At 41.1% G+C, this 135,009-nt stretch overlaps 4 protein-coding genes and 1 long non-coding RNA gene across 12 annotated transcripts; 2 read left to right on the plus strand and 3 right to left on the minus strand.

Annotated features, from left to right (window-relative positions):
* Positions 1 to 4,558: 4,558 nt before the first annotated feature.
* LOC116319659 (growth factor independent 1B transcription repressor) lies at positions 4,559 to 9,469 on the minus strand. The gene is made up of 7 exons (XM_031739062.2): positions 9,228 to 9,469; positions 8,928 to 9,028; positions 8,462 to 8,641; positions 6,849 to 7,081; positions 6,564 to 6,701; positions 6,004 to 6,169; positions 4,559 to 5,139 (listed from the first exon to the last, which is right to left on the minus strand). The coding sequence occupies exons 2-7, from the start codon at positions 9,019 to 9,021 to the stop codon at positions 4,961 to 4,963; spliced, it is 990 nt and encodes a 329-aa protein (XP_031594922.1). The 5' UTR covers positions 9,022 to 9,028; positions 9,228 to 9,469; the 3' UTR covers positions 4,559 to 4,960.
* A 2,842-nt stretch (positions 9,470 to 12,311) lies between these two features.
* On the minus strand, positions 12,312 to 15,968 carry LOC120441269 (zinc finger protein Gfi-1b-like). Of its 4 annotated transcripts, none has more exons than XM_039615659.1 (7): positions 15,810 to 15,968; positions 15,491 to 15,705; positions 15,155 to 15,246; positions 14,688 to 14,761; positions 14,367 to 14,504; positions 13,901 to 14,066; positions 12,312 to 13,493 (listed from the first exon to the last, which is right to left on the minus strand). In XM_039615659.1, the coding sequence occupies exons 3-7, from the start codon at positions 15,237 to 15,239 to the stop codon at positions 13,048 to 13,050; spliced, it is 909 nt and encodes a 302-aa protein (XP_039471593.1). In that variant the 5' UTR covers positions 15,240 to 15,246; positions 15,491 to 15,705; positions 15,810 to 15,968; the 3' UTR covers positions 12,312 to 13,047. The 4 variants fall into 4 exon arrangements, with proteins under 4 accessions (XP_039471593.1, XP_039471592.1, XP_039471590.1 ...); XM_039615658.1 differs by having other exon boundaries at positions 15,155 to 15,249; positions 15,633 to 15,724; XM_039615656.1 differs by having other exon boundaries at positions 15,491 to 15,724.
* A 23,051-nt stretch (positions 15,969 to 39,019) lies between these two features.
* tsc1b (TSC complex subunit 1b) lies at positions 39,020 to 57,835 on the plus strand. Of its 2 annotated transcripts, none has more exons than XM_031738979.2 (21): positions 39,020 to 39,152; positions 39,911 to 40,014; positions 40,261 to 40,413; positions 40,918 to 41,062; positions 41,228 to 41,382; positions 41,477 to 41,550; positions 41,627 to 41,805; positions 42,065 to 42,183; positions 43,251 to 43,413; positions 43,512 to 43,633; positions 44,015 to 44,108; positions 44,539 to 44,652; positions 46,365 to 47,004; positions 49,814 to 49,857; positions 50,952 to 51,118; positions 51,864 to 52,046; positions 52,146 to 52,256; positions 53,811 to 53,933; positions 54,287 to 54,474; positions 54,752 to 54,925; positions 55,552 to 57,835. In XM_031738979.2, the coding sequence occupies exons 1-21, from the start codon at positions 39,044 to 39,046 to the stop codon at positions 56,216 to 56,218; spliced, it is 3,828 nt and encodes a 1,275-aa protein (XP_031594839.1). In that variant the 5' UTR covers positions 39,020 to 39,043; the 3' UTR covers positions 56,219 to 57,835. The 2 variants fall into 2 exon arrangements, with proteins under 2 accessions (XP_031594839.1, XP_039470512.1); XM_039614578.1 differs by having other exon boundaries at positions 44,545 to 44,652.
* Positions 57,836 to 57,858: 23 nt separating this feature from the next.
* Positions 57,859 to 105,229, plus strand: LOC120440997. 3 transcript variants are annotated; one of them, XR_005613701.1, is made up of 4 exons: positions 57,859 to 58,644; positions 59,858 to 59,934; positions 81,216 to 81,302; positions 105,191 to 105,229. It is a non-coding gene; the product is annotated as an uncharacterized LOC120440997 (long non-coding RNA). The 3 variants fall into 3 exon arrangements; XR_005613703.1 differs by lacking the exon at positions 105,191 to 105,229 and adding an exon at positions 82,233 to 82,506; XR_005613702.1 differs by lacking the exon at positions 105,191 to 105,229 and adding an exon at positions 81,613 to 81,937.
* Positions 105,230 to 105,755: 526 nt separating this feature from the next.
* On the minus strand, positions 105,756 to 118,238 carry gtf3c4 (general transcription factor IIIC, polypeptide 4). Of its 2 annotated transcripts, XM_031738958.2 has the most exons (5): positions 117,923 to 118,237; positions 111,996 to 113,735; positions 110,196 to 110,326; positions 109,659 to 109,747; positions 105,756 to 106,002 (listed from the first exon to the last, which is right to left on the minus strand). In XM_031738958.2, the coding sequence occupies exons 1-5, from the start codon at positions 118,211 to 118,213 to the stop codon at positions 105,938 to 105,940; spliced, it is 2,316 nt and encodes a 771-aa protein (XP_031594818.1). In that variant the 5' UTR covers positions 118,214 to 118,237; the 3' UTR covers positions 105,756 to 105,937. The 2 variants fall into 2 exon arrangements, with proteins under 2 accessions (XP_031594818.1, XP_031594819.1); XM_031738959.2 differs by lacking the exon at positions 110,196 to 110,326 and having other exon boundaries at positions 117,923 to 118,238.
* Between the last annotated feature and the right edge of the window lie 16,771 nt (positions 118,239 to 135,009).

The raw sequence follows: 135,009 nt of genomic DNA on the forward strand, positions 1-135,009 counted from the left end.
TGTTCATAGAACAAAAATATGGTCACTGGTAAGTTCGACACAGTACTCTGGCAAGACCAGTGTGCTTCATCATCTAGAATATGTGCAGTCACGTGTGCAGGAGCCTACTGTAGTGATTCATTAGTGTTTCTTACAGTACCACAGCAGGCTTCATCCTCTGGGGACTATGCCTGCAATATTCCTAGAGACTGACGACAAGTTGGAGATATAACCTGAACCTGTAGGATCTCACGGTGAGGTCATTCGATGGCTCTGTTGTGTTTCTTAAGCCACATTTTCTGGTATGGTTTTGTCCTACTTGTTCAACTACAAATCAGGTAGTTTTGAATGATCACGTTATCCTCTGATAAAATGCTTCTATCCAGATGGCAACGCTTTTTTCCAGCATATAATGGTCCTTCCAAGGACCACAAGCGCCTCTGAAAGGCTTGAAAAGTCACCAGTTCTCAACCCAGTTGAACTGCTGGGCAAATATTTTGGACCAAGCTTTAAGGAGCTCTCTGTCACCACCATCAGAACAACAAGTGGGAAAATATCACTGTTGAAGAAGATAGATTCAAGAGACTTTAAGACCCTTATTAGCCACGGCTAAACACCTTATATAGAGATGTTTTTTTATTTATTTGTTTGAATTTCTTGTTTTTATTTGTGACGCGAAAGACCAACAGACTGGCCCACAGCATTAGACTAAAATAACATTAAGCTGTATCGTCTTGATGCATTCTCAATCATCCAGGTAAGTAAATCTCCAAAGGTTGATTCTGTTCATGAAGAAGTCACTTGGATGAGCGATGAAACGTTTCTCCCACTGAAAACGCTACATCCATGTGAACAGAATCAACCTTTGGAGATTAAGCTGTATCTGCTTTTAAAATCATCTCAAGATCTTCTACTGGAAAATAAGCCAATTATTTATTATTATTAATTACTATTAATTATTATTAATTACTAACCAATGCCACTTGTTTTGGACAAAGAACCTTTTACTGTGTTGTCTGTTTGGCTTTATCAGATAGTTTTGGCAGGAAAATATAACTACATGGCTTACATCCAAGACTGCTGGCCAACAAGGACATCCCAGCAAGTATTAATACTTATCATTGCTTACAATTTTGTTTTTATTTTGGTGGAAAGACAATGCAGTGAAAGAATCTTCCACATCAAAATAATATTTTATTACCTGCCTGTACTTAAAAAGGTCAGTTAAGGAGCTGAAGAGCCAATAAAGGTTACCATTCCTAAACTAAACTTAGAAATATTGCAGTGCTGAAGCTCTCCTTATAATTATTGTACGTTGTTTCTGCCTCTAAAAAAGACGAGAAGCTCCCTCAAACATGCTAATCTGTTTTTTTGTTTTTGTCATGACTCTTGTGGAACATTTTGTAGGTGTGTCCGTTTGTACACGTCATCCCTGCACTTATCTAGAGGAAGGCAGGACCACAACACTGTGCCACTGGCAATCAAATAGTATCACACCCCGACGTTGTGTGACAGCAGTGGTTGTGATCGTGAGGCATCTGCCCCCAGTCCAGTCTTACAGAGGAAATCTGCTGACAGTTTGTTTTGTATTTGGTTTTTTCTGTTTGCCGATGATGGATCGTTGGCATGTCACACAAGCCTGACTCCACAGAGACAACAAACGTCTAGCTTCCTTGTGTTTTTTTTAAATATATTTTATGGCTTGTATTTTAACACTTGCAGGCTATATATATTTTACACCTCCGAGTAGCCTGAGTTATTTATGAACCGGTTCAGAAATCCACCTAAAAGAAGTGTTTATACCAAAATTTTGAGTGCATAGTAATACATTCATGGTTATTATATTTTAATGCTTTACACCACATTGGCTGTCACACATTATGTCCTATTTTGCCTAATAGACACAACCTTAACAGCCATAATTGAATAGTACAGTCACGATGGTGAGAGATCTGGTGTCATTAAACTGAAACTAATAAAACCACTCTTGTTCAGGGTATTTTCGGCATGATCTTATGAAAAACAAAGAGCTAAAAAGGCAGGAAAGCTATCTTCTTAAATTGTTACATTAAATCTGTGAGACAAGTCACTTCAATCCTAAATCTGTGAATCACCAGGAATGTCATCACGTTAAATAACAAGAGGGACAGGGAAGGGATGTCAGCCATAAAGCTTAAAAAAGAAAAAGTCTATAACTTTTTTCTGGGATCAACTGTCCCAGCTAGAGCAAGCTGGAGATGCGTCTTGTGGGATAACTTTTGTTTGGATACTGGTATATTACAACAGTAATGACTGAGAGACCAGTGAGAGTCCTTTGATCTTACAGGGAAAGACACACCACTAGGGGAACTCCCGCTCTGTCTTCCATGAATATGTCATTGATGCCTCAGGCCTTCATCCTGCAGAGTTTCCAATGTACTGGCTGAGACTCATTTGCATAGATCAAATTTGCAAGACAAATTCAGCGCGGTGCTCTATCACCTCGCCTGTTGCTTGTGTCTGTGAGATCGAGACACACTCAGTACCTGCATGTGGATTAGGGTGTGTTGTTCATAACACAAAGAGCTAATGTTTTAGTCTTGATTTTTTTTTTTAAATTTGTTGGTTTGGTTATTTGCTGGATGGATCAGATTTGGCAGATAACTGTGCTGCCCGTGCTGAGACTGTTTCTGGTGTATGATTCTGACATTTGACACCACCGGTCAGACAGAAACTTGAAGCCATTTTACAGACATCTGAGACACATCAAATAAGTACACTCAAAATATTTCACTGTTCTGCACTCCATGCAAACGTGCAGGGATTTTGCATATCTTTACATACAGTTTCTAAAAAATTTTGTTTTGTGAGAGTATTTCTGACTGTTTCCTGTTTAGTAGATTTACAACTTTGAGGATACTGCACCTTGGGCAACAAGATATACAAATTAACTGTGGCTCCCACTTTCGTCACACACACAACTTTAACACAGCTGCTATGTCTGGCAATTGTGTTAGAAAATCAAAATTACTCCCCTTAATTAAGGTTTTGTATGCCTCTGCTTCCGTGTGGGATTGTTGCAGACACATGCAGGCATGCATGCTACCTTCATGTTCTCCGGTTTTCCCCCAGGCTTCCCCAGGCAGCACCACCCCTCCTCTTTCAGGACCCATGTCCTGTTTGCTCGGTTCCACCCAAGATGATCCTCTCCTTCTCCTTCTGTTGGTTTACCTGGGCAGGATTTTGATTTGCTCAGTCTCCTCACACCCACAAGCTGCAGCACCAGTAAGTCTAACTGTTGCAGAGGATAACAACAGACCCTACTGTAATATCAACAAATTTTGCATAGAGACCTCAGATTTGTTTGCCTGACAGTAAGCCCTCGTGTTTCTACTCGTCCCTTCACAAACACTGATTTCTGCAGCACTAACACAGCTGAATACACACTTGCTCTTGAATTTATAATGTACGTTTTTATACTTTTTTTTAATATCTATTTATCTGCAAGCCATCTAGTTCTTTAACTGTACGGTAGAGAGCTGCTGTATGCGGGCCACTGAGGTTGGTAAACTCAGACGTATATATAATAACAAAAATATGTAATGCACAACATTTTTAATATCAATGAAAATTGGAGAACAGATGTGAATTGTTGCAGTTTGCATAGTGGAAAAACCGTAAGATTGGAGTCTTGCAGCGTGCCAGCTGTTCATTTTTTCACAGTCTTTTAGGCCCATGCATTCTGGATACATGCATGCGCTGAACAACAGAAACTATTCATTGTTACACACCAGTAAAGATGTAAAGATCGACTTACCTGAAAAACTGATATCATCATGTTTACATCACAGCATGGCAGGGAAGGTGGGGGTGGGTGGGAGCTTCAACTAAATGTTCACAGTGCTTCTTCTAGTTCTTGTCAGATTTAAACAGAGCAGGTGAAGATCTGATTTGCATTTAGCAGCTTAAACCTAACAGGTTTGGTGTTTGAGGAGGGCGGTGTGTCTTCGTTAGAATCGCCATTTGTTTGTTGAAGTAAATCCAACAGGCTGCCTGGGTGTGGTTAGGGCTGAGTAAGTAATCGGTACCTTTTCAACAACCTTTTATTAATCCCTGTATCCCATTAGGCTGAATGCACTGCAAAGGCCATTTAAAGGTGTGTAGGGAAAACATACAGTATGGCCGGGCAGACGGTTTGTGTTATTCTGATTTTTACTGAGATTACAGAGCTCTTTTTTGCTCTTGAACATCAACCCGGATGATGTATTTGCTTCTAACTTTCCTTTAGCTGCTTTCTAGTCGACTCTCTAGAACAAATGGCTCCCTGCGCTTGGATTTGCATAATGTTCTGGGTGTTATTTGAATGCAGGATAACTCCACTACACACTATATCTAGTCTTGCGAGAGATTTCCACCTGGGGCCTGAGTCACAGTTTCATCCTGTATGTGTTTCTAACTATGAAAAGCAGAATAAACCAGTCAGGGAGGGAAAGTCTGTTTACAATGTTCATCACACCATGTGTGTATTTTACCGTGGGGTGACAAAGGACTAAGTATTATATTTTGCCTTATTCGAAAACAACGACCGCAGACATTTAAGATCGCTTCAATATTTATTGGACATGTACAACACTGCAACAACACAATGAAAAGTGCATCAGAATAAACATTCATTCATATCTTGAAAGATTTCTTTCAATGTAACTTATATATTGCCTTTTAACATTAACTGGGTTCTACTAAGCACTTCATAATGTGTTTCTCATGTGCCCATTCACAGTCACACACAGCTGCCGTGCAAGGTGCTTGTAGGCCAAGAGGATCTTCCTCAAGGACACCTCAGCATTTGAAGGGGTCAAGGGCTGAGCCCTCAACCTTGTGATATGTTAACAAAATGCTCTACCAGTTGAGCTACAGCTTCCCCCAGTGTCAGCTTATTGTTAAATATTATTTATCACACAGGTTAAAAAACAACAAGAAGAAGAAAGAAAACACTTCCTCTTCAGTTTATGCCATGCTGGCTCTCGTGGTGCCTGCGCAGATCAACCTTGCGTTGGAAGCCCTTTGAACAAATGTCACACCCGAAGGGCTTAAATCCTGTGTGTTTCCGGCTGTGTGTGATCAGGTTGGAGCTTTGGCTGAAAGCTTTGCCACAAACTTGGCATTTGTGAGGTTTTTCACCTACAAAAAGAAAATAAAACACACAGAAGGACACATGCAGTAAGAAATCTACACCAGGGATGTCAAACTCATTTTACATCATGGGCCACATACAGCCAGCTTTGATCTTAAGTGGATCGGACCAGTGAAACTCCCCTTTCTGTCGGTTTAAAAGGCATTTTACAGGAGAAAAAGAAGCACAATGTCCACAATACATCTCAGTTTTTCTACATGAGAAAGAAATGCTGCTGGGGTGAATGAAGGAAATCTGTCAGTACAATTATAAAAAGGTTTAAAATTACAGAAAAAAAGTTCTGGTAGCTCCCTCCCCACAACTCCCCAAATCCAAAATCTATGCCCTTATACATATTTCCCAAAGCTGTCAAATGGGCCAGACTGGAGTCTTTGCCAGGCCAACTCTGGCCCCTGGGCCTTATGCTTGACACCCCTGATCTGCACAATCAAAACTTGGACAATTTTCAAGTGATTTGTATAAAACTGTTATAGTTTTATTTTCACCACTTCAGTAAAATCAGGTTTTCCAACATTACCAAAAATGGTGCCAAGCGTTTTCGTCATACAGATAATGTTTGCATTAAAACCATGAGAGAAGAATCAGGCCATTGTTCAGATTTGTCAGAGACATACTGGCAACAAATATAAACTACAGTTCCTTTTACAGAGCTCTGTGAAGAGGAAACCCAGATATGCAAATCAACCGGATATTTGTTTAAGCTTCTTTTTCTGATTTATCAGCACTTATATTACTCCTAGAAATACTGTAGTTCCTACATGCTTGACCTGGAAAGCAGGTGATTGCTGAAGACGGATCATATGCAGGGTGACATTGATGGTCATAAACTGTGAAAACGTTAAGACATTTACCAGTGTGTATGTAGGTGTGCTTTTTCATATCAGATTTCTGATGAAATCTCTTGCCACAGTACTGGCAGGGGTAAGGCCTGGTGTCGGAGTGGATAAGCAGGTGTGTCGAGAGCGTGGATGAACGCTTGAAGGATTTGCCGCACATCTTGCACTCGAAACTTTTTTCCTGATCAAGGACAAAGACAAAAAAAAGTGAGGCACAATAATTAGTTAGTGAATAAATGTCAGAAAAATTTGTCTTTAAAAGTTCATTCCAATAATTTTAGTAGATTTTTGTGACCTTTTGATGGGAAAAAATGTAATAAAGGAAATGTATATGTTCACATTTCCTTCATTGTTCCTACTTTAAATGATCAAGAGCATTTCACAGATAGGAACTATAGTTGTGTTCACTAAATGTAAGCATGAATCTTGAAAGCTGTCAGCATATCAGACAAGTAGAGTAAAAAATTGAAGCCTAATCCACACTAAAGATTTAAAGGCCAAGATGTGTTGTCCTCTGCATATTCAAGTCCCTGAACTCTTTTAACCCTGAAATAATTCCTGCTTCGTCAACATACCTGAGAGTGGACGTTCATGTGCTGCTCCAGGCTGACAGCATGACCAAATGTTTTTCTGCAGATGCTGCAGCCAAACGGCCTCATTCCACTGTGAGACCTTCTGACATGAACCTCCAGTCCATGGGAAGTTGAAAATACCTAGAACACAGTTTGCCCATAATTGCACTCGTCAGTGGAGTCTGACAAAGTGAAAGCCGTGAAATATGACTGCACCTGACATAACAGCTTCACGAGCGGCACAACCAGTTTTAAACCTTTGATCTTGGCCTAAGCTGTGGTACCTACCTTGTCACAGGTGATACAGTGATAGGTGTTCGAAGAAGGCGAGTAGTGAGTGCTGCAATCTAGCGGCTGCTGAGGCTGAGGACTACGGTTGATGTTGGTGCTGTACAGGTTACTGGCATGCTGCAGCACTGTGGGGCTGAAGCTCATCTGACGGAGCTTGTAGGAAGGAGACAACGTCTCCCAGGCATAAGGCGACTGTGAGCCATAAGGTTGGAAGTCAGCCAAGTGAGGCTCTAAAGGGTGCACACATAAGAGACAAAAAAAAGCATATCGTATCTTTGTTATAGATGCTTTTTTAAAAAGTTTGAGTCAGGGGTGTTTTTCCAGTAGCACAACATTTTCAGTGGGATGGTTCAGGGTTTATGAAGACTGAGCTGCGGAGGGTTCATTGGAAATAGTTTAAAACGGCTTGAAAATAGTTTGAAATTCAGCGAGTTCTAATGATTTTAACTGTGACTAGACCAATAGTCTCTAAAAGCATGCATTAGATGACATGGCTGCCACGTAACAACAGTACACATATGTTGGATTCTTTTAGGTGGCAGAAATTAAAAAGCTTTTGTTTTCAGTTAACCTTTGAAAATTTAAGTAATTAGAAAATAGTTGGCAGTGTGCCAATCCAGCCTAGAAATGTATTGCTTTATATCGGTTAAATCACACCCATGTCATTTTTTCCCCTCAATCTCGTAGATGTAAGCATAAGGCTACACAACTCTATTTCAGCATGAAAGCATGAAATATTACTATTTTTCTTTATATTATTTTTCTTGAAAACAAAAAGGATCCTGTACATTAAAGATGTACATATCTGTTACTTATTTGGATAACATGTAATGCAAAATTGAGTGGAATGCCAGTTCAAACAGAAACTTCTACACATGAAAAACAAAGCCGAGGTGGAAGTGCTGGATACCTCCTAACATGAAAATCATGTTTAACAACTGATATTAAAAATATATGCTGACAATGGAGCTGAATATTTTTACAGTGCATTCACCTATATACTGGGGTTAACTGGACTGCTGTCCTGACACAGAGACAGCTGTAGCTTTTGTGATGTTAGTGCCTCATGCTCATTAATGGAACAATCTTTTTTTCTTTTTAAAAACACTTTTATTTATCCCTTAAGAGTAAATCCTTTTCAGAGGAGACCTGGCCAAGACTGCACACCATTACAATGTTACAAAACAAAAATCAAATAACCTCAAAACACATCAAACAAAATATTATGTCAGAGTCAAAATAATACAAAAACAAGGTCCAGCTTATGAATAGTAGTTACACTCTTCAGTTACAGCAGTCTGATTAATAATCTGATTGATAACCATGTGGTACAGACCAAAGAGTTTGTACTTCAGGTTTTGTGAGTGAAATTAGTGTTTTGTTAGTTAGCTACTCAGCCTTAGGCAATAACTTTTAACCCTTTTTCATCCGAATATGCAAATCTTTAAAAATAAATAAATAAATAAACCTCAAACTGTGGTCAAAATGCCAACTTTGAAGCTTTAAAATCCTTTCCAAAACTAATTGGCCAAGTCTACTTCCACCTCTGATATGCAGTCTCTATTCCAGCCTAGTCTTTTGACTTCCAGTTGGCAAGTTTTTAAACTTACCTGGCAGGTAGTACGGCTGTGTCTGAGTCATGAGAGGTCTGCTTGGCTCTGGGTGAAGCGGTAAGGGACATTCAAGCTCCGGTTCCTCCTTAGTAAGTAAGCGGGCGTCTTCAGGGGAAGATTGCCTCTCTGACTTAGGCCTGTCTAAAATGTCTGTGGTCTGAACGGCTGGTGGGATTTCTGCAAATCCACAACAAAGTTTAGTTCGGTTGATTAGAGAGAAAGTAATTCTAAATTAATATCTTCTTTTGTTCAGTTAGGTATTTTCTTTAATAAGAAAAAGCTACAAATAACATTTTTTTTTTTAATTTGCAAAACAAATAAAAATTTGTTTAAGACGGGAAGGAGATTCAGGGTTGCGATAAAAAGCAGTTACACCCTGCTGCAGTAATTTCATTTTATTATTTTAATAGGGCCTCTTCTTCACCTATTCAGATCAACTCACTTCTTTTTTTTAAAGACTTACCAGATGTTGCGGAGGCCTCCGAGTCATCTTCATCGAAATTTTTTGGCCTGTAGGAAGTGAACTTTTTGCTTCTTACCATAAATGACAGAGGCATGGTGATCCTAGACCGGAAAAGTATAATAATTAAAAATAATTTTTTAAAAAAGGTGATCGAAGCTTTTACGTAGGCTTTTACGTCAACGTCAAGAGTATAACAATAAATAAATACACTTAAACTCCCGGAGATTCTCCTCTTATTTGAATTTTAATGATCTCAAAGCTTCACATGAAATGATTTCAGTGTGTCTAATTATTTCATACCGTTAAAAATCCGCGAAGATTAGGAAAAAATAAAAAATAAAATGTCCCCCCGCTGATTTTGTAGCTCCTCGCAGCTTCTAGAGACGAAAACAAACGCAAGCGGGGGAAAAAAATAACCCAGTTAATATTTCCTTTTTTTCTCGAAGAAAAACAAGTTTCAGAGGAGAGATGCGTCGATTCCAAAAGTCTCTGAAAAGCAGTGTAAACCCATCAGGCTTATACCTCCCGCTCATCCCCCCTCCCTGATTTTCAATCTCGCAGCGGAATCTGACTGTGGTTTTAGCCAATGAAAAGGCCAAACGGCAGGTGGAAATTTGCTTAGAAAAACACAGGGCCTTGGGAACAGTTATACAAAGCACACAGTACTCGCAGGACAAAAAAAAAAGAAAAAAAAATGCCGGAACTAAAGGTAAAATATATGTGCAGTAGGTTTACAGGCAAAAGACCAATATAGTGATATGCTAGGCGAATTATTTATTATTATTTTTTTAAAAAGGCTTTTAGACTTCGACTGTCGCCAGCAAAGCAAAACCAAATTTAGTTAAATAAAAAAAGCTTAAAATTAATAAATATAAGCTGGAATTTGACATACAAAAATAATTAATTTAATAAATAAATATTTTCATCGCTCCGTGTTTGATTTACAGGATTTACTTGCAGTAAAGATGTATGATTGCGTGCAAGATTTAAACGGCTAAAAGATCATATGAGATTGTAGGACCTCCAAAGATACACACACCAAACCAGTCCGGGAGATTAACCGTGTTGACTCTTTTCGTGTACTTTTATCGAAGCTTGTCTTTATTCGGGTATGACAGATTTCCCGGCAGTCTGTTTTAGAGGAGGTCCGAATGACAGGAGACCTATAATGTGAGAGATTTGGATTTTTTCTGGTTGAAATGAAAATATCAGCTTATTAAATCGCATAACTGTGATCAGATTAAAGGAAGGAGGGAGAAAACGTTTTGTAGAGAAGGGCGAGAAATGCGAGTGCGCCATCTTGTGGATAACGTGTGCATCTTCAAAGAGGATCACTTATTTTCTATTCGGATGTTAATCGGAATGTGTTAGTTTGTATGCATAACAGATTAAATTGAACATTTATTTTTAAATGTGTAAGTTTTACTGATTTTGTTTTGTTGTGTGTTTATATCATTTTATTCAATTTAATACATCAGTAAAAAGTTTGGAGTAGACTTCATTGTATAAAACAAACTCAATAATAATAATAACAATAATAATAGAAGTATGAAAATCTCACAAACCATTTTATTCATGCATTTTATTCACAACAGAACATAGAAAATGTATAAATGTTTTAAAGAAAAATGTATTTTTGAAATTGATGGCATCAACACCTCTCAAAAAAGTTAGGACAGGGCCATGTTTACCACTGTGAAGCATCCCCTCTCCAATAAAAAATAGTCCGTTAACACCTGAGAGCTGAGGAGACCAATTTATACACATCTGTTGTTCCATTCTAGAAACCTATCTGCTCAGCAATCCAAATATTTTCAATCAGTGAAAGGTCTGCAGTGCTGGCAGGCCAGTTCAGCAGCCAGACTCTGCTGCTATGAATTCTGTGCTGTTAGAATAGATGCAGTATGTGCTTTAATATGATCTTGTTTAAATATAAAGGTCCTTCCCTACAAAATTGCTGTTCTAGATGGAAACATTTGTTGCTCTAAAACATTTCTGTACCTTTCGCTGTTGATAGTTATTCATTTCCATGAATAACTATTTTAAATCGGGCTGATGGCAAGCATGTCCAAGAGATTTCTCCAGATTTTCTTATCCTTTATTATTTACTGTGTCTTATATTCTGTGCTGTAGATGCGGAGATAGTCAAAGTCTTCCCAGCTGTTCCACAATTTGTAGATGTGTTTTTTTTTTTTTGGTTTATTTTTTGGTGAATGTCTGTCCATCTTTACTTCTGAGAAAGTTTGTAGTCATGTCTCAGATCTGCTGCCAGTTTACCTGAATAATTGCAAAGCCTCACTTTTTAGTATCTCTTTCTTTTCTGGCCTTTTGTTGCCCTGTCCCAACTTCTTTTTGAAACATACTGCTGCCATCAAGTTCAAAATGTTAAAATATATTTTCATGAAATAACATTTAATATGATTTCAGTGTTCTGATATAAATAAAATATGGGCGTATGAGATTTGCATTCTGTTTATTCACATTTACACAGGATTACAGCTTTTTTGGAACTGGTGTTGTACACACTGCATACTATAGATACAAACATCCAGTCACCTTTTGCACTACATCACATCCAGTCACAGGACAGATTAATAAATAATGAAGAAATGAAGAAATGCCAAGATTTTTACAGTGATTGTAATAAACATCATGCCCTGACTGGGTAGTTTTAGTCTACTCGGTCAGGTCATTCCAGCAGTGACATTTAATTTGCTGTCATGTAAAAATGACTATGAATGAGTTAATCTGTTACAGTATGTGAGGCAGATCATGTGGATTCTTTTATGTATTATTCTTTTATAACTGAGCATACACACAATGGACAAAAACAAACAAATGGCCGACTGTACCCTCATACACACAATAATAACATGGACTGAATCACCACTTACAACTACTGGCACTTTATATAACTACTGTATAATTTATCCATATATCTCACTGATCTCAACTGCACTACTGTAAATGCTGTATAGACAATCATACTGTACAATACAATAATTATAGTTCTACACTGTTTATTAATACTCGCAATTATATATTTATAATCTGCTATTGCTTTTCATATTTATAACCATACGTATACTTGTTCATAGCCTGTACATTGTTTGCACACTCACTACAGTTATAGCCTGTACATACTTATAGTTATAGTATATTCATAACATACCTTCATACTGTGTACATTGTAACACATCTATAATAGATCTATATTTTGTAATATATCTATATTATTGCTAAAGCACTTCTGGATGGATGCAAACTGAATTTCATTGCCTTGTACTTGTGACATGTGCAATGACAATAAAGTTGAATTCTATTCTATTCTATTCTATTCTATTCTATTCTATTCTATTCTATTCTATGTGAGGACCCAAATGAAGGCCACAAAAGACAAAGACGGGAATTAACTGAAAGCGTGCCGTTTATTTAGGCAGATATAGCCAATGGGGAAGAAACATAAATAACAAACTAACAGAGGATTGCCTGAACTGGAGAAACTAAAAAAAAGACAAAACCCAGAACATTAGAGAAACACTGGAAACACGGGAGGGACACAGGAGAGCCACGGGGGAAAGCACCTGCGATGGCAACGGTTGGGGGGAAACTCACACAATATATACAGACAGTAGGTGATCAGGGGACGTGGAAACACAGGGGGAACACAGCTGATACAAATGAATCTGACGCCACAGGGAAGGCAAAACTAAACATGCTGAACATCGACCACGAGACTGTCAAAATAAAACAGGAAAAAGGCAGACTAAGACACTCTGACTTAACAAGGGAACAAGGAAGTGACAATGGGAGATGAGATGCGGACATAACTATGGAGCACATACAGAGGACAAAACAGACAGGAGAGGCATGGAACAAACGTACATAAACAGAGACACAGAGAGAGGCACAGAGAACAAAGACTCAAGGGAACCTAATAAACAAATAACTAAACTGATCATAAGTAAACTCAGCGAGGTAATAAGAATAAACTCAGAACTAACCAGTTAAATGAAAAATAATAATCATACTAATACATAACAGATACCAAAACACAAGAAAATTCAAAACACAAACCATGACAGTAACCAGAACTGTTTTGAGTTACTAACCTCAGTGGTCAGTGTATGAGCATCAGGTACATAATTAAGAAGATAAACAAGGTATAATCTTGGGTGGGAATAAACAAACAGTACATGGGAGATGCAGCATAGTTCGCCTCACAAAACGGCCGAAAACCCTTAGAAATGAAATCATTCTCATTCTGACCAGAGTACCTGATGAGGATGGTGACGGAAGTGTTGAAGTAGTTTTGAAGATAATCATAAACCACAATATGAACAAATACAATAAAATACGGTACAGTAAAAATACAGGGAAACTCAGCTGAGTTTACGCCATGCTGGCGCTTGTGGTGCCTTTGCAGAGCCATCTTACGTTGGAAACCCTTTGGACAAATGTCACAGTGGTAAGGTTTGAAGCCTGAGTGTGACCACTGATGTGTGATCAGGTTGGAGCTTTGGCTGAAAGCATTGCCACAAATTTCACATTTGTGAGGCTTTTCACCTAGAAAAATAAAAACACAAATGTACAGATAAAAAAAAAATGAAGTAAAATATGTATAAAAGAGTTACAGTTCCCTTTTCACTGCTTCTGCAAAATCAAGGTCGCTAAAATAATGCAGAATATTTTTCCAATGAAAAATAACAAACAAGAATCAGGCCACTGCACAGGTTTTTAAAAAATACTGTCAACAAATACATAGATTTTTCTCTTACAGAACTCGGAAGCAAGAAAAACAATTAAATTGCAAATGAACAGGATACTTGTTCTTTTTCTGATTCATCAGCAGTTTTATTCCTGTTGGAATCCCCTGCTGCATTAAACAAAGCTGATGTGAATCATATAAAGGTTTCATTTCATCCCATCATCACATTAATGTTCATAAGCTGTGGAATAGTTAAGATATTTACCAGTGTGAACGCGTGTGTGCTTCTTCATATCAGACCTCCGATGAAACCTCTTGTTACAGTACTGGCAGGGGTAAGGCCTGATGTCCGAATGGATTATCAGATGTCTTTTGAGTGCAAAGGAACGATTAAAAGTTTTGCCACAGACCTCGCACTCAAATCTTTTTTCCTGTGATCAGAAAAAAGAGCTTCATTACAAAAGTGAAGTTTGCCCATTTATCAAAGAATTGCATATGATCGCATTTAGTGTTAAATATTCAAGCATAACTGTAAAGTCAACTGTAAAGTTAAGGAAATGTTAGTAGTAGTAAGAAGTACTGCTCATAGCTGTGTTATGCTGCAGAAATCAAAGCTGTTTGTTTAACAGGCAAAGTGAATAAAATAAAGAGGGGTGCATTATGGAAATTGAAGAATTTGGGGCAAGATAATTAATGGAAAATTCTGTTTCCACTGAACTTGGCTGATTTACCTTTGAGTGGATGTTCATATGCTGTCTCAAGCTGACAACATGACCAAAAGATTTATTGCACAGTATGCAGACAAAGGGCTTCTTTCCTTTGTGAGACCTTCTGCTGTGGACCTCAAGTCCACGAACGGTTGAGTAAACCTAAAACAGAGTAAGTCCATCAGTGGAAGAATATGAGACACTGACAGTTTAAAATAGACAGCTTTTTTTCTCATTAAATTGGATACACTTCAGGTTTGTACACAAAGGACAGGTGCACTGAAAAGTAAATATGGATGTATTTTTTTTCTCTTGCTTCTTGACACATGCATGCATGGTCTTTACCTTTTGACAGACAACACAACTGTAGTCACTTGAAGTTGGGGAACAGTGTTTTCTGAGCGGCTGGTTGTCTGAGGCTACAGACACAAAGAGAAAAAAAGAGAGAAGATCTCCGTTACTCAATAATAATAATTAAAGTAATAATAGTACTAATTAAAGTAAGCAGGATTCAAGGTTTGCCTCCTCCTCCGCAAAACAACAAGAGGCAGACTGCCCCTTCTGATTACTATAAATCCATAATAAATTTAAAATCGAACGTCAAATGTCTGAGTGATTATAGACTAATTAAATATCCCATGAGGGGGAAAAAAAAAAAAAAAAGGATGGTTGGAAGATTTAAAAAACAAAAAACATACTAAAAAAAACTCCCTGATTAAACACGTTTATAATCTACTCTGATTATTTTAACCGCTGTCTTTCTCATATAGTTTTACAATCTCTAAAATCTTTTTTTTTTTTTCAAACCTTACCTGAAAATACCGGCTCATTTTCGTCTTGAATGGTTGTCATTCGCCTGAAAAACTTTCTGATCTTCACCATGAAACATCTCGGCATAATGATACTGCTGAAAACCAGAAACATATTAAATGCATTGTTTTGTTTTTTTGTTTTGCTTTTTGTTTTTTAATGCACGAAGTACTCAAAAACTGTTAACATCTTTCGTGCAAATTGTAGCAACTCCGACATGTGCAAATTCTTTGTCGTAATTCTAAAAAATAAAAATGAAAAAAATCTCGGACTAAATGTTTAAAGAAATGTTTAAAGTCGGTGAAAAATCCGTTCAGAGTTTGGAAGCAGCTACTCACTGTTAAATGTAGTTTCTTGTCCTTTTCCAAGAAAAATAAAAATCCTATCTGTTGAAGCTGATCCGCGGAGAAGAGATGCGCTGGTGTCGATAAAGGAAAGCAGTGTGAAGTGACAGTGACGGCAGTGACAGTTGTAGCCTACCTTTTGTTGACTCCACCCCTCACTGATTTTCATGGAAATCTGACTCTTGCCGGCCTCAAATTGTGGAAATTTGCTTAGAAAAACAAAGGGTCCTAAAAACAGTTACATCAAAGGACACCGTGGTCTTTTTTCCAGATAACATGTTTGTGAATAAAGCACGGAGAGTGATATAATTACCTTTTTTAGGCTTATTTCAACTGGCTGCCAAAAAATATTCTGTATAGAAAAAACACAAAAACAAAGAACTCTTAATTTTGGTACAATTTTTCAACCAAGACCGCCAGCGGTCGGCCACTCAATAAATATAAGCTGCCAGAGTTTTAGATCCACCGTTACAAAATCACCCACAGAGCCTAAAGTGATAAGAATAAAGTGAGACCTGGAAACAGTCACGTGGGTTGCCTGCGATCCCACCACACTTGCATAGGCTCATCACCAAGGCAACAGGCACCTGTTTGTCTAGTCTTTGAGGTGACTTCAATCAGAGAAAAGTGACAAGACTTTAAAAATCACCCTATATGTGTATGTATATGCATGTATTCAAAGATGGACTGAAGGGTTTTTTTTAATGCTCAAATGTTTTATTCCTGATATGAATGCTACAGAGAGGCCTGGAGGAGCTTTCCAACCAACATATATAGCCTAAAAACAAGTGAAGGAACTCGTTTTTCCACTTCCAGCCACCACAGTTGACAAATACATGAATAATGTGCCTGAGGGGTTTAAAAAAAACCATGGGACATCTGAAAGGTGTTGCTCTGTCTCTGAAATTAATCAGTTTTTTGATGTTTGTAACCCTTGTCACCAAAAACCGTCTTTCATTAAACTTTTGTGTGGTGCAGATTACTCCCTTGTTCATCCTGTAAAATCAGGACATTGATACTGATTCCCCTGTCCCTGATTTGCAGGGAAGTCGGACTCTGATGCGAGCATCAGCTTATATACAGTTACACTAAGCACACAAGGCTCAGAGGGGAATAAAAACAATTATCTTTTTGCCATTACATAATTGTGTATAATGTGTAGAATAATTTTCAGGATTCTACACAAAAGAACTACGGGAAGCATAGTCAGAAGTTAGAAGATGACTGCTTGTGCAACACAATCATTTCTGTTTTTCATTGTCCTGACAAGGATGTGAAAAAATTCAAATTTGACTGATAATGTCTTTATTCATAGTCCAACAAGATACAAAAGATTTAAGGCTAATCTATTCAAAACTTGTGTCATTAACTACTGTCTTTCAGCTAGATTAGATGTTGCTGACCTCTCAGAGGAATATAGTTGTGATAAACCCTTATAAAACATTATTCTCAGTCCATATCTGGATCACAATGATAAAAAATGAGGCTTACCCGTTAGAAACAACACAGAATAGAAGGACAAACAAACATACCTGAGGCATTGGGGGAAAATTCATGAGTCACGGGGCTGAGTCAAAATTTACTTTTGAAAACATTTGTCTCCGAACGGATCATTTAAAAAAAAAATCACAATATGTACCTCCAACATGCCAAGTTTTGAATTTGGACATTGCCAGATAATAGAATTTTCTTTTTCCTTTTTCATGTCAATGCATGCAGTATGATATATTTTCTCTATTCATTCTTTTTTCTTTTGACTCAACGGGGTGATCGTGGTTCAAGAGTTGGGAGCTCGCTTTGTAACCGGAAGATTGCCGGTTCGAGTCCCGGCTTGGACAGTCTCGGTTGTTGTGTCCTTGGGCAATACGCTTCACCCGTTGCCTACTGGTGGTGGTCAGAGGGCCCGGTGGCGCCAGTGTCCGGCAGCCTCGCCTCTGTCAGTGCGCCCCAGGGCAGCTGTGGCTACAATGTAGCTTGCCATCACCTGTGTGTGAATGGGTGGATGACTGGATGTGTAAAGCACTTTGGGGTCCTTAGGGACTAGTAAAGCGCTATACAAATACAGGCCATTTACCATTCTTTATTTAATGCAGTTCCAGCCGATTCGGGGATTTGTGACTGTAACCACTAAAATGTTTTCCCTAAACTGCAGGGAATAAGTAAAACGAGGGGATTTTATTAGGATAAGTCTTTTAGGAAATAATATGAATTAGAAATATAACAGAACATCTCAAATTTTGAAATGTGTTCATTTTATTTCCAGCTGGAATCAAAAACAACTACAGGAAATATCTATTTAAACATTTTAGTGCGGAAGTACTGCTGTTCCATGAAGAGTCACAATCTAAAACCGATTAAAATATGATTATTTTGTTCAGTGTCATGTTTTAATAACCAACTAAGCATCAATATGTGATAGTTTGGCTCTTAAATGCGATCCAAGTTTAGTGCACTTGACAAACATTACCATAAAAAAATTAAGTGATTTCAATTCACTGGAGAAAACTTTAAAAGTTCAAAGGTTCATATCAAATGCAGGTGTTTGGTCAATTATGCTTGTGTGTTTAGTTTAGTGAGCTGGAGAAACATTGCTGCTTTATGCAGGACCCATTTGTTTTGGACCTCCAGCTATGGGGCTCCTTAAGTATATAAGGGGTGGAAGCAAATCAGCTACAAGTGCTGCCCATTAGTGAGGCAAACAATTTCTTGACTGAGACATTAAAATGGTGGTGAGTTGTACTAAAGTAGACAACTGCATTTTATTTAATGTAAACTCTTACTTTGGACCTTTGTCTCGGATGTAAATAAATGGGTCTTTGAGAAATGTGCAATGAAAATGCGGCATCAGCTAAGGCTTACCATGCTTTTAAACTTCAGCAGTCACTAAATTCTATATAATAGTTTGAACATCACATTGGTAAAACACATGTGATTAACGAACAATTCTGTTTGGCTGCTTTTAGCTGCTGCCAAACGCTGCATGAACACTTTGACCATTGCACTGAAATTTACAAAAATTTGTCTCCAAACACGTAAATTCCAACCAAGCATCTACAGATTTTTGGACAGCTGAAGTGAATGTTTTTGACTCGTTAATCTATGTTGATGCATGCATGACAAAAAAAAAATGTTTACTATGTTTATATTTTCCTGCCGCAATGTTTCATGGTGAAAGGAAAATTCTAGTCATTCAGGGCAAAATGTGAAGATGAGCTGAAGCCCATATGTTCTGGTAAAGCTTTGATGTGATAATGGAAGTAGATAAGAATCTGATTTTAACTGTAGTTCCCAGTCCCCAATAGAGACATGCGTCTTTGCCCAGAGTTATTCCAAAAACAAAAAAAATGAACCCGTCTCATCTGAAGAAGCTGCAAAAACTACAGTTCAACAAAAAGCATCCAGGTAGCATGACTTCATCATTGAAGAGACATGAATATACAAATAAAGTCTCATGACCTTAATGGATGACTCAAGACTTCTGCCTTCCAAAAAATGAGCAAGCATGAAATAAAATCCATCTTGAAGAGTTAAACAACTGGAGGAACCAGAGTAAGCAAAAGTATATCTTGCTTTTAATTTAACAATTTGGAAAGTCTGCTGAACAGCTTTCAATTAACAAAAATATTAAATTATTCTATACACCAAGGCAAGCATCTATTAAAGTGCAACTTCAAAAAACCCTGCTGAGCTCAGTTTTAATCAAATCATTGCCTTGATGAATACTGATATTTAAAAATAAAATAAAATAAAACCAAAATGACCCCATATATGTACTTTTCTGTCTTTATACTCATTACAGGTAACTTAGTGGGAACAGCTGTGTTCAGTTGAGCTAGAGAACCATGGAAGGGAGTAATTGGTGCACAGATAATAATCTTGTATGGTCACTGAAACAAACCAAGTTTACAACTGTGAATTTGAATGTAGGCTAACAAACACATAACCAAAAATTGCATTTTTATGTTCTAGTATTGATCTAAAAAATTCCTTGGCATACTATGCTTTACCACAGCAAACGAGTTGTGGGGGACGTTAATGAGTGGACTCCATAAAACATACAGACAGGATCAAAGCACTTTATTGTAAAAAGAATAACAAATTAAATTGCCAATAAGTTAAATACAAAGCAACTGAATAGCAGCTGAATAGAAAGTAAAAGACACAGACTCAAACCTGGGATGCTGTATTTTAGCTCTGTGCCGTGACTGCCTGCTGACACCCAGTACTTTTGAACTGGTATTTAAGTAAGATTTTAAATGCATTTAATTCTTGTTACAGAGTATTTTTTAAAATTTCTTTTGATACTTTTATTTGAGTAAATGATCTGAATTTTCTGCTAACCTGTATAACAGTCAGATTCCCTGTGTCCCTGCTTTTGATTAGGGAAGTAAATCTGATAGCAATTCTAATTTCCCTGTTGAAGTTGTAATTATGTTCTGCATATTCACAAAGGGGAAAAAACACAACAGACAGCATTGGTCCATTCGATCGACCTTTGTTGTTATTATTCATTTTATTTTCATTTTTTATGGATGGGACTAGGGGATAGGAAAGGGAGAAAGAAAGATGAAGGAAAAGAAAAATAGAGGGGAAGAGGGACAGTGAGAAAGGGCACTTAAAAAGAAAAAAAATATCCCGGATCACCTGTTGAAAGAAAAAAAGAGAAAACAAACAAAAAAAGAGAGCAGCATAATAAACACAACACCACTGCATTAATCTAGCTAAGTGTAAATAACAGTAAATACTAAATATTGAATGTTGTTGTGCAGCACACAGGACCGACAGCGCACAATGTGCTTTGAGGTAGCAGCCAAGAAAGATGTAGTTTGTGTCTATGAACAGTGAACACCCGTGTGCACACCTGTGTGGATGAGCGCGCTGTATTCAAAAGGTTTCTCCATACTTTGGAGGGCCTGAGATGTTCCCAGAGAGGTGGAGTGTAAGATCCGACCTGACATATAGACACAGACAAACAGGCACACACAGACACAAATGTGCATTCCCAACCTCATGCACACATATACAAATACTCAGCACTCACCCAACGTAAAGACAGACACAAATGGACATTGTACACACAATCATACTCCCCAAACATACTTTATACTCCAGGTCCAGGTTCCCTCGCCCCTCCGCCCCGATGGCTAACAAAGAGGTATGTGAAGACCCCATACCTCCCTCCTCCTGCTCATGTGTAGTGCTGATGCGTGTTGTTCTAAAGTGCAATTAAAACATGGGAGGGCATGGTGCTGCTGCCAGAGAGCAGCAGGTGTCAGCATGGCCCCTCCCGAGAACCCTCAATGTCTACATGCATTTAGAATTGAGAGGTGGGCACCGGCGCCAGAGGTGATGTTGAATACACAGACTGTCCTCTGAATGCCGTGTAACGTGCCCACCCCCAAGGCCCTATATGTATGTGTTATGAGAGTGTGAGTAATGTGGATGTCTAAGTTGTGGAATAAAATTGAGGCACAGGTGGCCAGAAGGGGACGGGGGGGGGATGTCTCCCCTGCACCCTGGTGACACACCTGCACCCCAAGGCCCTGCTTGTGTAGGTGGGTGTGGTAGAGCGGGAAGAGGGAGGCGGTCAGGGATGGGGGAGGAAAGGAAGGGAGGGGCAAGAAGCCCCTCCCTGGGGCCAGCTCCCCCACTGACCCCAGTAGGCACCCCCGCCCCCTGGAACCCAACAAGGCAAGGGGGCCCAGGCCCATCCAGACCGGGGCCCACAGCAGCAGCCCACCCGACCCCACCGCAGAGGAAACTGTACCCACCCCATCATTCAATCCTCCCCCAGACTATACAAGACAATAGACACCCAGGTTAAGTTTATTCTCCACCTCTCCTATGTCTCTCCCCCACCTGCAGAGTGAACTTCTGCAAGGATGAAACAACATCCCTGCCAGTTGAACAGCCCCCCATTTTGGCCGATGCACCAGAGGCCCCCTGCGCCCACCCGCCCACAACCTCGGCGACACATCAACTAGGACCAAAGCCCCCAAGGCCCAGCCAGAGCCCCAGCACGGAGGTGGAGCACCCCCAGAACCCCAAGCCCAGAAAACAGAGATTTGAGATGGGAAACTGTTCTTGAAATACACTGGGAGACAGAAAGAGCTGTGCAGGAAGTGTGATTTTTATTGTGGTGGAAGCAAAACAGCAAAAGTAAGAGGGGAATCATGATGATGTTTATTAAACATGAAGTGTAGTTTGGATCTTCTTTTGCTGCTGGTTCAGTGAAAACCTGCAGCTTCAGAATCTGTGAGCTGCCGGCTTTCAGCCACAATGGCGTGTCTGTGTACGAGCCGTCGGGTGAGAAAGCTGACATCTCACAGATGCGTCTGGTGCGTCGGGTCCGCGCTTCTGTTTACATCTTTGTGTGAAATCAGTTTACCTGCTCTCATTTACTGTTTTAGCTGTTTGGTGGTTGTTGAAATAGTTTTGTGAGGTTTAACCTGAGATTTTGGCATTTCTGGTAAAATACATTTATATTTAAAAATCAATTCAGGATTTAATGAATTGATATCGCTTTATTCAAGCTAAAATCGATTTTAATCAGAAAATCGATTATCGAAACTCACCCCTATTATAAACAAGGAAAGCTCTTCTTTAGATAACAACTGCTGCTTGTGGTTGCTTGAAGTTTTCACCTTGGAAAGGAGCCAAGTTGTCCAGCACCTAAAGTGTAAAAGTTTACAAGCTTTTATAATTTTTAATTATACAGTGACTTTTTAAAAAAATGCAAACACTTCATCAAGAAAAAACTAAAATTTAAGATGTTAGTCTTGTATAGAAATCAGGAACCTCTTGTACATTTATAAATACTATGTGGATTAGGAGCTATTGGTTGAAATTACTAAAAATATCTGAGTTTTAATAAAGAGAAATAACAATAATGATTAATTTGCCTGTATATTCATAGAGACTTGCATGACACATTCCAGTGTTGTAGTGATATGTTGTAGCTGAATTCGGTTATCCACTAATATTGAGAAAATGACACCCTAAAATTTAGACTAATATGATGGCTTCATATTGACTTTTATTTTGTGAGGTGAGACTTATCTGTGTTGACAGATTAAGTTACCTTTGCTGTTGACAAACCAACATTACAGATAGAAAGAAAATGGCATCACAACTGTGACCTCCAGTGTGATGATGCTGGGTTGCTGACCCAGTATTTTGAGTTTGTTCTTGGATTTATGATTCTTTCCATTGCATTATGAAGATGATTTAAGTTCAAGTTTATATGGTTTAGTCTTGAGTTTAGTTCTTTTTATGTCTCTGAGTTTGTATTGTGGTTTATGATTTCTTGTCAGTTAGGCTACTTTTGTCTCATCCCTGTGTCTTCTGTGAGAGTCTGTTGTGCCCTCTATGTGTATTTGCTTCCCGTCTCATTACGTCTCTGTTTCTGCTGTCTTTCCATGTTTTTCTACTTTCCTTGTCACCCCACAGTGTATATATTGTTTCTGTCTTCCTCAGTCCTTTGTTGGTGCGCCTGTTAACCCTCTCATGTGTCTCTGTGTTCCTGGTTTAGACTTTTCATGATTAGGTCCTCGTTTAGTTTGGTTTTCCTGTTTTGTTCAGGTTTGGTTATTAGCCACAATAAAAGGCACGATTTTTGTTAAGTCTAGTCCAGCCCCCATAACTTTTGTACACAAAAACAAAACACACCAAAAAAAACCCTGGGCCTTAGTGGCTGCAGGAGGCGTCGTAGGGGTCGGGTGCAATGTGTGTTGGGCAGCGGCCACGGGTGGAGACCCTGGCAGAATGATCCCTGGCTACCAAAACTAGTAATTGGGACATGAAATGTCACCTCTATTGTGGGGAAGGAGCCCGAGTTAGTGCATGAGCTTGAGAAGTACTGGCTAGATATGCTCACCTCAACACATGGCTTGGGCTCTGGAACCAGTGTCCTGGAGAGGTGCTGGACTCTGTCTCATTCTGGAGTTGCCCTTGGTGAGAGGTGGAGGGCTGGGGTGGGTATCCCTTTGGCTTGCTGCCTGTACACTGGGGGGGTTTTCCCAGTGGACGAGAGGGTTTGTTCCTTGTGCCCATAGGCACTGTGGAACTATCGTCTGCACCTATGCGCCGTACAAAAGTTCAGAGTACCTGGCCTTCTTAGAGTCCCTGGGCAGGGTGCTTAAGGATCATTCACCTGGAGACTCAGTTGTCCAACTTGCAGACTTCAAGGCTTATGTGAGCAATGACAGTGAGACCTGGAGGGGTGTGATTGGGAGGAACGGCCTGCCACATCTGAACCAGTCAAGTGGTGTTCTGTTGTTGGACTTCTGTGCAAACCAGAGTTTGTCCAAAAAGAACACCATGTTCGTACATAAGGATGTCCATAATTGCACATGACACCAGGACACTCTAGGCCACAGGTCAATGATCAATTTTGTATCGTCAGATCAAAAATGGACACTCGGGTGAAAAGTCGTGCTGAGCTTTAAACTGGTCACCATCTGGTGGTGGGTGGTAAGGATGCTAGACAGACCTGGGGCGCCTAAACATATAGTGAGCGTGCACTGAGAACTCCTGGCAGAGGCCCTGGTAGAGCCACAACAGCATTCTGAGGAAGACTGGGAACATTCTGTGTGAATGCATCATGTTCAACACCTCCATTGCTGAAGCTGCTTCACTGAGCTGCAACCACAAGGTGGTTGGTGCCTGTAATGGTGGTAACCCCCGAACTAGATGGTGGACACCAAAAGTGAAGGGAACCATCAGGCTGAAGGAGTCCTATCAGGCTTGGTTAGCCTGTGGGACTTTGGAGGCAGCCGACAGGTGCCGACAGCCAAATCGGAATGTGGCTTGGGCAGTGGCTAAAGCAAAAATTCAAGTGTGGCAGGAGTTCAGAGAGGCAATGGAAAAAGACTTTTGGACTGCCATGAAGAGATTCTGGCAAACTGTCAGGCAACTCAGGAGGGGAAAGCGGCGCTCACACTGTGTATAGTGTACGCGGAGCGCTGCTGATTTTGACTGAAAACATTGTCGGGCGGTGGAAGGAATACTTTGAGGACCTCCTTAATTCTACTGGCACATCCTCTGTAGAGGAAGCAGAGTCTGAGGATGAGGGGGACGACTCGCTCCAGGGGTGAGGTCACTAAATTAGTTAAACAACTCCTTGGTGGCAGGGCGCCTGGGGTGGACTCAGGTGGCTGAAAAATTAGGAATTCGAGAACAAAAAATATAATGACACTGGAAACATGGTGTTTGGTACACCTATTCCTGGGACAATTGAGACTTCCCTGGTGAAGGCACAGTCTCCTTGACACACACACAGCTGCAGGAGAGAGAAACAAAAATGGCATTTTTTGAGTGGGTAAAAATGACCAGTTAACTAAAATATTTTTTTCACCATATCAATTCCCTTGGAAATCACCCCTTTGTGATATTTATTCATAACCACTGCACCAAATAAGGATAACATGCAAAGGACCACTCTTACTTACCTACTCCTTACATGCAATCAGTTGACGCAGGGTAGTAATGTGTGGACACACTGGTTGATGAGAGATGAGAGATGAGATAGCCTTTATTTGTCAGTTGCAGGTCTTTTGCCCGCAACCGAGATGACAGACCTTGCTGACCGTACATACATTACACAAACATCACATTGGGGAGACAGGTCAGGCTAGGTAGCGAGGAAAAAAACATCGAAATGTGTAACACAAAAGGATAATACAGGAATGCACAGATATCAACACACCATAGCACAATAAACACAGACAAGCAACATGGGAAAGAGTTCCAGTGTGTACATCTGATCTGGGACCGCTGCAATCTTTCGACTGCGCCTCCAGCTGACCCGATGTCCACATCAGAGGGGAGGTAAGCGTTGGAGGTGGCGTTGGATCCGGGGTAGGGAGGGTGATGCGTCGGTGAGTGCTTATCAGTATCAGTATGTGTATGTGTGTGCGTGTCCAGAGTTCAGCTGAGACAGTGTCCTTCGCCCTGCCAGGCTAAGTAAACAGTCTTCCAGCCAACCCAGGTGGCCTTGCATGGAATGGGAAGGAACAGTCTACACACAGTCGTTATCAGGGTGTTTTGTTCAGCTCCGGCCTTGCAGCTGGCGCCAAAGGGGTATCCGCATAAATGATGTTATTTTTTTACTTTAGTGCGAACAGCTCATATGAATTTCAAAGCAGTTCTACAGTCCAACACTGGTCTCTCAATCTCCCGTTGGAGAGCCGCGAGCTTCGCCATACTTGCATTCTGTGATGTTGTCACTTCTTGTGCTCAAGGAGCCAATGTCTGAGAACCCACGGCAGTGTGCCTCCCCGAGATGTCATCCAATTTTGCGCCCAGAGATGTTATTCCGAGCTAGCCCTTCCAAGATGTAATCCAGTCTGCAGTCAGAGATCTTATTCTGAGTATTCACAGCAGCCGTAGCCTCTCCAAGATCTTATCCGTGCTGACTCAATGAGCCCATTTTGAGAAACTCACGCCTCTCCCATCGTTCCAATCCCAGCGGGAAGCCTTGTGGGGGTTTGAACAGCCGGTTCCGCTTTCTTAATTCTTCGATAAGTCAGGGCCAAGCCAGCTCCGATCAGCCAGAACCCTGTTACCATGGTTCCGAATAGGTAGATATCTTCACCACTCAGGCTCACCCAAGCCCAAACTTCTCGTTGAGAAAGGGGTGTCAATTGCATTTAGGGACCAGTTGATCCAATCCATAATTCCTCTTTTAGGTTTTAGAGAACAGACTGTGAGAGAATGTTCCAGGGAAAATACAAAGAAAAACACAAGACTAGACAAGGACATAAGCAGGGAAGATAAGGGAGAGGAGAAAAAGTGCGTCCGCCTCCTCCGAGAGCCAAAGAAGAGTCAGAGTGGATTGGAAATAATGTCTTTGCTTTCTGTGGCTGGTTTACTCGAGCCACCAGATTTAATTAAAATCTGTTTGCTTTGTGTCCAGAGGGACATTTTAGCTATTGGGAAAAAAAAAGCTTGCTCTAATGTCATCTTTTTCTTTTTGAATGACACTTGATGGCAGACATGGCACCTGTGTTGTGTCTTCCTGTCCAAGCCTGCGGGACAGTCAGCACACCTGACAAAGGGACTACTGCTTTCTGCTGCCACTGATCCTGCCGCACCTGCAAGAGTGCCAGGGGAGGGGATGTCAAGCATGCAACAGATCAGGACTCTGAGTTGACTTGACAGATTTGAAGAGGGGAGCCTCTGCTCAGTCCATGGTTTGATAAGTGTCAGTGCCAAAGCCTACATAAAGGCCTCCTCTGCATTTGGTTGTCACCTCTCTTCATCGCATTCTGATTGTGAATGAGCCACAAGTTTATCACACCAGCATTGATCTCGCCATAGAACACGCAAAGGGGCCATCTCTTTGTTTTTCTTCCATAGCCATAGTGCACGTGCAACTGTTCAAAAATATTGACACCTCCCTTTGTTTAGTTGTAAAATTTAATCACTCCAGCCTTGCAAGTTGGTCCTATGCTTGGTTGCACGTACATGGATGATAGGAGCAGGAAAACCTTTTTTTGAAGCTTTGTCAGGGAGGAAGGACACTAAGGTTAGTTCTTTGGTGAAGACAAATGCACTGGAGCCTGGCATGTGATTTTCTTTACCTTTCATCACTTGTGGGATCTCCCACGAGTTAAGCTGCGCTGAGGAGGTGGGCCGTTTTTGCAGCTCCAAACGGGTCAGCCCCAAAAACAGGGCAAAGGACTGCAGTGGCGTGAGTTTAGTGTGTTCCGCCATGCCATCCTTTTTACACTGCAGGCACCTTCTGCAGGAACGTCATTCCCACATTGAGAAAAGGGCGAGCTGGAGATCAGAGGAGCAATTGCCGATGACCGAGAGAAACCGCCCACTCTGATCCCTGGAGATTGAGGTGAGGAAAACGCAGTTGAGATACAGGCTTCGAGGTCCACCTAAAGCCAAATGAGTCCCATCAAAGGGCTAGCGGCGCTCCCTCACAGAGCCTGCTCTGTCCATTTTGTGGTTGCATCGTTCTGTCATGGCTGTGCTGTGGCATGCAGGAAGTGGAGCCAAATACGGGACTCAAACACGAATAGGTAAACTTGGAACGGCTGCTTTATTCACTGGGAAAACTCCTCCATAAAGATAAACTCACAAAAAACAAACCAAAACCCTGAACATGAAAACTAAGAACCTAAACACTAGGAAACTGGAAACTGAAACACGAGGAGGACGGAATAAGAAGTGATAGAAACCAGGAACACAGAGAGACTTGAGCACATGATGAGGTACGACGCAACAAAGGGCAAAGGAAAACACAGGGCTTAAATACACAAGGAAGTAACGAGGGAATGGGAAACAGGAGGGAAACACAGCTGGGACTAAAGCTGGGCATGCACTGTGCGATTTTTTTTCAGTCGCATTATTTAGCTCCTGCTCAAACTGTACGATTGAATCGCAGGGGTTAGAAGTTTGTAGGTCACGATAAATGGTCTCACACTATACGGCCCAATGCTCTGATGCGACCTGAGTGCTCACACCATGTGGCCATAACATGAAGTGATAACATGAAGCTTATAACACAAAATCTGTCTCTGTTACAGTTCTTGGTCATTTTGACCCAGCATTTTCAGTTTCTTATATTTTTCTGTATTATGGTTTGTATTCTGACTCTCTTGTTATGCTTTGTTGATTATTATTATAATTCTATGTTTCAGTTTATTCTGGTTTAGGGTTTTGTTCTTAGGTTTTGTGTTGTGCCCTCGTGTTTAGTGTAGGTTTAGTTCAGTGTCAAGTCTGCGTCTTTGTGAATTGTTTCTTGTTTCCTGTTTTACTTTGAAGGTCCATGTCTTATGTCAGTGTATTCTGTTTAGTTTCCCCCAGTATCGATTATCTTTAGTTCCGTTTTGGAATTCGCTGCTTGTGTTTTATTTTGCAATAAACCTCCTTCGCATTTCAGTGAGTGCCTGCTTTTGGGTCCTCATTTATTTCCTCCACACGGCTCACCCCTTTAGCCGTGACAGTCTCTGTCTCTCGCTCTCCCTCTCTCTCCCTCTCTGTCTTTTACTCACACAAACACACACCACCAACTTTGCAATCAACTTTGCTAAATTGCTAATGAAAAACATTGACCAGGCACCTGTAATTTAGCAGCAATGTCCATCCAACTCTTTTCACTGTTGTTGCGGTTGTGATAAGCCACATCGAAAAGGCTTGGATGAGCTTGCCAAAGTTCTATAAGTTGTGCCTCCATCGCTTGTGTCCAGATCACATGCTGCACTGCCATGCTACTCTGTCTTTTTCACTTCCGTTTCTGTGTTTGTGCGTGCGCAGTGTGACAGGTTGCGTTAAATCAACTCGTTACACTGCTTCAACAGTGCGATACCCTCACAAGCGGCGACCAGGATTTCAAACAATTTTGATTTTCTTGCGACTATACAATTGCTGATCGGGAGCTGGTCGTGAGGTGTTAATCGCTTCTTGTTACCCCATGTATACTACACGATGCACGACACATGATTAAGGCAAAACTCGGGCCGATCCCCAAAACGGTCGCACGACTGAAAAATCGTCTCAAAATGGGCCAAAAATCGCACAGTGTATGCCCAGCTTAGATAGATATAATGAGACAAGGGGAAGTAAAACTAGATGTACACAGGACAAGGACTATCAAAATAAAACGGGAAAAGGGAGAAAATCACAAAGATGCCAACTTGACACTTAGACATAGGGACATGACTGACTGGGGAGATAGAGGGAACATGGAGAGAAGAGTGACTAGATGTGGAACACTGGGTAGGCAAAGTAACAGAAACCTAAATCCTAGGAACTAAGAATATAACACAAGCAGAAAACAATAAAGAGAAACAAAACCATGAATAACAATAACCAAAGAATTTAAATTTACCAACAAACGCAAAACACTGGGTCACAGACCCAGTACCATGACACCACCAATCACAATTGTATGGTAGAGTAGACGCAAGTCACTCCTCAGTAAAAGGCCCACCTGGAATTTTCCAAAAGTTTGCCACCTGAAGGGCTTAACTCTCAGACTATGAGAAACAAAATTTTCTGATCTGAGATAAAGATTGAACTCTTTGGCATGAATGTCAAGTATCGTTTCTGGAGAAAACCAGACACTGCTCATCACCATCGCAATACCATCCCTACAGGGAAGCATGGTGATGGCTGCATCATGCTGAGGCAAAGTTTTTCAGCACCAGGAACTGGGAGACAAGTCAGGCTCAAACAAAAGCACACAGCCAAGATAACAATGGAGTGGTTTTGGGACCACTCTGTGAATGTTCTTGAGTGGCCGAGCCAGAGCCCAAACTTGAACCTGAATATCTCTGGAAAGATCTGAAAACGGCTGTGCACTGATGCTCCCTGTCCAATTGATGGAGCTTGAAAAGTTTTGCAAAGAACTCAGAAATAGGTGTGCCAAGCTTCTAGCATCATACTTCAAAAGACTTGAAGCTATAAGGTGCTGTAAAAGTGAATCAACAATGTATTGAGAAAAAGCTGTGAAGAATTATATACATGTGGTACATGTGGCACTGTGTAGAGAATTTTGAGATGAAACAAAGTAAATCCCTTTTGGAATAAAGCTGTAACATAACAAAACATGGAACAAGTGAAGCACTGTGCATGGTGTTTTTATAACACTGAATGGCTTGGGCCCACAACACTTTTCTGATCTGCTGATACATTTTAAACTACTTCTGTAATTCCTCATTTATTCGGTGGAGCTCGTTTCAGCTATCGTAAAATAACCAAAGAATGTTTTTTCTAAAGCGATACTTGCAATGAGTGTTACAGTGTTGCCATTATACAGGAGTGCTGATGGCTGAAAAAAGTTTGTAGGTCTCTCAACCTATATGTAGATATGGGATTAGACATCAAAAATAATTCATGACTGTCGAAATAGTGCCATGGCCTCTGGATGGCATGTCATATGGCATAAATTCATAGAGATCTTGTTTGTCAGTCTTATGCTGCCATCTAGTAGGTCAGAGTAAAAAATTTCTGTGGGCTTCAGTTGTAGGGGATCACACAGTGAGACAGGCTACTTAACACTTTTCTGTATGTTCGAGCCGTTAGGTCAAACGTAGATCCATTAGATTAATACAGTGGAGACTATATCTGTAAGCTTTAAGATATTCCGATGAATGCATCAGAGAGCAATTTTGGGGTGAGTATCTTGCCTGAGGATACTTGGCATGCAGACTGGAGGAGCCAGGGATCAAACCACTAACCTTCTGATCAGTAGATGACCTGCGCTACCTCCTGAGCTACAGCCACCGAACACTTAAGAATTGTGATGGTTATGAAGGAATTTTATATCATTCAAATCTGCAGCTGGTTTTGAACAATGAATTCTGAATTAAAATCTAAAGAGAGAAGTTAAAAAAGCTGAGCTTAAAACAAATCTTTCTAAAGCTCGCACATTCTCTGATTTCTGGATCAAACTCAAGATAAGTCTGGACTAATCTATTTAATTTGAAAAAAAAGAAAGAAGAAGAACAAGAATATGAAGCCTTGTTATTTCGCAGCTAATATTTTGGACTTCCTATCTGGGAGATTACTCAACTTGATATTTTAGCAAAGATTGAATTGACACACTTCACAGGAGACAACACACTGGGAATGACTGAGAAGAGAGATAAGGGTCATTCAAGATTGCAACTGATGCTTCAGCAGCAGAGACCCTAAACCAGGGGTGTCAAACATAAGGCTGGGGAGCCAAAATTGCCCGGCCAACGATTTCATTCTGGCCTACTGAACATAAATTTTTTTACGGTGGGTTCACAATAAAAACAACAAAAACAAAAATTTACTTGCATTTTTTCACATTAATTTCTTAAAATTTAAGCCAAAACCAGCACTGTTTTATCATGTAGAAAAACTGAGATGTATTGTTGAAAATGCACTTTGTTATATTAAAATATCTCAGGAGTTAATTATGTGGTTAAACTTGTCAGTGAAACTGGTCCGACCCACTTAAGATCAAAGTGGGCTGTATGTGGCCCACAATGTAAAATAAGTTTGACATCCCTGCTCCTGAACTGTAGCCTATGTCTTTTTACACAGAACTACAGTGTATTGTTGGCACACTGCTGAAGGAAACTTGAAAATCTTCCAGCAATCTTCTAACTGAAGTCACAGTTCCAGTTTAATTAAATATTATCACAGCTATACATGAGTTTGTGTGCAGTATCTAGTAGCTTTGACCAGTGGTGTGCAGGCATGTGTTCAATTACTGGGCCGTCCTGATGTGTATTTGCATGCTATGTTATTGCTTGTTTCTAACCACATGATCAGATATTAGACTATTAATATTAAGTCATATATCTCACAACCTTATCTCAGCCATGTTTGTCACACACTACACGCTTCTAACATCTCTCTGCTCAGATCTCTCAGACTGTGCTGTGATAGAATAGCACACAAATTAACATGCCAAATAATTAATTTCATAGCCACATATTATTGTACATTTGTTGAACACATGTTCGTACTAATGTTTCACAATAAAATCCTCATTAAGAAATAAAATACTTCAAATATAGGGAAAAAGAAAAGACCTGGAGCAGTTCATATAAATAAGGGTAAGTCACTATAAGAGGAATGGTGAACACAAACTTTTATAGCATTAGCTTATTTCAGAAATAAATCAATAAAAATGGATGTTAAACATTTTTTTTATTCATTGATAGGTGACAATTTATTAATTGAAATCAAAGTAGTTGGTTGCATTTTGCTTTTTCAAACAGAAAGTATAAATTGTATTTCCTTTCTCTAATAAAAATAGGCTAGGTGTCTCTTGGGTGTTTGAAGGGCCGCCACCCATCATTATTTGCTATTATCGATTAAAGGCATATAATTAAATGTATAAATTAAAAAACAAACAAACAAAGAAAAAAACCTTCCTCATACATTTGACTTAATTATTCAGATTAAAGAAAAATAATTGTATTTCATGGTAGATTTTCATCAGTATTTATTTATTTATCTTTTTTTATCTTTTATTTTTTATGTTTTTAATTATTTATCAATTTTGGTTTTCTTTTTATGGCATGAATGAGCTTCCATATATTTGAACTAACTACTGCCACCTGATTTAATAATAATGAAAAAAATATCTAATATCACCCTCTGCATTCATTCTTCCACCAGTTGGGTGATTGAAAAATATTATAAGCTTTATTTATCTTTGAAAATATAGATAAATATATATGTTTACATACATTATATATTTATTTATTCCGAGATACGTCTGTAAATGCTAATACTAAAGGTAGAGAGTTAGAGCTTTTTTTTTTTTTTTTTTTTTTTTTTCCAGATGTAATTTGATTTCGAGTGGTAAAAGTTGCGGTTATGACGCGCAGTGCTCTAACGCCTGGGATTATTTTTGCATGCAGGCTGACAGCGGAGGCACATCGTGGTGGGATGGGCTGTGAGCTGTTCAAGATGGCGGCGCCCTGTGGAGTGCAGCTACTCTAACAGGTAAACAGGTCCGATTTTTTTTACATCTCGTCTGTTTTTCTCACTACGAATTTCAACGCACAAGTTACGTTTTGGTGAAAGCGATTAGTTTTGCTTGTTTCTCAGCTGGTTGAATGCGGCTGACAGAGTGAATTGTCCGCCGAGTGTGGGTCGCAGCTCCCAGCTAACGTTAGCTCTCAGCGGTGGGACTGACTTGTTTTTGGGGAGACCTGTGATGGGTAGATGTTAAGGCTTTAAGCGTTTCGTCCTGGTTTTATCTGGCTTTTGTTGTTTATTTATTAAAAAGCAGTGCTCAGTTTGCCAGAGAGGAGACGTCTGCATAGTTTTATAATCGGATAAAGTCAACCCAACCCTGCCCATTGTTCTCTGCGAGTTGTTTACGACAAGCAGCAGCCTCTGGTCAGTCCACATACAGCGGGGAGCTCTGCTGTTTTTCAGCCCCAGATCTCGGCCTGTCCGGGCTCTGCACGGCTCTCCTCTTCCATGTCAGTATTTATCCAGTCCTCACGGCCTTTGTGTATTTTTATTTGCTTTTTCACGCTTCGCTATTCATCCCTGTGACAGATCTGCTGCTCCTTTCTGCAGCGCTCATTTACAGCCAGCAGTTTACCCAAATTTACCTCAGCAGCTTTTTCCTATTGTCACACCAGTCATTAATATCCCGTTGTTTTTCGCTGGCTTGTCAACGCCTGAGCTTTTTCCATCACTCCAGAGACAAAATGGGTCACTAGTTTCACACTTTGACCCCCTCGAGCTCTCATTTCTGCCTGTCACATTGGCTAAGCTGTTAAAATTCCAGCACTGGTAGCTGGGCCTTTGCATTATATATAAACACTAACCTAACACATTGCCCGAAGGGATAAATGTTTATATGTGACACTTTACTTCTTTAGAATCCATTCATGTTTATTCATCTGTGTCATTTATTTTCATTTGTAAGCCACCCTAACACCATGTTCAGAATAAATGGGCGCAGACTGGTTTCACAGGGGTGTTTAAACCTTTTCACAAATATTTTAGACCATGTGTGATTTAACCTGCATTCTTTCTGTGCATGCTCACAGTCTTGACATAAATGCGTAAAGACATAAGCTTCATGTCTCTCCAGAAATGGCAGCGTCCCAAGTTGAACCGGTCCTCTGTAGGTATTTGTTTTTAATATAAGCTCTCAATGAATTAGGAGCAACACTATCAACAGCTCAGTGCTGAGCTGTTGATAGATGTCCTTAGACAGCTGGTCAGACTGGTGCCCAGGAGATAAGATTAATGTGTGATATACTCATTATTTCCCAGGCAATATGAAGTGAACCACATCCCATGCATCCAGCTGACCTGAGATTTTCAGGTCAGCAGCATGCATGAGATGGAAAAAAATAAATGGCTATAACTAAAGTCAGTAACACTTATGGCCAGGTTTGCAGAATTTCCTGGTTTGGTTATCTATGCAGAATTTGTATTTAATTTAAATTATCATTATTATTATTTATTTATTTTTTTGCACATAACTTATGTCATTAAAAAAATGGGAATACTGTGCAGCAGCACTTAAGAGTTAGGCACTAAGGCTGCCCTCTGTTATGGTGAGAAAAGGTCCGAGCTATTTCCAGGGAATACTGACTGTTTTCAGATTAATGCAGTTTACCACAAACTCCCAGCCACCGACATGGCCTCATACTGCCTGTTTGGATTTCTGGTTCTGGGAATTTTGAAATGACAGCCACCCAGTCATAACTGTTTAGAGTTTGTTTTCAAGTGTTTGAGGTGTTTTCTTTCTTTCAGGATGTTGTTGTGAAGGAAAGAGATTTAATTTTCATTAGTTGTGCGGCATTAAACTCCTCAAGACTCTGCCCCAAATGTCCAGCTTAGCTAAGAGGACATTTGACAGTGTTACAAATCCAGTAGTGCTGATAATTGTCTGGTAAATTTACAGCGAGCAAGTGGGTGTCATGTGTTCGGCCTCACATGTACACTACCCAGACAGTACCCCTCACCTACCCCAACACAATATATTAGTAAGTGTAGCCTTAGCTTCTGAAGGAAGGATAACGTTGTACAACATCCAGATCTCATTCTTACAGCATTACCTAAAGACAGTTTATGTAGGTGTGCAAAACAAGTCTGAATTAATTATATATGTGTGTATATATATATATATATATATATATATATATATATATATATATATATATATATATATATATATATATATATATATATATATATATATATATATATATATATATATATATATATATATATATATATATATATATATATATATATATATATATATATATATATATATATATATATATATATATATATATATATATATATATATATATATATATATATATATATATATATATATATATATATATATATATATATATATATATATATATATATATATATATATATATATATATATATATATATATATATATATATATATATATATATATATATATATATATATATATATATATATATATATATATATATATATATATATATATATATATATATATATATATATATATATATATATATATATATATATATATATATATATATATATATATATATATATATATATATATGTATATGTGTGTTATATATAAATACTTTAAATGTGGAGTCTTTTCAGTTCATTCAGTTTCATACTTGCATGTGGAGACCTGCTGCTTTTCTATTTTATCTACCATTATTTAATCAATTAGTCCAACACAATTAATTAGATTTATAGTAATTAATCATTTTCTTAACCATAATACTGTTTTCTCATTAAACATCAGACTCTTGTAAATTGTGACAGACATTTTTGCTGTTTTTTTGGATGATTTATATTAAAAAAAATACCAGATGGTAAGAAAATGATAAGAATAGATGTACACCGATTTAAAAGTTCATGTAAGATTTAATATGGTGTGGGATGGTTTGTTTGTTAAACAAAAGAAGCAGTTTAGCTCTGGGAAGACTTGATGGGGCATTTTTTATTATTTTCCAACCATTAGATAGCTCAGGAATAGAAAGTTAGTTGTATCTTTGCTCAGTCCAGTAAACCTCTGCAAACTGTGTCTGATTAAAAACGTATTCGAATGGACCATATAGCCCCATCATAAAGAAGGCAAATGTCCTTCTTTATGATGGGGCTTTTAAATATTCACGCAGGAGAATAGAAGGCTACTGCTAACAGCTCGCGCTCGGCCAAATGTAATTTTCACTGTGTACATGGAAGTGCTCGGGCTGCATAAAGCTTCTTTGTGTGCTCCTGAGCATTCCCAAGCTGCCTGAGATCACACTGAGGCTAACTCTTGTTTACACCACTGACCTGTCCCTGCAAGACTCTCTTCATTTCCACACCCCAATTCTCAACCCCCGTGACTCAGCAGTTAATTGATTTAAAAAAAAAAAAAAAAAAGAAGAAAACTGGGCTGTGACTTGTCCTGCGAGTGAACAAACGGGAACATGTGCGAATGTTTATGGTCCCGTTTTTTATTTGTTTTGAATAGGAGCATCCTGGAGCGACTAATATTGTTACGTTTCCATCCAGAGGGGCAGTGACACATGACTTCAGTGGAAATACACTGGGTATCGATTCATTTATTTTCTCCAGATAAGCTCCTGTTATCTTGGTTTTAGTAGCATGTGACTCCATGTTGAAAGATTCAATATTTTGCACCAATAGTTTACACCCTGTGAGCTACCAAAAACAAACGAGAGTCTCATCATTTTCTAACTTGTTAGGGGTTGTGGTTTAATAGCTTAAATTAGATCTCTGGTGCTGATTCATTACTCCTTTTGGGGAAGAAGCTGCTGGGTGCAGACACCCTGATGCTAATGGCCTGTCTATCAGTATTATTAATGCCCGTTTCTCAGATGGAGATTTGCGAGGATTCCCTGGCCTCCTTTATTTCGAACAGCTGACTCAGCGTCTAGCCTAAACGCATTACAGACAACATAAACAGACTTATCCCCTAAAATGGTAAACACATTAGGCCCCGTTGTATTTATGTTTTTTGTTTTGTTTTTTTGTTTTTTCAAAGCACATACTTGTGTATATGCAATATAAATTGAATGAACTTCTCACTTAAAGCTCAGATAGTAAACAGGAAGGATTTGAAAGGATTCTCTTGTCTTCTTGAGGTCAGATTAGCAGCAGGTCACATAGTTGGATGCATCGACACTGCTTAATCCGCTCCAAGTCCGTTCTCTGACCTTTTCTTTATTTGTCCCGCAGTATGTTTGACAAGCGAGGTGGTTTATGTGTGTTTGTGTCAATAAAGCTGCGTGTGGTTCAGGACTTTGATGGAAAATCGGTTATAGCCTGCTGAGCTTGTGCTTCCCTGAGGAAAAGATTAAATTTTCTTACTTCAAAAAACAAAATGTATAGGCTTGTTCCACATTTTTGCCTTGTCACTGTAGGAAAAAGCATGGGTTTAAGTAACATTATGAATTGGCTCCATTGTCAAATTGTCACGACTTCCTTGGACGTTTGATTAATGGTAAAAACTTTGCATTCTCTGCTGTGACAAAGTTAAAATGTCTGCAGGGGAAAACAGTCGGTTTGTTTAATATAATATAATTGAAAAATAACATTAACTCTGTCATTTCTTTGAGCATTCAGCCACATCTTATCATCAAGTGTTTGGTTTGTTTGTGTGCCATTTTTTGCCGTTTTCAAACGATTACCAAGTTATTGCTGTAATTGAAACTATAGTACATGCAAGTTTTCAAAATGTTATCAAACTGTTAATTCAACCTTATTAATCTCTTCAGATATCTTATACAATAGGGATCTCTTATACTGACTTTCAGTTCCATGCTTTTATTCTTGGACCCATGATGCATAGCCCAGAGTGGTCCTTATTTATCTTATACTGGCTTTGGTGCTACCACTACTTCATCCTCATGAACTGGCAGTGTATTCTTGCCTTTGACCCTTACAAATGGTGGCTCCTCAAAAGTGGTGTTAAACCTGGGGGTGAACTCTGGCATGGCCTGAGTTTCCAGGTTGGAACACATGGGCATTCTGTAGAAAACCTCAACAATTTCTCTGTTTCTTCTTTTTTCTTTTGTGAGCACTGATGTGGTGATTCTTTAGTTGTTTAGGAGAAGACTGTAAGGAGTCCAGCATGCCTCAGGCTTGAGTATAAATGGTTACTGGTTGATGTTGACGTCACAGTTTGCACAAGCTCTGAGCACCGCGTCAACCGTAACCACGGTTTTATATTCTTTCCCTTTGGGGACACCCTCCCTTTAAGCCATCTTCTTTCTAACTGGCTGCTATTGTGTGAAAACATTGACACAATAGCAGCCAGTTAGAACTTCAGAAGGAAATATAAGGCTGGTGACAGTTCCACCATCCTCACCAGTTTATTGGATACTAAGCAGACATCGTGAAGTCAGGGTTTTTCCTGCTTAGAGGAATTTTAGACTGACTAGCTCTAATAGGGGATTCCTCTATGCCTTCTGGTGTTGCACTTTTTGATAACATGTTAATTTGGCTTCATAAACTCAACACTAACACAATTGTGTTTCACAAATGATCAGAAATAACAGAAAAATAATTGATTTTGCTTTATGTGGCCCTCTAAAAGGCCTAATTTGGCCTCATCTGTGGGATGATTGAGAGACTTAAGGACCACTGTGTGTCTTTACAGCAAAGACATTGTATTCATTGCTTACATCTTGAAATTACATGGAAATATGGCTGCATTGTCTGTCATTCACACCTCCCTCCCTGATAGGATACCATGACAAGGCCATTATGTTAGTCAAATCAGAGCTCTTGTCTCTGAGTGGGTATCACAAAAGAGAAGTCCACTCATTCAGAGTGAACTTTTTTTTTTCTCCCCATTTAAGAGAATTCTCTTTACTGCAAACCCTGCTTCCCATTACACAGTTGATATTGTCACACAAGCAGTAATCCTGGATCAGAGCTTAAACAAATTCTTGGAAATGTTTTTGATTTGATCTTGGTGCATTGTAGAGGTGCCTGGAGACTGTATTGGTGGGTGGGCCCCGGGAGTCCTCCAGGCAAGTGGGGACGGACGCCGTGACAGAGACGCTGCCTCCACGTCCAGCACTGCCACCACCATGGCCAGGGAGCAGCCAAATGTGGGGGACCTCCTCCCACTCTTGGAGACCTCTGACCTCCACCAGCTAGAAGAGATCAGAGGCCTTATCAATGAGCAGCTCAGCACTGGTAGGCACTTGGCTTGTTATGTGTCAGCAAAGTTTATTCTGGGCACAGCTTTCTTTCTCACTCTCTCTCTCTGTGATGTCACCACAACTTAACAGAATGAATAAAATAAAAATTATATGCATACTTGTGTTTCTTCAGTGGGTTTCTCGTTCTGTTCACAAACTCTGATCCACTCTCTTAAGTTGCACCTAGCAATGGTAGTCCTTGTTCTGCTCTGCAGCCTTGGTTAACTTACGTCATAACCGGAAACCCCTCTTAACCCTGCGATGTAACCTTTAACACCAGTTGCAGTCGTAGCAGGCTATGTCGACTCAATGTGTAATTTGCAACATAGATTTCCAGCTTAAGCAGAAATTGGCCATTAGACTAGAATATGGACTACCATTGCTAACTGTAGTCCAGGAACGTGGAGGTTGAGTTTGTGAGGCAGCTGAAGGCTATATGACCATGACAAAGATAACCTAGTCAACCTGACTGTAAGGAAGTAGGAGACAGGAAGCTAGCTGGTTAGCAGTGATACTGCTACTTGAGCAATTGCATCATCTTTTCAGATGGATAAAATAATACATCACAAAATGTACTTTGGTATCAGTGGCCCATAAAAGTAAAATCTGTGTGTGGGGAAACCACTGAACATTGATAAATTGGCCATTCTGTGCAGATTGCATCTCATTCTTTTAATAATGCTTGCTTTATCATCTGGTTTAACTTACCTCACTGCATATTTATTCAAAATCTCCTTCCTGTTTTCCTTGAAGAACGTGGGTCCATGCTGCTAAACACGCTGGTGGACTACTATTTAGAAACCAACTCCGCCCAGGCTGTGCATATCCTGTCATCTGTCAGAGAACCACATGATAAGGTGAGGTGGAGTTTGTTTGTTGTAGCTTGCTTGTGACGTGGTACTTTTTAGGGTAAGAAAAAAAAAGAAAAGCACTACTTATAGAAACATTAGACTCTATGTATTGATTGGTCATTATGGTCCTGTATAAAGTTGCACCTTATATTGTCACAGATTAGTTTCAACATGCTTTAAAAAGGAGAATAACTGCCTGTGCTGAATACTGATTGTGTTTGCTACCCTGACCCTAATGTCCTTCTGTCACAGCACCTTCTAGATAAGATGAATGACTGTATGACCAAACAGGCCTGCCGGCTGCCCACCCTCACTCTGCTCGGCCATGTAGTCCGCAAGCAGCCGTCCTGGATCCACAAGATTGCTCGATACCCTCTGCTACTCTCACTGCTCAAATGCCTAAAGGTAACGACCCAGATACGACTCGATGAACAAAGAAATCTTGTAAAGGCACAGAGTCGTGTGTGGATGGATGCGGATCCGAAGTTTTTCATCCAAGCTGCTTTTAGAATGGATTTAATTCTAGTGAGCACACAAAGCAGTACATTGTTTAGTTTTCTGCTTTCAAAGCAGTTACTTACCTGGATTTTGTTCATATACACACATCTTTGAGCTGTTAATAGCAAGTATTTAAATGTCTGCATTAAAAATCATGAGGCACAACATCATTAAATACAACATCACTTACAGAGTATAGGCTAAGAATTCAGTGTGTATTGTACTTTGGCTTGTATTACTTTTAATAGCTACAACATCCCCATCCCCAAACCTCACAAAATCCGCCTTAGCTCTACTAGAGCTTGTCAACAAATGGTATGCTAATATGCTAAGCCTAAGATTTTTGATTGTCCTATGTAATGTCTTTTGTGTGCCCTAAACCTAAATACTTTCACCTCGATATCATGGCAGACGGATACAGATGTAGTTGTGCTTATCACTGGAGTGCTGGTGCTGATCACTCTGCTGCCCATGATCCCTCAAGCTGGGAAACAACACCTGTGGGAGTATTTTGACATCTTTGGCCGTTTGGCATCGTGGAACCTGAAAAATCCAGGTAGGAACTTCCTGTCATGTCTCAAAAATATGTTGTCGGCTTTGTGCATGTTTTCTAGTTCATTTTTAAGGGTCTTGATCCAGTTGTGTAGGAGGTAAAGGGGTGTTTAAAGGCGCTGAGCAAGCTTAGGTTTTTGTCTCTCCAACCCTTTTTCCCCACTTTAAGGCCATGTTTCAGAGGTTTACCTAATCCACCTACACGCCAGCGTCTATTCCCTCTTCCACCGTCTCTATGGCATGTACCCTTGCAATTTTGTGTCCTACCTGCGCTCCCATTACAGCATGAAGGAGAACATGGAAACCTTTGAGGAAGTAGTCAAGGTAAGCATATTACTTCAGATGCAGTGATTTGTTGCTCTTCATCAGAGTTGGTAGCAAAGTGATGATGGATGTTAAATTTGTGTCCAACTTTCAGCCGATGCTTGAACACGTTCGTATTCATCCAGAATTGGTGACGGGAACCAAGGATCATGAGCTTGACCCCACCAGGTAAGACAAATTTTATTTCTTTATTTTTCTGTATTTGCAGCAGGACTTTGCCTAACAGTGCTCTGCTTTTCTATAGGTGGAAAAAGTATGAAATCCATGATATCGTCATTGAATGTGCCAAAGTGTCTCTAGACCCCAAGGAGGCTTCCTGCGAGGAGGGCTATGCCACCATGCCTGAGAACTTTTACCCCCAAATCCACCTGCGACCACAGGACTGCACTTCCAGCCCCTACCCAGACCTCCACAGCAGCTATGGTCAGTTGTGCATATGAAACAATACTGATATGAGTAAGAATAATAATAGACATTGCATGTTGCATTTTTGCATCTGCATCAAGAACCATAGCTCAGGTTAGAACATAGTAGTGATTTTATTATTTGAAGTATTACTTTGAAGCATTACTTGGAGCAGTTTTTAAAGAACACTGGAACAGTGGTGTCCTAAGAGCAGACTGAGAGTTGCTGGCTGGATCCATTAGTGGCTTGTTCATACCATTTGTCTTCTTGACAACAGGAAGCACTTCTTCAACCCCATTTTCAACTCCACGACAGCCTCTACCCCCACCCCTGTCCTTGCCCCCCTTCTCAGGGACACAATCCTCGTACCGCAGCCCACAGACCTCCAGACGGCAGGTAAGATCATCCATAATTCGATCAAAATCTGTCATAATTGTTGGTTTAGGACACAGGGTTTGTCAGTAATTGATGATCAGAGGGTAGTGCCAGAGCACGTTGTTGTTAAGCTTCTGCTTGATGCTGGCTGTTGTACACAGGGTCATGTTTACACCCCATATAGCACCTGTCAGACAGAGTTAGGCGATTGTTTGTCCAGAAAGCCCTACGAATGAGTTCAAAAAGAACAATAGCTGTCCTCCATATTTTTGAAAAATGCAAAGAAAAAGTGTTTTTGAGTCCCTAAAATCAGCTGGTGGGCAGAGTCAAGTTCATGCCCCTATGCTTATCCTGCCACCACTCCGTAAGGACTGCAAAGGGTTTGTTGCCTTGGAGATGCTGTCTCCCTTTTTATTATCGGACCAGCTGCATGAAGGAGGGGTCTGGGTGTTTTTCTGCCCCCTGGGGTCTGTCTGAGAATTTTTCTCTCCCACGACTGTGACGGATGGATAATCTGGAAAACACGTGAGAGCCGCCATTTTATACTTGGCTTGCTTCACCCACATCCACCTGTTCCACTATTCAGCCACTATTCAATGTTTTCTAGTTCATTCAAGCTACCATCTGACAGTAAATTAATTCTTTCAGTGCATTAACAGAATAAGAAACCTCAGCCAATTAAGATGGATTTTAAATTCTAGAATAATAAATAACCTGTAATTTTTGAGAAGGTCCACTCAGGTATCCAGGCAAGTGGGCATGAAATGCTCCTGCAAACTGAGGATAGTCAAGCTTCCTCCAGAAGTGCAATTTTATATTGCCCTCAATTAATGTAGCACTGCCAGTCTTTCATAAAGCTGATTGTGATACACAGGTGGTCTGTGTCGCTCTCTGTGTGGGCGATGAAACGCATCAGGAAGTTTTATTTCCCACTTTATAGCTTATAACAAGAGGGCGCCAAATCACCATATATGACAGAGAATGATCTAATAATTTTGTTTACTAAGCTATAACAGTATATCATCTATAGACCAATGTGTTTCCCAAATTTTATTATATTACAGTAATAATGACTCTCTTCTTTGCAGAACTCCTGTGAATTAAATTCCTCCTGTGGTGGGAAAGACCCTCTGTGGAGCCCCTCCTCATTGTGTGGCATGACTACACCCCCTTCCTCAAGGGGCATGTCGCCCAACTTGGAGCTCTCCCACAGTGCCTCACATCTTCCCACCCGCTTCCACTGCACATCAGGTACAGGCTACATCATGCTGTACGTACCGTAGCGTTTTCTGACGTGACGTCCTGTCGTGTCTTTTCTGGTGACTGCTGATTGTTTTTGATTCGAGCAGGAGGAAAAGGAACGCCTGCCTCCAGCACTCCAGCCACTTCTTCTCCACCTCCCACCTTATCAGATGACTTTCCTGTAATCTCCTTACCAGCCAACACAGTACAGTCCAGTCCACCAAGAAAAGTATGCTCTCTCAACTCTATCCTGAAAATGTCCATAAGATGCAGATTTTAGAAATGCTGCCAATCACTTTGCATGCTAGAATTACAAAAGGTCATTGACAGTGGGCAGACTGTGATTATTCAATACACTATGCTGTTTTTATTTTTTTAATCACTTAAGAATCTGAAAAATATATGACTAATATGGTGAACAATTCAACGTGCCTTACATGAAAACAGCAAGAGGCAATATGATTTGAGTAATTATGTTTAATGAGGGAAAAATTATAACTTTATTTAAGATTTATTAAGAATTACACTGGGAAAGAAGAGCTGGAACAAACCACTGATGTATCCTGAAAACTGTCTCTAATGAGACTGTTAACTGTGTGTCGCTTTTCAGGATCGGAGACATGGGGAAGGCACAAAGCCCACACTGGTGAGACAAGACCCAGTAAAAGAGCTTGAGAAGAGTTCAGAACTGGCCACAAGCAAAGGTTAGACGTGATCGGTGTCATTGATATGATTTATTATCATTCATTTTACAGTAGTCTTCACAGGCCATCACTTTTTGGATTATATCCAGAATGATCCAATAGAAAACCAGTCTGACTGAAATACATTTCAGATGGAGCTCCAGATGAAGCGGTTAACTCACAGCTGTAATTTGATCTAATGGTCCACTCCTGTGGGCAAGACTCCGTTCTGCCTAATTTTAAAATGCTGAATATTTTACAACAGCATAAACATTTGTAATCTCAGTGAAGTGCACACTTCTACTTGAAATTACCTAAAACGTGTGTGATTTCTGCTTTACTGTTTATAGAGGTTTAATAGTTACTTTTACCCGAAAGTTGAGAAATTATTTCTTTTTTCCTTTCATTTTTGATACCATATGCAAACATGTGGCATGTTTTTTGCCATCAGATGCAGGGGCTGCAGAGAACATCTCCATGACTCTGACAGAGCTTTCAGTTTTCATGAAGAAACAGGAGTTGGAGCTGCAGCTGAGAACAGAGAAAGAAAAAGAGAAGGAAGAGGGTGAGTTTCTTTCTTGCAGAAACACATTTATGTACATTGTCAGCAGATTCAAGCCACAAGGACTGAAGTCAACCCAAGAAAATGTTGCTGTACTCTTAAAAAAATATTTATTTTGAGGTTAACAAAAAAGAAGTCTATAGTTTCCCAAGTCATTCACATGGCGTTAAAGGCAGTCTACCTGCTACTCTCATTCCTCTTATTGAATTATAAATGCACACAAAATGCTAGCAGGATGTTGAATAAATTCATGCTAGCCATTTTTTATTCAAACATTGGATCTGAGCAGCATTCACAGGCACATATTCATTAGCTTTCTGACAATAGAGCTGTATGAACTGGTGATTCTGGCACAAGACCTACATTTGAAAATTCTCAATGTCATATGGCTTTTCTGTTTAGTGGTTGCTACTGGCAAACACCGGAGCCATCAAAGCTATTGTTGGATATGCCTGCCATTATCAATCTTTCCTATTGATAATCCTGAGAGGCTCTTAGTGTAGCAGTTTTCTCCTTTTCTCTTTAATATTACACCTGCAGAGCTCTTGGTTTGTTTGGGGTTTTTTTCATATTTGTCCCCCTTAAATGTTTCAAATCATCAAATTTTTATATTAGACAAAGATAAAAAAAGTAAATGTAAAATTCAGTTTTAAAATTGCTTAACGTAATAAGTGGTTTTGCCACCCTGGCAGTAAGAATTGCAGTCGAGCATTTGTAGTAACTTTCACATCTCTGGAGAGGCCCACCTTTATTTTAAGGCCTGTTTGAGATGCTTTGGCATGACCTTAATCAGATTCAAGTCCAGATTTTGACTAGGCCTCTCCAAAACCTTTGTTTTGCTGCCTTTTTTTTAAAGCCATTCAGAGGTAGGCTTGCTGGTGTGTTTTGGATCATCATCATCATCCTGCTTCACAGCCCAGCTTGAGCTTCAGGGCGCAAACTGATGGCCAACATTCTCGCTCACGATTTTCTGGTAGAGAGCAGAATTCATGGTTCCATTAATTACAGTGTCTAAGTCCTGAAGCAGCAAAGCAGCCCCAGGCTATCACACTACCACAACCATGTTTGACTAGAGCCTATCCCAGTTGTCATACGACTAGAGATGGCCTACACTGCCTCTCAAAAAGAAATGAAATGAAAGTTAAGGAAACTGTACTTCCTAGCCCAATAGATTTTCCCTTAAACTAGTTGCATGCTTTAAAGCAAAGTAATTTTGATTTTTCAGAACAGACACCTTAATAAAATTGGATAACACATATATGAGAACAGTGAGTCAGTAGGATGGTCTGTTTTTAATTAAATCAACATTCTGATTATGTAAACGGATTCCCCTAGTTAAGTTGGACAATTCTCAGCTCATGAACTAAACATCCAGGATGCCAACACATCTCTGTTTGTTCCCCTGTATGTTGAGCTTTCTCTGCATAGTTACTGGTTTAAATCCCACTTGAGCCACTTGTACTAAAAATAAATGCACTTGCAGTGCTGCGAACACCACTTTTAACAGAAGCATCTGCCAAATGGCACAAGCTCTGTTTCTAAAGCTAGGTGCTTAGATGTAAACATTCATTCCTTCTTAAAAAAAAAAAAATAATACAAAAAAATACAAAAAAAATTGGGCACTCGTTTTGTGATTGCAGAAATATTTAAACCTGCATGTATATTCTGAATGTCATTGTCTCCTTAACTCCATAACAATGTTGTTTCTACTGCAGCTGCCATCACAGAGGAGCTATGGAAGCTCACTGAAGAAAAGCTGGAGCTGTCGGGTGTCAGGGGCTTTGACTCCCCTTTCTATCACACCACTGAAACGCTGACTGGTTGTCAGACACGAGACAAGACCCGCTCCAGCACCCAGCCTGGAGGCCCCGTCCTGGACACCCATCATGCTGTATCAACACCAGATAAAGCGGAGAACACTGTGTGTAGCAGCACTGTTGGCAGTGAAAGAGGAGGAGGAGCAGGAGGAGGAAGGAATTCAGCTGTTGGCCTGGAGCAGTCATGCTCCTTTCACACATGTTTTACTCCTATTGAGCACCACCTGCACCAAAGCCCCTCTGTCCCGGATGATGAAGTGACTAAGTTTGGGATGTTCTCCCCGAGTCCGTGCAGCAAGACGCCAGCCCCGGTTCCCTATGAGTCATTTTTTGATCTGGCCTTGCCGAGGGCAGCTTCACTCTTTGTGCATCAGAAGACGTCAGAGGTGGTGCACAAGGCCACCATGGAGAGATTTTTACAGCGGGAAGAGGGGTTGGAGGATGGAGAGGAGGAAGGGGTAGTGTCTGCTTCACCACTGGAGGTGCTGGATCGCCTTGTTCAGCAGGGAAGTGACGCCCACGACAAAGTTCTCAAGAGGTGAGAGACTTTTAAGTCTACATCATTTTAACACTCATAACTACAGTGATTGTGGTCTAAAACACAGGTGACCTGCACTCCATCCTGTGCCTGCACACATCCTGTGTAGACACAGCTGCTACAGCTTCTGCGCACACTACAGATTCTATAGATTGTAGCTTATTTGGAAACATTAGCAACAGTGTATTTTAATAGTTTAAAATGTTCAGTTGTGCATGAAAAGACTAGAATTGGTCATGACCCAGCCTCAGATACATCTGATGTGCTATGGCCAGAGCAGAAATGGTTTGATTTGCCAAAAATATTTCTTCTAAAAATGTCATGTGTAAAGGCAGCAACTGCATCTAGTTTCCTCACAATGCTATTACAAACCGAGCAGCCAGTAATCTATCAGATTAGCCCTGGGTAAAAAGTCTAAGTCCCTGTATTTGAGTATTTCTTATCTCCAACTCCTACAGGATCTGCTCAGCTCTTTCCAGTATTTAAATTGATTTTCAAGCCATAAAATATTTTAAAAGTCTTAAGTACTTGTGAGAGATCATAAATTTTAAATGTCCTAATACTTTGACCATATCAGACATGCATTACTACATGTAGTCGGCATTGTTTTCTATTACAGGCTGTTTAGAAGAGGTGAAATGAGAATTAGAAGGTGACGAATGGGAAATGCAAGTAGCAAGGACACGAGGTTCCAATTGTTCATATTTGAGGTGATTTCTAAATGTTCTGGAAAAAAATTAAACTTAACTGCCTAAATGTTATTTTTTGAGTCCAATATAAGGTTCAAATTGTTTAGAAAAATAAAGTGCCAATGGAGTCTTTCATTTCCACTGTTACCTAATCATCAGTGCCACGTGGACCGCAAGCTGGTTATGTTGGGCGTAATGAAACACCCACAACATTATTAAGTATTTAGAAGAGGGTTTGTGGGTCCTTTGCACAAACCACAACATTTGTGGCATTTTCAGGTTGATGATTCCTAAATCAGAACGTGTGAAGACATTTAATTTTAATAGATAATCAGTGTGCATTGCTCAAGTTATTACTGTTCTGCTGTCAAACATCTTAAATTAACTTTTGAAAAGCATGCAGAAACCTTTTTTTCAACATTGTTGTAAGTACATAACAATCCCACCGACAACTAGGATGACATGAAACGCATGCCATGAGGTTAGATGCACCGAAACTGTATTTTCAGTTCTAGTTTTAGTTGCACAGAAAAGCTCTGTGCCTTTCCTGATTAGCTTTAGTGAGTGTGATACAAATTCTGCTATATGGGTACAGTTTCAAAGAAAATTAAAGTTATTAAATATCAACTTTCAGTATGAAAATACTGAAGTACACGTACGTATGTTGCGGTGGTTTAGGTATTCATTCTTTAACTTCTTTGTTGTGAGTCAGCCACTCATCTTGATCACACTGAAGAACCTCATGAGTCTGTTTTGATGTGCTTTTCAATGTTCAGAGCGTTTCTGGGTTGTTTCCAGTCTATTACCGCAGTTCCAAAGGAAAACACCCAGTTTAGAACAAGCATGACATTGTTCGAAATCCACCTCCCCCTTCTCTCTCTCTCTCTCTCTCTCTCTCTCACACACACACACACACACACACACACACACACACACACACACACACACACACACACACGCACGCACGCACACACGCACACGCAGCTGGCTTGTCCACAGTGCCAATAATACAACAGCACAAACGGTGTCAGCAAAGCCAGGAATGAGCACAGATCATTTAGACTGCATTCAATTTTAGTTGCTTGCTACTGCCATATTTAGATTTTATCTGTGTTAATACAGGCCGATGGAGAGAATGAAGTTTGCACACACACATGTCAACATTAAGGCAGAGAGAGAAATAAGACAAGTTACAAGCATGCCATTTTTACTGCGATGTGGTCACCTGTAAGGGGAGGAAATATGGGCAACGTATGGGAAAATTGTAGGAGCATAATCTCAATATTTCCAATTTTTTGTATCGACAAGTAAAAAATATGATAAGCAAAATATTCTTCTATAAATTTTGTTTTATTGTGAAATATTTTTATGGGTTAATTTTGGCCAAATTGCTTTCTTCAGCAAGTGTTGCCAAAAGACATTAAGCACTGGGAAACAGGAAGCTAAAAAAAGGCCATGACAGGTGCCCTAATAAACTCACAGTGACAACAAGACTCAAGGAAGTTACTGCCCGTGGCAAAGAATATAACACCCATTACATGTTTTTTTTAACCTCCTATAAACAGTCTTGATATATCTTGACATTTAGTGAATTCTAGACTCTGCTAGGTAGATTTTGATACTGTTGGACAAAGCCAAGCCAGCTGTTGTGTCTTGTCACTTCAGCATTTGTGAAAGAAAATAAGTCCCAAGACTGAGCCCACAGAGTAGGCTCTTAGAGTCCGGTGTGATCTGGTTTGCAAAAACACTGAATGTTCTGCTAGAAAGATAGGAGGTGCATCCAGATGCTTCCTCTGACACTGACTTTCATCACAAAAAATGAGTCATTTCTGTATTATTGTATATTCAGTACAAGTGCACTTTTTGAGCTAAAGCACACTTGCTGTCAAATACAGTAGTCTGATTGGTCAGATCGGTTTATTTGCATCCGGTGTGCAAAGGCCATTAACCTGTGCTAACGTTTGCTTTTACCAGTGACTACATGGGTTGTTTTTTGTTTTTTTTTAAGAGTACAAAAAGGGCAGATTAAGAGTACAATATGACAAAAACTGCTCATGTTACTGACCTCACCTGTTTTTTGTCGTGTCCCCCCCCCACCCCCAAATTCTCTTCTTTAACAGATTACCTTTGCCAAGTAAGTCAGCTGACTGGACACACTTTGGAGGTAAATCCTTCACATCACTCAGAACAGCATTGTACACAGATGAAAGTAGCCATTATTAACATTGCAGATGGAGCAGTATATAAATAATACGCATGACTAAGGTTGGCCGCAAGGTCCTAAGACATTTGCAGTATTTTGAAATGATACCAAGGTGGACAGAAAATATGATTAAAAACTATCAAAATAAAAGTTCTCTCGGTCATGCAGAACCTGTTACGTGCAGAATTTCAAGTTAAGATGTCTTCTCTGCCTTTGTTTATGCTTAAGCGCACAAATCTAATTTTCTCCAGCTGCAGTTCATAAAAAGGAAAAACAAATAAAACTCTGCCAACCTATAATTACAACTCTGGAATTTGATAATCTCCCCTGGCTGACTGATAGGAGTCATGTCTTTTCAATTGCATCTAAAACAAAACTCCACTCTTGACTTGTGGCTGATGGGCATGGAGCCCTCGGATGACTGTAAAGGTCCTGGATCAAACTTTCCAGCACGTACTCACTAAATTAGTCTATCATTTTTTGATAAGCAAAACCGTGTATTCAAAATTAGACTGGGCATTTCCTAGATTTTTATTATTATTTGACATAATTTTAAATATTTGTAATGTATATCATATTTATGATGTAAATAACTGGTAATGACATCAGCTAATTCATCAAACTGCCAACCAGACCATAGTACTAGTTACTTTTGCTTCAGCCTTTAGTGATCAAATGTTTGTTCTGTTATCATGATGTAAACAAATGCCAATCTTGATTTGAAAATAAGAAAGAAAAATTCACATTTCCTTACTAAACGGCACACCTGAAATCATTTCTAAAAGGTGTTTGCTATTTTAAGTGCTGTTTAATATACCACTGTGTGTGAGTGATCAGCAAAGTTAGGAAAAGCAATCGATTACAGAATATAATTTTGTACCTAAACTCAGCCTCGTTGAAATTAAAACTGACTATTTATAGATACAATTTTCTTCTGGTAAATTCTCATTGCATTACCTGTGCTCATCTTGTGTTTCACACTCTAATAATAATTAACTCCATTAATTAGTCGTGTGTGTGTGTTAATTACATTATTATTACCTGGGCTTCCTCAGGCTCAGCTCCGCTGGATGAGCTTCACACGCTGCGCAGCCAGCTGCTCCTGCTGCACAACCAGCTGCTGTACGAGCGCTACAAGAGGGAGCAACACGCCGTCCGCAACCGACGCCTCCTCCGACGCATCATCAATGCCACCGCACTGGAGGAGCAGAACAACGCCATGGCAAGTTTGCAAGTGCTCATTATCATCATCATTAACACAGTGTTGAAAATGTACAAAAGGCGATGTAGCTATTTTATACACTAGATGTGCACTGATTCAACAGCTTATTTTCATTTGGAACGATAAGAAAGGGACAAAGCTCATCTAAATTCTTCAGCGACATTCAGTAATCACTGAGGCATTCGGGCATTTCATAATACCAGCTGTCTAATCAGCTGAGGGTCATCTGCATACATACCAATGAAAATGTAACGGAAGTTTTGTTTGCAGACAGATTAGTTTCCAGCAAATAACAGTTACAAAGAAGTCACAAAGGCTGTTTTGCCTCCAGTAATCAAATGTAAACAAAGTAGTGTCACATCCATGTCGCAATCAACCAAAAGAATAACTTTTTACCCCTCTGCCCACTCCACTGGGCAAGCAGCCGGGCAGCATGGACACCAGAGTTTGTTAATTTGGTAACTTGAAAACGAGGCAATGTAGGAACTTCAAATTGATACCACAGGTGCATCTGATAGCAATCTTGGAGTTCAAAGCTCCGTGACCTTGATGTTGGGGTCAGAGTAAAGTTTCTTCTGAATGCATTAACTTGAGAACCAGGCGACATATGTTACCATAGGTGTGTCTACTAGGAGGTTGTATTGAGACGTGTGCCAGTATTTTTGTAAATCATTCAAAAACAGTTCAGTCTGAGTTTCTGGTTTAGAAAATTCTGTGCTTATCGTATATGTGTGTGTGTGTGTAGAAGGACCAGCTGAACCTGCAGAGTGTGGACATCCTATCTCTAAGGGAGAGCTTGCAAGTGGAGCAGCAGCGATACAGGCAGCTGTGGGAGGACCGGGAGACGGTGGTGACCAGGCTGCACAGTCAGATCAGACAGCTGCAGCAGGGCCGAGACGACTACTACACCAAGAACCAGGAGCTCCAGGTACACATGCACGTTCACTCTTATATTATTATGTGCTAACATTTCCATACGGTATACATTAGAGTTTGGTATTCATCTAAATCTGTCCTGCATGTTCAGAGCAAGCTGCAGGAGTATCAGAAGAAGATGGATGAACTGGAAGCCGAGCTTCAAAGGGCCAACAACAAAGTTTGTCACACTGGTCACCTCCTGAATCAGATGACTGTCAAGGTAAAGAAGTACAGAGTGTGAGATCATTTCAAACCACAGTCAGATCTTCGGCTTTTGTTGGTCTGTTTTGGTAGTTTGACATTCTACCTTTGTAGCTACATTACTAGTGCAATAACCTCCACCTGGTGGTTGATGGGTGGCTTTGCCACTTGTTATAGAAAAAAGGAACGTGTCTCTATGCTGTACGTGGTGTGATTACAGCACACTGTTACTCCTTCTGTAAGACTTGCCGAATTTAAACTTGGTTTCAGTTCAGGGTTGTGCTTCTGTACAAAGGTTCAGGTAGTTAAAAACTGGATGCTTGTCTTTAGGCAGTAGGACTCGCAGGTTAACCTTGGGAGACAAATTCTCAGTGCACCAACATGAGAAGGTGGAAGACAACAATAATGCTTCTCATTGTGCACCTTACCAGATTGAAAACTGATTCCTTGACTCAAAAATTGCTGTCTGGCATCTGAGCGGTAGAAGTCACCACAGGTTGAAATGAAAGTTGAGTCAGAGAGAGAAGTGGTTAACTTTCTAAGCCAGCTTCAAGCCTGTGGTGAGGAATCTACAAGTAGCAGCTGCACTTAAAGCTGCTGCAGATGCACCCCCCAGAGTCTTTGATTGCCTTTCATATTAAGACTTCCTATACCTTTTGCTATAGGAAGTTCTAATCCAGTGGTATGTTCCTGACCTGGTTGTTTTTAAGTCAAGCTCTGATATCCTTAATATCATATCTATCATTCTCTGTCAGAGCAAGTTTTCAACTTCAGGGACATTAACATGTCTTTGCCAACAGACCTATATGACCACTGGTGAGACTTCACTAACTTCCTAACACAGTCAGGTTGTGTTTTTACTCTCTTTTTCTATGTGCTTGCCTCTCCTCTAAATTGAAGAACTGTGCAGTACCATGAGCAGGCTTGCAGACAGCTGGGTCAGACTTGGGGAGCTCCAACAAAACATGCAGATTGTCCCAGGGCTGTTGCCTTGGAGATATTGTCTCACCCTCTTTATTTTTGGGTCAGCGACACAGGGGGTCTGAGTGTTTTTTCTGCCTCCTGGGATTGGTCTGAAGTCTGTTTCCCTCCTCTGACCCAGACTGAACCGAAATCCTGACGAGCAGGGAGGCGTCTATTCATTTCCGATCAGACAGCATCCATAGGGTCGTATATATGGTCCTTGTTCACGATATTCAGGTTAAGTACAAGTTGGCAGAGGCAAAAGATGCCTCACCATATTCTGTATTATTCCTTAAATTTCTCACTTATTAGGCAGTCAAGATATTCTTCAAGACCATGCCCATATGGTTTAATATCACGACCTGGGAAGTAATTTCTTAGGACCATTTCACAGAATGGCTGTAAAGTGTGACACATTTAAACAAAGTTGAAATCTTTTGGATTTCTTTGTATACTGAAATATCGCATGACTTTTTGCCGCACCTCGTTGGACGTTTATCAGAGTCAGATCATTAAGGACTGCTTTTCTCAAATTCTTTCGAACAGGGTATTTGTAGCATAATTGCTAATTTGCCCTCCATCATCATTGTTTGTCTCATTTGTCCTTCAGCTGAGCAACAGCGAGAGCACCCAGCAGCAGATGAGCTTCCTGAACAAGCAGCTGCTGCTCCTCGGGGAGGCACATAAGCTGTCCATGCAGGAATTACAGCACGCAGACGCCAATAACACAAAGGTACTGTGGAAGAAGGTTCGTGTGTGTGTTTGCAGGGAACAGCAGAGATGACGTACTGAAGTGAAAATGGACACTAATTGGGTTTGTTGGGTGTGAAACAAAACTCTCCCAGTGAAGCATTTTCAACTTCATGGCATTATGAACTCTGGTGAATGAAGTCACAGGCAGTCAGTCAGCTAATCATAATGCTTTGAAACAAAGACATGACTGTGCTTATGTACCACTTATTGTTAATTTGCAGATAACTTACCTTGTAGAATATGACAGATTTGTAGTAAGGCTCGCAGCAAATGTTAATCTGTATTTTGTTCACATTTTCATGCATTTTTCTTGTGTTGTGACCCACCACCCAGGAGGCCCAGATGCTGCAGGTGTCTTATGGAAAGGAGGTGGAGACTCTACGGCAGAGTCTGCTGGTTCAGGGTCAGAAACTCGAGGCGGCGCAGCAGAGAGTCGCCGAGCTGGAGACGCTTCTCTCCAAGAAGGAACACCTTATCGCAGAGCAAAAGAAGTTCCTCGAGGACGTAAAATGTCAAGCAAAGTGAGCACCAGGATTCAAACAAAAAGAGAATTTAATGTAACTCTTTTCTGTATAACTTAAAGCAGCATTGTGTATCTTGAAAATTAGCGTTTCTCGTAATCTTTGTGTGAGAAGATGGATCGCTACTTTAGTACGGATCATAAACTAGTTGTGCAAGTAGGCAAGATCATTTTTCCTACAAATAAAATATTTGGCTCCCCCCAATTTGGTTTCATATTCTCTCTCCATGTTTGTCTTTTCCTACATTGAACCTGTGTCTTCTCTCTTTTCTTTGAAGGGCTGAGCTGCAGGCCTCAGACAGCAGGTATCAGGCTCAGAGGAGAATCACTCAGCTGCTGCAGACCGAACTCCTGCAGCTCTACAGCAGAGTAGAGATGGAGGCTCCAGCCAGCACCACCTCCAGCTCACCACCAGAGGGCAGAGATGACCCACACATGCCTTGTGACTCCAGGTCAGGGTGGAGTTTTCATGTTACTTTTTATCATACAAAAGTAAAGTCAGTGTTTCAGTCCTTGCCTCCTCCGGCCTGCATGTCAAAGTATCCTTGGGCAATACACTGAGCCCTGAGTTGCCTCTAATGCATCCATCAGCGTGTGAGTGTGTGACAGAGTTAAAAAAAAAAAGAAAAAAAAAAAAGGCATATAATAAAGCACCCGTAAGAGTGTGTGCCAATCCACCAACACTCAGTTTGGTGGAATCTTATTATTAGTACATTACAAATTATATAATATTCTTTTTAGTGCTAAAACCACATAGCTGAAAACTAGAGTCTGACACTTTGGTTCAGACACAAATGGATGGATAGCAAAGTATTTCATAGATAACTTCTATTATTGTGCAGATCATAGATGGTTCATAGGCTTTTTAACAATGCAAATCTTTAGTTGTAAGGGAAAAAAATGTCAGTTGTCTAATTTCTTCATAAATAACCTGGAGGAGGAAAAAAAAAAAAAGGAAAATGTATGTTTCACTGTTTCTTTTTTTTTTTTTTTTTTTTTTTTTTTTAACAAAAAAAAAGAACTTCAGCTATTTGGTCCACTCTGAAATTATTTTTTTTCTCCCCCCCCCCCCTCACAGTGGCATCGTGCCAGATGGACCAAGTAACATTCACACCAACGAGGACACAGACAGCAGACCACCACATGACTCCCCTCATGGCAATGGCAGCACTTTATCGCCAGGGCAACCAAAGGCGAGCAACTCTTCCAAGTCGACGGCAAACTCCATCAACGGCAGTCAGGAACTTGCCCCACCCCTGCTTGTGGAGCCCTCCCTGTCCTGCCCCCATGCCAGCCCGCTTACTCCCCTGGCCGCCTCAGACACACCACTCACCGTGGGCTCCTACCCCAGTGCCAAGAGCTTCCTGGGCATGAGGGCACGTGAGCTGTTCCGCAACAAGAGTGAGAGCCAGTGTGACGAGGACCAGCCACCTCCTCGCCTCGCTGGCCTCGCCCACGGCCTGAAGACTGAGCTGTGCGTGGAGTCGATAAGCCCAAGTTATATTGCCCCAGTCAGCCCCGCACCTTCGCCCATCCCTCCCCCTCCCCCTGTTACTCCTCTCACTGTGCCCACCAAGGAGCCCGTCTCTGAGCCGAAGCAGCAGAGGGCATCCAGGCAGGAAAGTCTCTGCAGAAAGGCAGGGGCCGGGCCTGGTGGTGGGAGGGTTCAGGTAGGGTCAAGTCGCCCCCGGCAGCAGCAGCTTAAGATCATGGACTATAACGAAACCCATCATGAGCACAGTTAGGGACATAGGACTGAGCCGGGATGAAGAGCAGATGAAGGGAGACTGAAATTTAATGACGGAGAAGAGCTACAAAATCGACAAGAGGAACATGTCAGCAACTCTTTGGAATTCAGTGTTATTTGTCCCATTCCCTAAGTGTCACTCTGGGTGGACAACAGGATTTTCACCCCAAGTTCTTCTACTTATGATTGTTTTTGGTTTTTGTTTTTTTTTCATTATGCTTTATTTCCCTGAAGAATTTTGATAATGTGATACAAGCAATGTCAGCATGTTACCAGTGAGCACGCTACGCTTGACAAAACAAAGGTGCTGAAAGATTCACTGACAGGAAGTTGATAAAAGTGATAAAGAATCATGAAGCTCCCTACACAGGACACCTTGACTATTTACTTTTTAGAAAGTCAGTTCACCTAAATTGGAGCTACTTTCTATTGAGGTGGTGTGGCTATCCACAGTAACACAGACGGTTTGTTGTTGAAATATTTAGAGATCATGTTTAAAAGCTGTGAGCAAAATTCCACTCATCACTATTGCATTAGCTGAGAAGGCAGAAACTGTCTCTTTGACTGTAACTGAAGGCACAAGTCAGAAAACCTGAATTTTGGGTGAACTGACAGCTTACTCACTTTTTCTTCTTTTTGTTTGAAACATTTTCTTTTTTTCTATTTAAATGGTGGCAATTCTAAAAAACGAAAACACTGTTTATTTTTCATCAGTTATCACTTCTAATCAAAGTTCGAATATAAGTTCGCTTGAGTTTTTGGTTTGTTCTAGTGACATTTTGAACCCACACTTTATTGTTCTTGTGTTTAAGCAGAACCTTTCCGACAAAGCTTTACATTTTTGTTAAAAGGAAAATTGGTTTTGTATCCAAATGTTTAAGTGTAGGTGCTGCAGTCACACAAAAATGATTATTTCCACAAAAAAGTAAAGTGAGTGAATGAGATTTGGAAACTGGTAACATTTTTATGAATTTTTATAAATGCTACATTTTCTCGCCCCCCCCCCCCTTTTTCTTTTTTTTTTTCCTTTTTAATTTTGGGGTACATGAACTAAAATTGAATCAGACCTGACAGGTTGCACAAGCCCAGGTTATAAACAAAATCACAACATTCAGTTCAATACAATTTTTTTGAAAGTGCCAAGCAATATATTTGCATTCTGGCTGACCTCAGTCATCTCTAAACAAGTGTTGTTTCTCAGCTTGTTCACTCCGCTGGAAAACAGACGCATCCTGTCCGATGGGTTTTCCTTTCTGCAGGTCTGATAAACATGGAGTTACCTGTTCTCCTTTGGAAGTATTAGAAGTAAACTCTGGCTGTGGTAGTCCATCTAAATCCTGTTGTCCACCAGGAACACCTGCTGTTTTTTTCCTTCTGCCTCGCTATCTAAAGCATGTTCAACAATCCACTTTAAATGCCAACGGTAGTATCTACAGCAAACCAAGACAGAAGAAACCAAGACAGAAGGTACAATCAGCACAAACTGAAGGAAGAAATCAGGACTCTCACCGGAGCTGGAGAATCTGGGACAAAATGGCAAAAAAGGAAGTTCGTAAAGCAGTGGCTTGTGTTTAACTGTGAACAATAAAGATCGTCTTCAATGTTTTGCACTACAGTTCTGAGCTTTCCTCGTTTTTTTTTTTTTTTTTTTTTTGTCTGGTCATTGTGAGCTTAATCTTTGGACAAAACCAAATGGGTTAATATTTTACTTTCAGCTCTGACTGAATTTTAGTTTCTTGATCTTCATTGACAATATCATTAATTTAGGAAGTGACCTCCCAGTCGAATTGAAGTAGACAAATAAGCTTCCACTCCTCAGTTAAGCTACTAGAAATTTTAAGTTCAAGTTCTTTAAATTGTGACTTAATAAATTTTAAATTGAGTAAGTTGAAAAGTTATCTGGAATGGTTGACTTACTCAGAACTGGTATTATAGTAGTTAACGTAAACTTAAAAACTAGAACTAGATGGAAAAAACCCCCCAATTTTAGTTAACTAAGAAAAGACAAACAACATTGTGAACTTGTAAAAGAGACATACATGTTTATTCAGACTTTGAACGGCTCCAAGTCTGAGTCACTGCTTTTATAAAGTTCTACGTTTTAATTGTAATACCTGTACAGATTTTTTTTTTTATTCTTACCTCTGACATATGTCCTCCATAGAACAATATTTAAAAACACCTTTAAAACAGAACGAACGAAATTGAAATGAGAAAATTCACTCTTGAAGTTAAACTGAATTAAAAGCAAAAAGTCAAAATAACTCGGAATTTAAAAATTTCAAGATACGTAGTGTCAGCAGAAACAAGTTTCCATAAATAGCCGTTAAAGTTTAGTTGATAATATGGCTAGGATAACATTAGATTAGCTTAGTTAAGCTAAGACTGCTAGCAGGGAGGGAAAGGGGTTTGTCGAGAGTAAAGGTAAGTCCACCTACTAGAAACTCTTTTAAGGATTAATGAGGAGTAAATGGGGGTAGGGGTCTGTCCTTAATGTCACGTGGGAATGTTTTACGGCTAACTAGTTAAATAGTAAGCCTCAAAGTTACGAGCTTGGGCAATTATAGCAAATACTATGTAAAATTATTTTCTAGTGCGTCCACAAATTGACTAGTTAGGACTTTTGGGCCCAGCTTGAACTAGTATGGCCTCTATTCCAACTATTTGGACAAATACCCCAACAAAAATCCTAATCTACTGGAGAAAAGAGCGACATCTAGGATGGCTTTCCATACCAGTCTATAAGATAAGCTAATGCTCCCTGGCTGTGTCGCATTATTTAATAACATAGCTAGTAGCAATGAGGTGACTTTTATGGAAGAGGAAGAGGATCAGGGCCAAAATCTCTTTAATAATGTCAGAATTCTGACTTTTTTTTTTTTCTCAGAATGTCAGATTTTTCATAATTCTGAAATTAGAGTCAAAATTCTAAAAAAAACCAACAACAAATAAACAGAAAGACTCCCACTCCTCCCGCCCCATGCAAATATCATTTTGTCTAGTTTCAGACAAATTAAAAGAAAATCTTCATCTTTTACATACCAGCATCTTAACCAAAACAAAGTTTGAAGTTCTTTAAACCTAGAGTTTTATTTACTTACGTGATAGTATTTTAATCTAGTTTTCTCAGCATTATTAACAACTGGTCTAACTGTCAGTGCTGCTTTTGCCTTTTTTTTTTTTTTTTTTTTTTTTTTTAAAGATTTCAAGTGTGTATTACACGATTAAAAGGTTTTCTATTGCCCTTTGCTTTGTTTTTGTGTTTAAGTTACATACAGAACAACAAAAATCTAGACAATAGGTGGTAGAATTTTTATATAAAAACGTGAGTGGGAAAAAAAAACCCAACTAAAAAATGAAACAAAAGTAAAAGCTCTGCAGTCAGAAGAAATTAGACAATGCACAGTAAAGACATTTTTAAGAACCTTGTGTATCATCTGTACCCGATCCCATTAGATTTTGTTTAATACCTTGAAAAATATATTTTTTCCTAGCCGTTTGACATTTGAGAAGAACATTTGTTTTCCCAAAAGATGAGTACATTTCTGAGATCAGTGTTTTTTGTTGTTGTTTTTCCACGGCCCTCTTTTTTTTTTATTTACTTGTCCTCTTGTGTTTGTTGTGTTGCTTCCACTAGAGGACACTGTTCCTCCAAAAACTGACGTCAGACTCTGCAGCCATGTTAGGATCAACCATAGTCTGTGGGATCAACAGGTAAGGCAGCCTGGTAAATACGTTGTTATGCAGGTAATCACCGTAGATGTTTTAGATCCTTAGGCTGTTAATGGTGCTGTTAAAGTGTGGGTATAAACATAAAAATATGTGTATATTTATTTATATAAAAGTATTGGTAATATTGCCAATGACTCTTCACATTAATTATTTTCTTTAATACTTCTACCATCATCTACTGTCTATAAATACTGCATACAGAAAACTAGACACAATGATTTATTGATTAATAAATACAATTGAGTTTTTACTAATACAAAAATGAATAGGTTTTTTTTGTCATTTTTGCGTTGTATTTTTTCTGCTTGTGGATTGCATGTTTATGTATGTGACTTTGCATGTTGCATCAGTTCCCAATTCTCTGGGCCTGACTGCTGACTCTCATCCTGCTTCAGAGAATTAATTTTTTTTTTCTGAATACAACCGACCAAGTATGATTAGTTTATCAAACGTGTGCATATGTATTGCACGAGAGAGAGTCCTGAAAAAAGAGGAAAAAAAAGAAGAAGGGGGGGAAAAAGTGATATGATTAATTTACCAGCGTTCCGCAGGGTCAAGGAAATTGATGCAGGATAATTGGGCACATAGGGAATCCTTGGCAATTTGTGCTTTCAGACTCTACTTGAGAAATTAGATGTCAGTGCAAATGTGAAATTGCTCCTCAATGTTCTCAAAGATTCCATGAAAATTTAAATATAAATCTTAAGTATTTCCAGCAAAGGGATTCTTCCTTTTTTTTGGTGCAAACTTGAAATGAAGCCCTGTGAAAATGATCTGAATGAAGTGAAAGTGTATGAGAGGGGAAAAAGACATCGAAGCTTGTGTAAAGTTTGGGGCTGCACTCCGAGGAAGATGTCAGGGCTGTTGCTCTCAGTAAAATCCTCATGCAAGAATTCATTAGATTCTTTCTGACAGGAAGTTTGAATTCATCTGAAGACGTGTAATTATAATATTCAAGATATGTACACCTATAATGTAGAATATAACTCAGATGGTGCAGTATAGCCTAGTTTTTTCCCTTTGGGCTGTCAGCTTGGAAGCTACAATATACCAGTGTATGACGTGTGTTTGCATGAAGGGGAATAACTTACACAGGCGTGAATAGCTGATGTAAAACAGTTCAATCCCAAGACTGTTGATTGATAACGTTGTCATGGGTGTTTTAATTGGAAATAAATGAAAAAACTCTTATTCTGAAAAACACCCAGACTCCTATAATTTCAGTTCTTTTTTTTTGTTTTTTTGTTGTTGTAGCGGATATCAATGAGATTTAGCTCCAGTTACAAGGAACGCTGTAAACTGTTAAATCATAATCAGCATCATCGGCGTCATCATTACAGAGTTTGATCAAAACTTGCAGGAGATTTGATGTTTGTATGCGAGATCAAGATAAACTGATTGCTCCAAACTCCTAGTTATATTTAAATGTTAGTGTTTATTCCTCGCGGACACAGTGCAAAAGAAAATGCTAAACAAGAATATTTTTGGTAAGCATACTACATACTGACACTCTGAAAAACGCCTTCATTTGTCCTCATTAAAAGCTTAAAAGTCCATGAATAAATAATCATTAAAGAGGATACTCCCGCCCTCCTTTTTTCTTTTTTTTTTTATCTTTGGCCTTATGCAAAATACACTCACTGACTAAATAAATATGCTCCATAAAGACTGTTTAGAAGTGTGGCCTCCTCCCCCCACCGCTTCCACATTTAGAAGGCTGACATGCACCTAAAGATCAGATCCTACATTGGCTGTTGGTTTTGGAGGGAAAAATTGGACCTCCGAGAGTCAACTTAATGCAATTAAGTGAGGATGATGAGTCTTTCTCTCTCTCCCTCTCTTTTTCTGTGCTGCTTGAATCGGTAAGCAAGGCGGAATCAAAACTTAAAGGCAAGAAGAAAAGAAAAGAGCCGGAGATGAGCGTGCACAGACCGGTCCCAGCGGTTTAATTATTTTAATTATCTCTCCTCTTTCAGCTTTCCTAAAAAAGAGGCCATTAAAGGATGCCCGTTTGGGTTAATCTGATTAAAAAAACAAGATGGAGGGAGAGATGAAAGGCTGCAGATGTCAGTGCTAATCAGGGGAGTTAAAACTACTATTTGTGAACTGGGACGGTTGTTAAAGTGGGTAGAAAGTGCGTGCAGCGTGAGTGTTTTTTTAAATGCGCTTTTCCTCACTTCAAAACACCTCCTTCCTGCAGCCTCTGTTGATAAACTTCCCTCTTATGCATCTTCTCAAACTAACGCCATGTTTAATTCTCCGCCGTGTTCTGTAACTGCGCTGGCAGCAGGTCAGGCGAGCACAGTGATGATGGGAGAGAAGTAATAAAAGTTTAAGTTGAGTCCCCAGCGGTATGGTTTAGTTTTCATAAAGGGAGGATGGCACTGGAGGAAGTGATAAAAGCAGCATTAGAAATTGGCAAATTTGGAGTGAGAGTTCCTTTTTTTCCTTTATTTGGTAAGACTGTGGAGAAAGTTGGCAACTAAGGTATGGGAGTATCGATCTGCCAGTTTCTTTGGTTTTATACTGAAACAAAAGCTAAGTGTGAAATGCTTCTTACTAAAGATTTTTTTGCCAAGTTTAAATTTTCTCAGCATCCAAGAGTTTAAGGGCTGGCAAGTGTCTTGGAGACCAGAAAGTATAAAATGTTTGCACATCTTCTTTTAATTGTATAATGATCTTAAAGTTTCAACAACATATCTTCAGCACTGGAAACACATTGGTTTCATTTTCACTGTACTAACAGATTTTTTTTGGTGTGTGTGTGTGTATGCGTGTGTTTTATGAAAAAAGAAAACATCAATATTTCTGTCAACATATTAGCTTTTGATCGACAGAATGTTTATTGCACTATAATACATATTATTGCACAGACTTTATGTCACTCAGCAGGCCAAATGCAACGCTGTCAACTTTCATAATGCAAGGAGTTGTTAAAGTTCCTCTGACTGCAGAGCTTGACATTTGTTCAGGCAGGAATGAGCACAAAACAAGCACAGGTGTTGAGCCACAGCATGGCGAGAGAGGAGGGGAAAGGAGAGGGAGGAAAAAACCCCCAAAAAAACAAAGATCTACTTTCAAACTAAATCAAGCAGAAGGAATGTCCTGAGTGTGTACAGAGATGGACGGGAGCCCATGCAATATTAAAGCGCCGTGTCTGGCAATGCCAACCGTGCCACTCCTCTCCGCGGCTCCCGCCCTCCCGGCTTCCCGGCCATCGGCTCTTCCCTCAAGGTGACACTTCAAAGCGGGCACGCAGACGTGGCAGGCCTGGCTGTCGGCATGAAGCCAGCCCCCCAACCCCCACCCCTCATCCGCCACCTTCCTCCTCTTTCTCTCCCGCCTACCACCTATTCTAGCCCCCGTCTACTCCCCTCCACCACCGCCACCACCACCTCAAAGACACAGCTCCTTCCCCTGCTGGGCCAGGTCAGCGCCAAGATCCACACCGCTCGCTGCCTCGGGAGCCGCTGTCAAAAAACTCTTCTCCACGAGCTTAATTAATAACGGGCCATTCCTAATGCAAACCCTCTGAATCTGCAGCCTGTTTCCCTCCGATCCGATTGGTGAGCTCTGAGGCCTCGACAGAAGGCAGACAAGGAGAGGAGGGCTGGTTGGGGATGCATCCAAATCATTTGAATTTCGATGATTGAGATTCACATGCATTATTCTCCGTGCTTTATAACCTATTTTCTGTGTTGTACAGTGTGCCTGCCTGCCCACCCGCCCGTCTGTCTGGGTGTTTTTTAAAGATGTCTCTCTTCTGCAGATGATTGGAGACATTCGAACCAAAGAATATGGGGCTGCTCTCCTCAGCCTGTCTGGGAGGCGGGGTAGGAGAAAACCTAAATGTCCACACATACACGCACACAGGCTGCATCAGCTGGGTCCAAGGCCTGTAATCACCTCTCAGACCTGAAGGGAGAATTTTACCGAGAGCGCCGTGATCGATATTTGCCAATCCGTCTGCCCGTATCAACCTCAAATAAAAGCAGAGAGCAGGAGACAAGGCAGCACAGGCAGGTCGTGGGGAGGTCTGCGGCACTCCCGTTTGATGTCTGTGAAAGCGCTCATCAGTGTGTGGAACCGGCCTCATCTTGGCACGCCGGGTCACCTGCCGCCTCACCCTGAGCAGCTCACGGCTGATTGTCTCACTGTCGGAGCGAGTGGGGTTGTTGTTTTCCGAGGTGAGAGGACGGATCTTTTCCAGCAAGCTGGGCTTCGTTTTTTTTTCTCCCTCCTCTTTTTTTTAATAGGGCCCCAGCTATGGCACCTCGCAGGCCTGCTCAGGCCGACATGCTGATGATGAGGAGGGGAACTCGTCCAGACCCACTCCTTCTCCTCCTCCTCCTCCTCTTCCTCCTCCTGCCAGTCCTGAGCTCATGTTGTTACTGTATTTTCATTCGCCACATGTGGTCCTCTGCCTTGTCCGTTGCATTCTTGATGGGCAGAGTGGGGGTGCAAAAAAAAGAGCAGGCTAAACAACCCTGTGAGCCTTGAGAAGCCATGGTTAAATGGTACACAGCTCAGAAACATAAGGTCTGCAAGTACGAGCTCAGTCACAAGAGCATTGCGGCATTTAGGGCAAGGAGCTGGTTGTGTTAGCTGACACACTGATATAATTAGGTCGTAATAAATAAGAAAGGCAACGGGGAGTGAGGGTGTGCCTCAACAGTGGCCATTAGAGAAACCACATGGGTTGCTTTTTAAGAAAAAAGTCACCCGTCTACCTGGAAATACGCACACTTTCTCTTCTTCCCGCTTGGTCTCGCACACATTTGCTCAGTGTCCTACTTGCAGAGTCCTTAAGAGTGTTGTTCCAAACCCCAGAAGCCCTGGCCCTTTAAGTGAGCTAACTGGGATGGTTGTACGCTCAAACCAACCTTAATTAGTACACTTACTGCACAGCGAGGGCAGGTATGAACTCGAGCCTCTGCACTGCAGTTTCCCTCAGATTAAGCCTCTTTTAGACGAGGCTGTAACCTCCCACAATGACTCAGTAATTAACTTCATTAGCTTCCCATTCTCTTTTTGGTTTGGCAAAGTGGGTTAGGCTTAGTTTTGGCCTCTGTTGAGATAATAGTCTTAGAAATCAGTTAATCTTGTCCGTCTGTGTTCTATCTCCTCTATCTCCACCGGAGTTGCTGTATTTCATGAGTGTTACCTGCTGTTCATCTCGGAGACACGCACATGCGCGAGCGGGTTGTAATGAGTCAGGCATCGGGTTTTAATAAGCAGAGCTTTACCCGTAGATCCTTCTGTGATTTGCATCCATGTCGGACACGAGGCGTAAAGCGAGGCTGATTGATTCATGGCTCGTCCTATATTGGAGCGAGAGAGAGGGAGAGAGAGATAGAGGAAGGCCGTAGATTTATTATCAAGCTCAGCGACAAAGGGAGGAAGAGAGTGTGCATATGTTAATCCGCTGGGTGAACGATGATCAAAGACTGGAACAAGCTGAGCCCTGCTGATCGCCTCGGGGCAAACGATGCTCTCCAAGCAGCTGGGAAAGTGTGCAGACGAGGAGTAAACAGATAGTTAGAAAAATCAATAGCTGAGGTTTTGGGCCATGGCTCGGTGTGAAGGTCAAAGTAGGCTGGTGTCCGCTGCGCGTGAAGGGAAGTCTAGAAACCAGGAGCGCTTTTAGGCCAATTTACAAGCAGTGATGTGTTTACAGCTGAGTTGTTTCCAGGAATGGAGTTGAATTTGAGATTACGGCCGCTCTGGTCGTCTGAGTTTTATATATGTATAAAACGCCATGAAAAAAAATCTGGTTTCTGGTTGATTCTTAAGGATTCAGTTCATGAGCAGTGCCCATGGGTGTGTGTGTGGAATATGTGGACCTCACGTCAGCTCATTTGGGCTTCAAAGGATGCAGGATTTTCTTTTTAGTGTCAGTACACCCTGCGTGGGTCTCGTTTGTTCATCATCTGTTATCCCACCATTTTCTTCACACTGACCTAAAGCATTCCCATGAGGCCTCTGCCTCGGATGCCCACACTGCCTGACTGCTTTAAGAATTTAAGCCATCCGTGTGATCCCGCCCTCGAAGATCATTTTTGGCTTGAATTATGAACTTCCTTCATTATAAACATCCAATTCTTCTGTGTGCTATGGAAGAAATGCAGATAAGCAAGCAAATTCTCTTTCATCAAAATTATCTGTTAAAAAAATCTATTATCTGTCAGCACTCTGTTTATTATGTATTCATATCTTTTGTTTGCCAATAGCTGAATAATTAAGGTTGCTTAGCTTTTTACCCCCAAACTTTGCCGTCTTTTGACTTTCTCCACTTCTGAAGCGGATTGTTTTTGTGATTAGTCACTTTGTTTAATCTGTTAATGATGGCGTCCCCTCAGGCTAAATGCCTGATTCGCGCTTACCGGCTTATTTATTCATTTGTACTTGTGACGTGTTAATCTGCATAAACGGCAAAGAGCTCCACGAGGACCCCCGAACGTCTCTCTGCACCTGTCAATTACAAGAAATCCAAGACAACAGGAAGCAGCCACCCTGGTCTCCTCACCTTGATCAGGGTAGAAGGCTGCCTGTCAATCAGCTCTCATCTTCCCCGTCCTGTCAGGGAGATACTGATATTCAAAGCTTCATCTCTACCTCAGGTCTGCGGCATTAATCGAAAAGAACTGCTGCTAATTAGAGTTGATTAAAGAAAGCGCTGTACGCCGGAGAAACCGACAATACAAAAGCAACATCATGCGGTGATTCTTGTCTTTTATTACTCTGGGGCAGTGGCTGACATCTTTAGGCTTGTGGCCACCTGTCATAGTCTGCATATATTAAATGCTCTATAATCACATATTTTGACCCAGCCATCATAGATTTCTTCATCGTGCAATGACTTTTGGAATGTGTCTCAATTATGTATTTTCTGGCAATCTAATTTTTGTCCATTTTTTTTTTTGTACCATGTTGCAGCTGCCCAGTAATTTAATTGTGAGGACAACCCCTCATTGCCTTGCAGTGGCAGTGCATGAATTTACAGTGTTGCCTTGCTAACTGTCTACACCTGACAAGGTATGGATGAGGGCAGTCCAATTAAGAGACACCAAATTATTTATAGTTTAATCGTTTAAAATAAAGCCAGTTTTCTAAAAACTCCAGGCCTAGGCCAAGATTCCAAAAGTTTTGATTATCGAGTGGCGATTTTGAGAGTCAGCATGTAACTGAAGACTACACAAGAAAAACGCACACACTGAACATGGTGGTGTTTGTCACTGTTGTAGAAATTTAGTCTGGTAGAACAGAAGAGTTGAAACTGAAGACTCCCTCAGTCTTGCTCTGTGGTGCTTTATCTTTGTATCAAATGAATTGTAGACAAATGAAAAGTACCACACTGTAGTTTTTTTTCCTTGCCGTGTTTGAGGGCTCCACAACATGCAACCACTTTGAGGATGCTGGGCCTAGATCTAGGTAATTTTTGCTACTTATAGAGTGCAGCTGGAGAAATGAAGCAAAGCTCATCTTGGTTAAAGCAGTTTGAGCATTTTTGGTAGTCAGGTGATACCTTACACCTTTACACCTTGAGCGAGGTCATAAATCGCAGACTGTTTCATCATTTACGTGCAACCTCGTGTGAGGAGGGGGCGAATGATCCAAATGAAGAATATTGAAAAGCACTATGCATACTATTCACAAGATTTGACTAAACTGCCAGGAGAATGAATGTGCACAGTACATCTAAAAAGGAAGAACTCTCTGCAGATGACCTCTTCTGCAGAGTGGCCATTAGCAAATCCTCCGGTTTGTTGTTGGACAGTCTGAGACCTATAATTTACTGCAGCACAGTTCGCTTAGCCCTACAGCAGGCCTCCGGTTATCAGATGCAAATTTTCCCAAATGAAACGAATGGGAAATATCAACAAGCTCTGAGTAATTGCAGCTGATAAAAAATGCATGGGGGTTGTGGTGCCGGACTCGATTCCTGCAGAAGCAGGGAAGTTATCTCTCATTACCCAGACTGTGATAAAGCACATCGACTTCGCCATCAAGCCAAAGCAATGCATCCAGCTCCGTCTAATAAAGCCTGTCTACCACGCGTTTCCTTGTGAAAGCCATTCGAAGGAGTTTGTTACGTACAAGAATATTGTTAGTGGCTGCAACGATTAATTTTGTTGCTCTCTGCTTTTGACGTTTGCCTCTATAGCTAAAAGTCTATGCATGTGAAGTTTAGATGTTTTATTCATTGTGAAACTTAATTTATATACAAGTATAAATGTACACTGTGAAAATCTCACTCTAACAACCTCCACAGCACACTTAAAAACTATAGTCTTTTGCAATTCGTCATCCGCGTACTGAGGGGTTACAACATCAGCTTCTTTCCTTTTCTTTTTTTTCTTTTTTTTTTTTTAACTGTGCCACAATGCAAGAATTTAGTCCTTCTATCCATCACCAGAGTAAGTAAAAGAGTCATGACAAGCTCTGATTCAATCTGCCATGCAAAACAGCTGTTTGCTCCAAGAAACTTGAATAATAAAGAGGGTGACATGACGGCTGTCGCAGTGAGCACAGCTGGAGATCCAAAACCAAAAACACGACACTATAAGGAATGAAGGAGGCTGATTTCAGAGCAACGATAAGCAGATTTTTTTTGTGCTTACAGGACACGAGTCTAAACTGTGGAGATTTGAAAAATATTCCAAATTGAAAAGCAAATACAGATTGAAAATCTAGGAAGTTTCTTAGCTCTTTTACTGCTTCTTACATAAACTCATTGTGACTATTTCTGTTGTTTATTTCTCAACCTTTTCATCTGTGCATTACTGTAGTTTGTGCTAAGATGTTTGCAAAACTAAACGCAGCTTCAGATATACTTTAAATTGAATGATAATCAAAAAATTCTCCCTCTGCTAAACTACGTTGTAAATGTAATATAAGTGCATTATCATACTCATCATATTGGCCTAATACAAACCCACAGTCAAGTCACAGCAGTCAAATCTATATTTTTGTACCCTGTGTGTCTAAATCTCATTGTGCATTCATGCAGTGTTGGAATAACGTAAAAAATTAATTTCCAACTGGGGAACTCTTCCTCAAGTTGTATTTAAAAAAAAAAAACAGATACAATTTTGGCAACTTGTTGATGTCCTACACCAAAACACGGTGAATGAAAATAAATTTGTCAAATCAAATCATAGAATGGTGGAAAAATTGCAGGTAAGGTACAGCTGTGTTTTTATTATTACTCCTTATACTGGAAACGCAGCTTCCAGCATGTTTTGTAAACACTCTGAGTATTAAAATTCAACAAATCTTATATGTAGCGTCCGTGTTGTTTCCACATTCTAGCTTTAAAAACGCACGAACACACTAAAATTGGAGAAACAACTTTTCAGTTCTGAACAGTGACTGCAGCTGTATGTGAGACAGTGAAGTAGTTCGAAAACAACGCATTACTACTGGAGGATTTCAAAGCTCTGAAATAAAAGAAATTTAATACCTTCCTGGCACAAAAACCCCCGCAAAAAAACAAAAACAACAACATTTTAAAGTATATTTTGGAAAATGTTGGGCAGTTGAGCAAAGTATACTTGTAATAAACACCAGACACCTGCAAAAATCAAGTTTTTAATATTCACCGTGCCGCTCGAGCTGTCAGAAGACGCTGCCTGCTTGATGGCAGATTAACTGTGAACTTAGAGATCTGCCTGTATGATGCCCATGCATGCAGACGGGGAAAAAAAACAACTTCATATCTCAACAAGGGTTAACGCTTGTGGCAGTGCACTGACGTCAACAGCTGTTCTCAAACAAGCCCTTTGATGACTCATTGACAGCAGAAGCTCCGGATTGCCACTTTCACTAACTGGGGAAATGTCAGCGTCTGTGCTCGACTGAGGCTGATCACAGTCCCCTACAGCTCCCGCCTGCCAGAACAAGGCAGTGATGAAATAGCTTCGGTGTTAATGGATGTGAGAGCAATCTTGACCCTTTCCAAAGAGCAGGCTCTCTCTCTCCATTAAAAGGGGCCCTTGCTTTGGTTGGGATCAGAGCATTGGCTCTCTCTGTGCCATGGGGAGTAACCAGACAAAGGTAATTGTACGCCTCCTTTGCCCCTCCACCTCCACACCAGGACTCTGGGGAGAGCCCGTGGAGGACACAGACTTTGAAATGGAGCGAAAACACACCCAGACAAGCAATGATTAGGTTATTAGTGCCGAGGTGACTAATTACCTAAATGTACTGTCAAAATGGGGAGCAGGAGGGGGTGTTGAGCTGCAAGGTGAGGAGAGGAGAGCAGAGCAAAGGTGGAGTGTTTGGAGAAACTCAGGTTTATCTCCTCTCTCCCCCTTCCCCAGGCAGGGCTGCAGGGGTGGGTCCCTCGCTATGTGTCTCTTTCCCTGCGGCGTCCCCCCAGCCTGCTGCTCAGCTCCCAGTGACATCTGCTCGTAGCACTGCGTGTCCTCCCCCAGCCCCTCGGACGCTGGAGTACCACACAACACATGCCTCCCCGTGCAGATGTTCGGGTCCCTGGGTCCTCCCTGCGTGGATCGCGTTGGGCCCGTTTGATGTGTGATGAAACGGAATCGAGCGAGCCACTCGGGGACCTGGGGAGCAAAGTGGGGAGAGTGGGGGGTGACGTTGGGTACCAGGGAAAACATGAGAGCCAGAGAAGGAGGTGGGGAAGAGTACAGTGAAAATGGGATGTTGGGATACGTCTCATTATAATATGAATCAGAGGCCAGGCACAGACCACAGGGCTGAGATGCTGCTTCACTGAAAGTCTGAAATGCTCAGGAGGAAGATGAGAATGGAGCAGAAGGAAGGACATAAAAAGCAAAAAAGGAAAAGAAAATAAATGAGACAAGAAGAAGATAATAAAAATGGAGGAATTAGGGAGAAGGGGGAGATAGGAAGGGAAGAGTGAAAAATAGACTGTAAAAGAAAAAAGGAAGAAAAGTAGAGGAGATGGTTAAAAACATATGAACTGAGAAAAGAGGAAACAAAGTTGAAATTAAAAGAAACATCAGTGCAGGAGGTCAAGTCAATGTGAGGGAAAGAGAGAAAGGAAATTAGAGGAAATGCTAGGAAAAAAGAAGGAAATGCAGTTAAAGGAAGTTTTGGGGGAAGGGCGAAAGAGGAAGAAATTAGATAAAGAACTGGGAAGAAAGAAAGAGCAGAAATGAGAACATGAGAGGAAAAAGGAAAGTAAATTAGAGCAGAAGAAATTAATAAAATTAAATGAGAAAAAGAGAAACAGTGAGAATGGAAAAGTGGGTTCATGAGAAAATGAGAACAGCAAAGTAGATTTTAAAAAAGACAAACTTATGAAGGTAAAGAGAAGGAAATGAGACAAAGGGTGTGGGCATGGAAAAGCATGTAAAGGACGATGGGTAAAAAAGACAGGAAACAGGTAATGATATTTGAAAAGAAGAAATGATGATACAAATAAGTAAGAGGAGATTTTATAGTGAGAAGTGAGGAAGCAAGGTGGCAGGAAATGAGATAAAAGGAATTAAGTTGAAAGTAAAATAAGAAAAAGAGGAAGAAATTATGAAAAGGGATACCAGAGGGACTCATAGCGGGGGGAAAACATATATGAGAGAAAATGAAATGCGAGGAAGGAGGAAAGGGGATTAGATTAAAGAAAAAGAAGCAAGAGGATGGCAAAGGAAAGAAGATACTGAGGAGGGAAGTGTAAAAAGAAGAAGTAAGAAATAAGGGAAATGAAATGAAGGTGATACAAGTAGAACATGGGTGAAAGAGAAAAGGAAATGAAAAATCTGAAATGAAAGAGGAGAAGAAAATGAGAAAAGACATACAAAAACATAAGAAGGAAGGAGGGATAAGTGAAGGAAAGGATGAGATAAAAGAAGAGGAACCAAATGGGAATGTAAAGCATGGCAGAAAAGCAGAAACCAGAAATGAGAAGAAGGAAGAAGTGACCAGAGGAGGAGGAAGAAAGTCAGAGGGAAGTAGATGAGAAGAAATATAAAAGATAGGAGGAGTGAACAAACAAGAAAAGAAAAGATAAACAGTAAGCAGAGAAACCAAGAGGAAAATAAATGAAAGCAAGGAGCGAAAAAAGAATGCAAATCAGAGAAACTGTGATAGGAGGAGAGAAAGCCGAGTCTTCGAGCTGGTCTCAGTGTTCTCTCATCTCCTTTCTGTCTTTTTTTTTCTCCAACATGGCTTCCTTCCCTCCACTCTTTGCTCTGTGTTGCTCTATATTCATTTACCACAGCATCTCTCTCTCTGCCTAATCTTGCTCCCTGTGCAGTATGTTAATTATTGTTGTGGAAGAACAGAAATTTAATGACAAGGATGATGAGGATGATGATGCGATCATGATTGCCACTTAGTGCGGGCAGTGCTGCGCCTCGTAGGAGAAAAGTTTAACAGGAGGAAGTGGGTGAAGAAGCGCTGACGGGTGGGGGATTCAGGTGAAGTCAATGGATAGGTTAGCAGTTAAAGATCAAAGTGAAAAACAAAGGCGGATTTCAAACGGGCCCAGAGAGCTTGGCAACAGACCCGCGGCTCCTCTGATAATACTTAGATCTATAAATGTTCCTTTTTTTATTTATTTATTTTCTTATTTATTTTTAAAATTATTCATCGCCATAATAATTTGGGCCTAACAAGCACTTGAGGGAGACGGCTTCCTTTTGCATCTCTCTCCCCCATTTCCTTAGTTCCCTGCGCCGTGGTGCTGGGAGCTCAGGGATTTGGGGGCACTATTAGAGAGAATTTCTTTTATTTGCTGCTAATGAATGATATGCATGATACTATTTTCTTTTTTCTTGTGTACTTTGTGGGGGTAACTGCGAGGATTGGGGCAGGAGCTGGAGAATTGGACTCTTTTTCAAGGCTTTGTTCGCTTAACCCTCTTCTCGCCTTCCGAGCGAGTGCACAAGGTTGTTATCATCACTTTGCCAGATTTCCAATTCAAATATGTTATCATACTTCACTTGACATCACTGATATGGCATAGTTTGACTTTGTTTTGCTATTTTCAGTCACACTTTATGTTAATGAATTATGGGTTAACTGGTTTGTAGAGACACTGAGCGGCGCAGCAGGTCTGTAAACAGCTCTGCCACAGAAATAACTGCAATTTCCATTGTTCTTAACTGTTCTTCATTCTTTAAAAAAATTGAGTTCAGTTTCATCGGCACAACCAAAGTGTTTGTGCTCTGTGCCCACACTGTACTGAACTGATCAAGCAGTCGCAACATGGGCGCTAACACTAACATTAAGAGAGAAGCCTGCTTTATTTAAACACGATGGCCACGTCAGACAGATGTGTTGACCAGCACAGACAAAAGCAGGAGAAGAAGCCAATTTGTTATCAGTCTTCTGTCAGTCTGTGATTGAATGGGGTCAAGTTGGCAATTACACACAATCTGGTTCAGATAATACAGAAACAAACTGTGATACATTGTTAAAGATATCTATTGCTGCAAAGAAAGAAATTCACATTTAACAGAACTGCACATTTAACTATTACATTTGCAATTAGCAACATTCATGTTCTATAGAACTATAATCAATTCAATTCAATTTATTTATATAGTGCCAAATCACAACAACAGTTGTGAGGTGCTTTATATTCTAAGACACTACAATATTAGAGAGAAACCCCAGCAAATCAAATGATCCCCTTTGAGCATAACTTGAGCATAACAGTGAGAAGGTGTGAAGGAAAAACTCCCTTTTAACAGGAAGAAACCACCAACACAACGAGGCTGAGGGAGGGGCAGCCATTTGCTTCAACTGGTTAAGTATGAAGCAAGAAAGACAGGACAAAAAACATGTTGTGGAGGATTCATAATAACTAATAACCAGAATAGAACTAGCTGCCAGCCAGCTGATTCGAGTCCCCTCAAAGACTTGTTCAAACTGATTGAAACGTGAGCAGTTATTCTGCATTTATAAATTAGATAACAATTATTTGTAAACCTTTAACATTCTCTCTTAGATTGATTGCAGTCAGTTCAAGTTTAACAGATTGTGACTGTTTGCAGAGAGATTTCTTCCTACCAGGCAATATGAGCCCCATTATTCATAGTATTCCCACAGTATTTTTATTTATATAATGTAATAATTTCAATATTTGGTGTCACTATATTGATATGATATCACATCACAAATTATTGCGATACCGTGCTGTGTCGATTTTGTTTCTGCCACCCTTACAGTAAAAATGCTGTAAAGAATTTTCTGGATCTTCTATTTTATAAAATTGCTGTCCATCCATCCATCCATCCATTCGCTTCCACTTATCCTTTTCAGGGTCGCGGGGGGGCGCTGGAGCCTATCCCAGCTGTCATAGGGCGAGAGGCGGGGTACGCCCTGGACAGGTCGCCAGTCTGTCGCAGGGCTAACACACAGGGACAGACAACCATTCGCACTCACATTCACTCGCACATTTACACCTAGTGGTAATTTGGATTATCCAATTAACCTATCCCCACAAGCTGCATGTCTTTGGACGGTGGGAAGAAGCCGGAGTACCCGGAGGGAACCCACGCAAACACGGGGAGAACATGCAAACTCCACACAGAAAGACCCCGGCCTGATGGTGGAATTGAACTCAGGACCTTCTTGCTGTGCGGCAACAGTGCTAACCACCGTGCCACCGTGCTGGGCATATTTTTCTGTTATTATACCAGCTAAACAGAAAACTCACCATAAAATTGCTGTATTTCAGTCATATATTTTTAACAGCTATTAAGCATTAAAGATGCTTTTCAGATCAAGAATTGATCAAATATGCTATGCGCCTTCAACGAGACAATTAATGCTACTTGGTGCTTTTTCAGTAAATGCATTGTGATGGGATTCATTAGTCCACGTCCCCTTTTTACCTCAGACTCAGTTTTAGAAGCAGATATTAGTTACCATTCAGGTGAGAGCCTTTTTCCCTCCTTTGCTTGAGTGCATTCATGTCAACTATTTGCTGTCAGCAGAAAAATATTATAGGCCTTAATATGGCCTATAATATGGGGGTGGGGGGGTGTTTAAAAAAAAAAAGCTGAAAACAAACCAAATGACTCGTTAAATCTGACACTTTTGCCGTCTAGTCTCCTGGTGCCGTACTTTCTAAAGTATTATTCTGCTGTTTATGCTGAGATGCTGCGATTGGCTGGGGAAACACTGACCTTCACCTTTCTATGCAGAAATAATGCAAATACCTTTTAAAGTGGCGCCTCGGTGGAGTTTTTGTACAACACTCACACAGACACACGCACACAGACATAGGAACATAAACTATTTTGCCTGAAGTGATGGCTGCAGTACTGTATTTCAAATGTTAAAACAGCAGCACGCATGAGTGTGCTCTGTACCGGCGTAAACATGGCCTGATAATGACCTCCCTCCTGACTGGAAAGAGATGCTCCTCCTCGACTGTCCCTCCTCGCTTCTCCTTTTTCTTCTTTGAGTATCCCAGAACTTTGAAGTTGCCTCTGTGCCACCTTTAGCCGAAATCGGCGGCTTCAGATGGGAATTGATGGAGGCGTTATTGTCTCCCTTTGGAGCGTGCTGCAAGAGAGGTTTGTGTGATGAATGTTTGAGCAGTGGTGATAAAGCTGCACTTTTCCCATGCTGAGAGTCATGCCAGAGGCTTCACACATCTCACTGGTCAGGAGGGGTGCGTCCAAGCTGGGCAGCCCTGATCTTTACCTCCTACAGCGGGCTGTATAGATGGGGCTTCAGAGAGCTATTGGGCCAAAGGTCAGCTATATAAGTACCGAGCAAGTCCAGAGCGGACCATTGAGAAAAGACTTATATGTGTTGACGAGCAGATTGATTTTGCTGCCGCTTTCATCTACTTTAGACACACTCCACAAATCTAAACTTTGTACTAACACGTGTCAACATGTCAGACTTGTGTTAATGTTTAATTCATGCCTGTAAATGACCATTAATTAATAACCCTCAAACTTCGGGCTCCTTCATGTTGCATGAGCAAACATTTAACTTTTAATCTTGCAGCAGAGAGGTCGACACATGCCGAAATTAAAAGCTACCACAGAGACTCAATTAGAGCAATCCACTGAAAGATATCACTCAGATGCAACTTGGAGATGTTAAATCCCCGTCTTTGTTTGTTTGTGTGCAGCTTGTTGCTCCCCAAACCCTGAACATCTGTGCAGAGGGAGGAAAAGGGGAGGGGGCTGTGGGAGTGATGGCAGGCCACATGGGGAGGGCCTTTTCTCCCTCAGTCTGTCAGCCCACCTGACTGCTGCTATGGCAGGCCTGCCCAAGGCAAGACCACAGGCTAAGGCCTCCTGTGGGCCTCCAGCAGGGCTCGGCAGCCTCCCCAAGCCCATTAGAGCACCCCTCCTACCACCTCCACCCGAGCGGCCCCCACCCAGCCCTGCAGCCCTCTGCCCCAAGATGCCATTGCTCTCTGTCCTGCTTTTTTCTGCACTGAAATAACTCTATTGTTTTCCACTGTTTGCCATGTTGTGTATGTAATAGGAGCTGTTTGAGGGCATGTTTTATTATTTTTATTTATTTTTCTGCCTGCCTTGTCCTCAGGCTGCGAGGCTTCAAATAAGGCTCCAGAGAGACTTCAGCTTCCAGTGGTGTGAGAGTATTTTTAGGGAACAAATCCCAGAAAGGCCTTTTTACAGTTACTGCACTAATGTGGTGTGACTGTCAAAGCTTCCACTTATGTCCACTGCTTCCCTGAACGGTCCAACATGGAGGGTTGCTGAAGCACTTAGGATTCACTGTATCTTACAGCGAACTCAACAGCAAGGAGTATTACTGTTGTATATTTCTCCCTCCGGTTCTTACATCTCCGATTTAATGAGATTGTCTCGGTAGCTGCTCAGATTCTCAGAGGCAAGGTGAGGTGTGATGGGGGGGATGATCAGATATTCTGGATATCCTGTGATTCTGTGTCTATTTGAGTCTTTTTGATCTAAATGAAACTACAGGGTGCAGAACAGACCCTGCATGCGAATCAGACACAGCGACTTTGCATACGAGCTGCAGAAATACCAGGAGAGCAAATTCATGTTCAACCCCAGTTGTGGATGCAATTTGTGAACGTGAGGTTCTGAAGCGTGCTGTAATAGTTCAATTTATAATTAATCATATCTGATTTGCCAGATTGCCATAAACTTGGGGAATAAAAATTTGGGAGTGTTGGGGTTTCAGATTTTTTTTTTTTTTTTTTTTAATCATTAAGTATTTATGATCCGTGATGGATATATAAACTGTGTTAAATCTGTTGCCTTGAATATTGATTATCTCTAATTAAAAATGCAGTTTGATAAGAAGGTTAGCAGCGTTCTCTGGTCAGCCTCCCTCGTTTTACAACTTACATATTATTTTTTTAAATTCCTCACCTCCTAGTGGTTTTCTCTCTGCTTGCAGTTCAGTATGCCAATTAGCTGCAGAGGTCTTTAACAAGGAAGTCATTAGTTCTAATTAGGATGTGGTTAACTGCGATGCGTTAAAAGGCAAAACCCATCATGTTGAAGGATGGTGGTGTCGCGAATAAGCCCGACTGGAAACAGCTGTTGACTTTACAGACAGGGTCAGGCTATAAACAAATACTCCCCTGAGCACAGCGAGAGCACGGGACACCCAGTCTTAAAAGATGATTGGCATACAGAATTAAGCAGCAGTTGAGTGGAGTATATGATTGGAAATAAAATGTGCTGCTTTGTCTCTACATTTTATATAGTGGATATAAATTGGGCGTTTCTTAAAATGCTTAGAAGCGCAGAGATTTGAGAACCTGGAATCCAACTGTGTCTCAAAAAACCCCTCTTTATATAATGATATAATACAAAATAATGATATTTGATCACTGACATCATATTAATGTGCTTTACCCACACAAATGGACACCCTGTGGATGCAAAAAGTCAACAGTGACAAGTTATTTGAGCCAGTTGATTGTTTACTCTCTTTTTTTTATATTTATCCACCTTGATAAATATACTTTATTGCAGCGCACCAAAACAGACAAGGCAGAAAACAACGATCATGTTATCAGTTAGAGGAGAAGCAATATGAGGTGCGAGTACAGAGAAAGAGAGAGGAAAAAACAGAAAGCCATAATAACAAGACTCTGAAGTATACACCAATCAGACCAACAGGTGTTTTACTAGGGGAAAAAAAGTCTGAGCATTGAGTTGGATGTTACTTTGACACAAATCACACACCTAAATATTGTTGCAGGGGAACACATACTCTGACAGCAATGGTACGGTCCAACAGCAAAGGTCTTCGCCAACAAATAATTGTCAGGAATGCTTTGGGGAACATTTTCAGCCCAGTGTCACAGCATTTTGTGAAATACCCACAAAAAAGCAATTTATCTTTTGGTGTTAATAAACAAGTTGTTACGTTTCTGTGTCAGTAAGTACAGATTTGTGAGTAATAGGAAATATATTTTTTGTAAGAAGCATAGATTTTGTGTATGATGAGCAGGGAGGTGTCACCAACCAAGGAAAACAATGTTTTAAAAGACATAATAACTGTTGCATTTTTACCCAAACCGTGATCTTTTTCTAAAGATTACCAAAGTGGTTTTTTTGTGCTTAAGCCTAACTAAAATTAAAATGTCCAGTCTGCTGAGAAGAGGCCAAGCCATTGACATGGCCTCCAAACTGCCCTGATCTCAATGCGATCAATTCTCTGATCCTCTCAGAACAAGTTTGACTGAAGGAAGCCTCACCCTGGAAACCACTGAACCCAAAATATCTGTTATCAAAGTCCTGGTGCAAGACTGAAGAGATCTGTTAAGCTCTGTGAAGCTATGGATTCACTTGGAGATTCACTTCGGCTTTCAGATCCCTTTCTTGTGGAACCAAGTCCTAGTTTGGAATCAGGAGAATGATGCCATCTCTAATTTTAAGATTAGACTCAAAACTTTCAGTTTTGATAAAGCGTATAGCTTATAGTCAGGGCTGAATTAGGTAACTCTCACCTACCCCTTTGTTATGCTGATATAGGCTCAAACTCCTGCGAGGCTTAATTTGATGAACTGAGCACGTGTTTATGTATCGCTGCAACATGTCATTACATGTCAGAGCACACATGTCTTTTTTATCCTCCTCTTTTAGCACCAGAAGAGGACAAACTTGATCTTAGAGGGTTTGACTGTGCTCCAGTTTTGGCAAAAGGAGAATAGTAATGTAATGAAACTGTTAGCATTAAACTGTGATATCGGTACAGGTTCAGGTATCTGTCCCAATAATCACAATAACCAGTAGCAATAGCTTCTAATTTTGGCTACCTATCAGGGTTGTTAACAGCCTTAAATCCACAACTTAAGGCTGGTGTCAGGTCGAAGCACCAGAATCGATTTAACTGTTGAACAAAAACACATTTTTAGGACTGTGAACCTCGACATTTAGATTTCACAAACTGTTTTTTGTGAAACCTAAGAGTCTCATTACCTGAAGTGACAATAGCTGGCAGACAGCTGTTTTCGCTAATGTGCGTGCAGGGACGGGAGAGAAGGCAGAAGAAGATGGCAGGGCGGCAGCGGCGGGGTGTAGCTGAGGATGTGCAGGTGCAGAGCGAACGTGACAGAAAGGTACACAGGCAGAAAACAGGCAGAAAGTGGAATGAAACACGGAGAGAAAAGATAAAGAGGAAGAAGGGAATCAGCGAGCTTGACTCGTAATGTTTGAGTCGTGGGGCTCGGCATAAATCATCGTAGATTACCGAGCCTGTGGAGATCTTTTGACTTGTGTTCCTCCTCTTCCTACCTACTGTTTGACATGAGAGTGAATGAGGTAATCCACGGTGCTCAGGGGTACACAGGCTCTGCTCCCATCTGGGCTTTGAACCTTTTGCTCACCTCACGCTCGGTCTCTGGTGTGTCGTGGTACAGTGGAGCATGTCAGACAAAGAAATTAAAGATGGCAGTTTACAGGGAAACACTCGGCTCTTTTGGTAACGCGGCTCCGAGAAGAACCTGACAAATTGATTTAAAAGGATGAAATACGTTCCCCAACCCACAAACGTTTTCCTCTCACCTTTTAAAACATATTTACCTCCCTGCCTGCTCCCGTTTTGTCACTTTTGGGAATGTGTGCGCGACTCCGTGCCTGTTTGCATGCCTCACATTCATTCATTTTTCATGCCCATAATGGCACTTCTTTGCAGCCATTGTTATCAATCAGGTTTTCTTTTATTTGCATGTGAGATTGTATGTGAACACATACAATGCGTGTGTGTTTTTGAAAGTGCTCCTCTTGCAAGTGTGTTTTCAGAAGCAAGACTGCGACTGTTCTTTTGTTGCTCACAGCTGTCCCATATTAGGGATCAGCTGCTATTCCCCAGGCAGTAAAGTGCTTTCAGAGGACTTGCTAATTGGCTGTAATCTCCTTTTTAAACTTGAAAGCCAGCAAGCCTCCAGCCTCGCAGTTTACAAGCAATTAATGCAAGGGAACACCAATATTGCTGGTCACAATTGGTGTATGTGTGCTCATTCTTCCTGCAGCTCCCTCTTATCTGATCTCACGCCTGTCTCAGAGGCGGATTGACTCCTCCTGTGTTGTGGACCCCCAGTGTAAACAGCTACTCAGCAGTGGGGCGTTCTGGGGAAGTGGTGCAACCGGAGCGGAGGGGGGGGATTTGGTCTGAATCTTGAGGCGTCCATGGGGATGATGGTGGGGTTTGGGGATCGGATGGGTTTCCTTCTTAGGCGCTGATGAAATAATAATGCACAGAGTTGGCGAGGCTGAAATTTGCACATGAAAATCCTCTCCCTTCGCTCTCCTTGCGTCTAATGTGCCGCCGATGACAATCCCTGCCTCTCACAGTTTATATGCAAATGAGTTCTCTCAGCTTCCTCCTCCTCCTCCTCAGAGAGTCGCCCAGCCGAGCTGGAAAGAGCCAGATAGACGGAGAGATAGAAAGTGAAAGAGACAGAGTGGGGCTTTTTTGTTGTGTTTTGTTTGTGTTTGTCTTGTTTATTTTTAAAAGGATTTTAAAAGATGATAATATATTTTAATTTTTTCCTTTGTGTTTTTTTTGTTCTTTGTTTTTTTTTTCCTGAAAGGCAATATGCAGATTCTCTGAAGAGTTTGAAATGCCAGACTTTTCTTTTGAGTTTAATTGGAACATAATACCGGTAGTCTAAATAAAGTGTTTGTGTGAAGTGAGAAATGGTTGTATAATGACTCTTTCCTTTTTTTTTCTTTTTCCTCCAACAAACAAGGCTCATCTTTCCCACAGGAGTCTCTGAGTCTGACGATTCTCTGTCGATATAAATATTGTTTCCTCTTTGTGACCTCTGCTCTTTTATTTTTTTTCTATAGGCATTTTCACAGCTGTCTCGCTGAGTTATGTAAAGAAGAACTGGGTGTTAACATCACATCACCAGGCATAAAATCTTCAAAATTGAGGTAAGATGAGGGAAAGATATGGAAATGCTCTAAAAGTGATGTTTATACTTTAAAAAAAGCATCACCTCAAGAAGACAGAACAACCAATAAACATAGAAAGTGTCATTATAATAAAAGAAAGCACGATTTACAGATTTCATGAGCTCTTCTGCAAGTTATACATATTTGTATCATTTTCCATACAGAATCTACTTGGTCAAATACTCTATTTAACTAATAATTTTAAATTTAATTAGCTAAACAGCAGATTGTTCTAAAAACAAGATAAAGCTGGAGGTTTCACTAGTTTCCTGCAACACCCAATTCAAAGCGAACAGGACCCAGTCAGATGAGGGGGGAGACAGATAGGAAGAAGAAGAGGAGGAGGGAGAAGAGAGGAGCTTTATGTCAGCCCGCTCTCCTCAGTCACGGCCAGTTAGTTAAAGCAAACGCAGGCGGACCCTTGAGAAAACGCGAGGCGGCGGAGAGTGCCAATCACGGCCGAGCCCTGGGCATTCCCTGGTACAGCTCGCCTTGAGCAACTTTTTATTAATTTAATAAACATCCCACAGAGACGGAGCGATGTGGACTTACGTACCCTTGCAGACAACAGCACTGCTTGGGCCTAATGAGATGTGCTACTCACACACACACACACACACACACACACACACACTTGCCAATTCACACAAAGTGGGCACACTCTTTCTGAAAACACACAGCCGTGCAGCCCACAGGCTCAGTTGCTCAATAAATATGTCAAAAAAATGTCACTTGCATATTGTGGTTTCTAGCCGTGAAAATAGTGTTGGTTTTATTTGCCAAAGTTTTCAGTTGTACATCCTGAGATTTCTGCCTCTACTCCACTGCAGTGAAAGTGAGTGGGATTTTATTCGTGGTTACAAGATTTAGAAAAAAAATCATTCTTTTTTTTAAAATATCTTTTTCTAGGAAACACTGGTGCTTTGGATCATCCACATAACACCACCGAGCGACAACAGAGAAGAGAAAAATGGTTCATATCATTATTAAGGTTCAGTCAAAAGAAATTCAGAATATTCTTTAGGATTGATGTAAGTCAGGTGTATTGGTATCAGACTAAAATGCATCCAGTATAGATAATATTTCCTCAATTTTTGCAATCAAGATACCTATGTTCATATAATTTCCTGTAGTACACCATGCACTATCTGCATACTCTGTGTAGTTTGTACATTTTGATGGGGAAGCATTGGCCTCAATCAAACCTGAAAAGTTTTGCACCTGCGAGAAACAATGGCTGTGTTTTACATCCCTTTATATCTTGTTGCGTCTCCATCCAAACATTTAATAAAAAATTCTTGATAAATACCAAACAATGGCACAACACATATAACATCAATATCTCAGAAGAAATATGCCTCTTTTAGCACTGTCACTGCCATTTGACAGTAGATCTAATAATGTTTTCTCCTACTGATTGCCTTGAATTAGTTAGAAATCATTCTGCTTCTGCTGAACAAAATTCAACCTTTTGCCCTCTGTGAGTACACAATCCATTTATTAATGTCACTGTTGCGCACTGCATGTTGTACCGAAGCATCCAAGTTGTAAATTTCTCAGACACAGATGATTTAAATAAAATATTGTTTGGGTACTCCTGAAGTAATCTGGATGTATCTGGATTCATCTAACCGATTGAGTGTAATTCAGAGCCATGGGGGGGAAGCGGAGTGTATCCCAGCTGCCATAGGGCAACAGCCTGTTGCAAAGCTAATGCAAAGAAACAGGCAACCATTCCCACTCTCAGTCACACCTATGGGCAATTTAAGTACCAAGTAACCTAACCCCACTAACTGCATGTCTCTGGGTTGTGGGAGGAAGTTGGAGTACCCAGGGAGGACATGCAAACTCCACAAAAAAAGGCCCTGGCCAGATAGTGAATTCGAACCCAGGACTTTGTTGCTCAAACCCTGGACACAATGCAGCTTTTAAAAATATCTATGTACATGTGAACAAGGTTTCCAAACTTTTATATCAATTCAGTTGTTAACTTGCACTCCATTTTTTTAGAAAGTGTTACTCTGGATCATAGAGTACTCATCCACTAAAGGAAAATCCAGATATAGTGCTTTTAAATATGATCTTTCAATGCTTTGACCACCATAAGTAAAATTCCATTCACCTCCTGGCAGGCATATAGCTCAAAACTTGGCCAAAAAATTATATTTTTATAGATACTACTAAAGGCAGGAGAGAAGATATATCTTTCTTTTTTTGCACTTTGGGTGAAATGTCCTTTTAAACTGGCATGCTGTCTTTGAAGTGAACTTCTTTTCTTCGGCCTCTTAAAGCACTCCTCAGACTCGAGTTCATTGCGATTCCATGGGCAGCGTGCGATGTGCCAAGGGGTCCAACGGCAAGCACAAAACATTTTGAAAATAATAATGATCTCACTTTAACGCTTGTTTCTTTCTTCTCCGACTGCTTATGGCGGTGTCGGTGTCGATGGGAGTCATTAGAAGGGTCGGCCGCTCCTCCCGACTGATAAGGAGCGGCTGCAGCAGCAGGGACCAGGGGAGTAGGAAGAGGACATACTCCGGCACGCTAACAACCACAACCATCATCACCATTGCCACGCATACCTGCTGCTCTGGGGAGACGCTGCCTCCTGTCAAACAGCGGATGGACCCTGGTTTGCCAATGCAAAGTCGTGTGTGTTTGTATGTGTGCAAATGTATGTGACTGCAACTGCTTGTGTGTGTGCGTGCGTGCGTACTCCTTCTGTCTACATAATCCTCCCCAAGTCTCGCCTCACTCTTTGGATTTGACTGTTCACTCCTCTTTTCCCTCCTTCACCTCACCCCTCTGCCCCCCACCTCCTTCCTCCGTCTCTCACTGTATCACTCCATATATTCATGAATTTCCTGTTTATCATGAAAACTTATGCATGAAAATAGAGGGTGGGAAGGAAAAAAACAACAACAACGACAAAAAAAAAAAAACAAAACACCAAAAAACAAACAGGGAGAATTTTGATCGTCTGGGTGCAGCGCACTGTGCACAGGCAGCCCAGTCCTCGAGGGACATATTCAAGAAGCCCCTGGTTCCATCTCCCTTTTCTTTTCATTACATTTCTTTCTCTCCTCCCTTCCATCCATCCATCCACCCACCTACCACCTCCCTCCTCTCCTTCCTAATATTCCTCCCCCTTTGCTTTAGCCTCCCCCACCACCTACCCTCTGCCTTTCTCTTCTCCGTCTCCCCTTGACAGTGTCAAAGCCAGTTACAGACAGAAGAGCTCTCCTTCTTAAATAATTCACAAGTTGATTAATAGACTCACAAGGGTATAATTAGGCAGGGGAAAGACAGTGGCTAGTGTAACCAGTACAGTGCTTAGGGGAATTAGAGAGCGGGGTTATTGAGGAAATGGAGAGTACCAGTAAAAAATAAATAAATAAATAAAATACAAAAAAAAAAAAAAATGAGGCGGCTGCAGTGGTGGACTCATGGAGGGGATGAAGAGGAGGGGGAAGAAGGAGAAGACGAGGGGGTGGGGGGGCACCTTTTTCTGAGGCTATGTGTTGGATATGAGGCAGCCTCTCCAGGAGCATGGAGCCTGGGGTTTGTTTGATGTGGAAATTGGACAGTTTGAATCCGTCTCCTTTAATTTTTCACAACTTACAGGGCCCCCCTGGGTGCCTCACATTCCTCTTATAGGATATAAATTAGTTTTTTTGTCCTCTCACTCCCTCATTTTTAAACCCCTTTTTTCTCTTTCTCTTTTACACATTACCCAGGTACCCCTGTTATTATTATTTTTTTCCCTGAACCTTCTTCCTTTTTCCTCGCTGAAGAGAGTTGTAGTTTCACCCCCGATGTTTGTCAAACAGTCAGTCATCAGCATAAAACTTCACTTATGTTGCCTCTAAGGCATCTTTTGTATTCTGAAAGGGATGCGCTTTCTGCTGCCAGACTGGTCTTCAAAACAAACAAACAGAACAATAGAGCAACAGATCTCTCTTCTCAGTTCAGACATCATATTTCTGTTGTGGTGATCTCTGTCTGCCTCGCTTTCACTGTTAAAACAAAATGAAAAGAACCAACGGAAATGCACCAAGACAGGTACAACACTGCCTTTTCCTTGCATGTGTTTTTCCCTTTCCTCCTTTCCGGGAAGTTCTCTGCGAGTTAAATCATTTATATTGGATACACACTGCTCTTTCTTTGGTTTGTTCCTCTGTATTTATTTCATTGTCAGTATCTCAGATTGCTTCCCACAGCCCTGCGCAGCTGTGGTTTTTTGCACTCGGTATACGCCAATATCCAAACAGACTGATGTGTCCATCCAGACACACCAGCACGCGGCTGACTCTGATGTGCGCCATGTCTGCCTGCATGTCGACGTGTCAACTCTAATTCAAGCTTCTCTGTTTTCCCTCTCATCTGTCTGCTCCAGATGTTGCGCTGGGTGTCAAAACGAATCTCTGCTCTGGAAAAAAAAGGTGGAAAGCAACATATTTTTCTGTTTGTAGAAACTGAGAGATAGACTTTGAAATTCATTTCAGGCTTGCAGGAGGAGATGAGCCCAATTCAGCAAGAGTACGCCTTGATGCCACTGCTTGTTATCTGCCCTGAGACTTCTGACGTGATTGCCAGGAGAAAAAAAAACATACAATGCTTAATGGTTAATTCACTTCTTTCATTGTCTTCCCTGTATTTGAAAATAGCACATTAATTATCCTTTTCTGTACCATGTAATTGGCCCTTCTTTGTAGTCCCCAACAGACAGCTAATGCCTTCTTTATATTTTGCAGGCTGTGCAAATACCCTGCCACCAGGAGGCGCTGAAAAGAGCGAGACCCCTGTGTGTTGATTTATTTATCTGTGTCTGGATTAAAGCCTGTATACCTGATAAAGGGGATGTCAGAGGAGCTTTGACAGCCACAGAGGCAGCAGAGTGTGTGCGATTTGGTCGCTGCGTCGGCAGAAACAAGGAGTGTCGATGGCATCTTTGAAGTCTTGACAGACGAGAGCCTCTGAACATCCCCTTAATCTTGCCTTCCCCTCAGAAAGGCGTGCGAGCAGGCAGGTTCTGAGCACACTCGGCTCCCTGTTTGCCTTATTCTCTTAATGACACAAACCATTCAGCCACCACGCATGATAGCATTTCATCTGGCATAATGTGTGGTGGCTGCTTACTTCAAACGCTTCAGCGCCTCTCCGCATTAAGCCGGCTGGAGACGGCAAGAGCCAGGACATGAACACACAAGGCTTTTCCTCGTGTCTTGATGGGATGCCTGTGTATAGTGTATGCTGTTTGATTGTGGTGATTGTTTTTCGTGAGCCCACCGAAAGCAAATACAAGGAATCTGCCGTGTATGATTGTCTGGAAATCTGATCAATGGAAAGAGATACGTTTCGCACCTGAACACTCTGTGTGCCTGGAGTAATTCACGGAGCTTATAATGACCCTTGAACCTTGAACTGTTCCCATTACTGTTTCTTCACACAGTACTTTGCGGTGTTGCTTCGTCACGTGAAGACAGATCACTGCAAAGACAATGTCAGAGAAGGGTGGCTTTGCATTACTCTTCGCTCTGTTTGCAGCTTATTCGCCATCAGTGCCAGTTTGATGTTTTTCCATCAATTCCCATCTTCCACTATATCCCATTCAGAACAATGACAGACCAGGAATGCAACTGGAATGGAATATGAGGGGAGTGTACGTGGTGGAGGACCGGAACTTCTGGGCAGAAGAGGGCGGCAGGGTTAATTACTCCATTATCGGGTGGCTCAGCCAGGAGCTGTTTAAACAGGCCCCAGTCAGCAGGGGATTAGGCCTCATTACTCCAGCTAAAGTTACGCCCACGACCCTTCCCCACTGCCGATTACTGTGGGTTTGTCTGATATTCTAGGGAATATTCATATAGAGGGAGGATGGGGAAATATAGAAAGGGAAAAGAGTCTAAGACCAAGCGAATGGAGAAGGATAGGTGAGGGGAAGAAGAGCAAACTGCCAAGTACAACATGGCAACTCCAGTAGATCACTAACATCATCACCTGAGCTCAGCCAAGGCTACAATTATCCCCCAAAATGCTCAAGCGTAGCAAGATTAGCATCTGAGGCTTAGGTTACCCTCCCTCCCACCAAGCCGAACTCTTCCGCCATTCTCGGCCACGGCCTCTGCATCGTCCTCCTCCGGGTGTCTGATGGCACTTGGTGATAATGACGGTGCTCTCATTTGCAGGAAGGACATGTCTCCTGAAATTAGGTTGATGTTTGTGCTTCATGAGTGGAGCACGATGGGTTGATTTACCAGGTCTATAGGGCATGAAATACTTTGGTTTACAGTGACAGTCGTGACAGTCATGCCACTCAGCGATGAAAGGAGTCTTTATGAAATTGATGATGAGGTGTTACAGCAATGAAATGCATTGCACTATAATGTGGCTAGAAGGATTGATGATTTATTGACTTTGATGATTTTTCCTTATCATGAGCAGAATTACCTGCAGGGTTTTACCAAACATGCCTTACTGCTATGCCAGTGGCACCATGGGGCTGTATGTAGGCCCACTGGTGAATCAACCTATAGAGTTTATGCTTACACAGAACACATGCCCATGCTAAGCAGGTGCAGTATTAACCTGAACTCAAGTATTTGCTCATTAGTATAAATTGTTAGTCGCTAAAACAAAAATCCATAGATGTGTTGTGATCCAAGTTTAAAGATAGACCTGACCAGAGCAGAGCTGCTTGGAACTATTCATCCTGAGGTTCAGTTCAATTCAGTTTTATTTATATAGCACCAAATCACAACAGTTGCCTCAAGGCGCTCTATATTAGGAAAATTAAGGTAAAGAACCTACAATAATACAGAGCAAACAGAGAAAACCCCAACAATCAGATGATCCCCTATGAGCAAGCACTTTGGCGACAGTGGGAGAGAAAAACTCCCTTTTAACAGAACCAGGCTCAGGGAGGGGCGGCCATCTGCCGCAACCGGTTTGGGCTGAGGGGAGGTTACATGAACATCTGTACCAGATCCATGACAGTTTGTCTAATACTTCTTAAGTATATATGTTACTGTTTTTCCTTGTTCTGCTTTCGATTATACTAAAATACACTCCAAAGATTCGGCAATGTTCATGCTCTTCCAAGGTAGGCCAAATTAATGCCACACCAATCCAGTCATTTCAGTGTATTTTGACCACAAGAATTCCTTTAACTGATTTTAGTTGAACTGGAATATTAATCACCTTCCCCTATCGGTAGATCCTTGTATGTATTAACAGCTTTTGGATGATTCTTGGACGGGACTGACCTTTACAAAGGTGTTTGAGTTTAATAGTCTTTGTCTGTGAAACAGCAGTAAGTGTCTTGTTGTGTTTTCACTCACTCCTGCATTCTCCTGTCAATATTGACATGCCTGGGAGGATAGAGAATTTACGGATGTATTCCAGCAAAGTTGCCGATGGATCAAATGGCTAAAAAAGTGGATGTCTTCCAATTAGAAGAGTCAGCTGTGTACTGGGAGAACTAATCCAGGGGCTTTTCAAAACAGATTTCTGAGAGCTTGAGTTGTGGCCTGCTGAACTGCACACTCAAAGTTTTGTGTCAGTGCCTCCTTGTCTTTAGTTCAATCACCTGGAACACTTAAAAAAAAGCAGACATACACTTTTGTGCTACACATTCACACTGTAGCCACGCAAATGCCTCCAGAGGGGCTGCCAAATGCAGTCAATAAAATTCCCATTTCATATGAGTGAAAATGCCTTTTTTTTTACGAAACAGAGACACGCTCGCTCACCAAACTATGTGATTTAAGTTTAAATCCAGAACAGAGCTTCTATTATATAATTGAGGACAAAAAAAAAGAAAGAATAAAATCAATAGAAGCAGCTGGATGTGGCCACGGCAGGCGCGGATCACATCCATATTGAGAGTGTACCCTCTTCGATCTGTGTCTGGGCCGGGCTCAGCTTCACTAACCTAATCACATACGGAGCAGGTCGATTGGAGGACTTAGCCAGTGGCGCTCTCTGATAGCATATGTTAACACGATGCTCCCTCTTGTTCACCGTTAAGAAAAAAAAGCTGCACCTGAGATCCTTGGCCATTCAGAGCTCAAAAACCAAGGATTATTTTAAACATAGCCTGAGGTGAGAGCGAGATTCTCCGCTCCAGTAACCAGAGCGAGCTGGAGGTGGGCAGCTAAGGACAAGAGGGGCAAACAGGATATTTATCCTATTGATTTTCTAAAGTTGAAACAAGAAGATTTAGGGGGGCTTGACTCTTAAAATTCCCAAGGAGCCGCTCACTGCTCAGCCCCATGGCCATAAACACACACGCACACACACTCACTCACACACACACGCAAACACAAAACATCTTGCTAGTGAGAAGTGTGAGGGAGGTTTAGGGGCCTTGAGCTGCAAAGCTGTGCTGTGCTGTGGAATGATGTGCCCCAATGTGTGTCAGAGGAATCATTATAGCTAGTGCTAGAGTTGAAGCCCGCCTATGGTGTTAGCGTGCGTGTGTGTGTGTGTGTGTGTGTGTTTGAGAGAGAGAGTCATGTAGCAAAGTGGAGGTGTGAGCAGACAACAGATGGGAAGGGCCTCAGTATTGCAGAGATGTGGCTTTTGTCTCTCCCGCTGAAGAGAGAAAAACCTGCAAATCAATAACAAACCTGCTGTGAAAGAAAATGTGTGGGAATGTGACTGAGCTCACAGAAAGTGTCCTGGAAATTTACAAATTTTGGTGGCAGGTTCACAGTCTGAGGGATAAGAAAGTTTGCCTGTTGTTTTCTAGTTTCATAATCTTGTACTTAGTCTTAATTTTGTTTTTTAAATATTTGATAAATTAAGTCTCACGGAACCTTAAAATGCTGAATTGCAGTCATTTTAAGGGTACAAAATTCTGGAGGTAAAGGCTGTTACACATGGGCGTTGAGTGACTGACAGCTAAAACACCTCCAGTACTTAACGAGGAAAAGAAACCCTCCTCCTCCGTTGCTTAAGTGCAGAAAATGAGCAAATATCTGACTTTTTGCAAAAAAAACATACATAAAATTAGGCTTGAAATTCAGTTTCATGTGCTGACAACAACAGATGAAACATTTCTTGGGTCCAATCCTTTTGATCAGGGTTGTCAAGCTTATTTCACATCATGGGCCACGTACAGCCCACTTTGCCCTTAAGTGGACTCTTTCAGAGGAAAGAAGGTTAACTACACTATTATTATCTTCTAAATAATGGAACAATTGTGGTCTATTGAATGAAATAAATCTGTCAGCATGACTCTTTGTGCTTAAACTATAAGGAATAAATGTGTAAAATTACAGAAAGAAAATTTTGCTGGTTAAGTTCTTGTTAACTCACAGAAAAAAAAAAAACTTTTTACTGTGGACCCACTATAAAAAAAATTGAAATTTCTATAGTAAATTATGAAAACCAGTGAATGTTTATCCATTACTTAGTTACTTTAGCACACTATGAATGGCAGGAAAAGCTGGAAAAAGGCGATGAAAATGGAGTTAGAAGTTCAAAATGAATGCCTCTGAGCCTTAAGTTTGAACCCCTGCTATAAATCCATCCACTTCACCAAGATAACTGATTTTTATCAGGTGGGCAAAATTGAGTCTCCACCCAAACAAAAATTGGTTGGCATCCCATTCCAGCTGCTCCATTTCCATCTAGACATTTCTGTCTGATGTCAAGCAAAGCAGAACATCAGTGCTGTATTTTATAGAAAATAAAGAAACAATCTGCAGCTGTTGGATTCTTGGTCAATTGTGCATAAATTCAATAGGGCATAGTTTTGTTTCTTGCTGAATTGAAGAGGAAACGATAAACAATGAGGAAAAAACAGGGACCGTTCCAAAGCAGCAAAGATTTATGAATATATTTATTTGTGAATTAATTGAAGTCTGAAGAAAACTTGAATTCCACCAGTCAAAAATTAATCAAATAGAGCTGCAGGGCTGTCTCCAAACTTTTTTCACCTTGTTAACAACTCGAACGGTAACTTTTATTGTCAATCTCCCACCTGAAATTTATTCAGATGCTCAATTTTGGTGCAAAGTTTTGAAGGAGTTTGACAATGTTTCCAGAACAACAACCAAAGTGAGCAGTACAAATAATAGTCACTGCATTCTTTGCCATGTCACTGCTATCCTGAAAAACAGACCCCCTCCTGCCTCACTGACCTTCACCACAACTACAATTTTCTGCCAGCACCAGCCTCCTGTCTCCACCCCCTCCAGAACCAGTGTCAAACTACTGCCACCTCTACCCCATCACCCCTATTCAAAACCCCTTGCATTTTACATCCAGCCCCTCAGTAATCTCTTTACAATTTGCAGACTTTGAGGTCAAAATGTAACTAGACGTAACTAAACATTAGCCAAATGTATTTAAAAAGACAGCAATTAATTTACCACACAATTTAGACATCTAAAACATATTTCAAACAATTGTTGTTCAGTTTTAACCTGAACATTTTCAACCCTAGTTCCAAAAAAAGTTGGGATACTGTGTAAAATGTAAATAAAAACAGAATGCTATGATCTCGAATCTCATAAAGCCCAATTTTATTCACAGTAGAAAATAGAAACCATACTTAGTGTTTCAGCTGGGAAAATGTAACATTTTGGGAAAATTATCAGCTCATTCTCAAGCAACATGTTTCAGAAGAGAGCATGTTTACCACTGTGTGGCATTTTCGTTTTTCGTTTCACAGCAGTCTGGAAACATATGAAAACTTTGGAGACCAGTTGCTGGACATTTGGAAAAGGAGTACCCACTTTGCCATAGTTTATCACGTGGCTTCTTCTTTGTATGATAGAGTTTAAACCAGCATTTGTGGATGACACAGTGAACTGTGTTCACAGTGATTTTTGGAAGTGTTCCTGAACACATGCAGTGATTTCCATGACAAAATCATGCCTGTTTTTGATGCATTGCCACCTGAGGACCCAATGATCACAGGCACAGCCTCAGTTTTTACTTGTATCTATTCTTAAAGTGTAATTGCTTTGGCCACAATATTTTCCTCTTTAGTGCTCTTTGGCCTGGAGTTTAACTTTATTGCCAGTTAAGCGTTAACCCTTAAACACTCAAAGAAAAAACTTCATGTCTTCCTTCTTAGGTTGATATTGTTAAACTGGTAAATGGCGTTAAAGTAATGTAACAACTTGTATAACAAGATATTTTCTTCGGGATTAATAAGCAAAATAATATCTTATGTTTTGCTTTTGTTTTTTTAATAATAGTAACAATTCCAACACTAATGTTTACTGATAATATATGACAAATGCCAACATGTCTGACTTGGCATTGTGACATCATCTTGTAGTAACTACAGCGTCATTCGCTCACTTGTTCATGTTTATACGTCCCCTTATTAAACCACATGAGATCCTTGATGTAGTCCATTCTTTGGCACTTGTTTGCTGATGCGTTTAGAAAAGCAGTGCTTCATTCATGAAATAAATGAGCATATATATATGAGTTGCAACACTTAAACGAATTACTAGCTACAGCACTGATTCTTATTCCTTTACATTGTTTCTAAACAGACTCAGTGGGAAAACGAAAAGATGGCACTTTGACATTTTAACACATTACCTTATGACTCTTGAATTGAGTGATATTTCACACAGCCAGGTTTTAGTTCATCCTCATCACGAGATATTAACTAGTTAGACTTTTTAAAAGCCTAGCTAAAGATGTGCTATAAATAAATTGTGCTATTAAAAGACTGAAGGGTGTAGAATGACAATTAGACTTTTTTTTTATTCAGAGACACAGCACTGAAGCATGATGAAGAGACATGATCCTCTACCAATGCAGTAGAGACTCAAATCCCAAAAAGTACTTTTATAAGGTCAATACCTTAATTTAAAAAGAGGCAACAGAGTGGCAGTGAGATCAGAGAGTGTCATAAGCCACAGAAACACTGATCACAATGCGGTTGAAAATTGACTCAAACTAGTTCTTGTTAGTTTAACCATATTCTAACTAGCCACACCCTCCACTTCTCTCCCCTGCAGACAGATGAGCTAAATTACTGATACGTGTTTGTTTAGACACACATGCACACACGGTATGACACAGATTTTATTAGACAGCAAAAAAAACCTAAGCATAAAAGTTTGTTTTTAGTTTCAATCGTTTACTGTTACAAAAACAAATATATCTCTGTGTGATTTCAGCACTTTATGCTAATTACAGCTCATCAGTCAAAGGCCTGCAGTGCTGGCTGCAACTCTCATTTCTGCATTCTCCACCTGCTCCTGTTGGACCTCCTGGGTCAGTCTGCAGCCACGACTCGACGCTCGGCGGTCACAACTCGTGACTCCTCAGTCATGCTTGCAGATTATTGCTAATCTCATAGGTGGTGAAGAGGTGCTACGTTAATTGTTCTTTGGAGTGCCCCAATTATGCCATTAACGGCCCCTCAGTGATGAGGCTAATGGCGAGAGACCTCGTTTGCATAGCATTATCTTAATTGAGCCCGAGGCCTGGCATGAAAACAACCCCGAGATTATGTTACTGATGGATGGTGGCAATGGTCCGGCGGCAACCATTTACCCGACAGCTATATTAATTAACAGCTATCCAGTTACATGGGCTTTAACAGGGATGAATAAGTTAACATGGTGACTGTGATGGTGGTGGTGACAGCACTCCTGTGCCTATGTGTGGGCTTTTAATCGACGAGACACACTAATACAGGATGTGTGTGTGTGTGTGCGTGTGTGTGAAGAGGGATGCAAAAAGAAGGCCTGGCATCGGATCTTATTACCCATCTCCTAAAGGAGGAAACGGAGCCAGCATTAGTACCAGCCTTTAAATAAATCACCACACAAAGCCTGCACTAATACTTTTAATCGTGAATTAATTACACACTCATTGCAGGGAGAAGACCCATAAATGTTCCAATATGCTCAAGCCTGAAATCGTTATTGCACAATATCTCAGGAAAAGAACAACTCCAGAGTGTGTCGCCTTATGTAACGTAAAGCCAGGACTTATTGTGGATCACCCTCGGACCAGAACTTGGACTCACGCATGCAGACACGCAGAGCGTCTCTGGACCAGGGTGGAGTTTTCAGTGAAGTGGGCCAGCCAGGTAACTCTTTTGTTATGTAAAGATCTGCCATGTGATCCGTTAGGATAAAAGAGGAGAGAAAAAGAAGCCGTTCAGATAAGCTTCCCCTCATCAGATAATTAAGGATGCCTTTGCTCCAGTTTCCCCTTCTTAGCATAAGTGTCTGATCAACTTTCAATAAGCTCATCAGTCAGAGTTGGTCCTCGAAGCGCCGCTGCAGGGGTTGTTGCAGGTTCCTCCAGGATGCGAGTCAAGTGCAGTACCAGGGGGTCTTGGCCTCTGGCGTGCCCAGTAGGGTGCAAATAAATTTAAAATTGTAAAAAAAAATCAACAAATTACTCTGCTAGATGCAACCAACAGTGAACAGACAGCTCAAGGATCAGTCATAGCTATTGTTTTGTAGAATATTTACAGCCTGGAGTTTGTTTTAATATTTCCACTGTAGGTTTATATGTGGATTAGATATCATTAATCCAGCCCGCCAAGACTTTAACATTTGAGCTATGCCTTTTCTTCATTTTTCCTTCACTAATTGTTTAATCAACTAATCAATTTGTTCAACCACCATATTTGTAAATTTGTTTTTTTGATTTTAGCCTCCAGTCTCCAGCTGCTGGTGCAATCCGATGTTTTGGGGGGGTTTTTGGTCCCATGTTCTCTCTTTAGATGTCACTGCTTTGACAAACTGTGCAAATGAGCCACAAATCCGGAAGCACAATTTGAAATAATTTTTTAATAACATGCAGAGAAAGTCAACAAGTCGCGCTTGCCTTCGGGCTACAATAAGTGAAATTACTTACTGTTTGTGCTGCCGTCTAATTGCAGCCTCTCAACAAACGGTTTAGACTCCCCCCCCCCCGTTAGATTTTCCCACCTCAACAGCCCTTTGCTTCTTGTCAAAACTCTTCCTCCACCTGTCACAGTGTGTGAGTTTTGTGCACGGTCCCCCCCCCTTCTATTCCATCGCCCCCCTGTCTCTGCCTCCCCTGCTGCCAGTTTTTAACTACACTCCACTCTGGCCTCTGCTCTACTTGTTACAGCCCCAACACGAGTGCAAACAATCAAAGTCTTTGGGAACGCTAAAATATGCATGGCTATCCGTGACAGACAGATAAAGCAGGGCAATTAGCCACGTAATCCTAGAGCATCGTACGGAATAGTCCGCCTCAGCTGTCCTCCCTCCCCTCCTTCCCTTTACTCTCTTGGTCTCCATTAGTTAAATGTACTCTGTGTGTCGGCTCCCCATCAAATCAAGTAACACTTCCCCTAATTGGCTTATAAATAATACAGCAGGGCCTACATTATAATTTCATCAGTGGTAAACATTGCGGGGGCAGTTGGTAAAGAACCTATCCCTCATTAATTTCTTAATTTGGGTAGATGGAACGAAGGGGAAGTGAGGGAATGAAAGGTGGAGAAAGAGAGGGAGCTGCGGGGATCGGATGAACGGAGGGACTCGTATCACCTCAGGTAGAGGGAAGGAGAAAGAGGGAGAGATAGACGAGGGGGAAAAAAAGAAGAAAAAACAAGAGGGAAGATGCTGCTGCCGCTTGTGTTAAGAGATGTCGGATATTCAATCCGGGGGTTTTGTCAGTACTCCTGTGCAATAGGTGATGAGGGCCCTGCTGCCCTCATTTTACACACAAATACACACAAGTAAACACAATCTCCCTCCCCATTCTCACTTGCTGTTCTTTTTTTGTATCAACTTAATGAATATTTCATAACAAGCTGCATAAATATTCATTCTAATGGTTTTGCACATAGTTATTACCGGTATTTTCTTTTTTTTTTTTTTAAAAACACACAAAAAACAAAAATACTTATTTAAAATTCAGTATAACCAGGCCCTGAAATCATTTCCCACTCCCATGCAGGCACACAGAAATTATCAAGATCAACTAGTCAAATAGTATTTCAACTGCAAGTCACTGGAGCTATTACGAAAATCCTTCCCAAAAGCTTGTTGAAGACACATATTTGTCTTTGGGAAAGGCATAAAGTTCATGTCTAATTTTTGTCATCAGCTGCAATCGCAAGACAAACCAGAGAAATTCCCAAAAGATTGGCTGTGTGATGAAATTCTTTTTGTAAAAGGCAATAGGTCTGTAACTAGCCTTCCTCCCCTTGGCAGCTAAATGTCACCCAAACCTGCTATTATATTGCATAATGCACTTTTAAGGGAATTTTACATAGCCTGTGATAGATGCTAGGAAATATGAGGTGTGCGAATATGACACCCTCTGATCTCTGAAAGACAGATATTAAAGCAAACTCTCAAATGAGCCATTCACCCCCCCACACGTTCTTTTCCCGCTGAAATCTGAAAAAGAAAAGGCGCCGAGAGCCCTTCAGCCATCAAAAGGAAAGTTAAGTGCTTCACATTCTTGGTGAGATTTTGAAAATGAAGCCACCTGAAGGCAATCTGTCTCCGCTGGAACCTGACTTGTCACCGTTACAGAGAGCTGTCACTTCACGGTGCCAGCGCTGATGGAGACAGACATCCGTCATCCGCTGCAGTGACGAACACTACGTGATGTCTTGCAGGCCTGCTGAACAGGATGTTTCACTTATGATCTGCAGAAACACGCTCATGCGGAGCCAGGAGAGCTTTTTGTTCACTTATCGCTGTGATCTGAAACTAAGTAAGAAAATACAGCATTTTAAGGCAAAAAAGAAAGAAAGAAAAAGAAACAACTACCCATCAATCACACCCAAAGCCATATCACATGGATCTCATTAAACTGGAATGTACTCAGATCCTTTGTGTAAATATAGCAATCAGTTCTGAATTAGAATTGTATAGCATGTATAATTTATAGCAGAAAAATCCATTCAAGTATCAAAGGAACCCATTCTTCAGCGCTGCAAATTACTGGTAGATGATAAGACATCCATAGTCAAAATCTATAAAACAAAGAAACCAGTAATTCCTAATCTTTTCAGCTTGTAGCCCCTTAAAGAAACGGTGTCTTCTGGCCCCTCACGACTGGCTGCATGTGCCTATTGGTTGTGATATATTAAAATCTTCTTTCCTTTTATTTTAGCAAATTTTAAAGAGGTTAATTATTCATACATTCACAAGAAGCACAAAAAGCTAAAAAAAAAAAAACCCAAACAAACCCCAAAACAAAACACTGAAAAGGCTAAATAAATTAATTAATGAACTGTATTTTTATATAACAGCAAAACCAGCATTAACTGGCATCACCAACTTGTATTAGTATACATAATATTAGACATAATAGCTGAAATCTTTTATGTCCTCAGCTTTGTGTAGCTTATTAATATTGTCATATTGTCTCTGAATTTGCCCATGACTTGATTTTGTAAATCGAGTTTTGCTTGCTTAGCATAGATAGGAGAACAGTCACACTTCGAGGGGTTTTGACGAGTCTGAACAATAACTAATTATGTAATTCATCAAACGCTTAACACGATCTTAAGAGATAGTATTTATTAGGAAAGGAGTGTAACAAAAAGATACTGCTGTGAAATTGAATATCCCGTGATCTGAACCTTGACAGTGCTGTGATTTCTTATTTGTGCACATTTGTCACACTTACATGTTTCAGATCATCAAGCAAGTTTGAACCCTTTAGATTTTCTGGTAGAGAGCAGAATTCAAGGCTCCATCAATTATGGCAGGTCCTCCAGGCCCTGAAGCAACAGAGCAGCCCCAGACCATCACACTACCACCACCATGTTTGACTGCTCTTTATGAAATGCTGTTATTTTTTAACACCAGATATATGAGGTCTCAATCCTTCCAAAAAGTTCAGCTTTGCTCTCGTAGGTCCGCAGAATATTTTCCCTAAACTTTTAGGAATCATGAAGACATTTCTTGGCAAACATGAGAGGAGCCTTTTAATATTTTTAGTCTGCAGTGGTTTTCACCTATGAACTCTCCCATGGATGCCATTTTTGCCCAGTCTCTTCCTTATTGTTAAATCATGAACACTGACTTTAGCCGAGGCAAGAGAGGCCTGCGGTTTGGGTTTGATCTGGGGTTTTTGTGACCTCCTGGATGAGTCTTTGTCTTTCATGGTAGACTGGGCACTCCTGGGAAGGTTTACCAAGTCTTCTCTATTTGTGGAAAATGACTTTCACTGGAGTAACTCTTAGAAATGGCTTTGTAACCCTTTCCAGAGTGATACATGTCAATGACTTTGTTTCTCAGTTGTTCTTGAGTTTCTTCAGATTGTGACTTAACACATTGCTTTTTTTGTGCCTACTTTACTTTTTCAGACAGATTCTCTTTAAGTGATTTCTTGATTCAGCAGGTCTGGCAGTAATCAGGCCTGGGTGGGGCTAGTGAAACATACATAGGACCAGTTAGGTTTGGCTAGCTGTTTTCCCTTAATAAATGAAATTATCATTTAAAGTGCAATTTTGTATTTATTTTGCTCATCTTTGACTGGTATAAAAACCTTGAATTTCTTAATATTCCCATGTAAGCAAAATAGTCCAGTATTTTGCTTACCCACCCATCCACCCATCATAACTACTATAAACATTAAATGACTATGTCGTAATGAAATTGAACTTTGGGTCAGGAAGCCATTTCCCAAATATTGTTAATGGATGGACAAAATAAAGTAAAGTTTCTTAGCTTAGGTTGTAAATTGTACCAGATGATGAAATACTGTTCTCCTAAAATTTAGACTTAAATTTAGATCCCAGCTACAAGATGATATCCCTAAAAACTGATTGCTGCACAGTAAAACTGAAGTCTTTGTATGGCCCAGGTATTCTGCTTTGCCCGTGCAGTTTGTAATCCAAACCTTGGTTTGGCTTCACTCAGTAATAATTTAGGGAGTGTCAATTCACAGACAACTCTGGGTTTTGCATACGCTACATTAATATATCACTGAGTTCTGAACATGAAATAGTCAAGCTAAAAAAAAAAAAGCACAGCTCTTTAGATCAAATGTAATGTTCCAGTCACTTCTGACCTCTGAAAGCGGGAGACGTTGCGCTAACCGTCAGAAAAGGTTAAACCAACCACACACTCAATGCAGCCCCTCCACTTAATTACCGCAGAACAAGAGGAGATGGGGAACATGTTGAGAATGAGCTTAATTAATGTAGCAGTAAAAAGTGTCCCTCCCTCTCCGTGTCCGTTCTGCTGTTCAGTATTAGTTCCACTTCGGTGCTCTCAAAGCCTCGAACAAATAGTGACTCTAATGATGGACATGCAACCTCCCCCCTCTATCCTCCTCACACAGCCTCACGGCTGGTCTCGGGTCACTGCCCTCCCTGCTTGCGTTCTTCCCCCCTCCAGCTTCCCCAGGGAGTGCGTGGGGGGTAGTTAGACAACCAGTTAGACAGCCGTGTTCACTCCATCAGCTCGGAGAAAGCAGAAGACAACCTTGCATACTGACTTCATTAGCACTGACAAGTTTGGGGGGGATGCGGCTCAGTTTATAAGACTTTAGAAACAGAAGAGAGGAGAGCCTCATGGGGGTGTAAGGGAGTCAGATGCAGCTCTGGATTGTTGCTGTGCCAAAGTGTTTATTGTGATGTATTTCTGGGCCCAAACTCTATAGACAGCCATGTTTATTTCACAGCTCAGGGACTATCTGCTTCCTGTCTGAATGTAAATAAAGTAAATATAGAAGAAAAGGGAAGGAAGATTTGTCAGATGGGGCTGGCCAATCAAAGGAGTGAATTCAATTATGAATATTTGAAGTTTGATTCACTGTCACATATGGAGAAAGAGGGATTATGAGAATAGGACCTACACAAACCCTAGGCATACTTGGCATGCAGTAGTGTTGGGTAATCTGTTCCATAGTCCAGTTGTCCTGTTGTCTCCCTCTGTGATCACCAATAAAATCAGCACTGGGATGGGGTTGGGGGAGTAATTAAAATGCATCCATTAAGGTAGCGTTATCCATGCGACATAATGCACAACGTGTGGCTCAAAACAGCTTTCTCACTAGAGCTGGTGACAGTGGAGCAGACAAATGGACACCAAGAGAAAGAACACACCTGCAGGAAAGCTTTGTTCACCTACAATGATGCATAATTTAGCCTACCATAATTAATGAATGTAAGTGGGTAGATATCAGCTGAACAGATAAAACAGTATTAAGTCACAGTTGCCTTCCTTTTTTTTTAGCTTTATAGTTTTGCTTGTTGTTCAGTTTGTTTTATGTATAAAGTGGCTTACTTGTCTTTACTTCACTCTTCATAGTGCCCTTCTATAAGCTGGCTGGAGAAGTGGTAGAGGAAGTACATTTGGTTTACAGTGATTACCAGGCAAACACAGCAGCTCACGCTGGATTTGAATGGAAAACAAAAACACACACAGAGAAAAACTATACCAAAAAAAAAAAAAAATGTAACAAACTGTTCAAAAGAACATAAAGAGACTTAGTCAACTGGAAAAAAAAATGTTGCTAGGCCTGTGGCATTTGGGCATTTGGCTCCCTCAAAAATATATTTTAGAGGTTTTGCAGTCATGTTACCACTAATATTAACTTGTTTGACAATTCAGGGTTAAGTGAATAGTCACAGAGGCATAGAAATCGGTCCATGACTATCTGGCTTCCATCAGTCAATAAAGAAAAAATTGTAGTCCACAAATGGTTGGCTAATGGTTGATGGAGGTTGATGTCAGTCTGTGGGAAAAGCTCCCAGTCACACAGGCCTAAAGATCAGTCAGTGACACTGCCAGTACTTAGAAAGTGTTTGTAGACAAGTCGGTGTCTTCCATGCAAACTACAGGCAAACTACAGGTCATGGGCTACAATTGTTATATCACTGCATTAATGCATTACTGGGAAAATTTTGCCCGGGAAGTTGTCCCCAGTCACTCTGATCATCATCGATCTCGATTAGTACAACCCTACTAGGGAGCTCACCAACCAAAGAGCCAACAGTACACTGCCTGATGCTGTTAATACGGAATGAAGAACAAGAACTACAATGTAGCCAATGTGGCTACAGGGAACAGTTTTCATTGTTTTTAACACTTGTTTTTTCTTCACAGGAAATAAGTTTTCTGTCTTCCATTTGAAGTGGGAAGTTGGAAATCCCAAGTTCTAAGATGGAATTTTCAGATGAAATACTTTCCTCCCGAGTTGTTCTTTCCATTCAGAAAGTCACACCAACCACCATCCCTGACTTCTTAATCCAACATGGCAGCAGTGAGCATAAATTATAGTAAAACTTCCAAGTCTTACTACAGTGTCTGTGAACACTCACCAGGCTCCATCAGTGAATGTGGTGCAGAGGTGTTTTAAATAGCTCTACCTTCTTAGTCAGGGAAAAAACAAAACGTGTTTTTGTTACTTGTACTAATGGAATGCGGTCAAGTCAAGTGGGACATCACTTACTGGTCCGACATTTGAGGTAAGCATAAGCTAACAGGCCAAAATAAATAAAACAATAAGAGTAACCAACATTATAACTTGTTCCACATTTTTGGCCCTGGCCCCAGTGCAGTACACAGCTACAACAAAGCTCTACATATCACCGAAGAACCACCAAAGCATGCTGATGCGGACTAAACCAAAATAAACAAAATCAATGTTACAATGTACTTGCAATGTACAGCAAATGAAGAAAAATGTTTTTTTTTTCTTGTACTATTCTGATGGACATCAAGGTGCTTCCTTGCATTACAATAATGCAGTCTTGGATTAATACTACAGAAAAATCGACACTTTAATACTGCCCAACCCTATCATCAACTCCTCCTGAAAAAAATGTTAAAAAATCATCAACAGACACAGTGTTGTGATCCCAATAGGCGATGCAGTCACATGTCTAAGGCAGTAAAGTAGCTGCCATGTTCTGGGGTTTAAACTGGAGTATTCTGAAGCAACAAAACAAATCGATACTCTCTCGAGAATACACTGTGACTCATGTTGGAAATCTATTCTAAACAAAACAAAAGGAATATCACATGAAATTAAGGTGTGAAAAGGTGCCATGAATGTTTTATGCCTTCCAGCCACTGACATAAAGGATATAAATATTGTATGCAAAGAGAAAAATCCCCTGTTTGAAGTCTTGAGAGCAAAGACACTGGGAGAGAAAGGGAGGGGAAGCAGGTAATTACTAGTGGAGATGCTCTTTGACGGATTATTATATTAAAGCAGGAGGAGGATCAACCAAACACAGCTAACCTCTAACAGCGCTGGTCTCCACCTATCAGTGACAGGAACATTACAACCTGAGGAGCCACTTGCACTTGACAAACACGACAACGAGCAACAAATCCCCAGGCTGATAAAAAGAAACCTGACTGCCAAGAAGGCACCGCATACTGCAAACCTACCACAGTTGGATCTAATGAAAAGCTAAATACGAGGCTTTAAGTTACTTTAACTTAGGCTACAGTCACACTAGGGGAAAACACTACAGACTGCAGTACAACCAAAATCATTGCAACTTTGCAATCAGCTTGCAAATTCTTACCTCTAAAATGATCATTTTAATGACAGGAACCATGTCTGCAACCTCTTGCAGTCAATTGTGGTCTTTAAACCAACTTAGTGCGTCAATATAGCAATAAGACAGAGTCAGTCTGCTAACTGTTTTTGATAAACCTAATAGCTATTAACATAAACCTTAACAACTCATGTTTCTCTTTTTCTTTATTTGATGGAGACAGCAAAAAAAAAAAGTAATGCAATCACTCTCCAACCACTGTTTTTCCTGGTCAGTTGGAGGTTGCCATCCTATTCTTACTGCAGTGTGAAAAGAGACACTAAAAAGGACAGCAGCTGTGCAAATATAGGAGCAAATTTTTGTCCTCTGCTCCAAATTCTTATTTTTGGACTACTTAGGCCAGATTTGGATTATACAAAATTCAAAATTACCTTTGAATACACCTTCCACTGAGCCTTGGCACAGCCCCTCAGTTGATCAACTATGAAAACTACAACTTATATAGAAGACTATAAAACTAGTCACTGTGACGCCACCTAATGGTAAATGAAGTCTCCTGAAACCTTGAGCTGAATGTTCTCATGGCACCATCTTTGCTATTTCAAACCATACTGTGAATCCAAGCATGTTGCAAGCTCATTGGCTAACTTAATTAAAGGGTCATTAGTCTGTGATCGCACCCTGGATAACCATAATCCTAAGAGGTGGGTGGGGCTTAAGTGTTGTATCTGAAATGTCCATAGTGAGAATATTCCCTCTGACTGACATCATAGTGGGGCAAGAGGAGAAAAAACAGCTTGAAATTGAGCATATAGAGCAGTCTGAAGTCTGGGCTTTTGGCTCATAATTCCTTGACTCTTCAGAAAATGTTTAATATAACAAAAAATGTGGAAAAGCACAAAGCTCCACTTGGAATGAATAATATAACTTTTTCTTTCACGTGTTTTTTTTTACATGTTGCTTAAAAGTTGGAAAGTGCGCTTATCAGTTCCACCGGGGAATGCCGTATCACGCTGAGTGGTGCAACTCGCATCATACCTTACATCAAAAAAGTGTAAAAACACACAGTGTGTCTTTTATGTGTGTCTGACATTTAAAAAACAAACAAATCACAAAGGACATCACAGGGAAATAAACAATGGTTTGAAACAAACTGATGAAGAAGACAAGATGTAGATAAAAGGGCCAGAAAAAGACTAATAAATGGACTTGTTTAAAACCAGTCAAAACTGAGCAATCCTTATTGAGAGCTTTGTAATTTTTGGTTATAAAATAAATAAAAATAAGCTGCATCCACATGGTCTGCAGGATTTCTTTCAAATTTCAGAAGAAAACTTCACAGTAAAATATCATTACATTTATATATTTTCTCAGTAGTCATTTGTGCACGTTTTGCACTCTGACGGCAGTGTAGTCTACAGACACGTTCGTTTAATCAATTTAGAAACTTTTAAGACTGTTCTTATACTTTTTTGGGACAGAGCAGAGGCGAGGGAAGGAAATCTGTGGGTAAAAGCACGGGAATAACATTTACACCTTTGTGGACCTCAAGAGGAGTACTGTAGAAGCCACATCAGAAGTTAAAGAGAGTTCTAGTTGTGTTCTTCATTAGCCTTGGCACTGTTCATTTAAAAAAGGACTGCCTTATGCAGCTTAAAAGCAAACTAATCATACAATGGTCCAGGGCATCTCCTGCAGCACTGCACAGGATAATGTGATAAGCAATTCAATTTCAAGCAAAACAGGAGACACTCCTTTTTTCTACCGATGTGCTGAATCTTCTGAGTCTTGGGCCAATAAATGCCACCACTGAACTGAGAAATATGGGCTTAGAAAAATAAAGTAAAAAGCTTTCCTTTCATGAGCTCCTGAGAGTTTGGAGCAGAGCTGCCTCCTCTCTCCTCGCCCAGGGGCAGGCTATCATCTCTGGTGACACCAGAGGAAGGGCAGCTCCAACCCCACCCCTGTCGGACCTGGAGATGTAAGGCCGCAGTGGAGAAGAGGCTCTGCGCTGCCGGCCCAGTCTCTCAGGTCCAGCTTCCTCTTTGATCACCAGCAGCCGACCTCCATGTCTCCACAACAAGGAGGAGGGCCAGATAACACGCTGCTGAGCTTGTAACCCCACCCTACAGCCCTTGTTCTCTCCAAATATGAAAAAAGGGTTAATTGTATTTAACAATATGCTCTCTATCCCAATACCCCCCCGTCTCCATCACCTCCACCCTACCTCCTTGATTAGAATTAGAATCACATCTGGCGCCATGTTCTGTCCCTCATTACTGCTGAATCTCATTAGAACGGGCTCCCGTGGGAGGGACGCGCTGGGTTTTTAAGCACACTTTTTGCTTTCTTCCTGCCTCTTGCTCATCTCATCTGCCTCGCCGCTTCTTCTCTTCTACGTTTACATTAGCGGAAGTCCTCATCTGAGAGAATGACTGAGCACCACCACCCTCCATCTCCTCCTCCTCCTCCCAGAGCTTGGAAATTGTTTTACAGTGCCAATTAAAGTAGGTATGTTGAGTTTCTTCCAGAGTATGTATTATTCAGAGTGTATTATTTGTTGCACTCAAAAAAAAAAAAAAAAAAAAAAAAAAAAAAAGAGGAGAAGAAGAAAAAACCTCACTAAAATAGGACTCGCAGAGTAAGTTCCACTTACTTGCAATAAAAACTACACCAAAGGTTTCGAAATAGAGTCAACATGAGGAAAATGAGGGAGCTTATTTATGGCGCCCTGAAGTCCTACTGAATAATAAAAACCTCCACATATAACCACATTTTAAACTTTGTTTCTGAGCATCTCTGTCCAAACACTGCTCTGAGTGGGAATTCGCTTTAGATGAGGGGTGAAAAATACAGAAAATGTGTAAAGTTTGACTCCAAAATGTTTTACCTCGGTAAAATATTAATTTAAAAACTTTAGAGGCAGGAAGCACACACTGCACACTTTGTAACTGGAGTGAAATAAGAGTTTCAACAAATATTCAAAGCTTTTTATTTGCTCTTTTAACATACCAATATAAAGTAATAAAAACATGGACAAAATATATCAAATTAAGAAAAAAAATAGCAGTGATGTCTGACAAGATTGGACCCGGCGTCAGAGCGGCGAGCTCTGAAGGTCGCAGGGAAGCCCTGAGGTTTTAATGATCGTTTAGCTCTAGATCATCGGCGAGTCGCAGAGCGTGCAGGGTGCCTGCAGTATCTTCTTTATCCACTCTGGATCTGCGGGGAAACAAAACAACTTCTGTTTGTACTCAAGATTACTAACAACAAAATCATTTAATGTGGTTATGTATATGTTAATATCAGAGACTTTGAAGGGTGACAGGAGTACAATTTAAGCCCCCCCCCCAAAAAATATGGCCTCATTTAGCACTACGAGTATACATTTGTGCACAAAGTAAGGGCATGTGCAAACTTGCCACTGGATTCATTAAATGTGCACACTGGCCAATTTGTTCTCACTGCCATGCATATGTTACAGGATCGTTCTACAAACACAGTCGTACTCTCGTTATTTGCAATCTGCATAGTGCCACACCCCTTTTCTCTATATAAGAAAACACAAAAATCGATAATGTTCTTGTCCACTAAAGCAATAAAAGTGGAACAATCAATAGTGCACACCATTCCTAAGAAAAGGATGTGGCTAAATAATAAACATTTTTAGTAAGTAAGTAAGTATACAAGCGAGGTTTGAGCTGGAACAGCCAAGGTAACGTGTCGTGCCCTCGAGACACGGACTGTAGTTCAGACAAAGAAAGAAAAGGTTTGATATCAAAAGATGGGGAGAAGTAGGTGATGAGATACAGTAAAAATGGATTGCAATGGAACGCAAACATATTTAATAATTATGTAATAACCATTTTTATATGCTGAGCATTCAAAACTGGGGTATGATCACTATTGTTTGTGAACTGTACATTTTTATTTGTGTTTTGTTGAGTCTTCATTAGTGGTACTGGAAGGCCGGCCTATTCTAATATGTTATATAAAAGTACACATACATTAAGCTAAAGCTTTATCCTGCACATTTACAGTTGTTATTCAGTGTCATTTACATTAATTAAAATACATTACAATTCATTGTTAGCGTGCATGCATAGTCTAATACCAAAGTACCAAAAAGAAAAATTCAGGTGGGAAAAATATTGATGAAATATTAACAAGCTCAGCCCTAAAGTTTTCACGACACACCACAATTAAGTGAGCCGCCCGTTGCACACACTGGTCTGACAAACTAAGCACTTCCTGTAATGAGAGCATGCTTCTCTCCTGCTTCTTGCTACAAGTGTAAGCAATGGTCAGTCTGCATTGTCTTCCAACTTTTTTCAGAAGTAATGCGAAGGAAACGGCTTACTTTTCTAAAACATCTATAACATTTGTCAGAGTTTCTGACCACTGGTTAAACAAAAACATCTATGCTTGAGTAAATTAACCCACAATGAATAAAACGGGTTAAAAATTGTATTTATCCCACTGGACAATACTGAAAAAACTACATTTTAACCTCATGTTTGAATCCTTGAGTTACATGAAATAAAAGTAAAGAAGGAAATAAATAAAAGTCTCAACTTAGCTCTTTCTTATTTTATTCTTTGGGTGCTATTGACGTAGAAGTACAGAACAGGGCTTTCTAATGAAGTATGTGAGAGATAAGAAATGACTATATTAGGAAGTTTACTGTGAAAGTGCATTATCTCACATATGTGAGGTTTTGAACTCCATCAGTGAGGCAGGACTTAGGGGAAGAGAAAATTCTTCTTTGTGATCCGGAAACAGCCACGACTAAAGTTAAATCTCACAGACATGATGTGCTGTGGCTCAGCTGGAGAAACGGCCTCCTGTCTGCTACACATGAGATCCTGGGTTTGAATCCCTGCAGTGTCTCGGGCATATTCAAGATGGCAACATGGCTGATTTGTTTATCTCTAATTATTTAATGCCATCGCTATATATTTAATATTAATGTAGGTTTTTTGTCTTTTGCTGTCAGACATAGCGCTGCTAAATTGTTTTTAAGAATTTCATGTATAAAAGGGGTTTCATTACAAATAGAAGCTGCTGTGATAATAATAATAATAATAGTAGTAAAATAGGAACTATAAAGAAGGCAAACATCTTGAAGATATTTTTAGACAAGTGGGGGGTGATGCTGATTTTGACAGATGCCACAACTGCACAGACCTGTCACTCATTAGCTCAGATAGGCTGGGATGACCAGCAGAGCTGCCCCTCAGGCAGGTTTGATAAAGACCTGAGATCATTTTTTCCCCCTGCAGGACCCACAGAGCCTGCTCTTTTCCCACTTCTGTGTTTATGTAGAATAATATATTTTTTTTCTCATTTGTATCATTATCGAGCTTACCTCCACCCATTTATATGCTATTATGATGATATGTACATTACATGTCATAGAGACATGTACTGTAAAACTAATGCAGAGCAAAGATCTCCAACTTACAAATATATCTAAACATAAATATGTAAGAGGGTTTCCTACATTTAATGTGAAGCAAATCATACTTTCCCCAAATCCAATTAAAGAAACTGAAATACTGGACAAAATGACCACAGACAGAAATCTTTTTAATCAGTTTGAGTAAATAGTAAACGTCTGATAATCAGATTACTTAGATGCAATAAACGTTACACAGACTCACCGAGGCTTCCTTCGTTTCACGCTTTTTAAGACCGTTAAAAGAATGCAAATTATTACTGTAATTGCCAAAATATAAAGAAGGTATGAGGAACGTATGGTATGAGGAAAAAAATTATAAAGATAACAATTATTTGTTAGCATACAGTACAATTCCCCTATGTTTGAGCAGTATATTTAAATCCTAAATTCTAATGTTACAATTGTGTACTGTAATGACTCCTTATGAGGATCGATGTAGAGCTCGTACCTAATGAGTGAGCAGCAGTCAGCAATGTCACTGGGACACCCCCAGACTGATACAAAAACCTTTGCTGGCTTGCCTGCACAGCCGAATGTGGGCTCGAGACAATACTTAAGGCTTTTGTAAACTTAATTCTTTCCTTTAAGACTTTTATGAGGAAACAGAATGCAATCATTATTTCAGATATAAAGGCAATCAGAAAACATGTTTACATGCATTATATAGTAATGATGTATGTAATGCATTCATCTCCTCTTTCATCCCGCAGCTCTGCTGTCACACCTGTGTTTCTGTTTACAGTCTGTTGCGAACAGGCTGATTAGAAATCCATCTAACTGTACACATGGCAGTGGAAATCAGCTTTCAACTAGCGCGGAAAAAAAAACACAGGTTTTTCTAATCCAGGTTATTGTTTACTTAAGAAATCAGGACCAACGTGTCTCTTCCTCACTGGAACCTCGGATAGTTCTGTTTTTTCTCCCCTGAGTATCAAAGCATTAACCCTTTCAGTAATTCACAAGCACAAGCAAAAAGAAAAAAAAGTAGTCACCCATTCTGTTAATTGCATTGTTGCACTGCATGTCAGTGCACATTTCTACCCTCCCACTGCGCTGACCGACCTTAATGAAGTCATGCACAGATCGCTTACTCCCGCTCCAGCATTCAGAATTCCCCAGCTACACATTTCAAGTCCTAGCCAAGAAAGTGACAAGACTAAGCTTTGTGACCAGTAACTCAACTCTTGCCTTATAAGAAAATACAAAAGCACAGTGGCTAAAAAGAAAGAAAAGACGCTGTGCTAATTTCTGCAATCAGTCACAGTTAATAAGTATTATGTTTGTGTGGTTCAGTCATCCAACATGTCGAGCATTGATCTGAGCGGCAGAGGCTGATGTTGAAGGTGACAGGAGGAGACGGCTGATCGAGAGCGCGACTGTGAAATGGAGGTGGAGGGAGATGGAAAGTGGCGCTTACCCTCAGGCTCTGGCAGTCTGGCGATGCTATCCAGCAGGAGGCACCGTCTGAACGTCAGCGTCTGGCAGGCCTGGTATGACAACGCACACCTGGAGGAGACCGAAAGAAATACATTAGAGAGCTGGCTGCCAGGGACAGTCACACACACACATATACACATTATAAAAGTAGAGCAGAAACAGTGCTGAGGGGTGCAGCTGACGGGCACAGATTTCCCCTCGGTGCCCACCAGAGGCACCACGTTCAAGCTAGAGAGCAGGCAGGAGAAATGTTTGACAGACGATATTTATGAGACGATGAGAGTGCTGCATGGGTAAATATCAGAAGGAAGGAGCCTTGATTACTGCTCCGAGAAGATAAATAAACCGTCAAAGAAGGCGTTCGGCATTAAGATTCAATTCATGTCCCGACGCTCAGGCTCAGCTGTGGCGTCTGAACCAACGGTGCACCTACTCATCCTGTCAGGCTAAAGCTAAGAAAAACAACCATCCTTAGACGTTTTAAGTTTCTAAAGTTGTTCAAGAATTTTCTGCATACCTGAGCCACATGTGTCCATTTTTACACATAGTTTGTTTGTGGTCTGTGAAGGGCAGCACATCCTGACACAGGCTGCAGCGCTCCGAGAACGTCTGCTTGTTCATCTTATTCTTGATGTGGCCAATCAGGACCTGAAGGACAAAGCATGCAGGACCAAAGGGTCTAAATGAAAGCAACCCATGCATTCATTCCCAACTTGTAAAGCGGAGGCAAAGAAGGCAGCACAAGAACAGTTTCTTCCACTGCAGCCTTACATCTAACAAGTAAAAGTTAGAAAGTTTCCAAACCCTCTTGGTCCTGTATGGAAAAAGTAGCCCCCTAAACTTACCTGGTTGCGCCACCCTTGGCAACCATTGCAACTCCAATCAAACATTTGCAATAACTGGCAATGGGCTGGTTTCAGTCATTATGCAAATGTACTGTTTATAAAATTGAGGAAACCTGCAGTCAGCTGAGGCTACGTCCACACTAGCCCGGATAGATTACAAAACGGCGTTTTCGTCTGAAAACGCTCCGCGTCCACACTATCGTTTTCACAGAGTTCTGCGTCCACATTGAAACGGCCGAAAACGCTTACATTCCAGTACTGCGCATGCGTGAAACGCAAGACGATTCGGCCTGCCTCATTTCTGTCTGCCGTTTATTTACTTTCCGGCTCTTTGAAACGTTGCGGCAAAATGTAGAGGAAAAGCACCGAGTTTTTTAAATGGACTAACAATAAGGTGGAGTTTTTGCTGCGAGTAACACAAAAGTACAAAGTTGCAAAAGCGAGTGAGAATTAAAGAATTCGAAGAAAAGCTCTCTGAAGCATGTACAGACTGATATTAATCTTTAATAGGGATGTCAAAATTGAGAGCAAACAAAACAACTGCTGTATAATGCCCTCCTCTATCTTTGTTTAATTGGTCACATGACTGCATCATATGACTAACATGCGTCATCATTTTCTAAAGTCTCCATTTTCGCTGTCCACACTGCGACGCATAAAAACGCTGCGTTTTCGGGGAAAACGCCGTCTCAGAGTGGACGGGAGGCCAAAAGGTAGAGAAAACAATGAGTCTTCAAACAAAAACGCAGTAGTGTGGACGTAGCCTGAGACTGAAGAAGTCACTTGGATGAGTGACGAAATGTTTCTCCCAATGAAAACGCTACGTCCAGATGAACAGAATCAACTTTTGGAAATTTACTTACCTGGATGATTGAGCATGCATCAAGACGAAAACTGGTAATGAGTTTTGTGAATTCTTAGCCAACTATTCTTTGTAATCGACCCGCACTGAAGGGTTTTCAAGCTAGGGTGACCTGTTTATGGGCATGCCAAAGCACCTTAATTGGATTTAGGGGCTTGGATTGGATTTTCTAGGTCATGAAGCAACAACTGAAGCAATTGGGGTCTGCAGTTCTTTAGATGCTGTTCTAGGTTCTTTTGTGACTTCCTGGATGAGTCTTTGATGAAATGTTTTAGTAGGCCGGCCACTCCTGGGAAGGTTTACAACTGTTCCAAATTTTCCTCATTTGTGGATAATTGTTCTCACCGTGGTTCACTCGAGTCCCCAAAGCCTTAGAAATGGTTTTGTAACACTGTCCAGAGTGACAGATGTCATTGAATTTGTTTCTATAAACTACAGGTTCTATTTAAATTATCATGTAAAAACTCTGTCCTTTGACTACTACTAGCATTTTTTAAATGATCTGAAACATTTAAGCGTTTCAAATACTTTTCACAGCGCTGTATTCAGGAAAACCTAACCAAAAGTGCAGTGGTTTCTTAAGTAGAAAAAATAACACGTGAGTAATTACCTCTGATGCTCTGTCGTTGGTGTCTTTAGAGAGATACTCCACCAGGCCACAGGTGGGTATGCTAATGTTCTCTGCTAGCCAGGTATTGAGGTACACCACCCCCAACACCTTCTTCATGTTTTCTCTCATCAAGTGAGTCTCTACGGTGTTCATCCAAGCCTGTACCTCTGCCCTTTGCTCCTCCTGATTCTCCTCCTTCTCCAGTTTTTCTCCTCTGGGCTCGCCTTCCTCTTTCACAGCATCTTCTTTGTCTTCTCCATCCTCCTCCTCTTCCTCATCTCTTATGAACACCTTGCTTCCCTCTTTTGCAGGTTTCCAGTTGTTTTCTGTGTTAGGTGACTGCAGTGACTGGTGAAGTATTCGCACCAAAAAGAGCTTGAACCGCCACAAGTAAGGCGAGTCCGCTTCCCGGATCTTCTGATCGAGCTCGTCCTGCAGTGATGCAGGGATGGACTTGTTTTTCAAAATCTGCCACCTCACCAGGTCGAGCAGGTCGGCCATTTTATACAAGTTCTGCGTAGGGGACCTGAGCAACAACGCTCCTGCGGCTTCTGGAGTTTTTAAGGTCACAAAGTGAACCTGGTAAGTCCTGTTAACTGGATGATAGCCATCGACCATACCTTGCGTGCTGACAAGTGCAATATATGCTCCGTTGCGGCTCACTGCAATCCCGTGTATCCTCCTCCCCGTGAGGTTCTCTGGTCGCATCATTTCCTCCTGCTTAAATATTAAAGTGCTCTCTGTAAAAGTTGGCGTCAGCTTTTTAATCCACCCGTCTGTGGAACAAGTGTACACCGCGACACCTTGTTGACTGACCGCTAGGGAGACTACAGGAAGGGAGTGCAGCCCAGCCACGTGAGAGTTGTGTACATTTAGTCCAGCTGGGGAAATCACAAGTAAACACCAAAAGATGTAGCAGCCACGTGATGCAACGATGAGGCTGCAGCTGGATTTATGGATCGGGTGGATCATCGGGACACATTTGATGTTTTCAACAGCGATCTCATCGCACTCCTTCCACAGGATGACGGGGTGTCGGAGGGTGAAGTACCCCTTAACTCCCGACAGGCTGACCGGCATGATCTTGACGGGTCCCACCTCACTGCCGACGATCAGGCCGCTCATGCGACGATCTGCGTTTTCATACTCCCACCACGCTAAGTCACTTGGTCTGGTCACGCCTGATTCGATGATGTCATAAAACGTGACATCTGCCCCGTCCGTAAAAGGCAACACAAACTTCCACAAGACGAGGTCACCGTTTTCCATCAAGACAGCGAGGAGGACCATCTCTAAGTCTACGCCCGTGTTGTCCGGCTGAACCTGTTTAATTGTGTAAATACTCGACCACTCCATTCTCAGAGGCGTCTGCATACAGAAACGCCGCTGCAGCTCGTCAAAGTCCTGCAGGTTAGTCTGCGGCAGCTTGTCATCCTTTCTGGCATAATTCCGCTCTTTTAGCCTCTCGCTGTACTTTTTAGTAAGATCAACTAGCATGTTCCACTCAAGACGCTTGTGGCTGTTATGAATGGTAAGTCTGTGGTCAAGTGTTAGGCAAGCGAGCAAGCAGCGTCCACTCGAGTCACAACCCAACGGAGACCAGCTGGCGTACTTTATTCCTTTGTGCACGCCTACTGATGGGTTGATCACCCTGTCGGCCAAAAATGCTTGCCTTACTGTAGGATCTGGATGTGTAGCGAACTTTACCATTGCTTCAGACAGCTCTACTGATGGCCCCACCTTAAAAGACACAAAAAAAATATATTTTAAGGATTAAAAAGTCAAGTTTGTTCTTAATTTCATGTGCAGAAATATTTTATTTGATAAACCACCAAAAACGTCAAACGGATACACCTGTATCGATTTGAAAAGCTGTGTGTTTACACTACTGCCATTTTTGGTGCTTTGACCCAATGTGAGGACTGAGGGTGGATCAGCAGAGTGGACCAGCAGAGTGGACATCCAATGAGCATACCCTGGATAATCCCGCTGACTCCAACAATGACCATAATTGCCTAAATTAATTTGATGTTTTAATCCCCATGACTTGACCCATAAAATCAAACAGCAAAGTATTAACTTAGGTCAGAAAAGTAAGGAACAAGAGAGCTGATTTTCCCATAGACTCCTATACAAACATTATACACAGGGGTTGACCCCTGCTGACCACTGAAAATAATGCCAGTTTAAAGCACTTTTGTATTGACTTTACTATGATATTTTATATCATCAAGCCAACATGCCCCAGCCCTTCCTCTTTTGTTTTCTTACAGGCTGTCTCAGCTTGGAGGGCCACTGCAACAACACCCTGCTACAGGCAGAAAACTGGTTCTTTATGCCAGACGTGCTAAGGCTACAAGGAACGTGCCACATCATAGCATCTGCTATAATGCAGATATAAAATTTTCACGTGATATAAAAGTATCATATCTTGGTGTCAGTGACATAGTGATGGCACATGTTTACATTCCTATGCACCTACAACAACAGCACAAGAGCCACGTGTCAGCCTCTGATGATGATTAAGTACAGAAAAAAGGAGCAACTTCAATAACATCCAAAAAAGCAGAATACTTTGCAATATATGCAAGAAAAATATGCAAAGTGAGAGCAGAACAGAAGTAACGTCAGTAGCTTCAACTCAAGACCTACCAAGTCCTTAGAAATGTTGCAAAGATTTACAGAGAAGCACCATATAAACAGTATTTTTGAAAACAATTTAAAGTGTGCATTTATCGCACATATAAATGCACTTATATATATCATGTTTCTATGAGCACATCTGAATGTCAGTATGCACTGCTAGATGTTAAAAAAGCATTAGAAGCACTACATCTAATTAGCTGTAATTATCTCTTTTTAGCTATCCTTTATTTCTTCTGTTAAGCAACAAAATCATCATCAGGTTTTAGTTTAATAAGTGGTATTTCCACTTATTTCCACAGAAAAGACTAAAACTGTTACCAAAGCGCTGATGATCCATTTTCTGTTCTTCATCTAATGAAATAACCACCTAATTATTGCTGCTCTACAGCGAGTAAAACCTAGAAAAAGTTTTATGTCAACAAACCGGACAAACAGGATAGGCGCAGTATAACCAAACAGACTGCAATGAATAAATTAGAGATATCTACATTTTGTTATCTCTTTTTTTTATTCCGGGTTAATTTTAGGTAAATGGTGAACATCATGGCTCAGCTTCACCACAGAAAACAGCCTCCTGGGTGGCTGTACTATTATACAGACAGTATCATGGCCTCTAAAAAAAACAAGCCATGCTTTGTGAGCCACAGTCTACAGCTCCCAGCTCAGTACCTCCTATTAAAAAGCAGTTATTCATATCAGCCACTGACAGCTGGAAACCAACTTTGCCTGTCTGCCACCGTGCCTAGTGGATTATAAAATTCAGCTAGGTCCAACAATGTATCTGCCAAGTGGATTTTTGGAGACGAAACCTAAAAGCACTCATGTTTATACACAAGAGCAGCTGCGAAGAGACAAATTTACCGCAACAAAATTGTTTCTCTCGTTTTTTTGTTTGTTTAAAATCAGCATTTGTATTCTATCACTTTGATTATCTTCCCTTCGCTTTAGTAAATAATGAAAATACAGAAACATTCACCACTGCCAAACTAATAGCACACAAGTGAATATTAGCTTGGCTCCCTTTCTGAGACATGTGTACACAATTTGTTTAATGAGAAAACAAACATCAACACTGTTACAAGAGTAACACATATCAGTTTGTGATCACCTATTTATATGTTATTTATTAACTGAGGCAATGACTTTAATAATTTATGAGCAGTGATGAATCACATGCTCTGAAAGGTCTTGCACAAAGCTAATGGGTCAATAAGTTGAACACACAATGCAATCTGTAACTGAGTCAGGGTTTTACTTTTTTTTTGCTTCTGCAGACTGAAACATTTGGGAATGTGTTACAAGCCATTTTTGTGCTTCAGGCCTGTAATGTGACCAAAGTGCATACTTCATACACCTTCATTTAAAGGGGTTTCACAAAAATACTGCATTAACTGTTTAGAGTACAGCCATTTTTAAGCACTGTCGCCCAAATCACAGTTTCATGTCATTGGCAAGCAGTTTCATGGCCAGGGGAGACCTGTTCCTTTGTTATTTCATAACAAATTAAGCAAATCAAGGATATGGAGTTCTGCTGTTCAGAGGTGCCCATGCAAGTTAAAGATAGTATTACTAGGTTGAAAAACAAAACAAACCTAGCAGAGATACAAAAAAAACTTCAGTAGTGGCCAAATCTAAATCAACAACTTGGTATATTCTTAAAAAGAAAGAATGCACTGCCCAACTCAGAAACACAAAAAGACCAAAGATGACACCATGAAGTTCAAGATGACAAAATTATTTCCAAGGTCTAGAAAAACCAGCATTTAGCCGAGTCAAGAACATTCGCTTGCCATTGTGAAAGTCTAAAATCAAGAGACGCATTCATGAATGCAAACACAAAGGGTTTAATACAGGGTGCAAACCACAAAAACCTAAGGGTTCAACTGTATGTAAAGCTCTGATCGCAAGAGGAGACACGAGGGAGACTGAGGGAAGAACCTAGGAGTTTATTTATTACCCACTTCCTGTGTGAATATGAAGCAATGTTTGAAAAACTCGTTTAGAAACAGCAATTAAACAACTCATTTAGTCTGCCTTGATTAGTAGACATAAGTGTACAGATGTGAGCTTACTAGCTGTACCCTACATGACAGGAGGAGTAGTTACACGGTGGAAAAGCAGGGCTTAAAGCAGCTGGTTAAAAAATTCAACCTAAGATAAAACATCCCAGCAAGAAAATATTTTTCTGTTTTATAATGTGACAATATTGTGAAGCTCCTGAAGAGTTTCAAGGCTAGTTGCTCTTAAGGTCAACTGTTTAGCAGTTATACTCTTTCTCTTGTTCCTTGGTTAATGAATGACTGTCTTGCAGTGTATTTAATATAGCTATAAGAGTAGCTGTTAACATGGTTTGAGGCAGTTACAGTTAACTCTTCCTGTTTTCCTTCTGCATCATCTTTTATATCCATATATATCTCTCCCCTGCACATGCCCAAACCTCAACCTTGTCGCTGTCCCCCTGATGTATTTATTTCTTATGTTGACTTCTGGTTACTCCACCTCCAGCTCTGCATCATGTAGTTTTGTCAGTGCCATCTCCAAACGATACATCATAGCAGGTCTCACTAACATCTGTTAAAACTTCCCTTTCATTCTTGTTGCTACCCTTCTATTGCATATGCCGCCTAACACTCCACTCACCCCTCTGTGCACTCTCCTTTGGATGGTGACCCTATTTATGTAAACATCTTGACCTTCACAATCTCTGCTCCTTGCAGCTTCACAGTTACACCCGTCTCCCTCTCACTCACACATGAATTATGTCTTTCTTCCTCTTTGCTCCACAGCATACCTCCACCTCTCCAGGCTCTCTTCCACTTGCTCTTTACTCACAGTGTCATCGCAAACATCACAGTCCACAGAGACTCCTGACCGACATCATCAATCAACCTGTCCATCACCACTGTAAACAAGAAGGGGCTCAGAGCAGATCCCTCGTGCATGTCCTGCACCACCCCCACATACTTCTCTGCTACTCCTGACTTCCTCATGCAGCACCACAGTTCCCCACTCTGTACTCCTATATTTTCTGTTACCAAACAAAAACTAAACTAGCCCGAACTAAACTGAAATGTAAAAAAAAAAATAAATAAATATATAAAAGGCGAGCTTTCCGCAGAATAAGTTGTTATTGTTTCCCAATCAAAACAGTGGAGCACGTGACTTGTAAACACCACAGCAGCTCAGTAAGCTAAAGCTACAGAGCTGCATGGGTTCTGATATTTCCCTCTTATAAAGTGTTGGTGTTAGCAGGTAACAGGTGACTGTATGCGGTCGCTTACCCGCAGTTTGTATTCCTCGGCTGGGACGGGGATTGAAGTCCTGTGCAGCGTTAGGTCCTGTTTGTTGCTGTGGACGTCGCACACCAGCTCCATCACCGCCAGGGAGCTGGATGTGCACACAGCCAGGCGATGGTCCTGCGACCACGAGAGAGGCTGGAGTCCGCTGACCGGGGAAATGAGAGGAATGACGGGGTCCCGCTTGACAGATACATCCTCCGTTTCTGGCTCAGTCTTGATGACTACATTTTTGGGCAGGGTGTGCGCCGAATCACTGGGACTGGCAGCCGCCATGTTTTCTGGGCGGCGGAAGTGACGTCACACAAGCGCGGGAGGAGAAAAACGAGGAGCTTCCTCCGACGACAATAAAATTGACTTTAATCAAGCCATTTAGCACACATTCAACATAATAATAATAATAACAATAATAATAACAATAATAATAATGATAATAATGATGAAAAGAAATAATAAAAAAACTCGGCAACATTAACAAAAAAAACAATTTCACATGACAAAATTGCAGAAACACACCATTTCACTGTATAGAAAATGTATGAATTTTTTAAGAAACATACCTTTCCATAATACTTTAGAACACTTCTAATAAATTAAAGCATCGAAAATTTTAAAAACTTTATATAACTTTTATATGCATTCTTTTTATTATTTGCAGTTAACAAGAAAATGTCCATTAATCCCTTTCATATTTTGCCACATTGTCCTTAATTATAAATAAAAGTCAACTGTCTGGCTTGTACAGTTAATAATAATTTTTTTCAAGCTCAAGTGAAACTGTAATTGCTTAAAAAGGGAGTTAAAGGGACTCTTGTTGCAAAGTAAAGACATGTTATTGGGTGCAAGCTGTGACCTGTCATGTTATACCAGATCAATACATGTTATTAAACTTACACAGGGAGCTTTCTTTGACCATGATACACTTAATCTCTGCAAAGACTGTAAGATTCTTTGACTTGAAGGCATTAAGAGGGCTCAAGAATTGCAAAATTGTCTCTTACTTGTCCAATACACATTCATTGGCCACTTTCTTAGGTATATCTGTTCAACTGCTTGCAAACACAAGAACCAGTACATTTAAGCATGTAGACACACTCAAGATGACCTGGAAGTTCAAGCTGACATCAAAATTTTAAAAAAGTTCAATTACTTTGAGAGAGGCATGGATGTTGGTGCCTGAAAAGCTGGTCTGAGTATTTCAGAAACTGCTGATCTGTTGGGATTTTTCTATACAAACATTTTCAGGGATTTTGGAGAATGCTCAAAATAAAAAGCGAAACTATCCAGTGAGCTGAAGTTCTCTGGGTGAAAATGTATTATTGATGTCAGAGGTCAGAATGGACAGACAACTTTGAGCTGACAGGAAACAGTAAGTCACTTCAAAACCCATCTAAATATCTTCAGTCATATTTAGACGATACACAGACTTACATTAAGATAATGTATGCTAAACAGGCTGAGCTTCTCATTACAGTATCAAGCAAGAAAAAAAAATGAAAATGTTGCCTCAGAGCAGACACAGCTTCATCTAAAATAGATGTGAAACCGCAGCACAACTATATGTAAAAGATTGCAAATTTTGATTTTTAACCTCGTCAAAACTAAATAAATAAATAATAGCAGTGTAGTGATGGCTGGCATGCTGTCACCACATCTTCAGTACCACTGTAACAGCGCTTTATAAGGAATATTTAAATTTCTAATCTGGATATATATATTTTTGTCTGTTCTGTGTAGGCTCGCTGTTGACTTGCAGCCTTGGGCAGTTTGTCAGGACTTGAACTAATTAGATTAGATTAGATGAAACTTTAATGATCTCCATGGGGAAATTTTGTCATGTGTGTGACACATTCATTCTAAAAAGGATATGTTGAAATAGCGCTGGCACTCCACAGTGACATATTCATTCAGCTAGTCCGAGCACTGACAGGCACGGCATTAGTCACTTCATTTGTCTGCGTGTGGTGATTTGTCACCAGGAGAGATCATTAATTGCCATTAATTAATAAAAATATGACAACTGTCCCTTTCTTGGTTGATGGCTCAGGTATGTATCAGCACGCCGTGTGTGATGAGTCACTGGCCACTCCTGGACCGGTCAAAGGTCAAGCTGCTGCAATCGGATGCAGAGCTGGATAGTCCCAGACAGACAGTGATTTGTTACAGCCCCTCACATGAAAGCTTCTCTCGCAGTAGCTGCCTGACTCTCAGCAAGATGACAGCAGGATTTCAACAGACAGAGTTATTTGTCACAAAACAAATCGTTACAAATCTGTGAGACAAATACAGAATAGCGCGCCCACCATGTTTTAATCTCTCATTTTTCTGTCTTTTGTTTCGATAATCGAAATGAATAAATGAACGGGGACCATGATATGTTTCATTCTTAATGAAGCGTGTAGTGAATGAATATTTTACACACCTGCTGTGTGTCTTTGGTGGGTTTTGACTGGGGACCCAGTCCCAGCCCTCGATGTATGAATGTTGGATTAAACATTCATCAAATGCTGTCACAAAAACTTTATCCACTCCTGTCAACCACATATAAGGATGGAAACATTACCAAGCACAGGCCAAAGAAGCCCAGCCATGATTTGAACCTAAGCCTCTGCTTCACTCGTTGTGTGGTGGTGGAATTATTTAGGCTGCTCTGGACCCATGTCTTAAGGTATATAGGTTAGGTAGTGTGGGTTTAAGGATGTGGATGGGTCAGCTCAGGTCAATCCTCTGCATCTCTAATATCCACCTGCTGTCTTGTTATTGCCTGCAGGTTTCTCCCCGGCCTTTCAACCCTCAGTAGATCACATCCTCTGCTGTTTGCTGGCTCAGAGTGTCAGTGGAGCTGCTTACATGTATCTTGCGAAGAGGCCCGCAGGGACGTTTTGATGCATGGTTCATCATACATGTTTTAATCATTCAGTCTTTCACACACCTCCCTGGAGGAGGCTGCTGCAGCACATTACCAAGCACACACAATTAGTGATATAATCATGATGATGATAATGAAATGTATTTAGAGCATGTCAGCGTGGTTCATTCTGTTCGGGGAGACATTAGCAGGATTGTAGCCCCAGAAAAGCCTCAACGCTGGGGCTCCTGGCGCTCTCTAGCTCTCTCTCTGGAGACTGGCAGAGCCCGGCAGGTTGCCACGTCACAGATTAGCAGTCATAGCGGTCGACCTGGCACTCTTTCTGCGCCGTCAACTGCGAAAGCCTCACCTGACAGGTGTTGTTCCCAATCAGTGCTCCTCTGCTGCCCTCCTTACTGTCCTTGGGGCAAGAAGGGATGAGGAAGTCTCTTTTCGACACTTTATGCACCCTGACAGCCTCTATTTAGCAATGTGGGCCTTCATATACCAAAAAAAAGCAACAGCAAATCCCCCCCTTACCGAAAAACCATTGATATCATATCAGTGGCATCAGTAGAAAACACAGTGGTGCCCTTTTATTTAGCTCCCCTCAGGGATGTTCAGTCTTTTGTTAAAGGTCAAGGCGATAGGATTTCAGCATCAGAGGTTTCAGTGCACGAACAATGGTACATGCTGTGAACTGTTTTAACCAACCCCGAACAAACAGTGATGATGGTTAAAATGATACTAGATGGCCAAATTCTTTGTTCTTTAAAGTAAAGAAACTATACTTAGGTTTCTGGCAAACCAAACATATAAAGGTTGTGAATGCATGAAATAAGAATTTGGTGTCTTTTGAATCTCTTACTTAGTCCAGTTTAAAATGATGCCTATAGGGGTGTAATTCAAGTGTGTGTTTTTTTAACTTAGAAATATTCTTTATCACAAAATAATTAACTTAAATGAGAAGTGTACTGTTAGTTTAGAGAACATTTTTTGAGATGACTATGCGATCTTACAGTTAAGGTTAGATCTGGACACTGCATTAGTGTTTTCATTATTTTTAAGATTACCAGTTTCAAAGCAGAGATACGTAAAGGAGCTTATGATAAGTATCACTGTTTAGCTTGCAGTGTAACTGTAGAAGAAGCCCTAACTGCTGATGCAGAAAACATACCCCAAACCATGACTCTGCCTCCTCCAAATGGACTTGTCACACTTTGGACACACTTTTCTCCAATTTCCTTAACATATATAATATAATAAAAATCAAATTAACACAAGGCTGCTGCATGCATGACACTGGATGCTAGGTGGCTTTAAAAGCTTCTAATTTGAGGGTTTAAAAAAAATAATCGTGATGTGCAATATTTGCAGTTTTGATATTCCCCTCAGCTTCACCCCCCAGTTGATGTTAGGATAATTTTAAATTATCCTAACATCAAATTCAGATCAAATTCAGGATAATGTAAGTTGTTGTCTAATTTTGAGTAATTCTGAATTGTAGTTTTCACTAGTTTCCAATCTATTAACTGATATTAGAGAGAAACCCAAGCTATTTAAAAGAAAAAATGTTGCAGTTATACTTTGAACTAACCTTTTATTTGCTGGTGAACATATAAAATGCTGCACACATATGTATATAAAGTACTGCAGGTTTTGTAGTATGCCTTCTATGCATTGCTGCACGCTGTGTAAATGATGCATGGCTCAGACTTTCCTGACTAAATTATGAGAGGACTTATTGATCCAAGCACTACCTTAAAGCATTACCTAGCAGGAGTTGCCATAATTTCAATAAGAAGAAATGAAATGTGGGCCAAATTTGCAGGTTAGATTTGAGAATAATCTGTTAATGTCTTGTGATAGCCTCTGACATTGATAAGCCATTTGTTCTGAAACAACCTCCTTGAGAAATCCTCATATAAGAATTATTAGGTTATATTAGGGGAGGTTTGGTCTGAACCACATTTTAATATTTATTTGGTTATAAAGTTTTTCTTTTCTCTGACTTCATACTTGATTGGATTGGATTGAAATGTACTTATTTTCTTATTATGTAGCATCCCCGCAATAAGTAAAATGCTTTCGACAGTCAGTAGACGATGCACTTTTTTGACTGGCTGAAAGCATTTAGAAAAAAAAACATGCGTATGTAGGATTTTATTACCTAGTTTCTAGCCAAAAGTTTGAAGAAGAAGGGGTAAAGCTAAAGGCTATGGCTCAACTCGGTGGGTAAGTAGCTACCTAGCTAGCTTAATTGCTGCCTATGCTAAGCTTTTGATCAGACTTGCTTTTTCTTTGGTTTTTCTTGAACATTTTTTTCTGTAGAAAAATTAGAAGTGTCAATATTACAAACTCAATGATAGTTGATTTAATTCTGAGGCTTTGGCCTTAGGCCTTCATCTTATTATACTGTGAAGACTCTATTGAACACATGCAGAACAATGCCTTCTGTGTTTTCTATTAAACCCAAACAATGTTTTATTGGCCTTATATTGTCCACAGATGTATCTTTATTGGCATGTTTTGACTTTGTGCAGAGGAGGAAAGCAAGGAGTAATTTAGAAATGATCACTTACAGTAATGTGAAAAACATCGAAACAGTCCTGTAAAAAAAATCTAAACACAGCCCATGATTCAACAGCTTGTAGAACCAACTTTAACAGAAATAACATGCACCGATTGTTTTCTTTATGACTTTTCTTACATCATCACAGTGGAATTTTAGCCCACTCTACTTTACAACATTGCCTCATTTCTTTGAGATCTGTGGGTATTCATTTATGCACAGCTCATTTAAGGTCCCAACACACGATTTCTGGACTTGCCAGACTGAGCCATTGCAACACCTAAACTCTTTTAGTTTTTTTAGTCAGTCTGATGTAGATTTGATGCACACAGACAGGCTCACATTCGACCTTCAAATGACTTGGTATACAGAGGAGTTCATGTTTGACTCAAAGTGCCCAGGTCCTGTGGCTGTAAAACAGTCTCTGTGGACTGTGATGTTTGCAGATGGCATTGTGATCTGTAGTGAGACTAGGTAGAGTGGAAGACACCCTGAAGAGGTGGAGGTATGCTATGGAGAGAAGAGGAATGAAAGTCAGCAGAAGAAAGACAGACTACATGTGTGTGAGTGAGAGTGAAGCTGCAAGGAGCAGAGGTGGTGGATAAGTTTAAAACAGGGTTAACCATCCAAAGCAACAGACAGTGCACAAGAGATATGAAGAAGAGAGTGCAGACAGGGTGGAGTGGGTGGAGATGATTTTCAAGGGTGGTTTGCAAGAGAAGGATAGCAGCAAGAGTGAAAGGGAAGGTCTATAAGATGGTAGTGAGACCTGCTTTGATATATAGTTTGGAGATGGTGGCACTAACAAAAAGATAGGATGCAGAGCTGAAGATGCTAAGTTTTTCATTGTGACCAGAACTGACAAGATTAGAAATGAGTGTATCATACTGTTACAGCCCTAGCAGGGCCTCCTCCTGAAGGTGATTGTGTGGGCGTGTCCTTCATTCTCTCCTGCCTTAGGTGCCACCTTTTTCTCCTTTACACAGCTGACTCTCGTCAGTAATTAAAGGGATTTAAGCCCAGGGAAAGGTGAGCTCTGGGCCAGAGTGCCATTAGTGTGGTTACAGCTTGTGAGCTGAGTGGTTGTGTTTGCAGCTAGTGAGCTGTGTTTTTGGTGGTTTCCAGCTAGTGAGCTGCATGTCCGTGTTTGCAGCTAGTGAGCTGCTCTTTCTTTTTGGCTTACGTTTTACTTTATTGATCAACGCCTGAGTTTTGTTTGTTTTCTTAAATGGTGATAGCGGCTTGTCCGTCTCTTTTAGTTGAGCTACTTTAATAAAACTCTTTAATTTAACCCTTTGCCTCCTTGACTCCTTTTTCTGACCCGTACACCTTTTGTTACTTCCCCTCACCGCCTAGACCCCTCAGGGGAACGTAACAATACTGACGGCTCAAGTTTGTAAAAAAGAGACAGCTGCAAGGCTGAGATGGTTTTGGCATGTTCAGAGGAGCGATAGTGGACAGAAGATGGAGCTGCCAAACAAGAGGAAAAGAAGAAGACCTCAGAGGAGGTGCATGGATGTAGTGAAGGAGGACATGCAGAGGCTTCATGTGACAAAAGAGGAAGCTAGCGATAGGGTGAGATGGAGGCAGATGATCCCCTGTGGCAACCCCTAAAGGGAGCAGCTAAAGAAGGAAGAAGAAAATAATGCTTGACTTTCAGTGTTGTTAGTTTTGTAAGCCCGCTATGATTGTATTTTCAGTAATTGCAGAAAAATACAGCCTTTATATTTTAACACCACCGCACATGGACAATGAACTTCATTTCCCATGTTGCATCAACAGGATACATTGATTCCTTTCCAATGCAATGTTCTTGTAGGAACCACTGTGCCCTGCAGTTTGCTGACACACACCACCCACATAAAAGCCACTGTAGGCCTTGTACACCGCCCCCCCCCCCCCCATGAAAGTGTACACCACCACAACAAAAACTGTTCAGAACAATGTGAGGATCACGATAATAAGTCTAAGGCATTGGATAGGACCTCGAAAATTCACAGATCTCAATCCAGTCAAGTAGGGCAAGTATTGTAAAAGAACATGCTCAATCCAAGATGGGGCAACCTCTGGAGAGGCCTGAGCTGTTTAGATGGTTTTAATGTTAGCTGATCGTGTGCATCTTTTCATAGGATGAGACCTAGAGCTAGTAGGACATCGCATGCTTTGTTTTGTAGGCGGGACTTAATATAGCACTTAAAACTAAAATCCTATCAAAGTGTGTTCCCACTGACCAGTTTCACATTATTTGCATTGCAGTGTAGAAGTAAATTAGCTTTTATCGACAAGACTGCAATGTCTGTGTCTATTTCACAACTTATTTCAGTCTCTATTAGTTATAGGGTGTATTAACCTGGGGCCAGGCCCTAACTATAGGTTATTAAGGAAAAGACGATAACCAAATGGATGGAGTTTAAGAGGAAAAGCAGCCTTACTATTTATTCCCAGTGATAATGGCTAAATTATTCATCCTGTATGATGATTAATTAAAAAAAGGCCCCGGGTCCTGTGGCAGGTACAGGCTGCTGAGGCACACACTGACATTCCCATGTGATGCACTGGATGTCGCACCCTCCATATGCCCTCCTTCCTGCTTTCCTTCGCACGTCTTCACAGAAGAACCTCTCATGCCTCTCATGTCTGTGCACCCAACATTTTAACCCATTTCACAAATACATGAGGTGAAAGTTCCTGGTAATCATGTAAAAACACAGAGAGGGTCAAGTAACCATTTTCATTGCTTTCATTACAATTCATTAGATTTCAAATTTGTAACTTGTGCAGATGAAGTAAAATACACCGATTGTGAATTTCTCAGCCAATGTGACACCAGTTTTTGGAATTGCAATTTGACCATTAGCTGATTCTAAATTTATTTTGTTTTTGTTAATTATCCCCATGTCTCACAGTGTGGAGGAAAGGCTTTGATGACCTTTGCTCCACATTGATGCATTGTGTGACTCGGCCAGCAGCTGGCTTCTGCCAGACTCAGGTAGGCAGTGGCTGTTGCATCCTCTGACCTAGTGCGGGCAGCTGGCAGTGGGATGACATGCCCTGTGGCAGTGCCAGGGGAAGGCCAGTAAGGCTGGGGTCCAGGCCTGCTCTTGCCTCTGCTTGGGCCCCGCTAATGGAACAAGGCTGGGCTGCCCATATGGCACTTGTGAGAAGAACTGGGGGCTCTGGAGGTTGGCACGCGTAGTCACCAGGCAGTCTGCCGTTAGATATTAAACAGGACAGGGCCAGACCTGTGTGATCAGTGCACAACCATCAAGGATTATGGATGTGTTAGCTGATGGGGATGGAGTCACAACTGCTTCAGAGGCAGAAGCATACTGTAAATACTCAGGCATTAATTTGAAAAACAGAATACATGCAAGAGAAGAGCACATATATGTGGGCACAGCTTTATATTTATACAGCTTTCAGCCAGACTTCCTGCTTTCTAACTACTTTGAGAAGTCCTCATGATTTTGCTGAAGAGATGATCAACAAAACCTTTCCAGTTAACAAGCCAGCAACTTGCAGAATGTCCTCTAGTTGGAGGTCAAGGAAAAACTGGTTTGCCAGGATATACACAGTGCTAGCTCTGCGATCAGGAGCTGGCCAGATAGGGCTGTGTGTAGGCAATGAGGTAGACAGGGGGAGAGCAATGTAGTCCACCAGCCCTCTCTGGCACTGGACTGACCTGGCTCCTCTCTGAACTGCATGGGACCAGGGGAAGGAAAGCCACGTGGGATGGGAGGTTGGAGGAAAGTGAGTCGGACCGGACTGCAGTGCTGCAGTTTCTACAAAAGTGTTCACATACAAGATGTTCTGAGATAATGCTTACCCTCTGGAACAACTTTGTGCTCCTTGCTGACTGTACCTCACAAACTGATGCAAACTGAACTAAAATTACCTCTTCAGGGTGACACTGGCAATTTGTACTGCAGACCTAAAAAGAGAGAAATAGCTGGGGTAATTACAGTCAGCGGAAAAATGCAGCTTGACGTTGCCCTGGCCTGGTTTTCCTGCTAATACTCCATTAAAAAGTGAGGCCTGACTTTTAAAACGGGTCACTTTTGCTAACACTCCCTCCCACCTCCATTTTCTTCCACCTCTCCCCTCCTACATCCCTTCTTCAGCCTCCTTCTTCTCCTTCCACCTCCCACCTCTCTGGATCTGGAACAAAAGCCACCTCCGCTGCCGCCGCCTCCCCTCCCCTCCCCTCCCCATCTCCTGCTTTTCCATTTTATTGGTGACAGCTGCTGCGAAACAGACTCTCGGAGCGAGAGAAATGATGTGTCAGTGGAAGGTCCTTTAGCCCGCGCTGCTAATCTGTCACACGGCGTTTGTTGTTTACTGTTTCTTCCTGCTCACCGACTGGCCGGCTGCGTGCACCACGCAGTAATGGCGACAGATGCTGACCCACAGAAGTGTGAATCTTGGCGATTTCTCCCTGCTGTCAACCTGTAAATTACAGCTATCGGGAGTAATTAGACCCGATAAAACCCTTCCAAGCCTCGCCCCCCCCTTGACACACACACACCCACACACACACACACACACACACACACACACACACACACACACACACACACACACACACACAGAGCACTGGCCTGTCAGTGACCTAAGTGTGTCATCTGAAAGGTGCAGGTCTTAACTACTGTGTTATTTTTTTCTTTTGTGACTTGTAAAGTTTTATCATAACTATTATTATTTTAAAATTTTATTATGGCCCTAAATTCTTCACCACTCTTTCCTGGTTTAAGGGTGTTATCTCTCTTTTGGGTCAAAGTCTGACATCCTTCCCCCAGAATACTTCGTGACTTTGAGGACTCTAAGATCAATGTTGGCAGCAACCCTGAAGTTGCAGAGGTGAGCCCGTCAACAGTGAACTATCTTGGATGGATCTGCAGGCATTGCCATTCGTCCTCTACTTATCCTCGCGGAGGTTTTTCAGGGACAGCAGGGTCTTGGGCACAACCAGAGAAGTCAGCATCAGGGCCACCTCTTCTTGCCCTGGCATCCGTGTTCGGCCCGCAACCACCACGGCGGCCACCACTGCCAAGCATGCTCTTAAAAGCAGGGCCTCTGCCCCTTTAGATAACTCGTGCGATACGAAAGGTCGCGCAGCCAGGTCTTGTCATCCTCTTCCTTAACGCTCTGCACTCCTTCTACACCTCCTTCTCCAGTCCTCAGTGCCCACTTCCTGACCATCAGAGCCAATCACTTTCCACCCCACTCCTTTTTCGCCACCGATGCCGAGCGGCAATCTGTCACCCGGGCACTAGGAGATGCCACCCTGCCGTCCACCTTCCGTACACTGCGGTAATGGCTTCTGGCAGCCCCAGAAAGATAAGTAACCGGCAAAATGGCAGGAGATAGGGGTGAGGCGGGGCGGGAGGACTGAGGGCAGGAGAGCGGAGGACCCTTCCTCATATTCAAGCTGCCCTCATCTTGCCACTGTTCGACCCTCCTCTCCCCCTTTTGCCTCACCCTGCTTTGGCCCGGTCGCTTTGCACGATACTTCAGTGAATAAATGAGTCGTTTTAATCCGACTGACAAGCTGGCATTGCCCAGCCCTGCCCTCCATCTGTACTGGCGGCCAGCGCAGCAGCAGGCCCCAGGCAGCCCGATGTGCCAATCCAACACACAGCTTATCCTGGCTGTAGCTTCAGGGACAGAAGGGTTAGAGCTCTATGCGGCAGCTACCCTCTCCACCAAAAGAGCTATTTATATAAGAAAGGGATTAGCTGGTAGAGGCTTTGATGAACTGAAAAAAAGGATGAATTTGCTTCCATATTGCTGTAGTACGTGTTTGAAGTCTTCTTTTTTTTTTTAGATGAACGCTTTAGGGTGCGTTTCGCTTTTGCACGTGATAAAATAAACCATTCTCAAAGAGGCTATTTCTGTTTTAGGGTGGCCATTGGTTGTTTGCAGAAGCAATCATAAGATCAAATGCACGCATCCCTGCAACACATTCACTTTAAGACGACTGCAAAACTGAACGTAAAACTCTCCGAATTTCTATCCTGTCCCCACCACTGAGGGGTTAATTTTGCTCTGTCATCTTTGGCACAGCGAGAGGCCAAATGCACTATCAGTCCCGCAGTCCGCCATCCTGAGCAAAAAACCCAAAGGGAGAGAAAAAATACTTGGCGGCGGGAGGTGCTAAACCCTCTGCTCCATTTCCTCTCTCCACAAGCTCCGCTCCACTCCTACTCTTGGCCATGTGTCACCTCCAAGTCGTTTGGGAAGGGACCTGGTAACATTTGAGTGCCCAATTAAGCGCAGGGGCTCAGTCCGCGCCCCCCTCCGGGTTCCGTTCAGGCACGTCACCGATGAGCACGCTGCCATATTCCCTGTGAACCCCACACACACTCGCATATAAACACACTCCTCCCACCCTCTCGTTCTTTTTCATGCTCACTTCCCCCGTCTGTTCTGCCTCTTTTTCACACAAACACACTCTCCTCTCTGGTTAAAGATCCCCCACAGATCTGATTGCAGCTTATCTTTGGAACAGGAGGTTATGACTGTTTGATCCATGGCCGCCGAACCCGTTGCCAGTTATACACCGGGGCCTGGATGCTGCTTATTAACCGGAGGGGTCCTCCCGCTGCGGCTCTGAAGCCCAGTGTTTTGCTGCTTTTGGTGAAAGATTAAGCACTGTTTTCTTAAATTAGCCTGGAAAACATGAAGCATAGAGATAAAAGAAGATATTCTTTATCCACAAGGTCAAATAGGCGCTCATTATCACCCAGATTGAATAATTACTGAACTTGAGAAGTACAGAAAAAAATAAAACAACAACTCAGAGTTAGCACAGTCAGGCCTTTTGAAGTGTTAAAGGACTGCTTATTCCCTTAACTGGAGTGAAAGAGCATCGCTGTATAATTTAGGTTACAGGCTCGGCGGTGACAGCTGGGCAGCATTGAAAGCCAACCAAATCGACATAAATCACTGACTTTTTTTTAAATAAGTAGGTTAATATCTCAGAATGGTGTTTAATGTTTTATTCAGCGCTGAGGCAGAGACAGTGTAAAGGGACGGCAAGTGTTTTTGAATGCAGATGGGAGGTGGAAGGCTGGGCAGGGTTTGGCAACTCTCTGCGCTCGCCTCAGAGCATGCCGGCCCTGTAAAAGAAGCGCAGGAGCTATCGTCGCCCCTCTCGGGCCCTCTCCATACTAAACAAGTGCTTTGTAAGTGTGCCGTCATTACTATTCATCGGAAATAAATACTTAAGCAGTGAGAGCTTAGCACCCCGCTGCTTTACAGTTATCCATTATTTCTGTCACCTGGTTGTCCTTCTTCTGTCTCCTCCTCTCTTTGCCTCTCATTCCCTTTTGTGACTGGATGTTCTGGTGCCCTTCAACTCTGTAGTGTGCTGGGAGGGAGCTGGTGGCTAGTGCCCATGTGCCAAGCCTCCCTGCTTGGTGTCCCATATTCTCTGCCCTCACCTGAGGCCTTGCCCCTACAGGACAGCAGGGCCAGAGGCTGTATTGTGTGCTGCAGTTCCCAAGATGATGCCCTTCGACTGTTTACAGCACTTTTCTCCTCCATGCTCTTTTTCTTGTGTTGCTGCACAAACACAACAGCACACCCACACAAACACATCTCAAGTTCAAACACTGCACCAAGTCCACTCCAGCTTCAGACACGGGGGCAAAAGTCCACTGCACCCCGTCCTCTACGGTGGGTTTTTGGAAGGTGATCCGATCCTTTTTTTCCTCTGCCATGGTGCTTAGTGGGCTGGCTGGCTCTGATGCAACGCGGCGTGTGCTGGCGTGGAGGCTTCGGGCTGGGCCAGTGTGCTCAGAAACTGATGAATTGCAGGCGAGATGCGGAGCGGCAGCCGGAGAGGAGCTCCGGCAAGCGGCCGTCACGCGCTATCACCGTCTGCTTATGTGATGGGGGAAATCAGAGAGACAGCGCTGACAACTTAATTTAACACCAGATCTGGAGGAAGCCAGAGTGCCACTGCGCTCTGGATAATTGATAACTCTGCCACCCCTCCACACCTTGCTTCACCTCGCAGGTCGTCAATGATCCAAATCACTGGTGGACAGATTACTATATAGCTTAAAAGCTTCTTCTGTTCTGATAAAGACACGCACTTATATTACAAAAGCATGGTCATAAACTGAAAAATGTGTCTGCAGGGCAGCCTGATTTCCGAGCTTCGTTTGGGACTGAGTATAATTAGAAATAGCAATATAGAGCAAAAACACAAATTCTGTGCTGACTTTTTTAACCTTAGCTTAATAATCTGAATGTTTTTGCTTTTTTTTAAATATGCCTTTTCTTTTTAACAAAAGAACACAGTGACATCAACACAAGAGAAGCAACAGTTTGATTTCCTGATCAAAGAAAATATTGCTATTCAGCTATTACAGTTTTCAATAACTGGTGCTATAGTAAACAGACCACAGCAAGCACTGAGGTTAAAAACCCGGCTTCAGCTTGAAGGCTGTTTAGGCTTCGTGCTACATTCTTCCGTCTGCAGTCAGACTTAAGAGCGACTACATTGTTGAAATTTCTCCTTGGGCCATGAAGCCGTGGCGCTGCAGGGGGATTGCGCTGCCTGGATCTTCTTCACAGGCTGCCGAGCAGGAGCCCGGTTGACTGGTAATGCCTATTAATTACTAATACAAACTGCTAATTAGCAGACCAAACACTGGCATCTGTACAGTTTGTTTTTCCCTGCAGCGGTGATATTGAGTTCTAACACAAAGAGGCAGTAAACCTGAGCTGCCGGATGCACATCAGAATCAAAGGGGGACTTGCTGCTAAGCATACTTAATGCCAGGATCAGGCACCAGAGTGGTCAAATAAAGGACAAAGCCAAATTTCATAACAGTGAGATGATTCATGACTTGTAAGATCAGCTAAGTTCATAGTTGCGAGGTAACAAAATATTTAAATAGAGTGAACGTCTGAATGCAATTTTCCCACACTATGTTTTCTGTTTGGTTTCTCTCTGTAATACTGTTACCTCACTGTTCAAAGTGCCCTTTTTATTTGATTATTAATAAATAGGGGTAAGATTTTTTTTTTATAGCTTACTTAATTTCCCATGCCAGTAGTTAGGCTTTAGCTGCTTTCTATAACATATTTGTTATATTTAAATCCCGGGACAGTTTTGATGATGTCTGGGAGGATTCTGAAATAAAAAGATGCTCCCAAAGATGATCAATAACTCTTTTGCTGTTAATTGTTTAACTCAAGTAACATTTTTATTAACAGTGCTTTGCTGGAGCTACTTTCACTTAGCTGATGATTGGAGTCATAGTAACAGAAATGCATTTCCCTTAAGACTCAATCTATTATCAATTCTATTTAGATTTTTAAAAAACATTTTTCACTTATTCTTTGAAGACATGACATCAGCCTTTTCATCGTTTTTCTTCTGTAATTGATGCTTATTGTTTTGTTTTATTAGGCAGTGAAAATTTGATTCCAAAACCCGGGGATATTTTTGGGAATAGTATAGAAAATCTGAAAATGCCCAACCGCTCTATCCTGATGGATGCTGAAGTTAGTGCATTTGTAAATTATAACACTTGGCTAGCAGCGTTACCTCTGAGTATCCCATCCCCAGGCCCCACCCAGCTCTTCCCAGCCAAGTCAAGACTCAACCCCACCCCGCCAACCCGCGCTTCTCACACACAAAAAATAAATGAGTAATCGGCCACAAAGTGTCAGCCAGCCCTAATCCCCTTTTAATTTCCTTGTGGGGCCTGCGCCAGGGCTCTGGCTGCAGAGCGAAGCTGGCCGCCGATGGCAGGATGGCCGCAGTGACAGGCAGGCAGCGCAGGCCTGGGGGTCTTTACTGGGATCCAAGCAAAGAAAATACAATAACCACGCACTGCCACCACTGTTTGCCTTTCACTTGAGCAGGATTTAGGCTTCCCCAGCACACTGCCGAGAGTGTGTGCGAGCACACGCGCCCGAACACTCAATCGTCATGCAACCAGATTGCTCTATGGACATATGCATGCTCTTTTTCTCTTTGCTTTCCTCATGATGGTGCACACGCACACAAACACACACCTACACGCATATATTAAGCATGTGCTTGAACACTCAAGCACACCCATGGTAATACTGCACTAGATGAGGCTATTTATATCCTAATTTATACAGGATGGTCTCAGCATAGGGGTCCCTGCCACACAGCTGCCCATTCCTCTGCAATCCCACAATGCCAAGAGTTTTATCTCCTTTTGAACAGCAATTTATTCTCTTCACTGTTATTTAAAAGTAAAGGTCCCGTCATTAAAATGTATGCTTTCTCAGTGCGCTGGCACCAGAAAAGGGCAGCCGGTGAACAGTATTCACCTCCCAGTTCAGATAATGAAAGGCGTAACGGAAGAACGAGTTGCAGGCAACGGAGACGCCTCACATCTTTGTAACACATTTGCCTGTGAGGTGGGTTCAGTGGAACAAAATGATGAAGGTTATTCTGGCAGATGAAGGAATTTTTCATGACATTTACACATAGCAGGGATTTTCTCCGTGGGTGCACCCTCATAACACTCTGTACGCAGCATATGAGCTGTGGCATATGCATTAAGTGTACAAAATATTAAAAGGGCCTCCGTGTTCCAGACGGAGCCCGTTCTCAGACGAAACGATAAACACTTTTTAATGTGCTACTTTGTGCCAATTATAGTGAAGAGATGTTTGTAGGAAATAGTTAACATATTCAGACTTGCGTACATGTTGGCAATCAGTAAAGGCGCCCGATAGCACACCCCAGCCAAGGCCAGTGCTCTATTTTGCAACATAATGAAAGAGATTCAGATGTGCACCAAAATTTAATAATTTCTGCCTTTTTCCATGCACCACCTCTCTGCCGAGGTTAGAGAAATTTGGTTCGGCAAATTTGCAACTTTGTAGTTTGGAAACGGTGGTGCCATTACAACGCGTGACTCCCAAAGAGTAGGAACAGGTTTATTTTTCAGCTGATAAGTGCAGAAAATATACACGAAAATACCCACATGGATATTTTCTACATCAGTGGCTGATGATGTTGCAAACAATCATGCTTGAGCATGGTTTTAATTACCTTGGAGTCATGTCTGAATGTTATTTGGGGTGCCAGTAAAGCCAGTAAAGACAGAAACTAATACAATTCTAGGGCGATTTTCCCTTCCTAGATTCACATGCTTTGATTGTTTGCTTTTTTTTCAGAGGTAAATGTATTTGTCCTTCAACTTCTTCCATGACATGCATTCACTCACATCGATTCTGGTACCTTCAACAATTTCTATGTGACTCCTCATGTGGAGGCTATGATTATTATTCTTTATTTTGAGGCAATGATTGTTATTCTCCCTCTGATATGTTCAAAAACGTTGGCGATAGAGTTACTGGAAATGCATAAGAGGAATCAGTAGTACTAAATGAGCCAATAAGCAGTGCTGATGCCATGTGCAGTTACATTTCCAGACAGGTGCATGTTGGATTGTGGTGTAGGGTTTTAGAGGAGTAGATTTAACATAGAAGTCTAAATCACCTGTCAGTTCTGGAGATAATAACTAGAGATATCTGCTTCTTTTGCATAAAACCAAATGCTCTTTTGCTTCGTTTGTTTACAATGTCCCCCCAAAAAATATGTTTAAAAAAAGCTTTTCATGCATTTGGACCCAAAATATCCACAAACCT

This window comes from Oreochromis aureus, linkage group 7 (genome assembly GCF_013358895.1).
Source record: "Oreochromis aureus strain Israel breed Guangdong linkage group 7, ZZ_aureus, whole genome shotgun sequence".
NCBI lineage: Eukaryota > Metazoa > Chordata > Actinopteri > Cichliformes > Cichlidae > Oreochromis > Oreochromis aureus.

Bases quoted from the DNA above. Each gene is read 5' to 3' on its own strand.
- tsc1b (XM_031738979.2), top strand. From the start codon at position 39,044: ATGGCCAGGGAGCAGCCAAATGTGGGGGACCTCCTCCCACTCTTGGAG. The intron at 41,063-41,227 runs GTAGGAACTTCC...CCCCACTTTAAG, and splicing joins GTGGAACCTGAAAAATCCAG to GCCATGTTTCAGAGGTTTAC. The intron at 49,858-50,951 runs GTAAATCCTTCA...GGGCTTCCTCAG, and splicing joins TGACTGGACACACTTTGGAG to GCTCAGCTCCGCTGGATGAG.
- gtf3c4 (XM_031738958.2), bottom strand. From the start codon at position 118,213: ATGGCGGCTGCCAGTCCCAGTGATTCGGCGCACACCCTGCCCAAAAAT. The intron at 113,736-117,922 runs GTAAGCGACCGC...GTGTCTTTTAAG, and splicing joins CCGAGGAATACAAACTGCGG to GTGGGGCCATCAGTAGAGCT. The intron at 110,327-111,995 runs GTAATTACTCAC...TTTGTCCTTCAG, and splicing joins CCAACGACAGAGCATCAGAG to GTCCTGATTGGCCACATCAA.
- LOC120441269 (XM_039615659.1), bottom strand. From the start codon at position 15,239: ATGCCGAGATGTTTCATGGTGAAGATCAGAAAGTTTTTCAGGCGAATG. The intron at 14,505-14,687 runs GTAAAGACCATG...ACTCTGTTTTAG, and splicing joins GTTGTGTTGTCTGTCAAAAG to GTTTACTCAACCGTTCGTGG. The intron at 14,067-14,366 runs GTAAATCAGCCA...TTCTGATCACAG, and splicing joins ATATGAACATCCACTCAAAG to GAAAAAAGATTTGAGTGCGA.
- LOC116319659 (XM_031739062.2), bottom strand. From the start codon at position 9,021: ATGCCTCTGTCATTTATGGTAAGAAGCAAAAAGTTCACTTCCTACAGG. The intron at 7,082-8,461 runs GTAAGTTTAAAA...TGCACCCTTTAG, and splicing joins ACAGCCGTACTACCTGCCAG to AGCCTCACTTGGCTGACTTC. The intron at 5,140-6,003 runs GTAAATGTCTTA...TTCTTTTTGTAG, and splicing joins GCACACCTACATACACACTG to GTGAAAAACCTCACAAATGC.